A 144179-nucleotide genomic window follows, 5' to 3' on the forward strand; every position below is an offset into this window, starting at 1 on the left:
ATAGGCTTCATACATTTATTTCTTATGCAAAAACTCCATTTCTAACATTCGCCCACACAATCCTTGTATCAGTTTCACCCAATTATATCTCCTGTGGGCCTGGTTTTCTTCCCAACTACACAGTTTTATAATTTATTTCATGGTGATGCCAATTAATTTAAAATGAACTCTTTTCACAACTGTGTGGAAAAAGTGGGATGTTGTCACAGCAGTAATCAATTATTATATGAATAAAGGGCACCCGCTCTGTGTTCCTCTTTGTGTTTTGTCAGATTTGTCTTTGCATTTTAATTGGGAAGTGTGGGGAATGAATTTTAAAGAAAAACTACTTACTTTAGCTATGCCACTTCAGAGGAATTTTATATGTTTTATTAAAATTACTATTTATAGTGTACATTTGAATGTAAAATATATATGCATAATTAATTATAATAATACATGGATAGATATTAGTGTGTTTCCAAGTATAACAAACAGAAGGTGGGAAAATAACATTTCTAACAATAACCTCATTTCTCTAAGAAACATAATTTTTCTCTCCTTATTTAAGATACAAAAATAAGACTGGATGTCTAGTAGAGAACAAAAAAGTTTAATTGGGTTATTGTTTAGCCATTGAATATTTATGCCTTGTGTTATATCCAGACTGAAGTCAGCAATGAAGATTTCTGGAAAAAGAAACCTGTCTTCTTAAGTTTACATTTTTCCCTGAGGTGATGATTGTTTAGTTATTCCTGGATATCTCACATAAAACATTTCATCAACTTATATTTTTACAATAAGAATTTTGAAGTAGTAAATTTTTAACAAATATGGTATAGTTTCCTTATTCTGATACTTTTACTCATTTTGTGCATTAGGGAAAATAAGTTGTAAATTAATTTTATAAATGATGTGCTGTGCGGTGCTTAGCTGGTCAGTCATGTCCGACTCTGCGACCCCATGGGCTGCAGCCCCCTCTGTCCATGGGGATTCTCCAGGTGAGAATACTGGAGAGGGTTGCCATGTCCTCCTCAACAGTTGGCTTGGATATAAAATATTATAAATATCTGATGCTTTTTAAAAACTGATAAAAAATTAAGTGTTTCATAATGTAGGTTATATTAAATATTCTTATAATTGTTTCATCTATTTTAATTAAAGTATCTTATTTTTAAAATATCAGATTAGGTTTTAAAAAGTCAATATTTTTTAAAAAGTCAATATTTTTATGAGTGATGCTTTTGAATAATTATTTTTTTCTACTTTCCAAATACATTGTGTTTACCACAAAGACATAATCAGGAATCAAAACCACAAAACTGGTTTTCATTACTGCTTACAAACAGAAAAGACAGAGAAAATTCCTATTATGTACTAGGGAAAAATATATTTTGAAATTCATATTTCAAAGCAGTATTTGTTTAATACCTGAACATGAATCTTTTGGGGGATCATACCAAAACCCATTATTAAAAACCAAGAGCACATTGAGGGAGCTTTAAATATTGAGTTTATGATTGAACTATTAAAAATTTGCTTTAAAAGTATGTTTATTGTCCAACAATTCTATAAACTCTTTTATAGGATTTTATTTTTTGCTAGAAGTGGTCTTTTATAAAGAGTAAATAAGCCCCAACAATAGAAGGTTAAAGATTGACTGAAAATATGTTTTAAGCCAGATAAAAGCCATTCTCCCAAATGTAGTTTTTATATTAAGTGGTAGAAGTCAATGAAGAGTAAAACGTATCATTGCACAATGGCTTGAAGTAAATTTAGAACTTCATTGAAAACTCTAAGGTTGTATGTATCTACAAACACATACATATACCCAATTATGAAACTCTGTTTCTACCTTTTGAAAGAATTCATTACTTATTTCAACTGGTTATTTTTAAGCTCAAATAAACTGTATTTCATAATACCTCCATTTCAAATAGGAGTAAAGCCTCAGAAAAAGATAAAATGCAAGTAAATATTAATTTAATTATATTAAATTAATAACTGAAAAAAGAGCCTAACTGTAAGCAAAATATATTTACTTTCTCATTCTGTCATTAAAATGGAATCATTTGCCCTGAAACATAAATGAACATTTCTTGAGTCAATGCTGGAAGACCATAACAGTATATTTATGAGTCTAAAATTAAGGAGTCATTTTGACATTTTTCTTTTGATCTCAGATCTAATTAATTTATAAGTGCTACCTATTTAATTTATTCTCATCAGCACTGTCATTGCTATAAATCAGAGCCACATCATTTGGAAAGGTGGCCTTTCCAACAGCCACCTAACTGGCCCCCACTTTGCCAGTCTTACTTCACTGTGACTCACTTTTGTGTTCTGCAGAGAGTTTTCTGAATGAAAAATCCTATCAAGTCACCCTCTTTCCTAAACGTTTAATGGAGATTCACACATAGGATGATCTCCAAACTTCATGGTCTGGCATATAAATGTCTTCAGTCTTCATAGTTCCTGATGTTTGAGCCTAATTTCTCTTGTACTATGTACCCCTCTTCTCTATACTAGCCTACATTCTGGTAATACTAAATCATTACAATCGATTACACCATGTTCAAGTATTTATATCCATTGCTCCCTCTGTCAGAAACATCACCCCCTGGACAACCTGGTTAAAATGCTCTGGTCTTTTGACTCCGTTCCGAGAGGCCTTTTGTGATGCTTGATGCCACTCTATCCTTTTAACCTCAATCCAGACTCACTAGATGAATCTAATCTGTACCTTTATTAGGGTATGAGTCATGTATTATTATTTATATCCATATTCATATTAGAAAAAATCCAATAGTATATCCAGCTTTTGTGAGCAAGACACTGATACCTGGACACCACAGGATGGTTTTAGGTTTGTTGTATAACAACATATTGATATCTTGTAAATATTCCATGAGAGTTGGTAATAGTCCAAAATCTCTTATGAAGGAAGAAGCTATGTAATTTTCATAAACTCAGATATTTTTTTTTGTTTAAAATATCAGAGATTATCTAAATACTTGCTCAGATACCTTTACGCTTTTTAAGGTCCTTATTTGACTGCAAGTCATCTTGTTCAACAAGATCAGAACCAGTTAAAGTGGGGAGACATAAAAATAAACAAGTAAATAAGTATTATTAAAACATTTTTCCCTGAGTATGAATCTATGATTTTTAACTTCAGCTTATCACCTCTGTCTTTTGAATTCATATCCACCATAAAAGGTCTCCAAATTAGTTCTAGTTTCTTGAAAGTGAATGAGAACCTCAAGAAATAGTCCGAGTATAGGAATTCTTCCTGATTTTTAACTTTCCAAGTATGGGAACCCAGTCTAGTGCAGTCACCACTCAGAATATTTACAGTGATTCCCTACATTTTCTGACCTTGGGTACAGACGAGGCCAGCTATTTAGAGCGACAGGCACACCAGCTTCCCTGTGCTGCCCCCCTTGCCAGTGCCTCCCAGGTGACTCTGCATCTGTGGGCTGTGGGTTAAGAGAATAGTTTCCTTGTGCCTGAGCTATATAACCCCAATTAGCCCTCCTGTTAGCCCAAAGCTACACCTCAGAAGAAAATGTCACTGTGCAAAAGGCAATAAGCTTTCTAGTCATTATGAGCCAGAAAGCATAAAGTTGTCCACATTTAACAGAGGTGATTGACAAGCAGCACAGTGCTTTCAGAACCGGGCAATTCTAAGCAGAGGCCTGGGACAGCCAAGCATGCCAGCCTCTGGCTACTGTTTCAATCAGACTTAACTGCACAGCAATTAATTAGCAATTCATTTTTGTTGAATCTTCTCAAAGTTTTCAGTGTCAGCGTCAGTTGAGTCACTCATTGCGACCTCATGGAGTTCAGCATGCCAGTCTTCCTTGTCCATCACCAACTCACAGAGCTTACTTAAATTCAGGTCCATCGAGTCGGTGATGCCTTCCATCCATCTCCTCCTCAGTCATCCACTTCTCCTCCTGCCTTCAATCTTTCCCAACATCAGGGTATTTTCCAATGAGACAGTTTTTTGCATCAGGTGGAAAAAGTATTGGAGCTTCAGTTTCAGCATCAGTCTTTCCAATGAATATTCAGGACCGATTTCCTTAAGCATTGACTGGTTTGATCTCCTTGCAGTCCAAGGACTCTCAAGAGTCTTCTCCAACACCACAGTTCAAAAGCATCAGTTCTTCAGGGCTCAGCCTTGTTTATGATTCAACTCTCGCATCCAAACATGACTACTGGGAAAACCATAGTTTGCCACACAGGGCTTTGTTGGCAAAGTAAGGTCTCTGATTTTTAATATGCTGTCTAGGTTGGTCATAGTTTTTCTTCCAAGGAGCAAGCGTCTTTTAATTTCATGGCTGCACTCACCATCTGCTGACAGATAGAAACTAATGTCTGTCACTGTTTCCATTGTTTCCCCATCTATTTTCCATGAAGTGATGGGACCAGATGCCATGATCTTAGTTTTTTTAATGTTGAGTTTTAAAGCTTTTTCACTCCCCTCTTTCACTTTTATCCAGAGGCTCTCTAGTTCCTCTTTGCTTTCTGCAATAAGAGTGGTATCATCTGCATATCCAAGTTTATTGATATTTTTCCCAGCAATCTTGATTCCAGCTTGTGCTATATTTATCCTGGCATTTAACATGATGTACTCTACATATAAGTTAAATAAACAGGGTGACAATATACAGCCTTGATGTACTCCTTTCTCAATTTGGAACCAGTCTTGTTGTTCCATGTCTGGTTCTAACTGTTGCTTCTTGAACTGCATACAGATTTCTCAGGAGGCAGGTAAGGTGGTCTGGTATTCCTGTCTCTTTAAGAACTTTCCACAGATTGTTGTGATCCACAAAGGCTTTGGCATAGTCAAAAAAGCAGAAGTAGATGTTTTTCTGGAATTTTCTTGCTTTTTTTATGATCCAGCAGATGTTGGCAATTTCATCTCTGGTTCCTCTGCCTTTTCTAAATTCAGCTTGAACATCTGGAATTTCTTGGTAAATGAAATGTCGAAGCCTCGCTTGGAGAATTTTGAGCATTACTTTGCTAGCGTATGAAATGAGTGCAATTGTGAGTAGTTTGAACATTCTTTGGCTTTGCCTTTCTTTGTGATTGGAATGAAAACTGACCTTTTCCAGTCCTCTGGTCACTGCTGAGTTTTCCAAATTTGCTGGTATATTAAGTGCAGCACTTTCTCAGCATCATCTTTTAGGATCTGAAATAGCTCAACTGGAATTCCATCACCTCCACTAGCTTTGTTTTTAGTGATGCTTCCTAAGGCCCACTTGATTTCGCATTCCAGGATGTCTGGCTCTAGGTGAGTGATCACACCATCATGGTTTTCGGGGTCATGAAGATCTTTTTTGTATAGTACTTCTGTGTATTCTTGCCACCTCTTCTTAATATCTTCTGCTTCTGTTAAGTCCATATCATTTCTGTCCTTTATTGTGTCCATCTTTGCATGAAATGTTCCCTTGGTATCTCTAGTTTTCTTGAAGAGATCTCTAGACTTTCTCATTCTACTGTTTTCCTCTATTTCTTTGCATTGATCACTTAGGAAGGCTTTCTTATCTCTCCTTGCTATTCTTTGGAACTCTGCATTCAGATGAGTATATCTTTCCTTTTCCCCTTTGCCTTTCACTTCTCTTTTTTTCTCAGCTATTTATAAGGCCTCCTCAGACAACCATTTTCCCTTTTTACATTTGTTTTTCTTGGGGATGGTCCTGATCACTGCCTCCTGTACAATGTCAGGAACCTTTCAGTGTGGTTTCGATTAAGTCAACTCTGTCTTCCTGCACCAACTTTGTTTGTGTATTATTTAATCAAATAATACATTAACAATAAGTAAAACTTACATTAAAAAAAAAATCACTGTCTCTTGATAAGAGCTACCCTAGTGGCTCAGATGGTAAAGAATCTGCCTGCACTGGGGGAGAAATGGGTTTGATACCCTGGAGAAGAGAATGGCTACTCACTCCAGTATTCTTGCCTGGAGAATCCCAAAGAGTTGAACATATCTGAGCAAGGAGATGAGCACTAGCAACTATGATTCAATACTGTGGAAATCAGATGGTGCATTAAAAAAGTAGAGAAAGTGGAAAAATTCAGAGAGGACTTTGATAGGATTTTTGTTAAGAGAACACCCAGACTGAGTTTTTAAATGGAGAAAATCCACACGTAGTTGTCCAACATCAAGTTGTATTATGCCAAATATTTTGTGTGGATCACAACAAACTGGGAGAAATTCTTAAAGAGATGAGAATACCAGATCATCTTATCTGCCTCCTGAGAAATCTGCATGTAGGTCAAGAAGCAATAGTCAGAACCAGACATGGAACAACCTTCTGGTTCTAAATTGAGAAAGAAGTACGTCAAGGCTGTGTCACCCTACTATTCAATTTAAATGCAGAGTACATCATACGGAATGCTGGGCTGGATGAAGCACAAGTTGAAATCAAGATTGCTAGGAGAAATATCAATAACCTCAGATATGCAGATGACAACACCCCTATGGCAGAAAGTGAAGAGGAACTAAGGAGCCTCTCGATGAAAAGTGAAAGAGTAGAGTGAAAAAGCTGGCTTAAAAGTCATCATTCAAAAAGCAGAGACCATGGCATCTGGTCCCATCATTTCATGGCAAATAGATGGGGAAACAGTGAGAACAGTTACAGACTGTATTTTCCTGGGCTCAAAAATCATGGCATATGGTGGGTGCAGCCATGAAATTAAAAGACGTTTGCTCCTTGGAAGAAAAGCTATGACCAACCTAGACAGCATATTAAAAATCAGAGACCTTACTTTACCGGCAAAGGTCTGTCTGGTCAAAGCTATGGTTTTTCCAGTAGTCATGTATGGGTGTGAGAGTTGGACGATAAAGAAAGCTGAGTGTCAAAGAATTGATGCTTTTGAACTGTGGTGTTGGAGAAGACTCTGGACAGTCCCTTGGACTTCAAGAAGATCAAACCAGTCAATCCTAAAGAAAGTCAGTCCTGAATATTCATTGGAAGAATTGATGTTAAAGCTGAGACTCCCGTACTTTGGTCACCAATGCAAAGAATGGACTCATTAGAAAAGACCCTGATGTTGGGAAAGGTTGAAGGTAGGAGGAGAAGGGGACAACAGAGGATGAGATGGTTAGATGGCATCAGTGACTTGATGACATGAGTTTGAGCAAGCTCTGGGAGTTGGTGATAGATGGGGAAGCCTGGCATGCTGCAGTCCATAGGGTCACAAAGAGTCAATATGACAGAGACACTAAATGGACTGACTGACTGAAGTTGTATTAAAATTCTGAGAGAACTGAGAGCCAAATAGGAAAGATGGAGGTGGCCCATGTATCATCAAAGCATCACTTTCTAAGAGTTGAACATATCATTTAAATGCAAATATAAATACATACTGACAAAATAATTTGACTTCTTGATAAGGGAACATGGAGGATAGTTAAGTCTTTTCAAATAAGAGATCTTAAACTACTCACAATCAACTGAAGATGCTAAAAGGTAATTACAAAGCTATATGTGAAACTTATTAATGTCCTATAGCCATATTCTTTTCTACCAGACATAAATCCATTGCTTCTCCAACAGACAAAATTCATTGGCAACTTATCCATGTTATCATAAACCCATATTGAGTCTAAATTCTGAATTAATAGTAAGTAGTAAATCAAAAATAGCTCATTCTCCCAGAGCAGGGACTGGCATACATTTTCTATAAAATGCCTGATATCTACATATATAGAAAGATATAAATATCTACATACATAGAGATATAAATACCCTTTTAGGCCTGATAGTAAATATTTTAGTATTTGCATGCCATATAAAATCTGTCTCATATTTTTTTTTTTAACTTTATATAAATGTAAAAAATCCATACTTAGTTCAGGGGCTGAAAAAACAGGTCTTGGTCTGGACATTACTTGTGGGCTGAACAAAAAGGTCTTAGTCTGGCTCTTACTTGTGGGCTGTAATTCACTAAATCCCTGCCTTAGACAATCAAATAATCCGTGAATATGCCTGTTGCACAAGTTCTAGTATGACACTGGAAAAAACCTTGCACCTTCCCTTGCCTTTCTTCCAAGATCTGGATAATTTGCTCATCACAGAAAGGAGGTAGCAGAGGCATAAAGACTTGATGAGCACAAAGCTCTAAAGCAGAATCCACAACTGCGATTGGAATGTGACCTCGGTGTCCTGCTCTCTCATCTCTCCTAATCACATATATGCATACAATACACACACACAAACACACATGCAAATAAGTTTTGATAAACTATTTTTTAAAGACTATTTCACTTACTCATTCAATAATGTATATATAAGATGTTTAATAAGAAATTCAGTTGGCATCATTTTCCATATTTCTATATTAGGTGGTTGTAATCATCGTCTATTGTACATGCAAAAAAAAGTCAAAGCCAGTTGAAGAGTCAAGAGCTAAAAGAGAAGAGAGAAGAATCTAGAAGGAGGAATAAAAGGAAAGGAAGAAGCTCTGACTAGGATGAGAAATAAAGATATTTTATCCCTTCAAGAGAGTTGCCAGAGTCCAAGAAGGCAAACAGAAAACATTCTGGGTATGTTAAAAAGAGGAAATTTAATACACAAACTAGTTATAAAAGTGAGGGTGAGCTGAAAAGCTAAGCAAAGGACAGTGATGAAACACAGACATTAACCTCATCAGGAAGCAATATTGTCTTAGGGCCTAGAGGCACACGAGAGGAGGAGGTGTGAACAGACCTCCAGAGTCAGAGGGCTCTGCTGGGGCCAGAACACCACGTGGGGTTGCCTGGCAGAAGTCGGAACCACAGAAGAAAGGCTAAGGTGGAGACATGGAGAAGACACAGTCCCTGATGGAGACACCACTCAAGGCAGAGAGACAGGGAAACACTCTGGAGTCTCCCCCCTTTTCCCCAATCCACCCCTGTCTACAGCTCCCATTTGCCAACCCTCTAAGTGTATTTAAAAAAAAAAGGAGGAAGGAAGATATAGAACTAGGGAAAAAACAAGAAATTAAGAGAGAAAAAAGCAGGATGCACAATAAAACATGCTTCTCGAAGGTAAGCTTTCATTTCTGCACAACAGAAGTTGCCAGTCCCTAACGTACAACTGCACACATTTCACTTGCTAGCAAGGTAATGTTCAAAATCCTTCAAGCTAGGCTTCAACAGTATGTAGATCGAGAACTTTCAGATATGCAAGCTGGATTTAGAAAAGGCAGAGGAACCAGAGACTAAATCACTAACATCCGTTGGATCATTGAAAAACCAAGGAAATTTCAAAAACATCTAATCTGTTTCATTGACTATGCTAACACCTTTGACTGTGATCACAACAAACTGGAAAATTCTTAAAAAGATGGAAATATCCGATGATCTTACCTGTCTCCTGAGAAACCTGTATGCAGGTCAAGAAGCAACAGTTAAAAACTGGACATTGAACAATGGACTGGTCCAAAATCAGGAAAGGAGTATGTCAAGACCTTATATTGTCACCCTGCTTATTTTACTCATATGCAGAGTTCACCATGCGAAATGATGGGCTGGATGAATCACAAGCTGGAATTAAGAATGATGGGAGAAATATCAACAACCTAATGGCAGAAAGCCAAGAGGAACTAAAGAGCCTCTTGATGAGGGTTAAAGGGGAAAGTGAAAAAATTGACTTAAAAAAATCAACATTCAAAAACTTAGATCATGGCATCTGGTCCCATCATTTCATGGCAAATAGATGGGGAAAATATGGAAACAGTGACAGAATGTATTTTCTTGGGCCTCAAAATCACTACGGACGGTGACTGTAGCCATGAAATGAAAAGACTCTTGCTCCTTGGAAAAAATGTTATGACAAACCTAGAGAGTGTATTGAAAAGCAGAGACATCACTTTGCCAACAAAGGTCCATATAGTCAAAGCTATGGTTTTTCTAATAGTTATGTACTGATGTGAGAATTGGACATAAAGAAGGCTGAGCACCAAAGAATCGATGCTTTCAAATTGTGGTGTTGGAGAAGACTCTTGAGAGTTCCTTGGACTGCAAGGAGATCAAACCAGTCAATCCTAAAGGAAAACAACCCCAAATATTCATTGGAAAACTGATGCTGAAGCTGAGCTCCAATATTTGGCCACCTGATGTGAAGAGCCAACTCATTGGAAAAGACCTTGATGCTGGGAAAGATTGAGGGCAAGAGGAGAAGAGGATGACAGAAGATGAGATGGTTGGATGGCATCACTGACTCAATGGACATGAGTTTGAGTAAACTTCAGTAGATAGTGAAGGACAGAAAAGCCTGGCATGCTGCACTTTATGGGGTCACAAAGAGTCAAACACAATTTAGTGACTGAACGATAAATAAACCACCCAAATTGATCTATGAAAGACAGTGTGTTAACAAGAAAGATAAAAAACTATAAAATATACATAACCAACTAATGTCAAACATATCTATCACCATTAACATAATTATCAGACACTATTAAAAATCTAGATTTGCATAATGAAAAAGAATACCATTATATATCCCTGAATTTGCATTTTCAAGTAATTCTAAATCAGTAATATAATAGCAAATTATTAGGCTGAATTACTTTTATTAAACCTACAATATGAAATTAAAAGTTATTTAAATTCAAGTAAAGTACTTAATGAAAATTCTTATTTTATGAAATGCAACTATTATGAAACTATATTTGAGTTATTTAAAACTGTTGTTTAAATTAGGCTTCTTAAATATTTTAAGAGAATGCTCTCAAACCTATAAACTTGTAATCATAATGTTTCATAAATTCAAAATAATATTTAGCAGTAATTAAACTCTACAAGTTTTAAAGTATAACCATATTTGAGTGTGAATAAACATAGTGAGTTTTATTAACCAGGCACATTTCAGAAACATGCCTTAGAAAAAATAGAAATTAGGGGGGGCATGAAATATAAGAAAATAATTGAGGAACTTTATGGTAGAAAGTACCTGAAAATTTTTAATTGTACAACTCTTTTAATTTAAGGTTACTTTTCTCTCAAGTTTAAAATGTTAAGCTTAGGAAAGTAGCAACATTTCAACCAAACATGCAAAGTGCTGGCTGTGAAGAGCTATGCTATACATATGCAAATTTAATTCTACCCTTGCTGTAACACTGAATAAATGCACATACTGTGTCCTAATGAAGCATTTCTTCTTAGCACTATTTTGAACTTACCATACAGTTCAGCCATCAGTAAAACATTATTTAAAATACTAGAAGTACAAGTACTTGTTAAAACCAAAGCTTTCATTAATTAATTCTACATCAGAATGCTGAAAATAACATATCTTACCTCCCTGTTCTGCCTTACTGGAAGGATATGAGATGTTATCCTCTTTTCAGGCTAACAAGTTGGCCTACTGTAATCCCACAGATGCTAGCAGAAGACACAAGACTCCTGAATCTGAAACTAATGATGCTATTACTCAGAGTAAAAGCAGCAGCCAAAGTTTCAGGATCTTTGAGTTCCCGCTCCCACAATGTAATGAGCAGAGAGCTGGGTGACAGTTGCATGCCCAATGGATTGGGTTATGAAAGGTTGCTGCTGAGCTGCGAATGACACCGGGATTCTTGGCCTCCAGAGGGGAGGAACTCCATCTGGGGCCAGTGACTTGGCTCCATCCTTGGCTCTGGAGAGAGACACACTATTTTTCAAGGCTGTTTGCAAAAATAGTGTCTCTGCTTACAAGATGGGCAGAAATGTGAGAGGTTCATGGACAGTGGTCTCCAAACAACTACCCAAAGCCTATAAAATAAGTAGTCTTATTACAGGGAACACACGGAAAATGCTCAGACATCTTTGCTCTGTGGACCATGAATGCAGACCTGCGCTGAACTTGCAGGAAGTCATGCCCTGAGAGCAGGAGGTAGTAATCAACAGTGAAAAGGTAACAGTCATTTTTCATTAGAGAAGATACTCTCCACAAAAGTGTCAAAGTATACTACTTTGCATGAGATGGGATTTTTCTCTTTGGATGCTCTTCAACAAGCTGCCTACAAATGGATATGAGAAGTGCCCTGGAAAAGAGGCCTTTATTTTCTAAACATGGTAAAACTTGGAGTTAAACAGATTGCATTCAAAATAAGTGTCTCAAGTGAGATGACTCAACTGAAACTTTGCTGCTCCTGGATCTGCTGTTTGCTGTCATCTAAAAAGAAGTCATCATTTCAGATCTTAAGTTTCGGTTGTGTCACATTCCTTGTGGCTCCGTATTTCAGTTATGCAATATTGCAGTGGAACCATTTTGCCCAGTTGAACGACAGCTTCATTTACGGTGTTGCTATAGTTCTGAGAACCCTCTAAGTAGACATCAAAGCAATTGCTCCATTTCTACTTAATCAATGTGTGTCTATTGGGAATAATACTAAAATGTGGTGCTATGCAAATTTTTCCACAGTTTATTGTGATCCACACAGTCAAAGGCTTTGGCATAGTCAATAAAGCAGAAATAGATGTTTTTCTGGAACTCTCTTGCTTTTTCCATGATCCAGCAGATGTTGGCAATTTGATCTCTGGTTCCTCTGCCTTTTCTAAAACCAGCTTGAACATCAGGAAGTTCACAGTTCACATATTGCTGAAGCCTGGCTTGGAGAATTTTGAGCATTACTTTACTCGCGTGTGAGATGAGTGCAATTGTGCAGTAGTTTGAGCATTCTTTGGCATTGCCTTTCTTTGGGACTGGAAGAGGAACTAAAAAGCCTCTTGATGAAAGTGAAAGCGGAGAGTGAAAAAGTTGGCTTAAAGCTCAACATTCAGAAAACGAAGATCATGGCATCTGGTCCCACCACTTCATGGGAAATAGATGGGGAAACAGTGGAAACAGTGTCAGACTTTATTTTTCTGGGCTCCAAAATCACTGCAGATGGTGACTGCCGCCATGAAATTAAAAGATGCTTACTCCTTGGAAGGAAAGTTATGACCAACCTAGATAGCATATTAAAAAGCAGAGACATTACTTTGCCAACAAAGGTTCGTCTAGTCAAGGCTATGGTTTTTCCTGTGGTCATGTATGGATGTGAGAGTTGGACTGTGAAGAAGGCTGAGCACTGAAGAATTGATGCTTTTGAACTGTGGTGTTGGAGAAGACTCTTGAGAGTGCCTTGGACTGCAAGGAGATCCAACCAGTCCATTCGGAAGGAGATCAGCCCTGGGATTTCTTTGGAAGGAATGATGCTAACGCTGAAACTCCAGTACTTTGGCCACCTCATGCGAAGAGTTGACTCATTGGAAAAGACTCTGATGCTGGGAGGGATTGGGGTCAGGAGGAGAAGGGGATGACAGAGGATGAGATGGCTGGATGGCATCACTGACTTGATGGACGTGAGTCTCAGTGAACTCCGGGAGTTGGTGATGAACAGGGAGGCCTGGTGTGCTGCGATTCATGGGGTCGCAAAGAGTCAGACACGACTGAGTGACTGATCTGATCTGATCTGATACAAATATTTAAAATAAATATGTTTTCCACTATAAGAGGCATAGGACACATCCTTATGAATCTACTAATTCATCAAGTACACAGATATAATTTATGCACACACTAAATAAACGGTATAGGAAGAAGTTTTAAGGAAAACCACAATCAAAACAATGAACTAAAATCAATGATTTTTTTTTTTTTGGTCTCATTTAAAAAAATGTGTACTACCTCCACTCTAAACCTAACAAAAATCTCCACAAAATAAGAAAATATCTTAAGTAACTTGGTATATGTTGTATAATATAAATGTTTAAGACTGTGCATGAGACTACTTGCAATAAAATTGTTTTATTTTTACTTATTATTTTGCTATTAATTCCTTCCTACAGAGGTTTTACTCTCATCTATTAACACCTAATCCATTGTTGGAGTATAAGAATTATCCCAGTTAACAAGATAATGTAAAAAAGAAGTTACTGCTCCATTTCATCCACCATCCATCCATTCCTTCACCATCCTTCCATCCATTCACCACCCATCCATTCATTTATTCATCCACCCACCCATTTTCCCAGTTATCTATATAATCCTTTCACCAATTAATTAATCCAGCAAATAATTAACTGTTGGGTTGCTTCATAACTGTGGTTCATAGAAAAGTGAGTAGGGACCTCTCTTGATGGGTTAAATAACATATTACTTTCACTGATCACACAATAGAGAAATTGTTACAGGAATGCATGATAGAAGGCCTTGTATAAGTCAGCTGGGATAGAGCAGAAGGTTTAAGAAAATGAGAAAGATGTATGTGTGTGCGTGCGCGTGTGTGTGTGCATGTTTGGAACATGAGTAGACTTAAAAGAAAAAAACTGAAGGAATAAGTTAGGCTTAAACCAATCCTAATGGAGAAGGCAATGGCAACCCACTCCAGTACTCTTGCCTGGAAAATCCCATGGACGGAGGAGCCTGGTCGGCTGCAGTCCATGGGGTCGCTAAGAGTCGGATACGACTGAGTGTCTTCACTTTCACTTTTCACTTTCATGCATTGGAGAAGGAAATGGCAACCCACTCCAGTGTTCTTGCCTGGAGAATCCCAGGGACAGGGACACCTCGTGGGCTGTCATCTATGGGGTTGCACAGAGTCGGACATGACTGATGTGACTTAGCAGCCACAGCAGCAGCAAACCAATCCTAAAACCCTAGCAGATAGGGTGATAAGATATTAAAGGCATTGGGGAAGGAAAGAGAGTGAAAGCACTATGAGGTTAGGAAACGTCAGTGCCCAGCCAGCTCCAACCTTGACTGAGTGGTTTACAGTCTCATCCTATCTCTGTTCACATTCACTGGTCTCCTCATCTCTGAGTCTGAATCTGACAGTGGAGACATACGGCACCCTAGAAATTCTACCACTCCTCTCCCCAGCCAATACCTATTAAGCCAAGGCTGCAGAGGGCCACACAGAAGAGAACTTCTCCTTTAGGCTTTGCTTTGTTGCCTGCTGATGTACCTCAAGTTAGAGATATTAATAGTTACCCGTTCCAGTCATTTCTGGAGTACTGAATACTTGCTATGAAGTATTCAAGGCACTAGTTTCTAGGGAGACAAAAATAAACAGGGAGGACAGAACACCTGCCTCTTTGGAAAATACAGCTTAGCAGTGGAGCGACAACTAAACAAGGCCAATGACACTTTCTATTAAAGGGAAAGGATGGGGTTCATAGAAGGATATGATGGAGAACTCAAGTCGGCAGGAGGCTACTGGAAAGTTTAAGCAACAAAGTAACAAAATTAAAATTTTCCTCTAGAAAGATGTCTGAAGTGTTGAAATATCTTGGAAATGAACAAAACTTCCACTTTTAAAGGTTAAGTGTTTATGTATGCTCTGATAAATGTAGCAATGTTCACCCAAATATTCTATATCATCCATCTCCTTTCCACATATAAGTTATAAGCATCTTTAGGGCAAGAAGGTCTCCTTTCACAGGGTAGTGGGACATACACAGTAAACATGTTTTAAATGCTTGTGATGTCTAATCCAAACCCAGAAAATACAACACACTGAAACTGTGTCTGTGTGCCTTCTGTAAGCAATGAATGATTTCATCATAAACCCTAAAAGTGGCTACAAATATGATTGACATGATTATAAGCACACTGATTTTGTTAGACTTTCATGTTTCATATGCCATGAAATAAAAAAAAATTATGTCAAAGTTTGACTAAAATTCTGTAATCAGTTCTTTAAAAATATCACCCAACTTCCCTCTCTGCCTATTTCCTTGGTCTGCACCAGAGGAGGCTGGGTTCGTGGATAGGAAATCAACTAACACTTTTCTCATAGATTAAATGTACAATAACCTCTCATCTTCAGGTGGAACTCCCTGTGGGACCCACATACGTATTTTAGAATGAGAGCAACTTCCTCCCTGGCTCTCCACATCAAAATTGATATCATTAGGGGGGAATTTTTACCTCTAAAATTTCACTTTAAATATCTAAATATGGGAAGAAGTGAAAGAGCACCTGGTGGAAAAATCAAGGCTTTCTGCTAATTATCGTCTCCACAATCCCTCCCAGGGAAGGGGGGTGGCCAATTAAGTTTAATTGCTGAGCACCAGGCGTGGAGTCTGGCTCCTCCAGAGTTCACAGCTGTAGCTGAAAGGATGTCTCCCAGAGCAGTGTTTCAGCCCCAAACTGACCTCCATGACACTTTACCCCTACACTCTCAAGCCGAAAAAGGGCAGACCCATCTTTAGAATGTAGCTGTATTATTTAGGATTGATTTTCAATTAAATTTCTTTCCTGAGTGTTAAGTATTCCCTGGTCTTTGCTACTTATTTGGTTTATGATAAGATTAATGCTGGAGAAAAACACACCTGTGGGTAAAAGTGTGCAAAATTTTCATTAAAAAACTCAAAACACACAATTCCATAAAGTTCAGAAGGCACTACATATATATATATATACACACACACACACACACATTTTAATTTTATAGAAAAGTTACTCCCTGCCTCTAATTCAGAAAATATCTCAAAAGTTGTCAATTATAGCAATCTCAAATAACCTGAAGATGAGTGTATTTTATATCCCCATCTTTGTAGGGTTGGATTTTCTGCTACTATTCCTTCTCTAATGCTTTTTTCTGGGATCCCAGTAACTAAGATTTTCAATGTATACTCTCCATCTGTCATTGACAGGAGTGAAATAGAAAATTCGTGCCTGATACACTCTCTTTTCAGATTTATTTTTATAATTGAGTTGCTATGCCACCTAGTCACCTTGACAGTTTCTGCAGTGCCTAGAACACACCCTTTCCCTCTGACACTCCTGTCCTAACTCAGATGCCATGATCTGCATAGAAAATGAATGAATCCTGGAATGACATTCCAGGTCTTCTGCAAGCATCTCTGCATCCAAGTTGCTGCTGGAGTGTGAGTAATCTCCACTCTGCATTCATTAGTCAGAGAAAAAGCAAAGAGGATTTATGGGAAATGATGGAATCTGGAGACTATTTTCTTTTTCTCTCAGGTGATTTTTTGACATCCTTTTTCTTTAGCTCTAGGAACACAAATAGTAGGCAAGAAATTCTCTAAAACATAATTAAATAATTATCATCTTTTAAGAAAAATATTGCATGTGAATTGGGACAAGAATATGTAATATGTAACTAAGATATATGTAGTCAAGAGAAATAAAGAAAAAGGACAAGCAGTAATGCCCAGACAGGTAGGAAGAATGAAAAAAGGAAGAAGCCAGAAAAGTGCAGGGCAATTATATAAGTATTAAATACTACACCAATGATGACTATAAAGAATGCAGTGGAGTTTACTGTGCGTTCTTTTGATACAGCGCCATCACAATCCAGTTACACGTCACAATGACATACGCTGTCCCTTGGCAGTTTTCTCGATGATGGTCAATTGGTCCTAGGGTTTCTGACTCTCCAAAACTGTATAAAACAGAAAGGTCAGCAAAAAAGGAAGTGACATCATTGAAACTATTTTAAAACAGATCTTGTAAGCTCCAGTTTACTTGAATAAATAATATTACAAGTAAATGCATGGGACAATTGGGAAAAGAGGTTTAAAAACAGATATATATATATAAATATAATTTTTGCCAAAATGAGTCATGTGAGAAAGCTTCAAGAATATAGAGCAAATTTACAGAGGAGAAGAAAGCTAAGTATTTTTCAGAACCTCAGTCAGATGTGTTAATTTGCTAGGGTTGCTATAACAAAGTATCACAAATTGGATGGCTTAAATCATACAAATTGATTGTCTTATGGGTCTGGAGCCTAGAATTTTGAAATCAAGACATGAGAGTGTTAGTTCTTTTTAGATCCAAGAGGAACACTGTTCCAGGTGTCTATCACTGGCTCGAAGATGGCCATCTTCACGTTCTTGTGGCATTCTTCCTGGATATGTGCATGCTGCTGCTGCTGCTGCTAAGTCACTTCAGTCGTGTCCAACTCTGTGCGATCCCATAGACGGCAGCCCACCAGGCTCCCCTGTCCCTGGGATTCTCCAGGCAAGAACACTGGAGTGGGTTGCCATTTCCTTCTCCAATGCAGGAAAGTGTGCGTGCTAGGTCACTTTAATTGTGTACAACTCTTTGCAACCCTAAGGACTGTAGCCCACCAGGCTTCTCTGTCCATGGGATTCTCCAGGCAAGAATACTGGAGTGGGTTGCCATTTTCTTCCTCCAGAGAATCTTCCCAACACAAGGATCGAACCCAAGTCTGTTATGTCTCCTGAATTGGCAGGTGGGTTCTTTACCACTAGGGCCACCTGGGAAGCCCTCCTGTATATGTATCCTGTATCTAAATTTCCCCTTTTTATAAAGACACAAGTCTATTGGATCAGGAACCCACCCTACTCCATTATGACTTTATCTTAACTAATCATATCTGCAATGATCCTATTTCCAAAAAAGGTCACATTCTGAGGTACTTGGGCTTAGGACTTCAACCCAGGAAATTTGGTCAGCACATAATACAACTTGTAATGGGTAGGAACCTCTTTTAAAGATAAAAATACACTAGCAGATAACCCACATTGACTATTTTTATTTTGATGTTACCTGGTTGAGTAACAAAAGGCACATATTTCTTATAATTCATATAACGTTAAGCAAGCAATTTAAAATTATATACAAATAATAAAAATTTAACATTTTTTGTTATTTATTCACTTTTTAAATTATCATGACAGTAATGTCATTTTGTTGCAGTCAAATCATATTTAGAATGTGAAAGTGCTTTTGGCAACTACAGTATTTTTTGAATTTCAATATGGGTCATGAGTGATTCCATCACCCCCTAGTTTTCTCTATTCAATGCTCTGTGGTAACCTAAATGGGAAGGAAATCCAAAAAAGAGGACGTATATATACGTATGGCTGTTTCACTTTGCTGTGCAGCAGGAAATAGCACATTGTAAAGCCACTATACTCCAATAAAAAAGAAAAAACCACAGCAACGACAACAGCAACAAGGAAACCCAGCTCACCTTGGATGTTTGGGGGCCGGGGAGAGCAGCACCTGTAGTACCACAGAGAAACACCAGAGGGAGCAAGAAATCACAAACTCCTGAAAAGGAAACCAGCAAATACCTCTCGTTGGGGAAATGGCACACACAATTCCAGAGATGCTGCTGCTGCTAAGGCTTGAGAGGTCCCCAGAGTCTCTACCCAAATTGATTGGTGAAGGCCTTCCCCTGTATGAGGCCAGGCTATATAACGACTGGTGAAAGTGTCTGGGTTTTTTTCTATCATGACAAATAATAATAATAATAACGTATATGAAGAAACAGGGAAATTCGGGCCAAACTGAAGGAACAAATTCTCCAGAAAATGACACTAAAGAGATGGAGATCTATGAATTACCTGACAAAGAATTCAAAGTAATCATCTTATGGAAGTCAAGTACTTCACGACAACACAGATAGACAACTGAATGAAATCAGGAAAATAATCCATGTAAAAAATGAGAACATTAGGAGATAAGACACTCTTAAAAAGAACTAAACAGACATACCAGAGCTTAAGAATTCAGTAAATGGATTGAAAAATTCACTAAAAAGATTTAACAGGAGAGTCAATCAAGCAGATGAATTCGTGAACTTGAAGGCAAGTCGACATGCTACAACATGGATGAAGCTGGAGGATATGAGAAGTCCAAAACGGTCGAATGCTCAGAGACAGAAAGTAGACGGTGTCTTCCAGGAAGTGGGGGGAGGTGGAGGAGGGGAGTGGTCAATGGACAGTTTCAGTTGTATAAGATAAAGAAGTCCTAGAGATATGTAACACAACAATGCACATTTGGTTAATCTGCACACTTAAAAATGGTTCAGATGGCAAATTTTATGTGTTTCTGATAATAATAATAAAGCAGAGAGGAGCCCTGAAATGGCCTAACTGTACTCAGTTATAGCACAGTTATTCAGATGATTCAGACACAACTTAGTGACTAAACAATAATTCAGGTGATCCAGAATGTGTTCACATTATTTTTTAGGTGTCTTTGTAAATGAAATTTTTAAAAAGTAAACTCTCCTTATGAGGAGACAGAGTCTTTCCTAGGATATGTCCAGAATGGGAGAGTTGGGATGGGGGAGTGTGGAGGACATAGAAAGGGGCATTTTCATACCATAATTTGAGAAACCCAGTGTATGTGATTAATTCAGACCTCATGCATGAAAGAGTGGGCTTCCCTGGTGGTTCAGACAGTAAAGAATCTGCCCACAATGCAGGAGACACAGGTTCAATCCCTGGGTTGGGGAGATCGCCTGGTGAAGGGAACAGCTACCCACTGCAGTATACTTGCCTGAAGAATCACATAGACAGAGTAGCCTGGTAGGCTACAGTCCATGGGGTTGCAAAGAGTCAGACATGACCTAGTGACTAACACACACACACACACACACACACACACACATGAAAGAGTACAGCTTTCGACACCATTTAGCTGCCCTTTCAAATGCCAAATTGCCAGGAAGAAGAGAAATACAGGGTGCTAGCACCCATAGTCAACCTTTACCCTGACTGTAACCTTTGGTGAATTCTTACATGTTTCTGAAAAATAATAAGAAATTTAAATTTTAATGAACTTTGTTGTAAATGGGAACTACAAAGAACAAAACCATTTTTAATAACAAGAAATTGGATTGCTCTCAGATTAAATCTTCACCAAGATCTAAAACTTTCTAAACATTAAGCTGGTAATAGTTTCTGAGTCTCATTTTCTTTAGTTACTGCTCACTAGTTTGAACTATACTAAATGTCAATACACTTGCTTCCTAATTTCCATAATTATGGAATTTTATATTCTACAATTTCATGTTAATTGAAATTAAAAGTGTGAAGCAATCTTCTCTTTATCAAAAAAAATAAAATAAAAAAACACACATCCATTCCATACAGTTGCCATAGCACTATCATTTCACCACCAAACTGTGCAGAGCAGACATTGTTCACTTCCTGTATGTACATCTTATCAAGTCCAAGGCCCAATTCTTTACTGTAACTGCTATTATTGAAGAGTATAATATCAAATATTATTCCTGTGCTGAGGAGATCTGATTGATCAATTCAACAATGCAGAAATCATTCTAGTCAGATATTCACTAAATATTAGCCATGCAACAAGATACCTCATAACTGTAATTCAATAATTTAATTAAAATAACCATATGAAATAAAATAGTGGTCACAGACTTGGAAATAATTGAACATTAAAGATTTAATAGCCATCTAAAGGATAAGCTTCTTTATTGCACATTTGGCAGTTAAGTGAAGACAATAACATTCCCAGCTAATGCTCAAATATGAGCATTATTACCACTTGGATATTTGCAAAGATGGCTCAGATAATTGCCATAAACCATTGAGAGTACATACTGTTAAGCATTCATGTACTTGACCCTAAGCATTTAGAAACACGTTCTGCTCTTTGAAAGTGTAACTGGCTAGGATTGAGGCCATCTGTAACTAAAGTACAAGTGTGCCATTTGAAGATTAAAGTACAGGTCTATGCATGCCTATAGATTAATACTGGTAACCCATTTCATGAGAAAGTTTAAAATAATAGAACTTTGAATAATTTTAAGGTTCAATTAGTAATGACAAAATTGCAAAGCTGGCAAAATTACAGTTGACCCTTGAACAACATTGGTTTGAACTGCCCTGGTCCACTTATATGGGGACTTTTAAAAATAAATATACAGTCCCCCTGAGGCAGGAGCTAGAAGGGCTCAGGGTTAGCACACAGGATCCCTGTGGACCGATACTCCAATGTGAAGAAAGCAGGAGCACGATAGAAGCTGAGCCCTGCCACGATTAAAGATAAGTGACATATTTCTCATTCTCGAGATCGAGGAGACCTTCCTGACTATAAAGTGCATTGGAGGTCAGAAGAAAGGTGGTGTCAAGCTACACATAGACCTCTTCACTTGCCTAAGAGATAGGCATGCACACACGGGAGTACCCCCAGATAAACCATATACAGACTCAGAACCAGGCAAAGCAAGATGACTGGCCAAAGGAAACCCAGAAGAAATGCCCCATGAGAGGGATTTAAACTACCAGGAGGTAGTGAATACTGGATGTTTCTTAATTTATCTTCTATATTCAGAATTAATAAGATATGATTACATGATACTTTGGCCACCTGATGCGAACAGCCAACTCACTGGAAAAGACCCTGATGCTGGGAAAGATTGAAGGCAGAAGGAGAAGGGGACAACAGAGCATGAGATGGTTGGATGGCATCACCAACTCGATGGACATCAGTTTGAGCAAGCTCTGGGAGATAGTAAAGGACAGGGAAGCCTGGCGTGCTGCAGTCCATGAGGTCACAAAGAGTCAGACACAACTTATCAACTGAACAACAGCAGCAATATACAGAATTAATAAGATATGATTATCTGAATCAGATGTTCTTGGAAGTCAAAGAGTTGAAATTTTAGAGAATAAAGAAAGACACTCACTCCAGGTAAACAGCTCTCCTCAAGCCTTGCTCCATTTCAGGACCCCAGCAGATTTCCACTGGACTTCCAGCAACTGTCAGCGAGTGTGTCTTGGGCCCTGTGAGGGGCCTAAAGCTTCTCTGGGCAGCTTCCATGTGTCTTTTGGAAAAGAAAGAGGTCATCACACTATTATTCTCTTTTTATCCAGCTGTACTGGAGAAGGAAATGGCAACCCACTCCAGTATTCTTGCCTGGAGAATCCCATGGATGGAGGAGCTTGGTGGGCTACAGTCCATGGGTCGCAGAGTCGGACACAACTGAGCGACTTCACTTCACTTTCACTTACTGTCTTCTCAGTGGACACGAGGCAATTTATAGCTCCACACTTTGGTTAAGATCCCTATACAGAAACCTAAATTCACAAGTATCACGTTCGTAATTTGCTCCTTATTGACTGTAACCCCAAGCTGCTTTCACTCCACACTGACTGCTCCTGAGTGGGGAACACTTAAATTGGGTCTCTGGACAAAGGCTAAGGCAAAGTGAGCCAGAAGAAGGAGGAGGAGGAGGAGAAGCAAAAGAAGGAACAGAAGACAAAGAAGGAGAACGAAATGGAGGAGGAAGAAAAGGAGAAGCAGTGAGCAGTCGTCAGCCCATATCTGAGAGAAAGAGACCTCAGAATACCGTAAGGAAATCAGAACAGCCCGGCCCCCAACTACACACTGAAAGATTAAGGCCTGCACCCAGGAGGGGCTTCCCCACACTTAGAAAATGCAGATGCAACCCCCAAGCCATCTTGCTCCTGCTGCTGCTGCTGCTGCGTTGCTTCAGTCGTGTCCGACTCTGTGCGACCCATAGACGGCAGCCCAGCAGGCTTCCCGTCCCTGGGATTCTCCAGGCAAGAACACTGGAGTGGGTTTCCATTTCCTTGCGCTACACGCTTATTCATCCAAAGAATATTTACTGAGCACCTTTATTTATTTAAGCACCAGAGTAGGTAGAGGAGATACAGAACAGATTAGCCAAACTTTGCTCACAAGCAGTTTGCATTCTAGTGGGGCAAAAACAGTCCATCGATAAATACAACAAGAAAATATGAGACAGTAATACTGGCTAGGGGAAAGTTAAGTAGGATGGTTTGAAAAAATTTATATAATTTTTATATACAAATTTTTTTATTTTCATTTTCAGATTTTTAAAAATAATTTTATTAGCAGATGTGATGCTCAGAGAAGACCTAACAGAGGTGGGGATATTTAAGCTAAGACCACAAGAAACGGGCACCCATTTATTTGAAGATCAAGAGAGCATCAAGGATGAAAACCCCTAAGGCAAAGGATTTGACTGTAGGAGGAATGAGCACACCTGTGGGCTAATGTGCCAGGGATGAAGCAGGGAGTAGAAGAAGATCAGGGTGAGGCAGGCGGGGGTATGGAAGGGCCTCAGGGATGGAAGGGGTCTTGGAGCAAGGGTTACTGTGGAGCAGGTCTGGACAGCCAGCTCCTGGGGTGCTGGGTCCTTGGGAGATCCAGAGAAATAATGGTAACCACGGCCATTAATTGGTCAGGTGAACTTCGTGCTGCATAATACAAGTGATTCTGCCAAACCTGCAATGACCCAGCAATCTACACCTACTCCCATTTTAGTGTGAAAACGGAAACAGAGAGGGCTCACCAATGCCTCATAGCAAGTCACTGGCAGACTTGGGATTTGCAATATTTTATGACTTTCTTAGGTTGGATTCCATGGTGAACGGCAGAGGACACATGAGCTGGGCTGCTGCGGTGTTTCCTGCTTCCTTAGTTCTCTCTGCTCCCTCTGTCCACGGCCCCTGGAGAGGAGCTCCCACCCGGGCTCCCCTCTGCCCTCCTCTCTGACCCAGCTCTGTCCCAGGATGTCCTTATCACACGTAGACCTGAAACTCAAGGGGTTTTGTGTGCGCCTCCAGTTGTTGGAGCAGATCCCACCCCAGAGAGCCGTCCTCAGAGGGGCCATTGTTGACCAGCTTACTCTTTGAAATTCACTCCCTAACTATTAATCCCTCATGAATCACAGCCTTGTCCTGACAGAGGAATTTGCATTAAAGAAGCTGTGAACCATGCTGGGCAGGGCCACGCAAGACGGATGGGTCATAGTGAAGTTCTGACAAATTGTGGCCCGCTGGAGGAGGAAACTAGGAACCCACTCCAGTATTCTTGCTGCAAGAACCCCATGAACAATATGAAAAGGCAAAAAACTATGACACTGGAAGATGAACCCCCCAGGTCAGAAGGTGTCCAATATGTGGCTGAGATGAGGTAGTGAGATGGCATCACTGACTCGATGGACATAAATTTGAGCCAACGCCGGGGGATCATGGAGGACAGAGGAGCCTGGTGTGCTGCAGTCCAAAGGGTTTCAAAGAGACATGACTTAGCAACTGAACATCAACAATCATTAATCTACAGCTATCAAAGGGAGTAGGCGCTTGGAATATAGGTGAATTTTTAGTGTCACCTAAATGTAGCACATTTAAGATTTCTTATATATAGTAAAAAGTGCATATTAACTAGGACAATTAAAACATCCCAACTCCCTAGTTTATTGGAAAGCCTTTCAGTTGCATTAACATATTCTGCCCATTAGTCCACTTAGTTCAGTTCAGTTCATTTCAGTTCAGTCGCTCAGTAGTGTCTGACTCTTTGCGACCCCATGAATCGCAGTACACCAGGCCTCCCTGTCCATCACCAACTCCCGGAGTTCACTCAGACTCATGTCCATCGAGTCAGTAATGTCATCCAGCCATCTCATCCTCCTCTGTCGTCCCCTTCTCCTCCTGCCCCCAATCCCTCCCAGCCTCAGAGTCTTTTCCAATGAGTCAACTCTTCGCATGACGTGGCCAAAGTACTGGAGTTTCAGCTTTAGCATCATTCCTTCCAAAGAAATCCCAGGGCTGATCTCCTTCAGAATCGACTGGTTGGATCTCCTTGCAGTCCAAGGGACTCTCAAGAGTCTTCTCCAACACCACAGTTCAAAAGCATCAATTCTTCAGCGCTCAGCCTTCTTCACAGTCCAACTCTCACATCCATACATGACCACAGGAAAATCCATAGCCTTGACTAGACGGACCTTTGTTGGCAAAGTAATGTCTCTTCTTTTCAATTAGTCCACTTAACCAACTCACAACTACTTCACTGAATAAACACAGAAAATGTAAGCGTCACAGGGTCACAGGGTAAGCGTCACAGGGTGCTGCAGTCTGTGGGGTCGACATGAGTCCAACTGAGCGACTGAACTGAAGTGCCACAGGACACAATAAAGGCAAGATTGTTAACATCACATTAGAGTTCAAAAACAGGGCAATGTAACTTTCAAACTGCAAGAGTTTCTTTAAAAGCCGAAGCAAGTTTTTTAAAGTGAACTCATACTTGTGATGAGTCTGTAAAAGAAAAAATAAATTGCTCTACTTTGCCTCTGAACAGGAAAAACTCATTTTATATAAGGAACATTCCACGGATTTTTATTTAACCACACGCATTTGACTGAGTGTGTCTGAAGTACTTCAGCACCTCTTGGTATGTCATCATTCTGCACTCATTTAGGATTCAGTGAAACATCACAGAGCATAATATATTCATTTGGTAACCATTTGGATGTCACATTTATTTCTATAGGTGTTCAATTGTAATTCGACATTACTGGGCACTCAGGAAAAGTGTTAGCCTTAATTTCTAGATTTGCCCACTGTTAGAATTCATCCTCTGCATCTAAATCAGCATATTTGCATATACAATATATTCTTAATCTGAGCTTTATGTTTTAAAAAACCTCTTTTTCCTGATTATCACGTTTAAATGCAAATTGTTTGACACACTGCGAGTCTGCACAGTTGTGAAGCAATCTTATAAAGCAAGAGAGTCCAGAGGTTAGCTATACCTGCCAAAGTTATATGAGGCTGTTTTATTTTCTTATTAAAAAGGCACATTGAGACAAAATATCAGAAGCATATTTTGGCAAATTTTCCCCCAAAGCAAAACCCAACCAGGCCACATTAAAATAGAAATGTTGCTGTTGTTATTCTGTTACTGTGTCCTGCTCTTTAGGACCCCATGGACTGCAGCATGCCTGGCTTCCCTGTTATTCACAATCTCCCAGAGTCTGCTCAAATTCATGTCCATTGAGTCAGTGATGCCATCCAACCATTTGATCTTCTGTCATCCCCTTCTCTTCCTGCCCTCCACTCTTCCCAGCATCAGGGGCTTTTCCAATAAGTCAGCTCTTCACATCAGGTGGCCAGAGTACTGGAGCTTCAGCTTCAGCATCAGTCCCAGGGTTGATTTCCTTTAGGATTGACTGGTCTGATCTCCTTGCTGTCCAAGAGACTCTCCAGAGTCTTCTCCAACACCACAGTTCCAAAACATCAGTTGTTTGGTGCTCAGCCTTCTTTATGGTTTGATTCTCACATCCATACATGACTACTGGGAAAACTATAGTTTTGACTATATTGACATCTGTTGGCAATGTTCTGTCTCTGCTTTTAAATTCGTTGTCTAGATTTGTCATAGCTTTCCTTCCAAGGAGCAAGCATCTTTTAATTTAACGGCTGCAGCCACCATTTGCACTGATTTTGGAGCCCAAGAAAATAAAATCTGCCACTGATTCCACTTTTTCTCCTTCTATTTATCATGAAGTGATGGGACCAGATGCCATGATCTTATTTTTTTGAATGTTGAGTTTTAACCCAGCATTTTCACTCTCTTCTTTCATCCTCATCAAGAGTCTCTTAAATTCCTCTTCACTGTCTGTCATTAGAGTGGTAACATCTGCATACCTGAGGTTATTGATGTTTCTCCTGGCAATCTTGATTCCAGGCTTCCCTTGTGGTTCAGCTGGTAAAGAATCCGCCTGGAATGTGGAAGACCTGGGTTCGATCCTTGGTTTGGGAAGATCCCCTGGAGAAGGGAAAGGTTACCCACTCCATTATTCTGGCCTGGAGAATTCCATGGACTATACAGTCCATGGGGTCGCAAAGAATTGGACATGACTGAACGACTTTCACTTTTAGTCTTGATTCCAGCTTGTGATTCATCCAGCCTGGCATTTCACATTTCATATAAGTTAAATAAGCAGGGTGACAACATACAGCCTTGACATACTCCTTTTCCAATTTTGAATCAGTATGTTCCTCCAGGTCTAGTTCTGTTGCTTCTTGACCTGCACACAGGTTTCTCAGGAGGCAGGTAAGGTTGTCTGGTATTCCCATTTCTTTAGGAATTTCCCACAGTTTGTTGTAATCCAGACAGTCAAAGGCTTCAGCATAGTCAATGAAGAAGAAGTAGATGTTTTGGGGGAATTCACCTTACATATCATGGATTTTGAGGAAAGTTATCCCATGCATGGGGCTTCCCAGGTGGCTCAGTGGTAAAGGATTTACTGCCAAACAGAAGACAGGAGTTTGATCTCTGGGTCAGGAAAATTCCCTGGAGAAGGAAATGGCAACCCATTCCAAAATTCTTGCCTGAGAAATCCCATGGTCTGAGGAACCTCTTGGGCTACAGTCCTTAGGGTTGCAGAGAGTCAGACACAACTTAGGACTTAACAACAACAACAGGACCTCACAATGTGACCTCCTCATGTTTGAGCAAAGGGGGCTGAATCATAACACAGGGGTTAGGACATGATTTTGAAAGTGGTTGGATGCTTCTGAGGTTTAACTGCCAGCATGAGAACTGAAAAGTGGGAGTGAGAAAGTTATGGATGGAAAATGTTCCAGCTCTAAGGACAGATATAAAGATAAAGATATAAATTACAGCTATGATCTGCTGAACTAAGGCTCCAGGGTCACCATAAAATACAAATATGTGTGCATGTGATAATTTTCCATTATTCATCATATAGGAATATTAAACAAATCATAATAATACATCTTATTGAAAATTAAAACCATTTACATAAATTAAACTCAATATATATATATAAATGAGAATATAAATGTGTGTATTTTATATAGGCTAGAATTGTTTATTATTGGTTATATAGCAGCATTATTCTTACTTATAACATTATTAACTATAAATAAGATCTAAAATACATTTAAAAATAAACTCATTCTATGAGGCCACCATCACCCTAATACCAAAACCTGACAAAGATCCCACAAAAAAAGAAAACTACAGGCCAATATCACTGATGAACATAGATGCAAAAATCCTTAACAAAATTCTAGCAATCAGAATCCAACAACACATTAAAAATATCATACACCATGACCAAGTAGGCTTTATCCCAGGGATGCAAGGATTCTTCAATATCCGCAAATCAATCAATGTAATACACCACATTAACAAATTGAAAAATAAAAACCATATGATTATCTCAATAGATGCAGAGAAAGCCTTTGCAAAATTCAACATCCATTTATGATCAAAACTCTCCAGAAAGCAGGAATAGAAGGAACATACCTCAACATAATAAAAGCTATATATGACAAACCCACAGCAAACATTATCCTCAATGGTGAAAAATTGAAAGCATTTCCTCTAAAGTCAGGAACAAGACAAGGGAGCCCACTTTCACCATTACTATTCAACATAGTTTTGGAAGTTTTGGCCACAGCAATCAGAACAGAAAAAGAAATAAAAGGAATCCAAATTGGAAAAGAAGAAGTAAAGCTCTCACTGTTTGCAGATGACATGATCCTCTACATAGAAAACCCTAAAGACTCCACCAGAAAATTACTAGAACTAATCAATGACTATAGTAAAGTTGCAAGATATAAAATCAACACACAGAAATCCCTTGCATTCCTATACACTAATAATGAGAAAACAGAAAGAGAAATTAAGGAAACAATTCCATTCACCATTGCAATGGAAAGAATAAAATACTTAGGAATATATCTACCTAAAGAAACTAAAGACCTATATATAGAAAACTATAAAACACTGGTGAAAGAAATCAAAGAGGACACTAATAGATGGAGAAATATACCATGTTCATGGATTGGAAGAATCAATATAGTGAACATGAGTATACTACCCAAAGCAATCTATAGATTCAATGCAATCCCTATCAAGCTACCAACAGCATTCTTCACAGAGCTAGAACAAATAATTTCACAATTTGTATGGAAATACAAAAAACCTTGAATAGCCAAAGTGATCTTGAGAAAGAAGAATGGAACTGGAGGAATCAACCTACCTGACTTCAGGCTCTACTACAAAGCCACAGTTATCAAGACAGTATGGTACTGGCACAAAGACAGAAATATAGATCAATGGAACAAAATAGAAAGCCCAGAGATAAATCCACGCACATACGGACACCTTATCTTTGACAAAGGAGGAAAGAATATACAATGGATTAAAGACAATCTCTTTAACAAGTGGTGCTGGGAAATCTGGTCAACCACTTGTAAAAGAATGAAACTAGAACACTTTCTAACACCATACAAAAATAAACTCAAAATGGATTAAAGATCTAAACGTAAGACCAGAAACTATAAAACTCCTAGAGGAGAACATAGGCAAAACACTCTCTGACTTACATCACAGCAGGATCCTCTATGACCCACCTCCCAGAATATTGGAAATAAAAGCAAAAATAAACAAATGGGACCTAATTAACCTTAAAAGCTTCTGCACATCAAAGGAAACTATTAGCAAGGTGAAAAGACAGCCCTCAGAATGGGAGAAGATAATAGCAAATGAAGCAACTGACAAACAACTAATCTCGAGAATATACAAGCAACTCCTACAGCTCAACTCCAGAAAAATAAATGACCCAATCAAAAAATGGGCCAAAGAAGTAAATAGACATTTCTCCAAAGAAGACATACAGATGGCTAGCAAACACATGAAAAGATGCTCAACATCACTCATTACCAGAGAAATGCACATCAAAACCACTATGAGGTACCATTTCACACCAGTCAGAATGGCTGCGATCCAAAAGTCTACAAGTAATAAATGCTGGAGAGGGTGTGGAGAAAAGGGAACCCTCTTACACTGTTGGTGGGAATGCAAACTAGTACAGCCACTATGGAGAACAGTGTGGAGATTCCTTAAAAAACTGGAAATAGACCTGCCTTATGATCCAGCAATCCCACTGCTGGGCATACACACTGAGGAAACCAGAAGGGAAAGAGACACGTGTACCCCAATGTTCATCGCAGCACTGTTTATAATAGCCAGGACATGGAAGCAACCTAGATGTCCATCAGCAGATGAATGGATAAGAAAGCAGTGGTACATATACACAATGGAGTATTATTCAGCCATTAAAAAGAATACATTTGAATCAGTTCTAATGAGGTGGATGAAACTGGAGCCTATTATACAGAGTGAAGTAAGCCAGAAAGAAAAACACCAATACAGTATACTAACACATATATATGGAATTTAGAAAGATGGTAACAATAACCCCGTGTATGAGACAGCAAAAGAGACACTGATGTATAGAACGGTCTTATGGACTCTGTGAGAGAGGGAGAGGGTGGGAAGATTTGGGAGAATGGCATTGAAACATGTAAAATATCATGTATGAAATGAGTTGCCAGTCCAGGTTCGATGCACAATACTGGATGCTTGGGGCTGGTGCACTGGGATGACCCAGAGGGATGGAATGGGGAGGGAGGAGGGTTCAGGATGGGGAACACATGTATACCTGTGGCGGATTCATTTTGATATTTGGCAAAACTAATATAGTTATGTAAAGTTTAAAAATAAAATAAAATTAAAAATTAAAAAAAAAAATAAGATCTCCAAAATGATACCTCTTCACAGATATACAAGGAAATTTAAACACCCTTTTACAGAAGACAAAGTAGAGATAGATATTTGAATTTGTAATTTAGTGAGCTAATCATGAATAAAAAAAGGGCTAACTCTTCTTCCATATTTTCCTGTGGATTCTAAATATATTTAAGTTGTCTACAATTCTCAAAGCCAATATATTCTCTACTGAGAAAACCAGCTGGGAAGCAGTAAATCGTTGCCAAATTAATTTATTTGTATTTATCCTTGGCCTTGTAAAAACTGAATCATCAATGAATGAATGAAAGAATGAACTGTAAACAAATAGATGCATAAGTTATTACTTGGATCCAGTTTGAGGTTCTGGTGGAGTCATCAACACACACACAGAAGCACCCACGGTGTCCTGGGTCAACCCTTAGCTATTCCCTTTGGGGGCTGTGACTCCACATTCTCCTAAGTGACTCACATCTTAAAACTGAGAAGTGCTGCTCCTGAGAATAGGTCCTAACCTCGAAGAACTGAAGTGGCACAGCCTCCCTTTTAAATAGCATATGTCATATAGAAAAAAAATGTGTGATAGTTTAGCATGTATAATTATATCAGCTGAGACAAAATATTTTTTAAAAGAAAATCTGACTTAACAGGGGAAGTAAAAGAGGACTTTTAAATAATCATGGACTCTTTTTTTCTGACTACTATTCCTAGCCCAAATGTCTGTTTTACCATATGTTTGCAGATCTTAATTTTAATTTTTTTAGACTGTAAATTCACCAAATGGTATACAGTTATCACAAGTTCACATCATTTAATACATGAAAGAAAATTTTCATTAAAAAAGAGTACTTTCTGTTTCAAATTTTCCAATTAGAAAGAGTCAAGATTCTACAACGCAGTTTTTCTTTTCTTTCTTTTCCTTTTTTTTTTTTTTTTTTTTTTTTTGACAAACACCATTAATCCAAATTCTGAAGTAAGAGGAGAAAAAAATGGAATTTTTATTTTATAAAAAAAGCTAGAGTTTGTTATGACATTTAAGTGCCTCTGAATAACTAAATAAATGACCTGTATGAAGTAAAACATCCATTCTTTCAAACTGAATTTTTTTTTGTTTGACCTTGAGCTGACAGTCATATCAAATTTTCAAACTTTATCAAGTAGAATGCTATTGGTCTTAGACACTATTTAAAATCACAAAAACTTTCCTCCAGGTGATAGGAGAAATAGCATTTCTAGTAAACAGATATTAACCCTTTACCTAATGAGATTAATTTGTTTCTCTTGGGTTTCATATCTATCCAGAATGATATCTTTTCAGAGGATTTCTGCTTTATCAGAGATGGCAGACAAACATTTAATCACCCCCTCACCTCTGTTCCTTTCTGCTGACCTGTTTCCTAAGAGGGAAGATGTGGTTGCCGAGCAACAGACTACTCTGAAGAGCACACAGCAGTCCACCTCCTTCACTTGGTAAAAGGCAGGCTGTGCAAAGCTAACCTAACCAAGGCTTGGACACCAGGAAGGGGACTGGGTTGGGTCTCCTTTCCCAGCAATGACAGCATTGTAGTCAGTTGTGGAGTCCAGCAGCCATATAATTGCACAGCTGCAAAATATCAAATTTCTTTGTAAGAAGTTACTAAATTAGAGTGAACTAAATGTTTAAGTACTAAAAATAACCAGCCTAAGTCTCAGAACATGTAATAAATCAAAAAGTACTGTTTAGTTTCAAGATAATGACTTCTGTTTTCTCATGTGGTTTAGATCAGAAAGCAGAGCAATATCTTATTTATGCAATTTATTTACTTATTAATCTATCTATGTGTCTGTCTAACTTATTTATGTTGCATGGGATATTTGACATATTAATAAATACACGTAATTAATTTCACCTAAAGGCTATTCATTAGATTTTTCCCTGACTTCAACCGTACCGTCCTGTATTTACATAGTTGATTTTAAATTGAAAATTCACTTAGTGTTCCAGAAATTAAGATATTTCTTGTTGCTTTCTGTGAACAAGAGTGGCCAAGTCTGAATAATCTCTAAATCGTTTAAATTTCAGCATATTTCTGTCATCAGACGTGAGTTCCCAAGTCTTCAGTAAATTTGCTGCTCTGTCCAAACTTTTAAGCAAATCAATAAGACTCAATAAACTTGATTTTTGCTCTATTTCAGGACTAAAATGAGGCACAATTTCATAAAAGATATGTTTAGTCTCTTTATTGAAAGTAAAAACTCTGAGGAAAACCTTAAATCAGCTAAACATCAATAATGTTTTAAAAAGTTATGAGAACCTTGCAAAAGTGCTATACATTTCCCCCAAATAATGCCCTTTGTAGCAACATGGATGGAGCTAGAAATCATCATGCTAAGTGAAGTGAACAGAAGGCAGGTAACTCTCATATGACATATAGCTTATATGTGGATTCCTAAAAATATGATCCAAATTAAATTATTTACAAAAATAGAAACAGACTCACAGACATACAAAACAAATTATGGTTAACAAAGGGGTGGAGAGATATATTAGTAGTTTGAGATTTACAGATCAGATCAGGTCAGATCAGTCGCTCAGTCGTATCTGACTCTTTGCGACCCCATGAATCGCAGCACACCAGGCCCCCCTGTCCATCACCAACTCCCGGAGTTCACTCAGACTCACGTCCATCGAGTCAGCGATGCCATCCAGCCATCTCATCCTCTGTCATCCCCTTCTCCTCTTGCCACCAATCCCTCCCAGCATCAGAGTCTTTTCCAATGAGTCAACTCTTCACAGGAGGTGGCCAAAGTACTGGAGTTTCAGCTTTAGCATCATTCCTTCCAAAGAAATCCCAGGGCTGATCTCCTTCAGAATGGACTGGTTGGATCTCCTTGCAGTCCAAGGCACTCTCAAGAGTCTTCTCCAACACCACAGTTCAAAAGCATCAATTCTTCAGCACTCAGCCTTCTTCACAGTCCAACTCTCACATCCATACATGACCACAGGAAAAACCATAGCCCTGACCAGACGAACCTTTGTTGGCAAAGTAATGTCTCTGCTTTTCAATATGCTATCTAGGTTGGTCATAACTTTCCTTCCAAGGAGTAAGTGCCTTTTAATTTCATGGCTGCAGTCACCATCTTCAGTGATTTTGGAGCCCAGAAAAATAAACTCTGACACTGTTTCCACTGTTTCCCCATCTATATCCCATGAAATGATGGGACTGGATGCCATGATCTTTGTTTTCTGAATGTTGAGCTTTAAGCCAACTTTTTCACTCTCCACTTTCACTTTCATCAAGAGGCTTTTGAGTTCCTCTTCACTTTCTGCCATAAGGGTGGTGTCATCTGCATATCTGAGGTTATTGAGATTTCTCCCGGCAATCTTGACTCCAGCTTGTGTTTCTTCCAGTCCAGCGTTTCTCATGATGTACTCTGCATATAAGTTAAATAAACAGGGTGACAATATACAGCCTTGACAAGCTCCTTTTCCTATTTGGAACCAGTCTGTTGTTCCATGTCCAGTTCTAACTGTTGCTTCCTGACCTGCATACAAATTTCTCAAGAGGCAGATCAGGTGGTCTGGTATTCCCATCTCTTTCAGAATTTTCCACAGTTGATTGTGATCCACACAGTCAAAGGCTTTGGCATAGTCAATAAAGCAGAAATAGATGTTTTTCTGGAACTCTCTTGCTTTTTCCATGATCCAGCAGATGTTGGCAATTTGATCTCTGGTTCCTCTGCCTTTTCTAAAACCAGCTGGAACATCAGGAAGTTCACGGTTCACATATTGCTGAAGCCTGGCTTGGAGAATTTTGAGCACTACTTTACTAGCGTGTGAGATGAGTGCAATTGTGCGGTAGTTTGAGCATTCTTTGGCATTGCCTTTCTTTGGGATTGGAATGAAAACTGACCTTTTCTAGTCCTGTGGCCACTGCTGAGTTTTCCAAATTTGCTGGCATACTGAGTGCAGCACTTTCACAGCATCATCTTTCAGGATTTGGAATAGCTCAAGTGGAATTCCATCACCTCCACTAGCTTTGTTCGTAGTGATGCTTTCTAAGGCCCACTTGACTTCATATTCCAGGATGTCTAGCTCTAGGTCCATGATCACACCATCCTGATTATCTGGGTCGTGAAGATCTTTTTTGTACAGTTCTTCTGTGTATTCTTGCTATCTCTTCTTAACATCTTCTGCTTCTGTTAGGTCCATACCATTTCTGTCCTTTATCGAGCCCATCTTTGCACGAAATGTTCCTTTGGTATCTCTGATTTTCTTGAAGAGATCCCTAGACTTTCCCATTCTGTTGTTTTCCTCTATTTCTTTGCATTGATCGCTGAAGAAGGCTTTCTTATCTCTTCTTGCTGTTCTTTGGAACTCTGCATTCAGATGCATATATCTTTCCTTTGTTCCTTTGCTTTTCGCTTCTCTTCTTTTCACAGCTATTTGTAAGGCCTCCCCAGCCATTTTGCTTTTTTGCAATTCTTTTCCATGGGGATGGTCTTGATCCCTGTCTCCTGTACAATGTCACGAACCTCATTCCATAGTTCATCAGGCACTCTATCTATCAGATCTAGGCCTTTAAATCTATTTCTCACTTCCACTGTATAATCATAAGGGATTTGATTTAGGTCATACCTGAATGGTCTAGTGGTTTTCCCTACTTTCTTCAATTTAAGTCTGAATTTGGCAATAAGGAGTTCATGGTCTGAGCCACAGTCAGTTCCCGGTCTTGTTTTTGTTGACTGTATAGAGCTCTCCATCTTTGGCTACAAAGAATATAATCAATCTGATTTCAGTGTTGACCATCTGGTGATGTCCATGTGTAGAGTCTTCTCTTGTGTTGTTGGAAGAGGGTGTTTGTTATGACCATTGCATTTTCTTGGCAAAACTCTATTAGTCTTTGCCCTGCTTCATTCTGTATTCCAAGGCCAAATTTGCCTGTTACTCCAGGTGTTTCTTGACCTCCTACTTTTGCATTCCAGTCCCCTATAATGAAAAGGACATCTTTTTTGGGTGTTAGTTCTAAAAGGTCTTATTGATCTTCATAGAACTATTCAACTTCAGCTTCTTCAGCATTACTGGTTGGGGCATAGACTTGGATTACTGTGGTATTGAATGGTTTGCCTTGGAAACGAACAGAGGTCATTCTGTCATTTTTGAGATTGCATCCAAGTACTGTATTTTGGACTCTTTTGTTGACCATGACGGCCACTCCATTTCTTCTGAGGGATTCCTGCCCGAAGTAGTAGATATAATGGTCATCTGAGTTAAATTCACCCATTTCAGTCCATTTCAGTTCGCTGATTCCTAGAATGTCGACATTCACTCTTGTCATCTCTTGTTTGACCACTTCCAATTTGCCTTGATTCATGGACCTGACATTCCAGGTTTCAGATACATACTACTATATATGGAGAAGGCAATGGCACCCCACTCCAGTACTCTTGCCTGGAAAATCCCATGGATGGAGGAGCCTGGTAGGCTGCAGACCAGGCGGTCGCTGAGAGTCGGGCACGACTGAGTGACTTCACTTTCACTTTTCACTTTCATGCACTGGAGAAGGAAATGGCAACCCACTCCAGTGTTCTTGCCTGGAGAATTCCAGGGACAGAGGAGCCTGGTGGGCTGCCATCTGTGGGGTTGCACGGAGTCGGACACGAGTGAAGCGACTTAGCAGCAGCAGCAGCAGCACTACTATATATAAAACTGAAAAATAACAAAGACCTGCTGTAGAGCACAGGGAATTAACCCTATTCAGTATTATAATAACTTACAATGGAAAGAATGTGAAAAAGAATATATGTATATACAACTGAGTCACTTTACTGCACACCTGAAACTAATACAACACTGTAAATGAACTACACTTCAATAAAAATATAAATAAATAAAAACAAAAAAATCCAAAAATAAAAGTGCTCTATTAAAGTAACTAAAAGGATGAATTCTTTCCACTAATATTTACTGAAGCACAAAGCAGTCCTCTAAATCCCTGGATTCAACTTTGTTAGAAGCAGCCACAGTCTGACACATAGTCTTTTAAAGCTGATGAACATACACCTATTTTTTAAAAACCTGTGTACCTATTATGCTTCCTGCACTGTTTAGGTGCTGAGGATATAGCAGTAGACAGATATAATCTTAACTCTCGGGAACTCACAACTGCAGCTGGACGATGCAAACAATGAGCGAAGACACTCATCTGTTAGCTGGTGAACAGTGCCATGAAAATAAAGAAGGAAGGAAGGAAGCAAAGTAAAAGGTGATAGTGACAGACGGGTGACAGTGCAGGTGGAGAAGAGAGACTGGTTTACAAAGGTGATGCTCACTGCTATTAAGTAAAAAGTTTGACTCCACCTTTGATGACTCATCATGGATGGCAGTTAGGCCCTGGTTCTCCCCCTCTTCACCCTACCCCACATCTGGGCAACCAATAAGAAAGCTTGTTCTCTCCATCATTTAGGTCTCCATCAGTTTAGAGTCCAAACTTGTGAGCCCCCACCCTGCCTGGGAACTCTCACCTCACCTACCCTCTAACCTCAAGAAAAATCAAAGCCATGTGCTTCCCCCAGCACCCAAGCCACTTGCAGATCCCCTTGGCGGCCTGCCCTGCATCCCCCAGAGATCCTCTTTATATGAGTGGCACACCTCTTCACACCCTTGCAGTGTATGTGTGGTCTCATCAGTCTCGACATTCAGACCAGACTTTGGGTGGGGTGGTGAACCCCACCCTCCTCAGGGCAACAGTACAGCAATGACATGGAGCTTCCAGTGAGCTCAAGGAATTTACAACCTTCAGAGAAACAACTGGACCACTGTACATGAATGATCCCATCATTAACTGTTTAGTAGTTACTAGTGAGACTTTGTGAAAAGTGAAAGTATTAGTTATGTCTGAATCTTTGCGACCCCACGGGTTGTAGCCCGCCAGGCTCCCCTGATTGGTGGAATTCTCCAAGCAAGAATACTGAAGTGGTGTGCCATTCCCCTCTCCAGGGGATCTTCCCGACCCAGGGATCAAATAGTTACCCAAAGAGTACCATTAAACCAAAAGGACACACATAGAAAGGTCTAGAAGCTCAACTGAGAACAGATAGTGTGTCATAAATTCTACCTACATCTTCACATTTGTTGTAATTTCCTGTAAGCCTGTTAAAGTTTTTGTAAAATAATACTAAGTAAATAAATAAATGTACTGGCTTATTCAAACAAAACATTCATATGACTATTCACCCCAGTGACAAGAGATTCCTGAGGCAAGAGCACAAAATTGCAAACATTTATTCCAGATGCAAACATCTTGCTCTAATCTAGGTGCTAATCTACCTTTAGGGCTTCCGCAAGTTTGATCCCAGGGTCAGGAAGATCCTCTGGAGAAGGGCATGGCAACCCACCCCAGTATTTTTGCCTGGAGAATCCCATGGACAGAGAAGACTGCAGGCTACAATCCCTGGGGTGGCAAAGAGTCAGACACTACCGAAGCGACCCAGCATGCGCACAATCTACCTTTAGCTTTGCCCTATGAAGGGTGTAAATCCCCACATTCTTGAGAAGGCCCGATGCCCCTTCCACTCCAAGTGCAAAGTGGTGTGCAGGAGCAGTGGGACTGAGATTTCAGGAAGAAGATGGGAACTGGAGATTGGGGAGGGTGAGCAGGGGACCCAGGAGCATCGCTGCTCCAGGAACAGGTGGCCATTCCATCCATGGACACTCTTGGGGACAGAGCAAATATTTGAAACCTCAGTTCCCAAGTCTAAACATCAAGAGTATTTCCTGAGTAATTTCACATTATATAAAACAAATTGACCTCTTTATTTCTAGAAGCTGCAAATTGCAGCTATTTCAAGAGAAGACATATAGGTGAATAGTTTGGCCTGAGGTAAGCATTTCATGCATTTTGTTAAAGCAAAATCAAAGTCTAAAATAAGAAATAATAGGAGAGAGAAGTGTGGCAGAGCCACTGGGACTTGCCCCTGATCCCTCATGTAATTGAACAGCCTGGATAAAAACCCAACCCCATATTACCTATCCTACCACAACTGTCTAGGCACCTTTCAAAACAAAATGAATATTTCCTAATATTACTTCACCTTTTTCTGCCACTGCTATTCTGATTTAACACTTTCAGTATTTTTCAGGCATCTTACCTGTATCCAGAGCTTTCTTAACTTCAGAACAAACTCTCAGCATTATGGTGTTCTAAAGAGGTTTGAATACTGAAAAGACTTATACCCTAAACCATAACTATTTTAACATACAATAATTGCAAAAACAGGAATCCAGTAAAAAAAAATTATGTTTACCTGCTTGGTTTCACAAGATAAGGGTGAATTTATTTGTTTTTTTTCCTCCCATATTCAGAATAAAAAGTAACTCCCCAATTATATCAATTCCAAAATAGTCTTAAAGAATCTAGAGACAGGACTTCCCTGGTGGGCCAGTGGTTAAGAATCAGCCTGCCAATGCAGGGGACACAGGTTGATCCCTGGCTGGGGAAGATCCCACACGTCATGTACAACCACTACTGAAGCCTGAGTGCCTGGAGCCTATGCTCTGCAACAGGAGAAGACACTGCAACGAGAAGCCTGCACAGCCATAACTAGGGAGTAGCCCCCATTTGCCGCAACTAGAGAAAAGGCACACAGCAACAAGTATTCTGCCCAGCCAAAAATAAGTAAACAAATGAATATTAAAAAAAAAACAGCCTAGAGACAGAGCATACTTTGGGTTTCAGTTTTTTACTATGTGACCTGAAACTAAGAAAAAGTTTCAGATTATGAACTCAGAATTTCTTATTTGAATCAAGACAGGCTCTTATATCACTTCAAACTCCATTCATTTTGTTCTTTTTTTTTTTTTCTGGTCCAAGCAAGAAGAAAACAACACAGTTTAAAAAAAATTAGTTTAAAATATGAAGTCGCATCAAGGAAAAACTACATGAAATCTCCCTCTTTCCTTTATCAGACTTGCTTAAATAACTGGAAGTACAAGGCAATTAAAAATCTAAATTGGAATGTTGACATCATGGGGAATTATCTCCTCTGTAGTGAAGCTGCTAAGATGCTTTGTCTTATCGTTCCATTTTAAAATCTGAAAATCCTGATGTGGGCTCTTATTTTTCACAATGCCTTTTTTATTGACTATTACTGTGCCTTTCAAAGAAATAATTAGAATACAGTGTTAAAACTTTAATGCTGCTGCTGCTGCTAAGTCGCTTCAGTCGTGTCCAACTCTGTGCGACCCCATAGACGGCAGCCTACCAGGCTCCTCCGTCCCTGGGATTCTCCAGGCAAGAGTACTGGAGTGGGTTGCCATTTCCTTCTCCAATGCATGAAAAGTGAAAGTGAAGTCGCTCCATCTTGTCCGACTCCTAGCGACCCCATGGACTGTAGCCCACCAGGCTCCTCTGTCCATGAGATTTTCCAGGCAAGAGTACTGGAGTGGGTTGTATGTCACTGTTATTTTGACCTTATGGAAAAGCTTGAATTTTTTTGCTTTCTTTGTTTCATATAAATATTATTCTCAACAGTGTGTAGTCTATTACTGTATTATATAATCTCTCAAGAAATTTGTGGGGAAATTTTTAATTTGGGGAGAAATAAAAGATATGAATAAGAATATTAAAGTAAGCAAGTACTTTCAGAGTTAAGACTGGAAATTAGCCTCATGGTAGTTCTCAGTACAACTCCCTAGTCTTCTGAGCTTCATCTCCAGCTGAGCACCTGAGTCATCAGTAAACATGGAATAAATTATCATGAAGTTAGTCATATCTGTGAAGTGATACATATAAATGTTTCTATAAAACTGTGAATACAAATAAAAGAACAATAATTATTACTCTGACTTCTACTACTACTGCTATTACAAACTCTATCAATTGTCTAATAATTTACTCATCAGATGAGTTCTGGTCTGTTTGTATAAGACTGTCAAATACCACTCTGAACAGAGTCTTTACAACAGAAAGCTCCCATAGTACCTACATGATACAGACACACCTATAGTGACATTCTCCATTTGGTTTTCAGTAATCATCTCAAGCAACTCTTACACACATTATATTATGACAACACATTAAATTATGCCAACAACATAAACAATGATCACAAATGACACACGAGAGGAAGATGTAGCACAAACGAGCACTCATATCTGGGTGACCATCTCTTTCCAGCCAGGATGAATTGCTGAGCACAGGGGTCAATGAATGAAGTATAGAAAACTCAGTCAACGGGGAGTTTAGGCCAACAAGGCTTCAAGGAATAGATCCTGCTCCTGTGATCAGTCATTGTGCTGAATTCCCACAAATTTCCTTTACCTCACATTTCATTAGAATGTATTCTAAGAATAAAGTGAGATCACTACATAACGTTGTGAGACTTGTTAAATAATTTAACATCTTGAGACACACACGTTCTTCACACGATCAGGTGTTACTACTAAGGAAGTTGACTAAGTAGAATGCTGCACCGTAAGACCATGAGCTGCAAGCAAATTGAGATCAAGAGGGTTTTCCTATAATATAAAAATCCTTCAAGGAGAAATTCAGAATTATATTTTTAAAATTCTCTCTCTCTTTCTTTAAGCTAAAGAACCATAACAACAAATCTGAACTTGAAAGAAAATAAATTTTTCAGTAGCAGTTTATCAGTGTAAGGCTTCATCACAGTGTGTAGGCACAGAACATCCATGATCATCCATGATCCATGTACACCCTGCTTATTTAAAACAGATAACCAACGAGGACCTACTTTACAGCACAGGAAACTCTGCTCAGTATTCTATAGTAATCTAAATGGGAAAAGAATGGGGAAAAGAATGTATACATGAATAGGTAATAACTGAATCACTTTGCTGTAGGCCTGCAACTAACACATCGCAATCAACTCCAATATAAAATAAATTTTTTTTTAAAGTTGTCATCTTTCACAGATGGCCAAAGACACATGGAAAAGAGGCTCAATATGCTAATCATCAGGGAAATGCAAATCAAAACCACAATGAGTTATCACCTCACACTTGTCAGAATGGGTATTATCAAAAAGAATACAAATAAACAAATGCTGATGAGGATATGGTGAAAAAGAAACATTCATATGCTGTTGGTGGGAATGTAAATCAGTACAGTCACTCTGGAAAACAGTATGGGGATTTTTCAAAAGACTAAAAATAAGAACTACCATATGACCAGCAATTCTACTTCTGGGTATATATCATAAAAAAACAACCCACTAACTCAAAAACATACAATGTTAATAGCAGCATTATTTACAATTGCTAAAATATGGAAGCAACCTAAGTATACAGCAACAGATGTACAATGGAATACTGCTCAGCCATAAAAAATAATGGTATTTTGCCAATTGTGGCAACCTGGATGAACTTGGAGGGCATTATGCTAACTGAAATAAGTTGACAGAGAAATACTAATACTATATAATATCACTTACATGTAGAATCTAAAAAAAATACAACGGATTACTGTATAAAACAAAAAAGAAGCAGACTCACAGATACAGAGAACAAAGTAGTGGTTACCAGTGGGGAGAAGGAAGAGGTAGAGACGAAAAAGAGGTTGTTATGAGATTATGTGAATCATGTGTGTGATGCTTTTGAAAATTGTAAAGCACTACAGAATTTAAATAATCTTTTATTCAATTAAAAAATAAAAAGATATATCAAAAAAGTTACTTGTCTTTCAAGCATGATCACATTCAGAATTCAACACTTATTAAGCAGTCATTTAAAACTACTTTTGGAAATTAAAGTAGCATATAACTTCCCAAGTCATCATATCTTTCACTCTAATACCTATTTTATTTTAAACAGTTTAGAATATTACTGTGTCTTAGCCTTCAGAGTTTGAGTAGCATATGATAGAAAAATGAGCCATCTATAAATGTATTCAACTCTAACAAGCCATACCAATTCCCCCTCAGACACACCAAAATTTTTCATACCTGCATATACAAAAAAGAAACAGGATGTCACTAATGAAATATCTATCTACCACTCTTAAGTTATTTTTCATGCTACCCTCCAAACACACACATGCAAATACACAAATTAGGATGTCAGAAAATACAATATTTTTTAATGTGAAAAACCAGCATCCTTGTTAATACTAAAACCATTTTCCCAGACCTTTTAGAATTCCTCCAGGACAATTTTGACAGAGATGTAATCTTAATGACATAAACAAAGTTGTTGCTCAATAGTTCATTTCATAAAACCAGAGGGAAAAACCGAGCAGCTGTACAACAGTAAATCACTCCTTGGATCTTAAGTACTCCTCATGGTAACGAGCCAGGCCATTCTTCAAGAGTGCGTAGTTTCCTTAGAGAGATACTAATTTTAATTTTACTAGCTTGGCTATTCTTTCTTTATAAGTCTGCAGGTTTCTCAGAAAGATACAAATTTTAATTGCAGATATATGGAGAAAGAAAAAATGTGCATATTTATTCAGATTCTTGAAAGACTTATAAAACCTTTTCAACATAGGCTCTCTTAATTCAAAATTTATGGAAACCTAGATAGAGAATGAACTGAAATTCATCCTTAATCTGGGAAGAAGAAAACAATAATGAAATGTGAATAAAAGAAATTTAACCAATTGATGGATTCAAATTTTTTTCACAGCTGTTTTATATTTTATATTCAATGCATTTCATGTGATATTAATAGCAATACTAATTCACATGTTAATACCATACCTAGAAATTAATAGCTGTTCTTCACATACCAAAACTGTGATGTGTTTGAGTTATAAAGTAAACATGAAATAATATTCCTGTCTCAATGTTTATAGCATGCATATCACAATACTCATGCATCACTGTGGTATTTTTAAATTTTTCTAACAAAATTTTCTGTTATTTCTTGATATTTTGTTTATTACTTCTTGAGGTAGAAACTAATTCTTTGTGCATACATTCCACAACACCTACAATGAGTAAATGCTCATTGATTTAAACTTTTCCTTAAATTTTATTAAAATATGTGATAATCATAATGTATTTTTAGAATTATTATTTAATTTTAATTATATTCTTAGTTGCAATGTTATGGATCTAGAGTAATTCCTGGTTTTTTCTAGGTGTGTTAAGTCACTTCAGTCATGTCCGTCTCTTTGTGACACTATGGACTGTAGTCCACCAAGTTCCTCTGTCCATGTGGTTTTTCAGACAAGAATACTGGAGTGGGTTGCCATTTCCTACTCCAGAGGATCTTCCTAACTCAGGGATCCAACCTGAGTCTCCTACATCTCCTGCATTGGCAGGCAGATTCTTTACCACTGCACCATGTGGGAAACCTATTAATGTTACCTAAGAATGATTCATAGAGTCAGATGTTCATATGTAAATAAATCCTGCAAAAAATATTTGAAGTTTTCTAAAAACTAAAATACATCTTTCTACATAGTTATATGCCTCTATAATAAATAAATATTACAACATTTGAGCAATTATTATATATAATATTAAAATGAATTAATGGGGTGAACAAATTTTAGCAATACTTTGATATTGGAATTACTTAGCTTATTGTAAACACATATAATGTTATATGTGGCTTTTTGATAAAAGAAGAAATCTTTAATCTTTTTCATTAAAGATTGTTCTTTATTAACATTTTGTCTCGTTAACGTTTAGATTTCTTAAATTCTATTATTCATTATATCAAGTAAATTTTTCTACTTTTATTCATTGCTAAGATTTTGAAAATTGTACATTTATTCTAGCACTTCAAGATTTTTGTAGAAAAAACTGCCTCATTCATGTCATTAATGATATTATATATTTAGATTTAATTCCTATTTAGTCTATTTTTTAGACTTTTAAGCCAAAAACTTTATACCCACTTCTATCATGCAGCTTTAGATTTTGGAAAAAAAAAAAGTTCAGTGTAAATTTTTGTTGTTAATTACACTAGCTTTGGTTGGGTACTGCATTACCATAAATTAATACCTTAGGATACCATCTCTGAAACTAAGATGCTTTTCTGTTACCAATGTCAATAACTATTACATATTTAACTGATTAAAATACTCTGTAGTTTTACTTTTTAATAATACAAAACTAATCTGATAACCTTCTACTGATGCAAATGTTGGCACGGCTCTAGCACAGAAATAACATGCCCTTGCCCTTTTTTTCTAGCCCTAAGTCGTTTTCCTGGAAAAATAGCTATGTTACACTGATGTCATATAGTAAACCCTAGTTCTTTGTGGAACCTCAATGATACTGTTGAGAAATTCAAGTGGATTATATAAAGTGGGTCCTTCTGTAATAGTATATCCTGAATTAGCATGATTTACCCCTGGAAGCGTGAAAAAAAAAATCACATAATCTATTTTTTTTCTAATTTGTCATTTTGTTAAGTATTCAGAGTCTTTTTATTTTTCTCCTGTTTGTAAATGTCTGCAGTTTATCCATTGTGGAGGTGAGACTAATTCAACATACTTCCTTTATATTGAATTAAATTGAGAAACAAGTTAGAAATATGTCATTAAACTTTTTTATATATAAATTTTGTCTTATATAAATCCTTATTGTCTCTTTGGATTCCTTTAAGTTTATCAAACATATACTGTCCAGATATGTCACTTTGTCTGTTTTGATTGTTAAACTGGCTTAAAAACGTCATGTGAACTGGTCACATCAATCCAATTCAAAAAATAATTTTGGAGAGAGACTCCATCTGATATACACAGCAAATACAGCTATATTCCAGGTAATTGTAGATACAGGCCTATTCTTTCTTCCAGGATGTTAACTTTATTGGCATCTATAATTCCAGTTTTATCTCAGTTATTATAATGAAGATTTCTTCTCTCATCTCAAGATTTCTGAAGAAGACGGTAATAAAACCAGGCTTAAGTATTATTCTTGCACAAAATGACTGATTTAAAGTCTATAATAATGCAACACCTGGGATGACTTTAAACTAGTACACAATCATCTTCCAATCGTGTTTAATTTAAAATTCCACTGCTTCTTTAGATGAAAATGTTCCTTCCAATCTTCTTCAGAGCTTCGGGTTTTTCATCTAAACATTTCAGGTTCTGCCAACACAGCCTCTGTAATTAGTGGCTCCAGGCCAGTAAATTCATCCTGCATGTCAGTCGCTCCATTTCTAACTTCAGCCCACGATGTGGAAGCAAATCATTACACTGGCTCCTCAGACTTGAAATTGAACTTGACAAACATTCTTTGGGAGTTATATAGAATAAGAACGCAAGCTACAGACAGCAAGCAATGACACCTGTTACAAAGGCCATGTCTAAGCACATTGGGTGTATTGAGTTACTGCTGACTTCAAGGAAAGCGATGAACATGTAAGAAAAAATACATTTTATCCCTGGATTCCTAACACATCTCTAAAGGCAAATAGGAAATATCATGCTTCTCGCTGAACCTGGGACTTCCAGGTTCCACATGATGTAAATATGTTTTATTTGCTATTTAAATAATGTCCATTTTGGTATATTATCCCAATGGATCTCATGACCATCCACATTGCCACAAGAGTTAGTCTCAATAGCAGAGTTATGAAAGATAAAACCCATCATACCTTTGTAATAAGTGCTGAGAAAGTCAGAAGTCATCAAAAAATCATAAAGCAATTTCAAAAGATGTTAAAACAACAAAAGAAATTAAGAATCTTTTAACACCATGTCTTAATTTTACCTGAAAGAAAACACAGATTCAGGGAAGAAATCAAGAGCCCAGGGTCAAAGCGCTAGTCAGTGACAGAACTGAGAACAAAAGCCAAGTCTCCTTCCTTTCGTTTGATATTTTCAATCTTCTATCAGTGAATTTCCAGGGAAACAAATATGTAATTTAAACTACAGATTCCAAATAATTTTTTAAAAATTGAATAAAAGAGACTGAAGGAACAAGAAGAAGTTTTAAAATATTCTAAACAGAATTTTTAAAAAGATCATTGCAGTAACTTTTAATAAGGTAATAAATACATTAGTTGGATTATTTTTTCAAAATAGCTAATACAGGTTTCAAAATCCCACATTAACACACAAATTATTTGGAATTGGTAGTTGTAAAGAAGGAAAACGTAATTGATAAAGTAATGATCTGGAGAAGTAACCCTAAGTTTATGTATCTTGGGATATATAGTAGAAAATTTGGAAATTGTAAAACCTTAAATTATACGTTTGTTTCCCTGGAAACATTTGTAAAATTCAAGAATCTGCAGGCAGAAATGTGCTTTGTTTTGGGCTAACTTGTTGTTAAAGGGTGATACACTCAGCCATGTTCCCCTCCAGCTTCCTTCCATCTCCAGGGCTGCATTCAAAGGGACAACATGGCATTGTAGCCTTTGGTCTCTAATTAGTTTCATGCCTGTTGTTACAGCATCTGAGCATGAAAGAAGCTCAGTGGATTTCTTTTGAAAATGAAGATACTGGTTGAGTTTTGATTGGTGCTTAAAAAAATATCCTGGGGAAATATTGCATCTTTTACACCTGTACATTCCTGACCTCGTAAGAGAACGAGTGTTCCCAATAGCTTACAGGTATTATTTATTACTTTTAAGGAGAACAGAAACTCTTGAAAATGTACACAGGTCCATAATATCAGTACTTCCACTGATAGCTGTAAAATAAAAACTAATAAATAAATGAAATATCAGAAATCGTGTTTGCCTTGCCCTCTCATATAAATTATGATGGGACGACAAAAAACCCCACAGTGAATTCAAATAATTAAACATCAGTGTTACCAAAAAAAAAAAAAAAAAATGGCTCCTAGAGTGTAACTGAGCAGGAACCTATGGGCCCTTCCCAGAACAGAACCCCCACCCCTCAGTCCAGTGTCCACTCTCTGCCCCTTGTCCATAGAAAAACTTTAGCCTCCTAGGCTTTCCCCGAGTTTCAAAGAGCATATTTAATCAGAGAAGTCAGAAAAGCAGAAAAAAGGGAAAACAGTCAAGCAAGACAAAATAATAACAGTTTAGCCATTAAACACAGTCAAGGACATTTAGTTCCTCCTCAGGGGCTTCCCTGGTGACTCAGAGGTTAAAGCGTCTGCCTGCAATGCAGGAGACCTGGGTTCGATCCCTGGGTCAGGAAGATCCCCTGGAGAAGGAAATGGCAACCCACTCTAGTATTCTTGCCTGGAGAATCCCATGGATGGAGGAGCCTGGTGGGCTACAGTCCAAGGGGTCACAAAGAGTCAGACAGGACTGAGCGACTTCACTTTCTTTTCACTTTCAAGGGATATAGATAACATTCTGAGCCATGTCCCTTGAACTGTTTTGTAGATACTAAAACCCCCACCAGGTGGAAAAAGTCAACATATGCTGCCCACAAGCATGTGGACCCCAGTTCCTTAGAACCAGAGGTTTATGATGTTGACTCCTGGTTACCTCACCACCAAGCCAGGAGAAAAAGTGTCCATGAGCGGATCATGAACCCCACAACCCCTCTCCCTCACCCTGTCTTTAAAAACCTTTCCCTGAAGGTCTTCAGGGAGTTCAGGTATTTTGAGCACTAAAACTACTGGACTTCTTGCTTACACCCTGCAATAAATGTTGCTCTTTTCTTCACCACCACCTACTGTCAGTAGATTGAGTTGAACATGGGCAGGTAGACCCAAATTTGGTTCGGTAATAAGAGGACTACATCTAGAAATGTGTAAGGCATAATTCAGATCCACATTTGTAAGGATTCTTTGATCAACCTATGACCTTCAATGACCTATGACCCAATGGCCACACTAGCACCAAGGGACTTTGTGGTACCTGCTACATTTATTTCTTCACCCATTCGCAATGATAACTCCTTCTTCTAGTAACAGTAGAACACTTGGTGGCCCACAAACAACCTTTGGGTCGCAGAAATGTTTGGTCCGAGAAACAGAAGAACAAAAGAGGTAACTTCAAATCTCAAAGGGTCAGGGAAGAATTGTCTTAATATGGAAACAGAAACTAAATAATTTGCAAAATGATAAGGAATAGTATCACATCAATTACATTGCTTCAGATCAGGCTTTTTCCAAACACTTATTGGAAACCTACCAGTAGGTATACCAGACCACATGCTAAATGCGTTCATTTACATCTTATTTACTTTTCACAGCAACTGTGTGAATAGGCATAGCTATACCTACTTTGTAAAGAAACTGAGAGTCCAGGAGACTAATAACATGATCAAGGTAACACAACAAGTAAAGACAGAGTTTTTGTTTTTGTTTTTTAATTCCTCTATTATTTGTTCTTCAGCAGAGGTAATAGGGGCTTTCCAGGTAGCTCAGCTGGTAAAGAATTCACCTGCAATGCAGGAGACCACGACTTGATTTCTGGGATGGAAAGATTCTCTGGAGAAGGGATAGGCTACCTACTGCAATATTCTTGAACTTCTTGTGGCTATAATGGTAAAGAATCCACCTGCAATGTGGGAGACATGGGTTTGATCCCCTGGAGTAGGGCATGGGAACCCACTCCAGTATCCTTGCCTGGAGAATCCCCATGGACAGAGGAGCCTGGTGGGCTACGGTCCACGGGTCACAAAGAGTTGGACATAACTGAGTGACTAAGCACACAGCACTGAAGTAATAGAGCATGTTGGAAATTCCACTGTCATGAATTCAATATTTAAAAAATATATATAATATTTATTGTTCTATGTCTGAGTGGAATTTGGCTTACAACATGTTTTCCCATCAGAAGAATTTATCTTGCCAATTTACGGTAATACAGTCCTTTCCAATGTAAAATTAAATCAAATCAAGTCCTATTTCTATTGCTCTCTACTGCCCCTTCTTTTTCCTTCCCTCCCCAAAGTTATGTGATTTCCAGTGGCCTTACAGGTTTTCCTGGAACTGAATCTAGGGCAGCTTGTCCATGTAATGGTGTGTACCATCTCTGGCCTCCCCTGAGCCCAGCTGATCCTGCCTTGTCTAGGTATCATCTTCTCTATCACATCTGCTGTTCATTTCTGTGATCCTCCATGACATTCAGTGATGGGTCCACACTCTATATATCCCTTCTCCCAGTGGTGAAGCAGTCACATTTATCTCCATGCCTTTCTTGTAAACAACAGTAAATTTATAAATCTTCCCTCAACATGCCTGGCCTGGATGTGCATAACTCCATAACACGGCTATGACTCAGCTTGGTCCACAAGGTACTGCACTCAACCACTGACAATCACAACTCCTATATTCCAAGACATTAGCCATCTTGTTAAGCTGTGCCCTGAGACACGTTAAGTCATGGAGATATCTCAGAGAGTATATTCAGCTCTGAAATATCTCCAAACTTACAGAGTATCTCCAGAGTCATGCCTTCTCCCTGGACTCAGCTGAGAAGATTATAGCAAAGATTGAAATTCTTTCCAAAGACCCAGAAACCAGTAAACTACATGCATTTTCCTCCGAGCTCTTTCCTGCCCTGTGGATGAACTCCCCGCTCACCCTGTCTTCTTCAAGAATGGCTCCTGGGAAGAAAATCATTAAGCAGAATGTCTACAGTCCACAGTCTCTCTTGTAGCAGGAGGGAGATGGGGAGACACCCTTGGAAACAAAAAAGCTAATTTACCAAATCTCCTTACAGTCAAGCAGACAACAGGTCTCCTGGTATACACACTAACCACCTCCCTCTCAAGAGGGTCCTCATCTATGAAAATATTTTAGCAGAATATACTTCATTTGTCTACAATTGTTTGTACTAAACAAATCTGGAATCTACAAATTTATAGTGAATGGCTTCCTGGAAAATGTCACATAAGCTGTACAACCACCTGGAAATGAAATGATAATGTGTCACAGCAAAATGGCCCTCTTTTGTGTCATTTATGCAGACACAAATGTCACACAGAGGCTCTCTGCATAACCTGAGCCAGAGCACATCCTGCCTGGCAAGAAGCAACCTGAGTAACTGCACTGAAGGGCGATTCCCTCCCTGTTTCACCTGTGCCTCGTGATTGTATGTCTTCTTGAAGTCATTGGCTAAGCTTGTTATTGGGAAAGATTTCTCATGTGAATCAATCTGCTTTGACAATCCAGCCCTTTGTGCTGTCTCTACTCATCTCCAGTTCTCTCTCACTGGGTTTAAGCCCTGTTCTGAGTCTTCAAAAGTTGATCTGTTGATATTAAAAAATAAGATTATAAAATTTACTAAATGATTTTTTCTTTAAAGTACTGCTTTTTCCCAATAAAAGGAGGGATATTTCTGACTACTGTATACTTAACTCAGTGTATATAAAAGACTTGCTAATGCTTAAACAGTGAGAAGAGTAAGGATGGCAGCAATTGTAAAAACACATAACCCAATACAGTTAAGTTCCCTACATATGAGTAGGTTCTGTCCCAAGAATGTAAGTCCAGCTTGTTTTTAAGTCCAACAAAGCTAGCCCAAGTATAAAACAAACACAACTGGCTATATAGTCCTGTACCGTAACCGGTTTATAATACTTTTCACACAAATGATACATAAAAAACTAACAAACACAAAAAATGAAGAAAATATTTTTAATTTATGGTACAGTACCTTGGAAAGTACAGTAGCACAACAGCTGGCATGCAGGGGCACATCTGCATCCTTGAAAGTTGTTTGTACATAAGGAACTCAATATATTAAAATATAAACTAGTAGTTTTATTTCAGAAGTTTGCTGTGGCAGTATCGCTACATCATCTTTAAAATACATTAGAGTCACATTTTGACTACCTTATCTTCCTAACAGGGTGAGTACTTAACTATTTTAGCTAGATGCAAATAGTTATTAGTATAAATTTTGTTAATATTATAAGTAAGTTGATAAATTCCTATGTCATTATATATTTTCAAGTACTGTTTAAAAACAAATGTGGACTATTAGTGACCTCTGTGATCTTGCCTAGGACATGGATAAAAAGATTGATTGCAAAATTCAATTATAACAATAAAATTGTGAGAATTAGATTTATTGAATTCTTATAAAGATGCTTCTATATAAGTTTATCCAACATTATTCGATTATTTAAAAAGTTACATATATACAAATATGGCTAAACATGACACAAGATGACCATTTCATGAACAAAGTATCATATTCAATAATCAAAACCCAATAAATGAGTCTCAGATCTAAATTAAACAAATTTAATACAAAAAAAACCTCGAAAGTAATCTATAGAAATTAGCCATTTGCCTTATGATATGAATTATATTTTTAACTTTAACTGAAACTAACTGCAAATGAATAAAAATTACTGTTACAAAAGAAAAAAAGTAACATTCTAGGTTTTCCAAATGAATCTACCATTATACACCAAACTGTATCACACATACTTGAGAATTTAATTATGTCCTATTAAAATTAAGTATATTTCAACCAGTAACTTAAATAGTCTGTTTTTCATGCTTACGTTTGGTATCTTTTCTTGTTAATGATATAAAAGAGCTAAAAATTTTTTATAAATGTAGAAAGGGAAAATAAGACAGACTTTAAAAAAGAAAGTTTAAAACCTCATTTAGACCATTTCTTTTAAAACGAATAGGAATGAAAATAGTTCTGATAATATTTCCTAGTACCACAAATTTTCCAGTTTAAAAATTAGAATTCGTTTGAGGTTCTGCAAATGTGTTATTCCTTATGAGAAATTAGGGTTATTTTATTATTGGAAGGAAATATCAGAATATAATTATAATATAAAATATTAAAATCCAACATTTCTACAGGATCTTAAGGAGACATATTATGCCAGTGTTCTTTAAGGGAAAATATTATAACAAGCAGAAGTGACAGCATGGCTCTAGGGTAAATCTATACATTTAAATAAAAAGTACAGTAATGCTGTTCACATACAAACTATATCAATGATATATTATTATGTGATGCCAAAAGGATCCAGATAATGTGTCTACATAGCCTGGAACTAAATGTAATAAAACCAGACCAGGATCTGTTTAAATTTATGTTTTTTTGTGCACATTACTATAGAAAGAAGAGTTTTTCAAGCAACATTCAATAAGATGCCTCACTAGATACAAACTGTTCTACTTTTAACAGAGAACTGCCCAGGCAAAATCAAGCTACCCAAGTGAAATAATAAACCAAAAGTGTGTGTTACTAGAATGGTATTTTGTGGGAGTATATCATCACACAATGCAGTCTATATTTTAGAAGAGATGGAAAAGAAATTTAGTATGTCTTCATTCATCATAATATGGTATATATTTAACTATGAGCTTTTTTATATATAAATTTTTACCCCGAGTCTTGAATACAGTATGTATGACTACAAATCATTAATAAAATTTTCTACTCTTTTATACATTTGGATATACGGTCTGAATGTGGCATACCCAGGCTGTAGCACAGAAAACTTACCTTATTGTTTCAGTATAAAAGGAAGGAAGGAGGGGAGAAAGGGAATAAAACCCTTGAATTTAAAAACAAAACTGATTTCCATATTAAAATAAGGTCAACCCCAAAAGAATGACCTGTTTTTCAGCTTGGATGGAAAACTCTCCTGTGTATTTGTCAACAAAAGTCTAAGAGACTTCACTTTCACTTTTCACTTTCATGCATTGGAGAAGGAAATGGCAACCCACTCCAGTGTTCTTGCCTGGAGAATCCCAGGGACGGAGGAGCCTGGTGGGCCGCCATCTATGGGGTCGCACAGAGTCAGATACAACTGAAGCGACTTAGCAGCAGTAGCAGCAGCAAGAGTCATATACTAACTAATCTCTGTCAACTCAATGTAGATAGTCAAAATCTATTTACAAATTAACTATTGAGACCATACACCATAATACTTAATAGTTCATAACTTTTTAAATAATGAGAATAATTTTTATAAATGCTTGCTTGACTAATTTTTATCTCTCTAAATTAAAATTCAACTTAATGAGTTTATGAGGTTACACCAGTGGTTTTCAATCCAGAACCCTGGACTTCAGGGTTCATGCCAAATGGACTCTAAAATAACAATAATGATGCTAATAGTAATATGGATAAAATAATAACAAACATTTATTATGTGCTTACTGTATTCAGAAATTCCATATATGTTACATGCACAAAATTTTTAACCCTTTACAATAAAACTATGAGCTTTGGGATTCTTCATTCTAAAATGAGGAGGAGATAAATGCAGAGAGAGATGAGGAAGCTTTTCCAGGGTCATTCCATTAGTAAATGGCTGATTGATTTGAACCCAAACAACCTAGATATTTTAATCACTATACATGCCACCTTCCAAGGTAGTCATGGGAAGTCTATGAACTATTTTCAATCCCCATATGTCTTACAGACATTGCCCATTTATCTATTTTGGATGAACTAAATAAAACACTGTTCTTTTGACATTGGTCAAAATTATGTCAATTCAGAGTGGTAACACTAATTGATAACAGATTTTGTTTTTTGTTTTTGGTTGTTTTTTTTTTTTTGATAACAAATTTTGATCCAAAGTCTGTAGGCATCTTGAGATGCAAGGAAGATCATGACTCATCCAGCCTTTCGGAACCAGTCTGTAGAAAACTTGGCTTTTTGGGTTTCTTGCCAGTATGTTCCTGAACTTCCATCTACTTTCTTTAATGTAATAGCACATCAGAATCGCCTTCACACAGTGTTTTATGGTTTCACTGCACTTGCTCACCTTACCACATTTAAAACATCTGGAGCTAATGTTTTAAAGACTTGCAAACTTTTAAAGTGGCTTCTATGCTCAGAAAAAAAAAAAAAAAATGAAACAAGGTAAAACCTACTTTTTATCCAGTCAGCACATCCTCTGGCAACATCCTCTGTTCCTTCCATCTAATTTTAAGGTGCCCAGTTGCAATGGTGTATAACAACCTGATAAGGATTCATTGCAAAATTCAGTCACGGGGTAGGTCAATCTGAAAAAAAAATAATAATGTTCACATAAATCCGACCTGGATCAAAATTTTTATTGCAGGCATGAAAGTAAGCTAGGGTTGGGGAAAAAAATGAAAGAGCTATAGAAATGTAGCATACTCATAATCTTTCATTTCTGCCCTGGAGAGGCTTGAAATGTTGAAGCCAGGAAATAGAATATGATCAAACAGCCCCACTTGTATGTGACTAAATTGATAAAAAACCGTGGAAACCTAAATCTAAATTATAAAGTACATTTATGAAGTCCTATCAAACTGAATTGTTATCTTTAGGTGCTTTAAACAGAAATTCTGAACACTGAATAATGGCCCAATAAATGCTTAATGAGGAAATGAATATATGGTTCTACCAATCCACACTTTATCTTTTGAGATGGTTTCTTTCACATCTCGAAAATCCACATGAAGCCCAAGACTTGCATCCTATTCTGGGTGTTTTGTGGAAGAAGGAGAAGGTGCTGTATTACCCAGAGAAGAAGCTCAATGCATTTTGAATACTGAGAAGTTACTTTAAAATACGAGTAGAAGTACAATACATATCATAACATTATTTGAATGGTCACAACACCCACAAATTTTCTGCTAATCACAACTGGTAAAACAAAAAACAATGTAAGATGGTGACAGATTTGACATGTAAGCCATTTAGTTAATATTAAACTGTCATTTGGTAGGTTACAAAAATCGGAGACAAATATTCAAAATTGAATGTCCAATGCATATAACCATTTTAAAGCTTTAAGTGTTTAATTTGAGAAAGATCACACAGAACAGAAAAACACCCAATAGTTCAAATTTTGAGAAAGGGGAAATTCCATCATGTATAGATAAGGATGAAGAAGGAAAGAACATCATCTCCTAATTCCATACACTTAAAATTGTGTGTCTTGTATTGTTTGAATATTGGGCAAACTGCAAATACATCTACAGTATCAGTCTTCAATTGTAAGTGCTGGAATGCAAAGTCATGCAAATATTTTGTATCTATTCCTCAACCCTCCCCTAAAAATGAAGGGAAACACTTTCTTGAGTATTTACTATAACAGTGAATCATAACATTTTAACTCTATGCTTTTGATATGAATAAAAAAATCAGTTGGTAAATATGCATAGGATTTCTCCAAATACCATTCCTATTACTACTATTTGACATAAAAAGTTAAAAGTAATACACAAACAATGTAATAATACTCAGCCATAAAAAAGAATCAAATAATGCCATTTGCAGGGTGGATCTAGAGATTATCATACTAAGTAAAGTAAGTCAGAGAGACAAAGAAAAATACCATATGATATCACTTACATGTGGAATCTAAAATATGGCACAAATGAATCTATCTGCTAAACAGACTCACAAACTTAGAGAACAGATTTGTCATTGCCAAGGGGGCAAGGGTATGTGGGAAGCATGGATTGGGAGCTTGGGATTAGCAGATGTAAACTATTACATATAGGATGGATAAACAACAAGGCCCTACTATATAGCACAAGGAACTAAATTCAGTATCCTATAATAAAACATAATGGAAAAGAATATGAAAAAAATATATATATAGTAAATCAAGTACACATCAATAAAATACTTTTTAAATTCAAAATGATCACCCCTAAATTGTCCTTTAATGAAGAATCTACTATAAAAATTTTGTTGTCCTTAAAGACAAAATTCATGAATATTTCATGAATCAAGGAAATAAAGGGAATGAGGCGAGATAGTTCATCAGTGCTGACGCAGTAACTCACAACTGCTAGGGAAAGTGATCTTCAACACAATTTCTGTTTTTTGACTTTTATTTGAGCTGTATTTCCAACAATAACAACAAAATAAGTAGCAGGAAAAAATATTCTCTATGTTGGAAAAAATAGATGTAATCTAATTACAAATTGCAAAGTTTTCAGGGACTGATATAGAGGAGAACTACCCAAGAATACTAGACTGGGTTGCCATGCCCTCCTCCAGGGGATCTTCCCCACCCAGGGATTGAACTTGCATCTTTTAAATCTTTGTGTTGGCAGGCGAGTTCTTTACCACTTGTGCCACCTGGGAAGTCCATGTGTATCATTAAATATTTCCAAATCCATAGCCTGCACATCACCAGGAGTGAACTCTCATGTTAACAATAGACTTTGGGTGAAAATAATGCATCAATTTAAGTAGAGAGATTTAACAAATACACCACTCTGATGCCAGACATGGATAACAGACAAGGGTATGCGTGTGAGAACACAGGATGCATAGGGAAAATCTCTGCACCTTCTTATTTTTGTCATGAATCTAAAACTGTTCTAAAAATAGCCTTTTTAAAAATACATAGGCCATTAGAAACCCCGAGTCAATGCTATGAAATGAAAATGCAATTGACAAGCCAAAGACTTTTTCTTTCAAATCTCCAGAGAAGTATCCAGAGGATGGTATGACTCAGTAATCAATAATTAAAAAGAAAAATGTTCTACTTTGTTTTACAGCTTCCTCTCAAATTAACAGTGATCCTTCTGTTGCGAGGAAAGATCATTTTGCACTCAAACAAGGTGGGGTCAAAGGCCAAGAAGCCCTCATCACCTCCCACCTCCCCCCACCTTGCCTAGAGTCACAGAGTAATGCAGACCCTGCCATCTGCACTGCCTCACTTCTGACTACAGTCCTTTCCGGATGGTTGGACAAGCAAATACATGAATATAAACAAGGCCCTTCTTGTAGAGGAAGTTGTGTAAAAGTCAGCCTCTAGCCAGAGGGAACTGGAAGATGGAAGTTATGTATTAACATGGAAGGGATGTGTGATATATTCTGGAAAGAAAATAAAAGCTTGCTGAATAGTGCACTAGTGAGAATATATCTTATACACTCTTGCTCTCCCACATCTGGAAATATATAACCAAAAATGCTAACAGTTCCTACTCATGGAAATAAAAGCAGGGGGACAATGGAGGCTTCCACTGTTTATATGCTTCAGTGCTGTTGGAAATATATCTATTTTTCACAAACACTACTTGTGTAATTCTACTCTTCGCAACCCCACGGACTATGGCCCTCCAGGCTCCTCTGTCCATGGAATTCTCCAGGTAAGAATACTGGAGTGGGTTGCCATTTGTGTCTCTAGGGGATCTTCCCAACCCAGGGGTGGAACCCGGGTTTTCCACATTGCGGGCAAATTCTTTACCACCTAAGCCACCCAGGGAAGCCCTTATATAATTTAACAACAAACTAAAATATGAGGAAGGCTTAGAATTGTATACTTCTACTGAGGAAAAATGAGAGCCCTGTTCACAAATTTTTAATACACCCCAGCCTTTAAGACCTGGTTATAACCTCCAGCAACTTCTTTTATCCAGTTGTCAGGCAGACCACTGGGAGCTGGAAAAATGGAAAAGACGCTGGTCTAATTATAAGCAGTAATGAATTCATGACTTCATCTTGATTTCACTGAGAATCAGTTTTCTTATCAAGGTGAATAATCTTTGATAATATGGTTCTTAGAGGGAATTAATGATATATGTCAAGAATCACTCATGATATATGTCAAGAATTCTTAAAAGAATGAAGAAAATCAATGTTTAAAATATTGGGTTGGCCAGAAAGTTCATTTGGGTTTTTCCATAAGATGATGCGGAAAAACTCAAACTTTTTGGCCAACCCGTATTTGTGCGAGCATCTTCAATTTCCACTTGGGTCTGAGGGTTAGTCTCTGAGCATGCGTGATGGCTTTACAGATTTCTCTGTAAACTAGAGTTGCTTGTTCTCATGTGATGCAGTAGGAGTAGCCTTGCCCTGACCTGGCCCCAGGAAAGCCTCTGGTCCTGGGAGGGAGAGCGAATTTGACCTCCAGTCTGCTGGAGGTGACTCAAAGTCTAAGTGACTCAAAGTCTAAGTGACTCAAAGTGGCTAAAATCTCTGCTCAGTTCCTTAGACTGATGACAATAACCTGATAATAGCAATCAGGTGGTATTAGAAAGTGGGCTATATACACCTTTTATAAGCTGGTTTGTGAAAATACTGGCTGAGTCATGTGCTTGGGTGCCTGGAGACCAACCACGTGTGCACAGACCCTGCACAGGGAGGGCAGCTCATCTTAGACACTGATAAGATGCAAACCCAAACACAGACCACAAAGAGGAGGTTGTCTTGGCCAGCCTCAACCAGGCTTTTTTCTCTGTCCAAATACGGCTTGCTTTCCCCTATTGAATGTGATGGATATGTAATTGATTCCTTCATCTTTGCTCACTGACTAAACATTGCTGACATAATAAGAAGTGGTGGGAATTTTTTCGAAAATTAAATTAAGTGAAGCTCCTGACTTTAAGGAACTTATGCTCTAGAAGGGAATACATGATAACAAAGGAAAATGCAAAATGTACATCATTTTACATTTTTGGATAAGCAGCAAAGACTAGACTAGCCCAGAAGCAGCACAGCAGAGACTTGGAAGAAAGACAGCCAAGGCATAGAAGTCTGTGCACTGGACTTGGAATTAGAAGTTTCTACACCACAGTTCTGCCCCTTAAAAAGCAGCAGGCTTTAGTCAATCATTTAAATTCTCTAACTTCAGTCTGCTCATCTGCAAAACTTATACTATTACCAGAATTAAAGAATATAAAAATTAAAGAATTTTTTTAAGAATTAATGTAAAAATACGTAAAGTATTTGTGAACCATTAAAAGAACTCTACAATATAAAAGCATTGTCAATGACTAGGAAATTAAAGAAATATTTAATTAGAAAAGACAGCATTGGAGCTACATGAAAGGTCAGGGGCAGGCAGAGGTTAGCTTTTTTGGGGAGGGAAGAAGTAAGAGAGACATGCAGAAGACAGATTGCCAGAAATGCTTGGAGAATGGATCTCCCCGTAAACTCATTAATAAAGCATGGGACGCAGACAGTTCTGCGTGAGGCTAGAAGTTTCAGAAAATACAAAAGCAGCTGTGAATGCCCAACTAAGAAGGTGAGACTTTATTTCTTAGACTACAAGGAAACACTGAAAGGTTTAAGGTTCTTTGTTGCATTATCAGAGATACGCTGCTGCTGCTGCTGCTAAGTCGCATCAGTCGTGTCCGACTCTGTGCGACCCCATAGATGGCAGCCCAACAGGCTCCTCCGTCCCTGGGATTCTCCAGGCAAGAACACTGGAGTGGGTTGCCATTTCCTTCTCCAATGCATGAAAGTGAAAAGTGAAAGTGAAGTTGCTCAGCCATGTCCAACTCTTAGCGACCCCATGGACTGTAGAGACATGTTAGTGACATGCTAAAAGTTTGCGGGACGCAGGAGTGAGGAAGACCAGGAGGTAACATGATCTCCTAATAAATTATTGAAACAGCTCAGGTAAGAAAAACTGGTAGAAATCTAACATGCACCACTTATATTCTAGCAATTCCATTTTTAGGATCTATTATACACCAATATATTTACATGAACAAATCTATGTGAAAGTGTATGTAAAGAAGAAATTGTATGACTTAAATAATGGTGATATTGTTTAAAAATGGAAAAACCTAAATGTTACCAAGGAAACGTTAACTAAACAGCAACACATCTATACTATGTGATGGGTGGTGGTTTAGTCACTAATTTGTGCCTTACTCTCCCAACCCCATGGACTTTGCCCGCCAGGCTCCTCTGGCCATGGGATTTTCCAGGCAACAATACTGGAGTGAATTGCCGTTTCCTTCACCAGGGGATCTTCCCAACCCAGGGATCAAACCCATGTCTCCTCTGTATTGCAGGCTGATTCTTTACCAACTGAGCCACCAAGGAAGCAGTGATCCTATGTGATCCTATGTGATCCTATGCAGTAATGAAAAGAGAATTAAATGAATGGGAAGTGATAATGGAGCTATTTCTGAAATGCTAACTGGAAACAGCAAGCCAAAGAATGAAATATAAAGTAAAATCACATGAGTGCTTTAATGTTACATATTTGCATATGTATATGCATGATTGAATACAACTGGAACTGAAGGTGGTAACAGAAATGAACTCCGGGGAAAGGAGTGAGGGCAGAGAGAATAAGGAAGGAGAACTTCCATGTGTCTTTCCACAAGTGTGGAAAGACATGTCTCTCAACCCTGCTCTACATACTGGAAACAAAACTAGGAGACAAACAAGAAATTCTCTCCAGGTCACTTCCGTTCTAGTGATGGAAAATAGATAACATGTAGATCATGAAATATCACACAGTGTGAAGTACAACGGAGAGATATGATGGGGAATAACTCAGTGTAGACTTTAGACAGCATGATTGTTTGGGGTTTCTACTGCCTCTAATTTAGCAACTTTAAACAACATCTACTTATTATCTCAGGCTCCATGAGTCAGATTTTGGGGTCCTCTCGCAGGTCTCACAAGCCTGCAGTCAACGTGGTGGCCAGGATGTCTTCTTTCTGGAGGTCTGGCCCGGCTCCAGGCTTACTAGGTGAGCTGGCAAAACTGCTTTTCTCAGGGTTATCCCACTGGGAGACCTGCTTCTTACTGGTTATCAGCTGGAAGCAGCCCCAGGTCCACCATCTACTTGTGGAGACTGTCTCCACAGACAGCTCACAGCAAGGCAGTGAGAATCTCTCTCGGTTCCATCTGCCAGGATAGAACCATGTACAACATAACGTTAACTGTGGGTGTGACATCCCATCCTCTGAGCTATGTTCCATCATCAAACGCAAGTCCCAGGTGACATCCACACTCCGGGAGGGGATGAATCAAGAGTGACTCACTGGGTTGCCCTGGGGTGTGTCTGCCACAGTGACCAAGAAAGCCCCTCTAGATGGGTGGACATTCAGGCTGAGATCTGAATAATCAGAAGGAGGCAGCTGGTCTGTACCCAGTGGTGGACTACCCAGAGTTCCCAAGCACTGCCAGGTATTCCCCGAGCACTGATGAGTATCCCTCCAGCACTGACATGGTATTCTCCCAGCACTGACAGGTGTTTCGGGGGCCCTGGCAGGTATTCCTCAAGCACTGGTGGGTATTCCCCAGCTGCTGGAAGTGTTGGCGCCTGGGAGTGTCCACTTACGTGAAATTAAACGACTTGACCATCAGACAGAGGCGGCTCTAATGTGGTGGAGTCTAAGAAAGCAAATCAATATCTAATCCTGCAAATGCCTCAAGGTTCCAAAACTGAAACCTAAGGACAACCAACCACAGATAGGCAACTAGGACTGAGCTGTAGCCAATCAATAATTTTCTCACTTTGCTTTGGCCTTTCATCTACAAAGTTCTCTCCCCAGTTCCCTTTGGTGGGACATGGCTAACCTCTTCAGGTATGGCACTGCCAAGTTCAATTTATTAGTTTTCCTTCAATTTATTGTTGTTCAGTAGCTAAGTCATGTCTGACCCTCTACACCCTCATGGACTGCAGCATGCCAGGCTCCTCTGTCCTCCACTATCTCTCGGAGTTTGCTCAAATTCACGTCCATTGATTTTTGCCTTTTCATACTGTCCATGGAGTTCTCTAGGCAAGAATGCTGAAGTGGTTTTCCATTCTCTCCTCCAATGACATTTTGTCAGAACTCTCCACTATGACCCATCCGTCCTGGGTGGCCCTGCACAGCATGGCTCATCGCTTCACTGAGGTATGCAAGCCCCTTCACCATGACAAGGCTGTGATCCATAAAGGGGTTTCCTTCCATAACTCCCAGTAATGATGAAGAGTGAAGGCCTGGCCCCTCAATTCAACCCCAGACAATTGTGAGGGGCCAACCCAGCCTCAAGTCCTCTCGGGGTCAGCTGTGGATTTAATAAGCCTGTGACGCAGCCCCCTTTCTCTGCCTGCACACTTGCTTCCCTCCCTTGCACAATGTTGAGCCCAAGAGCATTCCCTAATAAAGTTCTCATATCCTAATTTCTACTGCAGAGTCTGTTTCCTGGGAAACTGAACCTGCAGCAGTAGCAATAGAATGATTAGAGTGATAAACATTCCAGAAAGAGGAGACTGCTAGTGCTAAGGCTTTTCAAGTAGGAAGGGCAGGCCAAAAAAAAAATGATTGAGGTTAGAGTTTAACTGTTCAAAAGAATGGCTCAACTTGAGGTCAGAAAATTAGGTCAGTGTTAGATCACACAAGGCTGTGTAAGCCAGGATACGGAGGTTTGATTTTTCAGTGTGATGGAGAACCATTTTTGTACTTCAAAATGAAAAGTTTTTAGATCAATAAAAACCAATTCAATGTCAAGATAAAATATGCAAATAATAGAGAATAGTAAGAGAATAAAGAATAAGAGAATAGATGAATAGATACACTTGATAACAGATGAAACCCTGGAAAGGGAAAAGATGCAAGTTTCTCTGACCAATGCAATGGACAAACAAGAGGTAGAATTAAGTTATTTATCATCAGTTATCATCTCTGATTTGGTTTTAATAGAAAACAATGGATCCTGTGGTTGTGATAAACCTGTATTTGAGAAATGCTTATTGATGTCTCCATATGCTTTTAAATTCAGCTCTTTTGAATGGGCATATCCTTTGCAAACAATACCAAGACAGCTGACCCACTAAATATGGCCCCCCAACAGGAAATAATGCTTACATAGAACCTGAAATCTTTACTGTTCAATTCTCTCAAGATGTGCAATGTATTGCTGCAAAGAAGCAGTCTTTTCTCTGTCACACCCAAGACAAAGAGCGCTCAGGGATACAGGGCTCAGATAGCTTTACCAACAATGGTTCCTTTCAAAAGCAGAGGAAGCTGACAGCAAAGATGTTTGAGAAGTGGGATTTGAAGAATTTCATAAATTCCTCTTTCTACTTCTTTCCACTTAAAGATGATTCAAATTGCTTGCTTCTACCCTATAAGACAAGCTAGCATTAAGCTTTTAACCTTGACAGAGAGGAAAACTGCAGTATCATTGTGTAGGAGGCTGCCTGCTGAGTGCCACGAGCAACCTAACATTGTTTCTCAAGTGGAAAGATGAAAGTTCTCGGCACATTTCGTCAGGGAGAGTCAAACATTAGATCTCTGGGACTTAAAAGTAGAATGATGTTAAAATTTCAATAAATTCTCTACACGCACTACTAATATTAAGATTTTAGTCATTCAACTGATGCAAAAATGTAACTCAAATGGATACTAATTATTTTCAACCCATGTATCTAATGAGCTTTAGAGTTTAAGCAGATGAAAAATACTTTACCTTATTTATTTATCAACTCAGCTTTAGACCTTTGGTAAAAAGGAGTTCTCTGAAGACAGAGTTGGTCTTAACCTTGTTAATGACAAGGAGAAAACTAACCTATGTGCTGCTGTTGTGCTTTAGTGGCGAAGTCGTATCTGACTTTTTTGTGACCCCATGAACTGTAGCCCGCCAGGCTCCTCTCTCCATGGAATTTCTCAGGCAAGAATACTGGAGTGGGTTGCCATTTCCTACTCCAGGGGATCTTCCCGACCCAGGGATTGAGCCCATGTGTCTTGCATATGCAGCAATCAAAGAAAAATAAGTATTATTCCCCACTTTATAAAAGAGAAAACAAGTCCAGTGACATCAAACAGTTTATCCACTGTCACGAAGTCACTAAATGGCAAAGACAGGGATAAACCCAGAGCCATGATGCTGTCTCAGCGCCCCGCTGTGGCATTCTCACTAGGTAGGCTGCTTCCTCCCTATCACCACATGTGCCTTAGAATACGATCTTAGGCAGAGAGGCAGAGAGCTAAAGGCACCTGTCAGATTTCATCAGAATAAAACAGATTCAGATACTTATAGCTGTAGTGCTATGGGAACACTTAAAAAGTGTGAGTAGTCACTGTGCTACCTGATTTCAGCTTCTTTGGTTAATAATAACTTATTCTCCCAATATCTCTTCTTTAATAGCTGAAACTTTATTAAGACCGAAAATAAATGCAATTATCTGTGAAGGATGCTATATATGTGCTTGAGTGTACATTGCAGAGTGAAAACAGGAATTAACTGCAAACAGGCACAAGGGGACTTCTGGGAGAAATGGAAATGCTTTCAAACTCGATTTTGATCAAGGTTGAGCAATTCTATAAATTTACTAAAATATTGGATCACACATTTACAATGTGAATTTCATGGTATGTAAATTATATCTCAATAAAACTATTTTTAAAGGATAGGAAAGAATGGGGTACATATTACTGCTAAATATGAATAGTATGAACATATTAATATAAAATGATTGATAATGTACTTGAAGGAAAGGGAATAGAGTCACTGAGCATGTGTATTTGAGAGAATGAGCACGAAGGGGCTAAAGAAAAATCAGGAAGGGGGCATGATGCCAGCCTTTCCTGCTGTTCCGCATCAGGTAAAATGATCATCCAGCAGGGTCATCACAAAACCTCCACTTAAGAATTCCCTGAGGAAAATTTAGCATGGAGCGGAGAGGTGATTCCTCTAAGACCACAGAACCAGTCTCAGAGCTCAGTTCAGACTGAGCCCCTAGGACAGAAGCCCGCATTCTAAAGAAGTGAAGTCTATCTGGAGCATTCCTATTATACTTAAATATTCATCCATTCAGTGAACTTTTGTTGAGCAACTCATATGCCAGATGTGGCCAGCCATCTAATCCTCATGTGTAATCCCATGAGGCGGAAGTGTCATTGTGATTTTAATGTCACGCGGGTCTCCATAGACCTGACCGACCTTTGAGGACACACAGGGTCATGTGAACGACATCAACCCAAACTCTCCTGGCTATTGCTACGTTTCCCTCAGAGGATCCCAAACGCTGGCAAAGGCCGCCTATTCAGACTTCTGAGAGTCCCAAGGATGTTGCTCTGGGAGCAGCTCTGAGATACTGCTCTGCACGTTGTCATGGGACAGCACTGTCTCATCTGGGCTCTGCAGATGATGCCCAGCAGAAACGTGTGGTTCTGTCTGGGGAGGGCTCAACAGCTCAGTTTCTCTTGAGTAGGAAATGCTAAGGAACGATGCCTGTCCATCCACACTTGAAAATGCTTTAGTACAAATGGTTCAGTCTTTGCTTACCCTTCTTTCAGCACCAGACATGAGCCCTTGACCCTGAATGGAAGCATGTGCCAACCCCCACACTGAAGTCAGGACCGCCACTTGCCTGCAGTCGTCAAGGCTCTGTTGCTGAGGGCAGCCCACCATGTCTAGCTTTACCTTTGCTTATTATGGGCCAGGTCCCAGGGGCCTTCCCAATCCTGCTCAGGGAGATCTCTAGGGAACCATCCAGCCTCATCCCTCTTCCCAGTATGTTTACACAATCCAAATCCAGTTTTTAGACTGTGTGAGTTAGACAACATCAAGGATTCCATTACGAGCCCCTCATCTGCCAGAGGACACCACTCCCACAAGCACAATCCCTTCTGAATTAGGGTTTGGTCACCTGCATTCACTCTATTAAATCTATCTCGCTAAGAAACCTTCCTAACATCACAGAACATTACTTATACTATATAAATATACATGCAAACATATTCTATAATGCAAGCTTTGTAATGATAAATAAACCAGTCCATAAACATTTACTCAGTTCTCAATATTCCTAAATTTTTAACCAATCATGTCTAACAACTCAAATTTAAATTTATATTTTTCAAATAACATACCACCAAATTAACAACTGAACTGAAGGTTAAAGAAAAGAGATAGTATGAAATAAATGTCTTTTAAATATAGTAAAAGAGTTCACCTTTAAAATAAAACATATGGCTTTGGTTTTTCATTCTCTTTTATTTTCTCTGGCTTTGAAGAGGAATCTACAGAGATAAAATAAGTCATCTGTAGGAGAGCTCAGTAAACAACAGCAGTGTTTACACAGTTCTTCATATAAGCTTTGAAAAAACTGAGCACATGGCCAGATTACACATCTAAATTTTATGATGTCCATAATTCCCTGCTACCATCCTAGGTCTTGAAGATTGCTAAATTATATCCTTGATCTTATATGTATATAAGAAGAATCAATTTACACTTGGCTATGTAGTCATACACTACACATATTTGTAAGACCAGAACATTTATAATTTGATAATATTGACTAAAGCTTTTACCTGACTTATTCTGCATTTAGCTTACAATTGAAATCTCTACAGTTACCCCTACTTGTTAAAAATAATTTACAAAATAGTGTCTCAGAAATTCATGGTAATATCTCCCAAAATGATACAGGGAATTTTTATTTTTAATGATATATTTAAAGTTGAAGATACAAATTGAGTCAGGTTCTCCTAGCATCTAAAATGACTCCTAATGTATAAGCTATTTCACTAGAACAACTTCACCAATGTGCACAGAGCAGTTAATACAGAACTTGGGGCCCACTGAGGCTCTTAGAGAAACAAAATAACCTGAAATAAACTTAGAATACTCAGAAAGACCAACCGATAAATAAAATACATACATATATTCAGTGTTTTGAGATGGGTATTATTTTTGATAAATATATGATAGATGGTAAATTATTTTATTTCATTTGAATAGGAACATATTATAATATTTTATACATTAATTTATTGACTGATTCAACAAATATTTCCTGAGTGTCCAGGAGAGACATGGTGACTGGCGTTGTGAGAAAATAAGCTAAATATCAGACAAAAAGTCTTGCCTTCAGAGCACTGGCTTTCCAGTGAAGCAATAAACAATAAACAAAATAAGGAGATAAATCATATGTCAGGTGGGGAAAGTGCTGGGGGGAGGAATAAAGCAGAGCAGGATGCTGGGGACATATGGAGCGGTTATGATGGAAACAGGATGGAAGACCTCAGGGAAAAGTGACATGAGTCTAACAGCCTGGAGATGAGTGAGCCGGTCTCGTAGCTTTCTAGAGAACGAGAAATCTAGGACAAAAGAACAACAATTGCGAAGGCCCTGATGCCGGTATGCTTGGTAGGAGACCAGTATAGATATGGTGACAAGTAACTGGGGAGACGGAGAAGGCAATGGCACCCCACTCCAGTACTCTTGCCTGGAAAATCCCATGGACGGAGGAGCCTGATAGGCTGCAGTCCATGGGGTCGCTAAGAGTTGGACACGACTGAGCGACTTCACTTTCACTTTTCACTTTCATGCATTGGAGGAGGAAATGGCAACCCACTCCAGTGTTCTTGCCTGGAGAATCCCAGGGACAGGGGAGCCTGGTGGGCTGCCATCTATGGGGTCACACAGAGTTGGACACGACTGAAGTGACTTAGCAGCAGCAGCAGCAACTGGGGGGAAACTGGAGAGGAGGTAAGGTGGAAATGTGTGTGTGTGTGTATGTGTGTGTGTGTTTATAGGGCCTCTTAGGCCACTGTAAGAACTTTACTTTCATCCAAGTAAGATAGGAAATAGACTAAGATAACAAGGTTATGAACAAATAAGTAAAAAGAACTAGTTTATATTTTTAAAAACTTATTCTGATAGTTTTGTTGAAAATTGACTAGAAGGTGGCAAATGCATAAGCACCAAGACCAGGGAGGTGCCTCTGAGACTCTCACGCAGGAGAGAGGCAAGGATGGAACCAGGGCCATAGCCACGGAGGTGAGAAGCGGTGACAATATGAGGGCAGAGCCAAGAGAATGACCTTCCACGTTGGATTAGATGATGGGAGGAAGAGAGGAGACAAAAGTGATCCAATTATTTTTAATCCAAGCAACTGCAAAAATGGGGAAGACAGAAGGAGAAGGAGCTTTCTGGGTGCAGGCTTGTAGGTCAGAAGGTGGTATGATTCAGCAACTCAGTTTTGAACATGTTAAGTTTGAAATTATTATCAGTCAGCCATGTGGAGGTGAACAGTAGGTGATCTGAGCCAGAAATTATGTGTATGTGAAAGTTTTTGATAGAGATGAATGGATAGATACACAGATGGATGGATAGATAAATTTCAGTTCAGTTCAGTCGCTCAGTCGTGTCCGACTCTTTGCGACCCCATGGACTGCAGCACACCAGGCCTCCCTGTCCATCACCAACTCCTGGCGTTTACTCAAACTCACGTCCATTGAGTCAGTGATAAATAGTAGATAGGTTTTTAAGGCCATGGAACTGGATGGCATCACAAAGTCATGGAGTTTGGGTAGAAAACAAAATAGGTGCAAGGACTGAGTCCTGGAGCATTCCAGTTAGAAGTTAAGAAGACAAGAGACCAGCAAAGGAGACCAAGACAATTTCATCACACGTGTATATTAAAAACTTGTGTAAACCTGGACATTCTGTTCTTCCCAGATCCAAGAGGCCGAAGCATTACACACAATGTTGCCATGTGAAGGGGAGACACAGCCTAGAACTGTGTACCATTCACTGTCACACAGAACCATGAATCTACAGGGTCAACTTGTAGCTCCCTCCAGGAAAAGATATCAGGTAGTATCAGAGATCAAGAACCCAAAGTGTGATCAGGAGACAGAACTAGCTCAGTCACCAAATCATTTACATTCATTCAGCTAATAGTGAGCAGAGCCAACTGAGTGAGCCACTGTCCCCGGTGGGCACAATAAGTTCAGAGCCTACTGAATATATACATACATATATATACGTTTTAATGATACATCACCATTTACAATAACAGGAAAATGTTTTTCTTTTTGGTCAGTATTGCCAAGTTCTGTGTAGATGGAGCACATTAAACAAAGATAACAGCGACAATATTCTCCATTTGTGGGCTTCCCTGCAATGTGACCTTGCCCATTCCTAGGCAGAGTCTAGTCCCCCTTTTCTTAGGTTCCAGGTTGGACTTAGTGACCAGTGTGTAACCAAGAGAACATAAAGGAAGTGACTCTATGTGACAGCTGAGGCTAGGTCAGAAACGCTGCAGCATTTCCATCTGGTTCTCTTGAAACACGTGCTTTCCAGACACCACTCTTAGAACTGGTGCTCCTGGAGACCAGTCCCCACACTGTCAGAAGCACAAACAAGACGGAGAGGCTGCACTGCCCAGCCACGGGGGTGCCTGCCCCCTTAAATCATCACCCATCAGGCATTAAGAGCCTTTCTTAAGATTCTGCCCCAGCATTTGATACACCCTCATTGTAGTGCTGGAGAAGCCTCTTTAGAGTCCCTAGGACTGCAAGGAGATCAAACCAGTCAATCCTAAAGGGAATCAACCCTGAATATCCATTGGAAGGATGGATGCTGAAACTCCAATACATTGGCCACCTGATGCACAGAACTGAATCATTGCTAAAGACCCTGATGATATGAAAGATTGAAGGCAAGAGGAGAAGGGAGTGACAGAGGATGAGATGATTGGAAGGCATCACTGACTCAATGGACATGAGTTTGAGCAAACTCCAGGAGATGGTGAAGGACAGGGAAGCCTGGTGTGCTTCAGTCCATGGGCTCGCAAAGAGCTGGACACAACTGAGCAACTGAACAACAACAACAGCAACAACAGCTATCTGAGTCTTCCAAGCTGAGGCCCAGATTCCAAGGATCCCTATCTGAGTTTCTGAGCATAACACAATAGTTTCCATTTTGTACCACTAAGATTTGGGTGTGAATTATTAAGCAGCAATGGATGATGGTACCAATTATGTTCTCATCATTTAACTCATTTAATCTTCAAAACGAATCTATTAACTGGATATTATTCTCTGCATTTTACAATGGAAACTGAGCTTTAAGAATGGTTAACACAGCTAAAAAATGGTAGAACCAAGATACAAACAGAGTTACAGACCCAGAAATGGTAAAGAATGTTATGATACACAGTGTGGGCAAGAAACTATGCTGCTGCTGCTGCTGCTGCTAAGTCGCTTCAGTCGTGTCCGACTCTGTGCGACCCCATAGATGGCAGCCCACCAGGCTCCCCCATCTCTGGGATTCTCCAGGCAAGAACACTGGAGTGGGTTGCCATTTCCTTCTCCAATGCATGAAAGTGAAAAGTGAAAGTGAAGTCGCTCAGTAGTGTCTGACTCTTAGCGACCCCATGGACTGCAGCCTATCAGGCTCCTCCATCCATGGGATTTTCCAGGCAAGAGTACTGGTGTGGGGTGCAATTGCCTTCTCCGAGAAACTATGCTAGGTACTGGGAAAATAGGAAATAAATATATGAAATAACTCATCTTTGATACTTACATAAGCAAAATAAGGAATCAAGATATTCATATGTGGCAATCACTTTCTTCTCAAATTCTTTAACTCAGTAGCCTTGCAAACAGTGCATTCACTCATTAATCATGCATTCAGTAAGTGGTCACTGGGTGCTAACATGACATTGATCAGGAGGCCAGCCCATGGACTAGGCAGAGAGAGAAAATGAAGGAGAGGGTGCCTTTCTAAATCAACCATGTGTGTTCTTTTCTAGGAGTAAGATTTCTAAAACATCTTGCTAATAAAGGGGAAAACGGTAGGATTGAAGGTTGAGAAAATGGTTCATCAAAGTGGTACATGACTCACACACGGAGAAACAGGTTCTGAAAGATTACATAAAGCATGGAAGAAATGACTAAAATAGGCACATATGTTCCCGGTGGAAAGTGGAGGCAGGGAGGTACTGGGATGGGGAGCTTGCATAGGATCGTTTCTGGGAAGAATAAATTGACATTGACATGAAATATGTGGCATTCAGAGTTATTCACAATTAGGGGAATGATTTACATACATAGTCTTAAGATTCTGCTGTATATTTTCCAAATTTCATTTACAAATTCCACATAAAGTGTTCTGAGGAATAAAAAGGAGTTTTGTCCATACTGCCAGGAGAAGCAAGGATGGCTGTGTAAGTGATAGAAAATGTCTCCGTCTCTTTTAGACTTCCTGTGTCACATAGATATTTATTCTTTTTACTCTGAGGAAACCTAAGAAAAATCTAAGGAAATAAAAGGTTAGTGCACTAAGACAGATTCTACATTCTCTCTCAGCTTGCCCAGCGAACATCAGGAGAGATGTCTGGGTTTGGTTGGAATGCATGATCATCACCTGCCTACAATCTCAAGTCACTAAAGACCTTTAGTGGAGACAGAACAGAGGGTATATGTATCCTGTGTGTGTGTGAGTGTGTGGTTTCTTCAGTGTAACGGTCTGTAGCAGAAATGAGATCTTGGTCAACTCCATTTTCCACCCTTAAAAAGGAAAACAAACATCCTATGATTGTATTGGGTATAAGATAGGCCACAAGAATGTATTTTACAACATGGGAAGTACAACCAGTATTTTATAATAACTGTAAATGGAGTGTAACCTTTAAAAATTGTAAAAAAAAAATTTAAGAAAATACTGGGTTTTTTTTTTTTACAATATTGCCACTGAAAATACTGTTCCAATTTTAAATAATGCAAACTTAATTATTTTCTTTAAAGAAACTAAACCACTCACAAAGGTATTCATTAGTCCACATCTCCAAGAGACTGCATCTCTAGCTGAACATTTGGTTCTTGAAAATTGAGTGTTATTGGCTCACAGTTTTAGCATTGGTGCATTATTTGAAAATAAGCAGAAGGTTTATAAACATGGGGTTTAAAAAAACTAGAAATCTAAACTCTTAGCTGATGAAGGAGTAGCAATCAGCATATGGAAGGACCAATGCTGAGTCTAGTTTTAATTGACCTGCTTTGTTTCGTAGATGTAGTGAATGGGGAGGTGGGATAGTTACACAGTACAAGTTAATGTGCAAAATGGCAATGGCAACAGTTATCTATTTATTTTTCATATCTATTAAAATTAGTTTCTTCCACCCCATGCTCTAAGAAATAAGAAGGATGCTGCTGCTGCTGCTAAGTCGCTTCAGTTGTGTCCAACTCTGTGCGACCCCATAGACGGCAGCCCACCAGGCTTCCCCGTCCCTGGGATTCTCCAGGCAAGAACATAGTAACCATTTAATGACAATTTTCAAATTAATAATATTAACAAATACCATAATGAATTCATAAATTCATGAACATTATTATCAATTAAATATGATTGATATCAACACTGGTCAGAAAATGCTGAGATTGTGGACCATAATTTAAGTACATTCTCTATTTTTTGCCATTTTTTTTCCCCATAGTGTTCTCTCAGCATGGAAGGCGTGACATTCATTCACAAAGCATTTCATAGGCTCCTATTATGTGCCAGCTCTGGGAGTCAAACCCAAGTAAGATACAATTCCTTTCTCAAAGAACTCACAGTTAAGCAAACGAGGGCAGGTAGGAAAGTAAGTAAAGCGCACTGAATAGGCCTCGAGACAGAGAGAAACTTATATAAGGAAATAATGGGCCACTGACAACCAAACAAACAGTAAGGTTTTTACCTGGGAGAGAGATCAGGAAGGGCTTCACAAAGAAAGGGGTTTCTGAGTGGAGTCTGGAAAGGAATGTGAGACAGGCCTGCTTCAGAAGCTCGAAGGCACAAGACAGGCCAGCCTGCTTCCTTTGAAGAATATGTTCAGATTTAATAGACAGATAAAAAGGAATAGATACAGAGAAACTGATAGATATGTTCTGTTATATGTTATATAATTATATAAAATATATGCAAAATAGGTATTTATATATAATACATGAATATGTAATAAGTGAATGTGTATACATACACATATGTAAATAGACACATATGTGTATTCTGCATTCTTTTGAGAAAAGGAGTAATTTTGGCCAGCCTGTGGAATGCTCTTTTCTACACATCCCATCTTTGACCCTCCTTTTCTGACTAGATCCACAGTTTTATTTTTAAAAAATGCTTACTCAGTGTGCACTCACATTTGAGAGCAAAACAGTACCCAGAAAAATACTTGAAATTCAAAATTTCAATCATATTTTTATTAAGTCGTTTACATACATATCTAAAAATATTTTTAGAAGCATTCCATCCAATCATTTTGCAGTAAGCAGAGCTAAATGCACTTACTTCAAATACTCTGATGCCACCTTGTGGTCTATTTTCAATATGACATCCCACAGATAATCACTTTTTTGTTATAGAAAAAGCTGGCTTAAAACTCAATATTCAAAAAACTAAGATCATGGCATCCGATCCAATCACTTCAAGACAACTAGATGGGATAACAGTGATGGACTTTATTTTCTTGGGCTCCAAAGTCACTGCAGATGGTGACTGCAGGCATAAAATTAAAAGACGCTTACCCCTCTGAAGGAAAGCTATGACAAACCTAGACGCACATTAAAAAGCAGAGACATCACTTTGCTGACTAAGGTGTACACATGTGCATGCTGGGGTTTCCTGGGTAGCTCAGCTAGTAAAGAATCTGCCTGCAATTCAGGAAACTCTGGTTTAATTCCTGGGTCGGGAAGTTCCCTTGGAGAAGGGATAGGCTACCCACTCCAATATTCTTGGGCTTCACTAGAGGCTCAGATGGTAAAGAATCCACATGCAATGTGGGAGACCTGGGTTCGATCCCTGATTGAGAAGATCCCCTGAAGGAAGGCATGGCAACCTACTCTAGTATTCCCTGGAGAAACCCCATGGACAGAGGAGCCTGGTAGGCTACAGTCCACGGGGTCACAAAGAGTCAGACATGATTCAGCGACTAATCACACACAGCATGTGTGTGCTAAGTCATTCCAGTCACATCCAACACTTTTTGACCCTATGAACTGCAGCCCTCCAGGTTCTTCTGTCCATGAGATTCTCCAACCAAGAATAGTGGTCTGGGTTGCCATTTCCTTCTCCAGGGGGTCCATTTCCTTCTCCAGGGGATCTTCCTGACACAGAGATCATCTCTTATGTCTTCTGCATTGGTGGACAAGTTCTTTACCAATAGCACCAACAACAAAGTCTGTATAGTCAAAACTATGGTTTTTCCAGCAGTCATGTATGGATGTGAGAGTTGGATCATAAAGAAGGGTGAGTGCTGAAGTACTGATGCTTTTGAATTGTGGTGCTGGAGAAGACTCTCGAGAGTCCCTTGGACTCAAAGGAGATCAAAAAAGTTAATCCTAAAGGAAATCAACCCTGAATATTCAATGGAAGGACTGATGCTGAAACTGAAACTCCAATATTTTGGCCACCTGATATTAAGAGCTTTCACTGGAGAAGACCCTGATACTGGGAAAGATTGGAGGCAAAAGAAGAGGGCAGCAGAGGATAAGATGGTTCAGTAGCATCACTGACTCAATGGACATGAATTTGGCAAACCCTGGGAGATAGTGAAGGACAGGGTAGCCCGGTGCACTGCAGTCCATGGGATCGCAAAGAGTCAGACACAATTTACCAACTGAGCAACAACCAGCCTCATCAGTAGGCTCTTTCATTTTCCATTTTGCAGATAAAGAAATGCAGATTAAGAGATTAAATAACTTGGCCACATTTTTTCACTTGTAGTAAATGATAGAGTCAGAATTTGATATACGAAGTTATTTCTAATTCTTAATGCCATGCTATACTTCTAATTTTCTCCTCCACCTCTCTTCTTCCTCCCTCATTCCCCCTACTCTGTTTCTCTCTTTCTGTTTTTCTCCATCTTTATTCCTCCCTCTCTAGTCTCTGAAATGAATGTTAATACATGTCCTAAAATGCCTCCATTTGTTTTCCATCAGAATTCAGCCCATCTGTGAAATTCTGCTCAGAGTCCATTCTCTCCATAACCCCACGCCCCACCAGCTTAAGTCACAGTCACCTCTCCCTCCCACCAAGCCAGTGGTTTCCAACTTGGCTACTCATCAGAACCACCAATGGAGACTCCATAAAGTTGGTCTGGGGAGTTCCTGAATATCACAATTTGTAGATGTCTCGAGGTGGCTCCAGTGTACAGCCGAGGTTGGAAAATGGCTCCAAGATCTTAACACTTTTTTGGACTAATGTTGTAGCTCTTTTGGCAACTAGAATCACAGACTAGTGTGACTTTGGAGTAGATTTTTAAGTGTAAGTGAAGATGTTGAGTATGATCAGTAATATTCAAAAACGCTTGGCAGAATACTTTGAAACTATTTGGAGACACACCAAAAAATATGTGCAAAAGAAAGTTGAACTTCTTTTATGGAAGTTGAGGAGGGGAATGTCAGATTCCACTAAGTCGCTGCTTTCCCTCATTACAACTCTAGGGTCCCCCAGGGAATGACATGCACCTCTAAAGCACCCAAGATCAAACCCTGAATATACTGCGCCACATAGCCCGTTCTGTCTGTAAGAGTCGGAGAGTTCATGGTACCATGGCTAAGATGAATTATCCGTACTTAAGCTCTATTATCGCACCACGTCGCTCCCAGCAATGTGTCATTTAACTAACAGAATGTCTCTTTCCTAGGTAATCATATTTAGCCAATAAAAAAATAGCATTTTCAAGTGACCTAGAAAAGGGACCATGTACCAAACAGCTGGTGTTAATATTTCAAACTCACAACCACCTCTGAGTACTAACACCAAGTAAGCTCTGCATGAAGAAACTGAGGGTCAAGGGGTTAAGTGACTCACCTCGAATTGTGGTGCAATTTAGCACCAGACTCCTCGCTCCTAATCCAGTTTATTCTATTTTTTATAAATATTTTATGGGCCTCTCCTTTACCTGCTACCATGGGCTTAAAAACATTTCCACTAATGAGTAGCACAGAGCTGTCTCTAAGCTAACTTGGAACCAAGGTTCAGCCAGAATTTAGTATAACAGACCAATCCCAACACATTTTCAGAGATCAGCAGAGGGGAAAAAGACACAAGACAGATTTGCATTCACATAAGGTAAAATGTACTGGAGACAGTCTTCTTTTTTCTCAATGACAAATACAAAGTAAAATTCTTTGGAACAACAACAACAAAAAAAAAGTATTATTTGAGCTTGAATTCCACAATGATCAAGGAAAGATTAAAGAGGAAATAAATCAATAAGGAAAATCTGTTATTTCAAAAGAGATCAAACTGTAACAAAAGGAAGAACACTTTAAAAATATTCTGGCATGGGTGTCTCAGTTTTCTGAGAAAGCTCTGCTCACCAAGACTCATTTTTATTCCCACTTTTTTTTTTCTTCTATGAGACCATTTTCCTTACTATATGAGGATGAGCACAGAGGTCTCCATATTAAACTGTCAGAAGAACACAGGGGATAAAAGATTCCCCACAGTGAGCAAGCTCAGGTGGACAATCCATCAGGAGGTGCCGCCACTCAGTCAGGGTAATAATACACTCAGGAGGACACATATCCATCCGCAGAGACTGAAGCCTTTCAGGTTAATATATCTTATTACTTGTGCCAACCATCTTTAAAGTTTGAAAGGCACACCATGCCCTAGAAATTACAGAGTAATTGCTTTTTTTATTAAAAGCCAAATAGAAACCAATAGCAATAGAACTGAATAATTGAAGTCTTATTTTAAAAGAATGTACTTCGATATTAAACTTGGAGTTCTTCATTTAAAGACACATCTACTTTCAGTTCTTAAATCTTTGTAAGAAAAGACATGCAAGGAATTGGAAGATGGACTCTTCCTAGGTGGCGCTAGTGGGAAAAAAAATTTCTCCTGCCAATGCAGGAGACGCAAGAGACTCTGGTTGGATTCCTGGGTGCGGAAGATTCCCCTGGAGAAGGAAGTGGCTACCCACTTCCCATGGACAGAAGAGTCTGGTGGGCTACCGTCCACAGGGTCGCAAAGAGTTGGATGCAATTGAGCACACACATACACACATATGTATATTTAAACATATTGTCTAACATGCATTCCAATATTTAGATAGATAATACTTTTCCCTTAATTATGTATTTAGAAAATACTGCTTTCTTCACTTTAAATAAGAAATTCATGGACAATAACTGCTATCTAGCTTAGCTCAGGGAAGCTTTTAGGCCGACTGGCATTTAGATAGTTTACGGGACGTACGTGGAGGTGCAATTTGGACACGGAGTGCTGAATGTCCTCGGCTCTCTTCTGAGGGAAGAGAAGAGACTTTCATGGGCACGGGATGTCGGTCTTGGGCACAGCTGCTTGGAGCAGGCGTGGCTGTCGTGCCCAAGGCAGCCATCCTGCCCACAAGAAATGCCCTTATGCTGGGTGATGACAACTCAGACAAAATAACTTCTCTCTCTTGGGGAAACTTGTGAAGACAGAGTCAGTTAACAGGAGCAAAAGCAGATGAGACAGAGATGGGCTGGGGTATAAAACAGCCAAACTCTGCAGTAAAGAAGATGGGCCCACATCTCTGGAGGCGGCACAGGGAACCAGGTTAGGGCTAGAGCAATGCGGAGTGAATGCCAAGCAAAGCTCCATGTCTCCCTGAGGCATGACTCATACTGAATTACAGTTTTATTCTCAACGTGGGGCCTGGAAGTGTACCCTTTCAGGCTATTTCCTGCTCTTCCTTAATCAAAAGCCCTATTATCTCCTGTAACCAAACACATCTCTGTTCCCTGCAGTCTCAAAAATCCATAAGGCTATGTGCCTTAAACACCTTTAATTGAGCATGATCAATAAGGTAAAAAAAAAAAAAAAAAATCTATGGATTTCAGGGCTAATTGCTCTTTTTTGCAATGACATGAGTAGAGTTCACATTTTCCTCTATGTTATTAATACCAAATAGTTGACCAGGAGCACTAAGTAACTCTAACTTGTGTTATAGATATTTAAAAGGTAGTATAGCTCCATGGGGAAGAACACAGTCTCTGTGGCATGGGTTCAATCTCAACTCTGCTACCTAACAATTCTGTGACCTTGGGTATGTCTCTAAACTTCTCTGGGCCTTGGTCTCCTCCTGTCTAAAGCAGATATTAATTGTATTCACCTCATGTGGTCTTTGTGAAAACTAAATGGATTATACAGGTGAAGTTCCAATACTTTGGCCACCTGATGTGAAACCCGACTCACTGGAAAAGACCCTGATGCTGGGGAAGATTGAAGGCAAAAGGAGAAGAGGGCAGTGGAAGATGAGATGGTTGGATGGCATCATGGACTCAACAGACATGAGTTTGAACAAACTCTGGGAGACAGTGAAGGACAGAGAAGCCTGACATCCTGCTGTCCATGTCACAGCGGCAGTCCATGGGCTTGCAAAGAACTGGACACAACATAGCTACTGAAAAACAAAACAACAGGTAGAGGATCTAGAATTTCTGCTAATAATAAGCACTGTATGAGAATGAACTGTTAAATGTTATTATTATTACTAAATGAGAAAATAATTTGAACACTAGAAGATTGTATTTCAATTTTAAAACAGCATCATCTACGTTTAAAAGGATGCTGAATCTTAGAGGAGCTGGTGGCCTCTGTGACCCTCAGAGTGCTCTCACTGGTACCACTCCACTGGAATATAAAGGTGAAAATGAAAGCAACTCTCAAAAATGCCAAGTGGGCACATCACTTCATTACACTTAACTTCGGATACAAGATTTGGCAAGAAAAACATGCTCGACTGAAATATTCTGAATTCTTCTATTATACAGACAAGCACCCTAAGTGATTCATAAAAATCCCAGGCCCCAGGATATTCACTGGAGCTATTCATCAAAGAATTCAAACAGCTGATAAAGAGTTGACCGAAACAAAAATGATTGAATTCCTCTCTAAGGAACCAGAGTGTGTCTCTGGCAAAAACAAGAAGCTATTATGTCTCGTCCAGTTTATTTGGTCTAGTGATTCAGAGAACACTGCTGCATCCATTACCATCATTTTCCTTCTCGAGTTTCTGATATTCATTAGGAAATGTCCTTAGCGACCCTAAAGAGTTCATGTTCATTACCTACATTAGATTGGATAAACTGGACGTGGCCGAGCAGAGTGATAAAACAGCAGGGGCCAGCAGATGCTGGACATTAGTGCCTGGAAGTGGTTTTCAGGGATGGGCTCACGGGCCGGGCCCTCCCCACCAGAGACCGCCAGCCAGGCACTCTGCTGCCCTCTCTACCCACTTCCTTTGCTGTTTGTGCTTAGGGCTGGAACGTTTTTATAAGCAAGAGGATTAATAGGCCCAGGAGCAGATGCTTTTTTACAGTACGTACTATCGCAGTCTCCAATCCTGCTTTCTGTGTGGCTGATGGTAATCCCTCCCCAAAGAGACATTTCTTAGACACCTATTTTAAGATCCACATTTTGGTAATTTTATTAAGTTAGAAATTAAACACTTGCTGGTTAAAGTGCATGACTGACTATGAACAAAACGGTGCTTAGAGACCCTTTCAAAGTACATCATCTCTGCCTTGTTCAACACTACCTTTGCCCAACTATGCGCAGAGCAAAACGAGGGAATGCCTGAGACGCATCTGTGCTGCCAGCCACAGAAATGATAAAGGGTCAGAAATAGGTATCTGAAAGACTTGGAGAATTCCAGCGTCACATTTTAGGCACTCAAATTGTGAAAGTTACCAGTAAAGGTTTCATGATAAAAATGCTGGAGTTTTCTCTGGCCCTTTGAACAAAAAGTATAATCTCACTATTTTATGTATCAGGCTTCCCTGGTGGCTCAGACGGTAAAAAACCTGTCTACCATGCAGGACACCCAGGTTTGATCCCTGGGTTCGGAAGATGCCCTGGAGAAGGGAATGGCTATCCACTCCAGTATAAGCATTAAATCTAGAAATGACATTACAGCTAACTTGTTTTAGCCCTGACTCAGTTCTGAAGTGATACACATGCTCTTGGTGAGAGATAGGAAGACATTAATGAAATTAATAATTTAGGCTTAGTTCATTCATTGTTAATATAGGCATGGCCATTTGCTGATATTCATTTTGGTAAAAGCAAATCAAGAAGAGAAATCAAGAAAATAAAAAGAATAAGAAAGATGAAATTATACAGACAGTCGATTTCATTCTATCTTTCAGGTGCTTTGACCTTCCTGCAAACCACCTCTGTATCTCTTTCTTTCCCCAAGTAATTTATCATCCTAGTGACCTCTGCATAAATATATTATGATCTATGTCTCCTTACGAGAAAAATGTTCAAAAGCATTCAAGCGTTTTTCTTTTTGTAAAACCTTTGGTCATTTTAAAATGTCAACAAGTGTATGTGTTGGTAGGTATTATACGTATGCATGCGTAAATAATATAAGCACATGTATGTTTATGTGTGGGCTTCCCAGATGGTGCTAGTGGTAAAGAACCTGCCTCCCAACGCAGGAGATGTGAGTTCCATTCCTGGGTTGGGAAGATCTCCTGGAGAAGAGCACGGCAACCCACTCCAGTATTAATGCCTGGAAAATCCCATGGACAGAGGAGACTGGCAGGCTACAGTCCATAGGGTCACACAGAGTTGGACACAACTGAAGCAACTTAGCATGCATGCATGCATGTTTATGTGTATTTTTATGCATTCACACATGTATACATGCATATATACAGTCATATATACTGTATGTAATACCTATTTGAGGGGTCTATGATGCTACTGCTAAGTCGCTTCAGTCGTGTCCGACTCGGTGCAACCCCACAGATGGCAGCCCACCAGGCTCCCCAGTCCCTGGGATTCTCCTGGCAAGAACACTGGAGTGGGTTGCCATTTCCTTCTCCAATGCATGCAAGTGAAAAGTGAAAGTGAAGTCGCTCAGTTGTGTCCGACTCTTCGCGACCCCATGGACTGCAGCCCACCAGGCTCCTCCATCCATGGGATTTTCCAGGCAAGAGTACTGGAGTGGGCTGCCATTGCCTTAGCTGCAACTATTTTACATAGATAAACAAAAGTTAATTCTTTTCAGGTCTTGAATTCCTTGGGATCACCCAAGGAAAGTGCAACTGTATACAGACACAAAAAAACAATGTTACCAGCAGGGTACACATTCACCTCCATGTCACCAATTAAGAACCTTGGCTACCCCTTATATTGGTCAGCAAAAGCATTCAGTTTAGAAAAATGTTAGGGAAGTATTACAATTCAGTTCCCTGGTGGCTCAGATGGTAAAGCGTCTGCCTGCAGTGTGGGAGACCCAGGTTCGATCCCTGGGTTGGGAAGATCCCCTGGAGAAGGAAATGGCAACCCACTCCAGCACTCTTGTCTGGAAAATTCCATGGACTGAGGATCCTGGTAGGCTACAGTCCATAGGGTCACAAAGAGTCGGACACGACTGAGTGACTTCACTTTCACAGTTCAGTTCAGTTCAGTCACAGTTGCGTCCGACTCTTTGAGACCCCCTGGACTGCAACAGGCCAGACTTCTCTGTCCATCACCAACTCCCAGAGTTTACTCAAACTCATGTCCATTGAGTCAGTGATGCCATCCAGCCATCCTTCTCCTTCCACCTTCAATCTTTCCCAGCATCAGGGTCTTTTCCAATGAGTCAGTTCTTCGCATCAGGTGGCCAAAGTATTGGAGTTTGAACTTCAGCATCAGCACAAAATATCATCGTTTTCTCTATTGTAATAAACAGAATGAGAAACATTAATCTTCCTCTGTTTTTATCTTCAAGTCAAGCCAGAAGAAGTGCCTTAAGACAATGGGTCTAGACAAAAAGCCCAGCCTGGCTATTGTTTTTCTTTAGTTTGGTTGTTTTGCCTCTGCAGCCTTCATACACAGCACAGTGAAGGGAATCACATCTCTCTTTTCCTTCAGTTATTCTCAAGAGGAGAGAGAGAAAGGACCTGTAGTCCTGGAGATGGATCCTGGTATTATCGGGGTATGTGGTGGGCGTGGAGGTTGAGATGACATTGGCATATGGATCACTGAAATGGCAACCCACTCCAGCACTCTTGCCTGGAGAATTCCATGGATGGAGGAGCCTGGCGGGCTACAGTCCATGGGGTCGCAAAGAGTCGGACACAACTGAGCGACTTCACTTTCTTTCACTTGAGTAAGAAGGCATTTTATGGGTATTGATCAAGCTATGTAGCATATCTGTCTTTTGTAATGTGTACTTCAATACTACTTCCTGGGAAGAGGGGCTTTCCTTGACCTTGAGGTTGCTGAAGATTTATATGATGGAAAAGTCTTCATAATTAAGGTCCAGTCCCAGGAATAAAAGCAAGAAGAGCTCTTTTTTTGTGGCTACATATACTGATCAACCCACCACTTTTTTTTATTGTGGTCATCACAGCCCTTTGTGACTGGCATAATTTCCAAAAGGAAGCAGAGACCATGACTGAAAGGATGTTAAAATATTTTATTGACCATAGGGCATCTCTGTGCCCTAGGAAGGCAATACAATTTAACTCAGAGTGCCCAGATTTCATAAAATCTCATGAGCCAAAATAGTATCATCTCTTCCCTGGATGCTCCCAGATGCTAGCCCTTCTCATTTCCATAATAAAACAAAAGGAAGGAGAGAATTTGACATCTTATCTCAGAATCTATTGCCTCCTTCAGTGGTCTAAAATTTGTAACACCTTCAATATATTGTGTCTCCTGCTCAGAACATCCTTAGGCCCCTTTTAAGTAAGGCTTGCTTCATTTGGGGGTATGTGTGTGTGGGAGGGGAGGTTCAAGAATACTATTTGTGAATTAAAAAGAGAAAGAAAAGGAAAACCTTTCCACAAATTTCTGACCTTTCACCATTATTACCCTTGGGAGAAATTAAGTCTGACTGCAGACAGAGAATGGGAAAGCAATTTAGCAAGTTCAAAAGCACACTGACCATTTAATTACTCTTAAATTATATTCTACATAAGGATTAACATTAGGCCTCCACAGCATCCAGTCTCTACTTTGTTAACTGTTTAAATATATCTTACAACTTGTAACAGAGCTGCAGGAGAATATATGTCAGTGAGTAGTCAGGACAACGATTTTAAAATACCTCTAACATTTTCAACTTCTCTTGTTACTCTACCTTAAGCTTTATCTGTTTCCCTTTATTAAAGTAAAAAATGGTTATTGAATTCCTACTACATCCCAAGCACTTTGCACAGTATGAAAGATATGATAGTAAATAATATAAATAAAGGTTTTGTGTCCCAAAAGCTCACGATATTTAGAGAGGCACCAAAAAGCAATGGGCATTTCCAGTATGATATGTGCTTTGACAGGGAGGGGCAGTTTCTTAAAGGATGACATTTTTAAAAGGCACCTAATACCAAGGGGGAAAGGGGACTGAGAGGACTTGGGAGACTGGGATTGACATATGTACACTATTCATACTATATATAAAGCAGATGGCTAATAACAACCTACTGTAAGCTCAGGAAACTCAGTGCTCCATGGTGACCTAAATCGGAAGGAAATTCAAAAAAAGAGGGGAAATATGTATATATATAGCTGAGTCATTTTGCCATTCAGCAGGAACTAACAAAACATTATAAAGCAACTATACTCCAATAAAAATTAATTAAAAATTAAAAACAAAACCAAAAATGCATCTAGACAAAACTGTAGGAGTTATGAACAGTTTTATAGATGAAGTGACATCCAAGCTGGATCTTGAGTGGTAAGCCTTTAACCAGGTGCAGGAAGGTGATGGTTTGAAAAAAAAGGAACAAGATAGGGCAATAATGAGAGAAGCAATGCTTTACTTCAAAATATCAGAGAATCCAGTCTTGGTCTAAAGATTAGGGAGGATCCACTGTGGAGAAAGATGAGGTTAGAGGAGACAGTGTTTATTACTGATGCAAGAAGGACCTCGTGAAGGTCTAATGGGGGTATAGCGCAGCTGAGGAATGGGTTTGAAGAAGGACCATTACATTTTAATGTGAGGAAAGAATAAGGAAGAATACAAACAAATTTAAAGGTGCAGTGGCAACAAGTTGAAAGAATTCACATGCACTGGTTTCAATCTCTATGTGAACAAATACCATAATCAATATTTATTGATTACATTTTATATCTCAATCACAGTATTAGAATTCATCTAATACTCAGAGCTTCCTGCAATAATATATTACCAGTGTGTAGATTAAAAAAAAAAAAAAACCTCAAAGAAGATAGTTTGCCCAAGATCACACAATCAGAATGTGTCAGAATCAAAGATATGAATTCAGATTCGCTAAACTACATGTTTATTTCCAGTTTCCTCCAACAAAGTAGAACACACAATTCTCTGCTGTGAGAGTGAGAGGGAAATTGAGACAGAACTTGGAAGAAAGTAGAAAATGATCAAAATTCTCACTATTTTTTCCCATTCTAACTGCAAGGGCTTCCAGATAGGGCAGCAAATAGAAACAGACAGTGTCACTAATCATTTGGAAATCTCAAGATTCGCTCAATAGCTCAAGCAAGTGTGGATATGAAAAAAGTAGGCAGTAGAATTGATCTAGGATAGAAATTCTTCCAGATAGATGGTTTCTTAGCTCAGGCTGCCATAATAAAATTTTGTAGACCAAGTGGCTTGAATAACAGAATGAAAAAACTGGCTTAAAAGACAACATTCCCAGAGATAAATCCACGCACATATGGACACCTTATCTTTGACAAAGGAGGCAAGATATACAATGGATTAAAGACAATCTCTTTAACAAGTGGTGCTGGGAAATCTGGTCAACCACTTGTAAAAGAATGAAACTAGAACACTTTCTAACACCATACACAAAAATAAACTCAAAATGGATTAAAGATCTAAACGTAAGACCAGAAACTATAAAACTCCTAGAGGAGAACATAGGCAAAACACTCTCTGACTTACATCACAGCAGGATCCTCTATGACCCACCTCCCAGAATATTGGAAATAAAAGCAAAAATAAACAAATGGGACCTAATTAACCTTAAAAGCTTCTGCACATCAAAGGAAACTATTAGCAAGGTGAAAAGACAGCCTTCAGAATGGGAGAAGATAACAGCAAATGAAGCAACTGACAAACAACTAATCTCGAGAATATACAAGCAACTCCTACAGCTCAACTCCAGAAAAATAAATGACCCAATCAAAAAATGGGCCAAAGAACTAAATAGACATTTCTCCAAAGAAGACATACAGATGGCTAACAAACACATGAAAAGATGCTCAACATCACTCATTATCAGAGAAATGCAAATCAAAACCACTATGAGGTACCATTTCACACCAGTCAGAATGGCTGCGATCCAAAAGTCTCCAAGTAATAAATGCTGGAGAGGGTGTGGAGAAAAGGGAACCCTCTTACACTGTTGGTGGGAATGCAAACTAGTACAGCCACTATGGAGAACAGTGTGGAGATTCCTTAAAAAACTGGAAATAGACCTGCCTTATGATCCAGCAATCCCACTGCTGGGCATACACACTGAGGAAACCAGAAGGGAAAGAGACACGTATACCCCAATGTTCATCGCAGCACTGTTTATAATAGCCAGGACATGGAAGCAACCTAAATGTCCATCAGCAGATGAATGGATAAGAAAGCTGTGGTACATATACACAATGGAGTATTACTCAGCCATTAAAAAGAATACATTTGAATCAGTTCTAATGAGGTGGATGAAACTGGAGCCTATTATACAGAGTGAAGTAAGCCAGAAAGAAAAACACCAATACAGTATACTAACGCATATATATGGAATTTAGAAAGATGGTAACAATAACCCTGTGTACAAGACAGCAAAAGAGACACTGATGTATAGAACAGTCTTATGGACTCTGTGAGAGAGGGAGAAGGTGGGAAGATTTGGGAGAATGGCATTGAAACGTAAAATATCATGTATGAAACAAGTTGCCAGTCCAGGTTCGATGCACGATACTGGATGCTTGGGGCTGGTGCACTGGGACGACCCAGAGGGATGGAATGGGGAAGGAGGAGGGAGGAGGGTTCAGGATGGGGAACACATGTATACCTGTGGCGGATTCATTTTGATATTTGGCAAAACTAATACAATTATGTAAAGTTTAAAAATAAAATAAAATAAAAAAAAAAAAGTCAACACTCAAAAACAAAGATCATGGCATCCAGTCCCATCACTTCATGGCAAATAGATAGGAAAACAGTGGAAACAGTGACAAACTTTATTTTCTTGGGCTTTAAAATCACTGCAGATGGTGACTGCAGCCGTGAAATTAAAGACGGTTGCTCCTTGGAAGAAAAGCTATGACAAACGTAGACAACTTATTAAAAAGCAGAGACATTACTTTGCTGACAAAGGTCCATCTAGTCAAAGCTATGGTTTTTCCAGTAGTCATGTATGGATGTGAGAGTTGAACTATAAAGAAAGCTGAGCACTGAAGAATTGATGCTTTTGAACTGTGGTGTTCGAGAAGACTCTTGAGAGTCCCTTGGAATGCAAGGAGATGAAACAAGTTAATCCTAAAGGAAATCAACTCTGAATATTCACTGGAAGGACTGATGCTGATGCAGAAGCTCCAATACTTTTGGCCACCTGATGCGAAGAGCTGACTCATTGGAAAAGACCCTGATGCTGGGAAAGATTGAAGGCAAGAGGAGAAGGGGACAACAGAGGATGAGATGGTTAGATGGCATCACCGACTCAATGGACATGAGTTTGAACATGCTCCAGGAAATGGTGAAGGACAGGGAATCCTGGCATGTTGCAGTTCATGGGGCTGCAAAGAATTGGACATGACTGAACAACTGAACCACCACCACAACAAACATTTCTCAGAGTTCTGGGAGGCTGGGAAATCCAAGATCCAGGGGGCTAGCCAGTTCAACTCCTCAGCGAAGGCTCTCTTTTTGGGCTGCTGATAGCCACCTTCTCACCGCATCCTCACAGGGCAGAAAGAGAGAGCGCACTGGGTCACTCATCCTCAACCAGCAAGGACACCAAGCCTTCATGTGGCCTTACAGAGCGACCTCATGTAGGCCTCAGTGTCTCCCAGATGCCCCATCTCCAAATACCACCACACTGGGTGTTACAACACCAACACAGGCATTCGGAGGTGACACAATTCAGTACACAGTAGATAAAGACGAAATATAATTAAACATATGATTTTAAAAATATTCAAAAGCTGGACCATGAAAGCTTACAATGAATGGGAAATGAAGACCAGAGGGTTTATTGTAAGGGAGAACACGGAGGCCTGATGGAGTGACAGCATATTACAGCAGGAGCCGCTCAGCTTAAATAAAACAGATGGAAGATTGGATGATTGAATTGACTTTTTAATTTTTAATACCTCCCATACTGATTTTTAGTCAATATCTAAAAACAAATAAGGGTCTGCATGCATATTTTCTATTGGTTAAAAAAAAAAAAAACCCACAAATGTTTGGAGTGTGCTCTGCAAACGTACTTGAGGGGAGAGAAAACTCACGGTCGGAAAGAAGCTGGCAACTTTGAAGGAGAATGAATGGCACATGGAGTTTCCAGGAGAGAAGGTGAACAATAGGAGCTGAAAGAGATCCCCATGGGCTCCCTAGTAAAATCGTACCTTGTGGCTAGTGCCAGAGAAACACAGGTGACTCTGGAGACAAAAATAAAATCCCTACCATCTGTAAGATACACTCATTGTATGGAAACAATACGTCTCACTAGATAATGAGGTTAACAATTTCAATGAATGATTGAAAAAAGATGTTTTTAAAAAGAATAAAGAGGTCAGTAATCATTGAAGAAAATGTGATAAATATGAAGCCATAATCTACAACAGCATGCTAAATTAACAGGTTTTTTTGATTCCATCAACCTTCACTAAGATGTCACCTTCTGCCTGCTGCTTCGCCGATTATATTCTCTAAGGAAATGGATTAGCAGGGAAGGGAAAAGTATTCAATCATTTTAATCACTATTGGGCATTTTTAAATTGTCAAATATAATTTTGTCCAGTAAACTACTTATTTAATTGAAATTAAGAATACAAAAATGATTAATCTTTGTGGTGTTCAAAAATAACACTGAACACTAAAATCTAGTGGATTTATGCCGAGTTATATTGAAATATATCACTGAATAATTTAGCAGTTCTCAAAATGTGGTCTGCAGAGGGCCACCCAAACCCTCTCGTGGTGAGCAAGGTCAGAGCCATCTTAATAAAAGACTAAGACTGTCATTTTCACTGTGTTGACCTTTGCACTGAATGTGCAGAACAGAGATGGGCTAAGCAACTGTCACTTTAGAATGAATGGATGTGGTGGCACCAAAGTGGACAGCGGTTACTGTCTTCATGCCAACACATCCACTTCTACTGAAGGGTGTCCTTGATGAAGCAGAAACACGACTAAATCTGGACCCTTTTTAACATTCTGGGTGGCAAGTCGGGAAGCACACACAAGGCACTTCTGCTGTTTGTGAACGTATGATCGTTGTCATGAGGAAAAACATTTGTGCAATGGTTTAGTTGTGAGCTGAACCTTCTCCTCTTTTCATGAAACAGCACGTTTACTGCAAAGAACCACTGGCAGGCAAATACTATTCAGACAAGAATATCTGTCAGACATTTTCTCAAACATGAACAAAGTGAGCCTGTCACTTAAGGATAACAACTGACAATATTTATAGCCAATAACACAATTTAAGCTTAAAGTAAAAGCTTCCACTAGCTTGACAACTTTCCGATATTTCCACACTTTTCCGGTAAATCTGGTAGTAATGTGAATGAAACGTCTTGTATAATAAAGTTCATGAGTATTTGGAAGACTGCAAAGCTCAACATAACAATATTTCCTGCAGCTGGACTCACCCAGCTGCGGTCCCCAGCAGGTCTGCCTGCCCTTCCTGCAGGATTTCATGTTTCCACGGCAGAAACACCGGTATTGGTCTCCTTGCGAGAACACACTCTCACCTTGTCTCTCAAAATAAGGAATCCTGATTTTCAGCTAGACGGCTTGCAGGCAACCAGAAGTCTTGGTCTCACTGCCTCCCTTGTCTCTAAGTACTGGTGAGTGAGATGCATATCAAGGTCTGTTGACGTGCAGGATGGAGGGGTTCTGGAGAATTTCCAGGAAGCTTCATCAGAGAAAAGGAAACATGCCCTTCTCCCTCTTTTTCCCTGTTCTACCCCCTCGGGCGCAGGTCTGAGACCTGCTACAGTGACCACAGGGAACTGCTGGTTGAGAGACACTCCCTTGGGACGGCTGAACAGAGCACAGGAAAGGCCATGGTTCTGATGACCGTGGGGCCAGAACTCCTGCCCTGGAAGGCCCACTCCTACAATTCTTTACATGAGAAATAAACTTTTCATTATATTTAGATTTTCTGCCACACAGAGCCATGTTCAGTCCTAACAGAAACACTATTTCCCCCCCAAATGATAATAACACAAGGCTATTTTGAGCCACAAAACTTGGAATGGAAACTTGATGGTAACCATATAAAAGTAAAAATGGAAAGGAATTACTGCAGATTCAGTGGGGGACATCCCTGTTTCTAAATATGCGGTCACTCCTCTGCTGCAGAAATATTCTTCACTGTCCATATTCACCCGCAAGTCTCCTGCCTTCCACCATGTCTGTAAGGCTCTCTTTCCTCCTCATCTGGCTCTTCACTTAGATGATCTCCTCTGGCTGACTCCATGTGACTCAAAATTCTTTTCACTTTTATCTTGTCCAACAGTTCACGCCGGTCTTCCTCCCACTCACTCAGACCCACAGCATCCCAATTCTCAAGCAAAAATGCCATCAGGGTCCATTCTGGTACGTTCATCAGTGAAATTACCGCAGAGGTAATTTAAGCAATTCCATTAGAAGGAGTCAGCAGCTACCATACACTGCTAATAGTATTTCTTTTTCTGCTCTGTATTAATCAAGAAGGAGGGAAAATGCAACTGTGAAAATTTAATGAAATCAGAAAATCCTGCAGATTTTAGCAGAGTTCCTGTGTTTCGTGAAAAATGCCCAGAAAGGGATGAGCCCCGACACCGGCGAAGGTCCAGAAGCCATCTCTCCTAACACAGACCTCTACCTCCAGCAAGCCAACACTCCCAAATCCTGCACTTCTAGCTCTGTCCAATGCCCACAGACACTTCCCTCCAGGCCTGCCCTTGCTTCCTGTGCTTTTTTATTTCTCTCTTATTAAACTGTCATGGGGTGCAGCTTCTTTCATTTAAGAAGCAACATAAAAAGTCTGCATTTTCACTGTCTCACCCATAGCTTTCAGTTGATGCATATTCTCTGAGAACTTTACTATGGTATCCACAGCCTCCTCTTTAACCCCAATTACTGCAATTATCCATCAGCTTTCACATGGATGATGGAATTGAGAGCCCAGCCTGACAGCTTCTTACCTCATCTTCATTATTTTTCATCTCCATTCAACCGTGGATACTTAGAGCACATTTGAACACATCATTATCGAACACTTCACCCCTTAAGTCTTAAACTCTGATTTTCTATCACCAGCAGCTTTTAGCCTTACATCTTTATCTTCTTCACTCCCACTGCAACTACCTTTTAAGCCTTATGAGAGAATTCTAGGAAAAGAAGGCAGAGCGAAAGATCTTCTGTTCCTCTCTTCCTTAAAAACAAACCAAAACATAATTAGGAGAAAAACAAAAAAGACCACCTCCTCTTCAATAAAAACTCTTGAAAGTCCATAACTGAGGATGAAAACACACACATAGAGAAGAGTCTCTCTTATAATTTCTCTTATATATAATTTCTCTTATTCCTCATATAATAATAATCATATGAGGGCACCGGAAGTTCACACAAGGTCTCAGCAGACCCCAGGCAGTGTGTACAGCGCACTGAGTATGCTGAGCCACATCCCAAGTTAAGAGGTAAACAGTGGTCAAGTTAGAATAGCAAGGTGTCCACGTGGTGTGGCAGAGGCAGCCTCTGAGATGCCTCTGTGTTGCAAAGAAGTGGCCAGGAAAGGGGAACTGAAAGAAGAAATATATTTAAAAGCTGTCTGCCATGGGAGTGACAGCACAGAGAATAAAATATGAGAGCAGGTAGCCTGCAACTGCTGACCATTCCCACTAGAGAAGGAAAAAAGATCTCAGTACGCCTACGTGTGCACATGTGGACAAGCCTGTGTGTGCATGTGTGGACCAATACAGGCTTGCGCATGTGCACACATATGTATGCACACCCACCACCCCCACCAAGTCAGAAATGTTCCAGACTTCACAGAGCCCTGATGGACATTCCTGTGACCCCAGAACATAGGCGGGAGAGAGGGAACTTTGGACAAGGCTGGCTGAATTCCAAAACCTGCAAGCCCACCCTTTTCTCTGATATCTGGTCCAACTCTTCATGGTTATTTTCTTCTGCTCGCCTTTCCAAGAGGAACAATATGAAGATTAATAGAAAGACACGTAGGAAAGGAGGCAGATGCAGAGAGGAATACACCACACAGAAGGCAGATGAAGATCATTCATCAAAAATGAAAGACAATTAAACAGGTGATGCTGTCTGCATGCCTGGCTCTGCACAAGACTGGATTGGAGCTCCCAGCGCCCAGCAGCGTGGCTGGTGCCCACTAGGTGTCCCAGCCAGGCTTGAAGAGTAAAGCTCTTTGTCTTTCTAAAGAATGAATGGATAAAGAAGATGTGGTACATATATAATGGAATATTACTCAGCTATAAAAAGAATGCAATAATGCCACTTGCAGCAACATGGATGGACCTAGAGGTTTTCATATTAAATGAAGTAAGTCAGAAAGAGAAAGACAAAACTTTGGCTTTTCTAAAGTGGCATTTCGCATACTATTGGTCTCTTTCTGAAAATGATTTATTGGGCCTTCTTGGATTTCCTGACGTGAAGCAAACATGTGAGGTTTTTGTGCTAAATTTAATTAGGAAAGGTCTTTTCGAAACTCTAATTAAATATGGGACTTCTCTGGTGGACCAGAAGTTAAGACTCTATGCTCCCAATGCAGCGGCACCAGCTCCAGTCCTTGATTGGAAATAAGGTCCTGCATACCACACAGCTCAGTCAAAATAAATAAATAAGATAAAGAGATGCTATAGAAAAAGTCAACACATATTTGTTGAGTTCTTACTATGTACAGATCACTCTGCTGGGTCTATCACGGATGTAAAAATAAGATCTCATGTCAATGTATGGTAAAACCAATACAATACTGTATAGATAAATAAAACTGAAAAAAAAATCTCATTTTATTTGAAAGATACACACACCCCCCAACGTTCATAGCAGCAGTATTCACAATAGCCAAGACAGGAAAGCAGCCTAAATGTCCATCAACAGAAGAATGAATGGATAAAGAAGATGTGGTACATACATATAATGGAATATTACTCAGCTATAAAAAGCTATAAAAAGAATGAAATAATGTCATTTGCAGCAACATGGACGGACCTAGAGATTTTCATATTAAATTAAGTAAGTCAGAAAGAGAGACAAATATCATATAATATCACTTATATGTGGAATCTAAAATACGATACAAATGAACTTACAAAACAGAAACACACTCACTGTTAAAGAAAACAAACTTATGGTTATCAAAGGGTAAAGGGACTGGGGGAGGGATAAACTAGGAGTTCTAGCAGATACAACGAGGTCCTACTAGAGAGCACAGGGAACTATATCCAATCCCTGTAAGAAACCATAATAGAAAAGAATATAAAAAAGAATATAGATGGATATGTATAAATGAATCATTTTGCTTGCACAGAAACTAAATGCAACATTGTGAATCAACTATATTTCAATATATATAAACAAGACCTCATGTAGTTGAATATTCACTCTTTAATTAAATTCTTAATTTTAAATAGTTTCTTCATTGGTCTAGGGAAGGGCAAATGCTATTTTCTACTCACCACTGTATTTCAGAATCTATTCTAACAGTAAAACTATTTCTACCACCCCAAATATAATAGTAGACAGAACCAGTAGATAATTCGAACTCTTTTAAATAGTACAAGTGAGCTGAATTTCTTTTAAATTTAATAATAAATGAACATTGTAATGAGTTTGTATGGAGACAGATGGTTACTAGACTTACTGTGGTGATAATTTCATCATATATGCAAATATCAAATCACTATGCAGTACACCAAAAATTAATGTAATATTGTATGTCGACTGTATTTCAATTAAAACAGTTTTTAAAAGATACTTAATTCCTCATTTCAGGATAAATAATAAATGGTCATGGTAAATGGAAGTTCATTCATTTATCTTCATTCAATATTATCTTCATTCAATATTATTCAATATTATCTTCATTCAATAAGTACTTGTAAAATGCCTTCTATTTGGAAGATCCTATATTATATTAGGCAGTTTGGAAGATCCTAAATATGGAACTCAAAGTACAGGTGATATTTGATTGTGCTACATTTAAAATTTCTCTTTCTAAATGAATGCAGCTTTATTCACAGTTTAATATTAGAGGAAAGGGGAGATTTCTGGTTTCTGGTTCCACATGCGAGGAGTTTGAAAGTTGCCACTCCCTCCCAAGAACAAGTGAAAAACTGAATAGACTGAAAAATCAACAGCTCTTCTTGGAGAGAGATGAAGACACAGGCAAAAATGCTGCCCCAAGACCAGAAAGGCAGTCTGTCACATACAGGGAGACATGGTTTACTGAAGCAGAAAGCATGAGCATAACAGCCATGGGACCCACGCTGGGGTGGGAACTCCACAATGTCACTAATGAATTGCTGGAGACTGTGGGGACAATGCTGAAAGTTAAACATTCCAGGTAAACAGAGTCACAGGCATTTCCTACAGTTTTGTGACATTACCTCCAGGACTGTGACAAGGCTTCCACAGTAAATATCAGAGAAAAATCTCCTCGGGCTCCAGCAGTGAGAGGGGGAAAGTAACCATCTGGAGTACACCAGAGTACTCTGTTCTTAACAGGGCTGCCCTCAGGGGAAACTAGTTAACCTGAGTCTGTCCTGCTGGGGGATCGTCAGAGCAAAACTGAGCTGAGAAGACAAATACCCAACTCCAGCCCGCTCTAGCAATCCTGTCCCACCTAAGAGAAGAGAGAAAACTCAGGATCACTTGTGAGGCTCACACAGCCCAGAGGCATTAGCTCATTTATTCTGAGATCTAATCACAGGGCTACAGGATGCTTCCCCTTCCACCCCACCACCATGTTACTAAGGCCGATTTATTGCAAGTCTTTTTACTGGTACGTTATGTCTCACCATCAAAATAAAAACAATGCATACCAAAAGGCAAAAAAAACAAATAAACAAATCTACATTCTGAAGAGAAGGAGAACACATCAGAACCAGACATGGCAAGAATGTTGGAACTATGAGACTAGGAATTTAAGACAACTGTGACTAATATGCTAAGGGCTGTAAATGGGCAAAGTAGACAGCAGGCAAGAACAGATGGGCAATGTCAGCAGAGAGGGGGAAACTCTAAGAAAGAACTGAAAAGAAATGCTAGAGATAAACAGACACTGTAACGGAAATAAAGAATGCCTTAGATAGACTTGTTAGTAGGCTATGCACAGATGAGGAAAGACTCTATGAGCTGGAGGACATGTCACTAGAAACCTCCAAAAGAGAAAAGTAAAGAGAACAAAGACTGAAGAAAACAGAACAGAATATCCAAGGACTGCAAGACAGTCACAAAATACATAACATACGTGTAATGGGAATACCAGAAGGAGATGGAAGGGAGAAAGGAACATAAAAATGGAAAAAAACAGTGACTGAGAATTTCCCCAAATTAAAGTCAGACACCAAAACACAGATCCAGGAAGCTCAGAAAACATCAGGGTAAATGCCAACACAATCTACATGTGGGCATATCACCTTCAAACTATCAGAAAATCAAAGATAAAGAAAAAATCTTGAAAGAAGCCAGAGAAAAATAACACTTTCCCTGCAGAGGAACAAAGATAAGGGTTACATCCAACATCTTAGAAACTTTGCAAACAAGAAAGTGGAGTGAAATATTCAGAGTTCTTAGAGAAATAAAACCCTCCAGCTGAGATTTCTGTACCCTTTGAAATTATCCTTCAAAAGGGCAAGAGAAAGAAAAACTTTCATAGACAAACCAAAATTGAGGGAATCTATTGCCAAGTAGACCTGTCTTACAAGAAATGTCAAAAAAAAAAGTCTTTAGAGGGCAGGAAAATAATATAGGTCAGAAACTGGGATCTACAAAAGAAAGGAAGAACATCAGTAAAGAGTAAGTGAAGATAAAAAATTTTATTCCTCATATTCTTAATTGATCTAACAACCAACAGTATGTTTAAAATAATGGCAACAATGTATTTGATTACATACGCTGATGTATATATTTTATATACATGTGTGCTTATGGGTGCTTATATACAAATGAAATGAAAGTAAGGAATGCTACAAAGGACTGAAGGGAGGAAATAGGGTTATTTTGTTACTATAAGGCGCTCACACTATGAAGTGGTGTGGTGCTTTTCCAACATGGGCTTGAATGAATTATAAATGTATACTGAGAATTCTAGGGCCACTAAAAAAGTTCAAAAAGAAGTATAACTGAAATGCTAAGAAAGGAGAGAAAAGTGGGATCTCATAGAATGCTCAATTAAAACCAAAAAAGGCAGTAAAATAGTGGAAGACAAAAACAGGAACAAAGAACAAAGACAGCAAATAAAAAAGAGTAACAAATGTGGTAGAGATTAATCCAACTATGTCAATATTCGATACATGGCAGTACTTACATTATTAGTGTTCAGTTTACTGAGAAGTCAGGAACTGGCTAAAAACAGCATTTTTACCATATTTACCATATTGTTCACATAGTTAGCATATAATTTTTCTTCATCTTATGTGACTTAGAAAAATGGGATTTATGAGAAGCAAAATAAAGAAAAATGCCTTTTAAAAATCAATTTTAATAAAGAAACTCTAGCTCTTTTGATTATTCAGAATCTCCCAAGGTACGTTCCTTGAAAACCTTCTTCCAAGATACAAAGGATAGTTCAGGAGAAAATATTTATGTGGTTAAATGGGTTTAGAGAATGTTGCATTCTATAAATTCTCCTCTAAGAAATTTACAATATGAATGAGCAAATCAAAGAATCTGATAAGTCACAGAGTAAAGAAAGCTTTTTTTAGCCCTATGTTATGCAAATGTGTAAAGCATAAATAAATTTTGGCAAAAAATGTGATCTTGTAGTTCAAAAGCACAAGATCTCAAGATGGTGAAGTGGCCTTAGCTCAAGATGAACACAGTCTGTGCCTGCCCCCATGGGCTGTCTCTACTGCCCATGTAAAGGTGCCCCCTTCCTATTTAAGGACTGGCCCGTCCACACACACCTAGTTGTCAACCCGTGCTATTTTCTCAAAGACTTCATTACTACGTCATCAATTTTCTATTGCTGTCTTTATCAATTGATCCATTATGAAAACATCCTTTTGTAATCCCATTTGGGGAAAGAAATTAGTTGAAGAATGTTGAGTTGCCACCCATTTCTTTGCTCCCCTGTTACAGCACAATACTTGGAAGTTTCTATTTGACATCTCTTATTGATGATGTTGCATAATCATTTTTCATAAATCTGGCTTCATCTCACATTGTTCTTGCTGAATTGTTGTTGTCAAGCTCTCAAAAAATTCCATGTTGCAAAATTCTGTAGACGTTTTTATAGTTCTTTGCTTACTTTACACTTGACAGTATTTCACCTACTTTGCCACTCACACCTTGAAACACTCCCCTTTATTCCCTGCTCTTTTGCTTTTCTCCATGTCTCACCTCAGCCGGCTCTGATGACTTCATTGCAGCCACCTGACCTTAGAATGTTTAGACTTCCCCACTTTCAGTTCACCTTCTGTTTTTCTAACGTATTACTTGATAATTTCATTCATTTCCATGGCTTTAAATAATGCCTATGACTAGATCTGGGCTATTTTTAGGGCTCCAAAATCACTGCAGATGGTGACTGCAGCCATGAAATTAAAAGACGCTTACTCCTACTCCTTGGAAGGAAAGTTGTGACCAACCTAGACAGCATATTAAAAAGCAGAGACATTACTTTGCCAACAAAGGTCCGTCTAGTCAAGGCTATGGTTTTTCCAGTGGTCATGTATGGATGTGAGAGTTGGACTATAAAGAAAGCTGAGTGCCAAAGAATTGATGCTTTTGAACTGTGGTGTTGGAGAAGACTCTTGAGAGTCCCTTGGACTGCAAGGAGATCCCACCAGTCCATCCTAAAGGAGATCAGTCCTGGGTGTTCATTGGAAGGACTGATGTTGAAGCTGAAACTTCAATACTTGGGCCACCTGATGCGAAGAACTGACTCATTTGAAAAAAAAAAAAAAAACCTGATGCTGGGAAAGATTGAGGGCAGGAGGAGAAGGGAACAACAGAGGATGAGATGGTTGGATGGCATCACCAACTCGATGAACATGGGTTTAGGTGGACTCCTGGAGTTGGTGATGGACAGGGAGGCCTGCGTGCTGCAATCCATGGGGTCACAAAGACTCGGCTATAACTGAGTGACTGAACTGAACTGAACTGAATGACTAGATTATGAGTGCCAGATGTACAGCCCTGGTTCCTAATTCTGTCCAGAGCTCTGAATTCTTAGAGCCAACTTCTTCTTGACATGCTAGCAAATATGCCACGTGCATCTCTAAGGTCACAAGCCCAAAAGAAGCTTTCCCACTTCACCCCAACTTCTGCTTCTGGGTTAGGTATTGCAATAAACTATGCTTCCTTCCAACCAGTGACTCTAGACAAATACTGCAGAGTCATCCTCTGTCCTCCTTCCCTCAGCCCTCACATCTAAGTCATTAACAAGACCTGCCTATTTCTCCCCCAAACACCTGTGCACTTAAACCTGTCCACTTTTCTGCATCTGAAAGTCTACCACCTGAGTTCAAACAGTCTCTTGCCTGGGCGGTTGCTATTGCTTCCTAGCTGATGGGTTTCTCCTCTTGCCTCATTCAATCAATACTCCCCATAGCACAGAACTGACATATGCAAATCTGGCTGACTCACTCTGCATCTCGCTCATTAAAACCTTCAATGGTCGGCTCATTAGCTTGGAACAAGCACCGCAGACAAGGCCGGCTGGCAGCGGCCTCCTCTTGTTCCATTCGTCCCATTCCTCGCTGCCCGTAGGCTTTTCTGCTTTCTGTCCTCTCCCCGGAAACACACTCAACGCTTCCCCTTCTGCTCTTTCCGTGTGGGTTGTTCTTTCCCTATTTTCCACTCAGCTGACTTCCTTCATAGCTCCTCTCCAACGGCACCTCAGCCTCTCCCTGATGATCCTGCTGCCGGCCCGTCCACCAGATCCTAAAGCACCCCCACATTTATGCCCCTCAAACCACTTCAGATGGTTTGCACGGATGGCATTTACTATAGAGGAGTGATTGTGACCTGGGCGGGGTGTGACTTGGGTCTTGTTGGTCTTCTCTCGACACACACCTCACACACATCCCTGAGGACAGAGGCTCTTCTGTCTAGTGGACCTCTGGAATCCCAAGGACCAGGGCGGCGCTGGCACAAAAGAGCTCCTGGATTAGTATTTGTTGGCTAAATTAATGCATGATCCTCATGATCAACAAATAAAGACTTCCAAAAATATGTGACTGTTCTTCTGTGTCAACTCAGAAGATATAATCCTGGTGCCTTTCAGTGGGAAGTGAGTCTAAGGAGGCCAGCCCAGATTACAATAAATGAAACATGGACCTCCAGAGGTGAGACACACCCCTAATGCACCTTAAGTTTGAGAGTGGAAATAATTTAACACCAATTTTGGCAGGAAATTTCAGATATAAGATGCATCTCATGGCATCCCCATCTCATTTTCAAATTACAGCTTCTAATATTGTGAATGAAAAACCCTGGACTCCAAAGAATTCTTTCCCCTCGCCCTTTTCACATAAATCTTTTCACTAAAATGTAATTTAGAGTTGAGCCACTAGAGGGCACTTTAGCTCTTTAATAGGCATGGCCTTTTAAAAAATGGCAGGTATCTATCAAAGGCAAGAAATAATTTCCCTACAAATATTACATCCTTGATTCTGACACTTTTAAATCTCCAGGTCCAAAATCCAAACGACCTATTTCTAATTCAGGAAACTGACTTCACTAACTCGTGACTTAATCTTATTTAAGTTGTCATTGCAACTCCGAGTCTGACTTCAGTTCCTTGTGAAGATATCACAGTACTACCCATTTTAAGCTAATGATTCACAGGGAGGGTGAGCTCACCCTCATGCCAGAGAATTTTCAAAATGTGCATTTTTGAGCCCCACTCCGGTTTCCCTGGTGATTCAGAGGGTAGAGAGTCTGCCTGCAATGTAGGAGACTTGGGTTCGATCTGTGGGTTGGGAAGATATCCTGGAGAAGGAAATGGGAGTCCACTCCAGTATTCTTGCCAGCAGAACCCCCGTGGACAGAGGAGCCCGGTGGGCTACAGTCCATAGGGTTGCAAAGAGTTGGACACGGCTGAGCAACTTCACTTTCTTTTCTTTCTTTCTATTATGATTCATTAAATTACAGCCACCACGGATGTAGCATTAGCTTATGAAGTTTTTAGAAGCTCCCCAATGCTTCCAATGTACTCTTGGATGAGGACAAAGGCCAATGCTTTCAACTAGCCTTGCAAAAATATGTGTATATACAAACATATATATATATATATATATATATATATACACATACAGACATATATATACAAACACATACACACACACACACACACGAACAACTGTGCCTCAAAAGAGACAAGAATCAGGATCCCCACCTCTCACTCGCTGCCCAGGAATATCCACAGGAGTCAAGGGCATTTTCTTAAGGCACAGTCAAGAAATGACTGCCGCAAAGGTTGCCACAAAATACTGCAGTTCTGTTTTCAGTCCTGATGGGCCCTCTGTCAGGGTCCTTATTACGGAGGTGAGAGGTCACACTGGCCTGCTGTGGATCCACACCACCCTGTGAAGCTGAGAACCACGTCCGCTGAGCACATGGAGTGCAGGTGAGCCCGGCTGGACCGAGGGGAATGGTATCTGCCACTCTGCCACTTCCCTCACCACCACCCCACTGCCTCTGATTCCCTCTAGATGACAACCCCTTGATTCCTACAAAAATGCCAACTGAGCCAGCAACACCGCAAGCTCCATCTGCCTGGCAAGCTTGCAAGTGAACACACTTGTTTTTCCTGCAAGACCCCAAGCAGAAGAGCTGCATTTTTTTTTTCTGTCTATTTATCCTAAGCCTGGCAGCCAACTCACCCAAGGAAGGAACAGGAGAGCAGCATCTTCAATGCACTTCTCTTTGAATCTGTGGGTTTCTTCCTGAGAAAAGGATGAAGAGAAACATGTCCACTGGGGGGCACCATTCCCACATTATTCTAACCTAGAACGCACGCTAACTCGCGCGGTCACATCAGGAAGCGTGGGACAGGCCCGTGCTCTGGAAGAAAGGAGGGACCGTTTACTCTCCTGACCCTCCAGGCTATCATTTCAGCTGCAGGGCCTCTCCCCTTCATCTACAAAATACAGAAGCACAAATACCAGAGCTCTGCGGGGCCTGGACAGACAGGACATCGTGGGTGATGCGGTCGGTTCCCTGCATCCACCCCACCTGTTGCCTCTGCTCCTTGCTGGTCCACTGAGGCCGGAAAGCAGCCGGAAAGCTGACCTCCCCTCTCCCCCGACTGCTCCCCTGGCACCTAGGGCTCTGGCATGAGTCCTCTGCTGTCCACCAGAGGCAGAAACTGGACCAGGAGCAAGACACCCTGTTCCTGCAGCTCGGCCACCTCTGCTGAGAGGCGAGGTGTTGGAGCTGGAGGTCTCCTGCAGCAGACTGAGTCTGCTGTCCGGACTTTGTGAAGTCAAGTGGGCCTTAGGAAGCATCACTACGAACAAAGGAGGTGGAACTAGTGGAGGTGATGGAATTCCAGTTGAGCTATTCCAAATCCTGAAAGATGATGCTGTGAAAGTGCTGCACTCAATATGCCAGAAAATTTGGAAAATTCAGCAGTGGCCACAGGACTGGAAAAGGTCAGTTTTCATTCCAATCCCAAAGAAAGGCAATGCCAAAGAATGCTCAAACTACCACAGAATTGCACTCATCTCACATGCTAGCAAAGTAATGCTCAAAATTCTCCAAGCCAGGCTTCAGCAATATGTGAACCGTGAACTTCCAGGTTTTAGAAGAGGCAGAGGAACCAGAGATCAAATTGCCAACATCCGCTGGATCATGGAAAAAGCAAGAGAGTTCCAGAAAAACATTTATTTCTGCTTTATTGACTATGCCAAAGCCTTTGACTGTGTGGATCACATTAAACTATGGAAAATTCTGAAAGAGATGGGAATATCAGAACACCTGACCTGCCTCTTGAGAAATTTGTATGCAGGTCAGGAAGCAACAGTTAGAACTGGACATGGAACAACAGACTGGTTCCAAATAGGAAAAGGAGTTCGTCAAGGCTGTATATTGTCACCGTTTATTTAACTTATATGCAGAGTACATCATGAGAAACGCTGGACTGGAAGAAACACAAGCTGGAATCAAGATTGCCAGGAGAAATATCAATAACCTCAGATATGCTGATGACACCACCCTTATGGCAGAAAGTGAAGAGGAACTCAAAAGCCTCTTGATGAAAGTGAAAGTCGAGAGTGAAAAAGTTGGCTTAAAGCTCAACATTCAGAAAACGAAGATCATGGCATCCGGTCCCACCACTTCATGGGAAATAGATGGGGAAACAGTGGAAACAGTGTCAGACTTTATGTTTCTGGGCTGAAAAATCACTGCAGATGGTGACTGCAGCCATGAAATTAAAAGACGCTTACTCCTTGGAAGGAAAGTTATGACCAGCCTAGATAGCATATTCAAAAGCAGAGACATTACTTTGCCAACAAAGGTTCGTCTAGTCAAGGCTATGGTTTTTCCTGTGGTCATGTATGGATGTGAGAGTAGGACTGTGAAGAAAGCTGAGCACTGAAGAATTGATGCTTTTGAACTGTGGTGTTGGAGAAGACTCTTGAGAGTCCCTTGGACTGCAAGGAGATCCAACCAGTCCATTCTGAAGGAGATCAGCCCTGGGATTTCTTTGGAAGGAATGATACTAAAGCTGAAACTCTAGTACTTTGGCCACCTCATGTGAAGAGTTGACTCATTGGAAAAGACCCTGATGCTGGGAGGGACTGGGGGCAGGAGGAGAAGGGGACAACAGAGGATGAGATGGCTGGATGGCATCACTGACTCGATGGACATGAGTCTCAGTGAACTCTGGCATTGGTGATGGACAGGGAGGCCTGGCATGCTGCGATTCATGGGGTCGCAAAGAGTCGGACACAACTGAGCGACTGATCTGATCTGATCTGATCTGAGGCTAGTGGTCTGGCATCAGGGTGGACCTTGGAGGTGGGAGCCCTCCTAGGTGAGCGCTGAGTCTCTTCCGCTGAATACAGACCTACTAATCGCTTAACAGGGTTTGGGGTACTTAAACATTATTTGAAAGATGTTAGCTATTCAGTTCATTTCAGTTCAGTTGCTCAGTCATGTCAGACTCTTTGCAGCCCCATGAACTGCAGCACACCAGGCTTCCCTATCCATCACCAACTCCTGGAGTTTACTCAAACTCATGTCCTTCGAGTCGGTGATGCCATCCAACCATCTCATCCTCTGTCGTCCCCTTCTCCTCCCGCCTTCAATCTTTCCCAGCATCAGTGTCTTTTCCAATGAGTTAGTTCTTCACATCAGGTGGCCAAAGTATTGCAGTTTCAGCTTCAACATCAGTCCTTCCAATGAACATTCAGGACTGATTTGCTTAAGGATGGACTGGTGGGATCTCCTTGCAGTCCAAGGGACTCTCAAGAGTCTTGTTAGCTATTATTATTATTATTTATATTTGACCTCTTTTAACTTTTAAAATTGAGATATAGTTCATGTGCAATATTATAAATTACAGGTGTACAGCCTAGTGTATCACAATTTTAAAGGGTATATTCCATTTATAGTTCTAAAATACTGCCTATATTCCCTGTATTATACAATACATCCTTGTTATTTGATTTATACACAGCAGTTTGTGCCTCTTAACCACCTATCCCTATCTTGCCCCATTTCCTTCCCCCTCCTGTGAGTCTGCTTCCTTTTTGTTATATTCACCAGCTGGTTTTATTTTTTAGATTCCACGTATGAGTGATATCACATACTTGATCTTAGTCACATTAAGCCCAAGTTTCCCTCTGTACAATGGTGACCTGCTACCTGACTGCCGTGCAGATAAAATCAAATAATATATGCAAAGGGCTTAGCACAATGTGTAAGAGCTCGAACAATTTATCTATAATTATCACTTTGATTTGGTTCCATTGTCATTTTTATTATCTTTGTCAACATATAAATTATTTTGACATGAGTCTTTTAGGATTTAGCTAAAAGGTAGCTCAGTGGTAAAGAATCCACCTGCCAATGCAGGAGACATGGGTTTGATCCCTTGGTTGGGAAGATCCGCTGGAGAAGGAAATGGATTCTTCTCCCAGTATTCTTCTTCCCAGTATTCTTGCCTGGGAAATCCCATAGACAGAGGAGCCTGGTGGGCTACAATTCACCAGGTCACAAAAGAGTCGGGGTCACAAAAGCGTCGGACATGAGTTAGTGACTAAACAATAACAAAAATCTTGTGTACCTGACAACACTATCTTTAAGAGCTCTGAACAAGTGTATGCCGATGTCTAAACTATTGATCTGTCCCAGATTTCTAAATGTATAATACATTACACAGAAAGTCAGGCTAAATTAAAATAATAATGTTTCTCAAAAATTAATCACCTTATTCTGACCTACAGAACTTTTCCTTGGACTTTGCTCTACAACCACTAGAGGGCAGACAGATACAGTAGAAAATCAGTACCTACCAGACAAAGCAGGAGATTCTTGGTCTGTCTGCTTTTTGAACATGGGTAGAAGCCACATTTTTTCAGTTCTTCCTGTGGCAGCCACCAATGAAAAGAGTAGAACAATGACTCTTCGTATGTAAGGGAACAAATTTTAGCTAAAATATGATGCATTTGTTTTAGCTTATTAGTTTCATAAAATTGATAAGCACAATTTTCCATCGTAGACCTATATAAATTTTAAAGCAAAACTATTTAACAACACATGCATGGATTTGTTTTAATTTGGAAAAGAATGAAACCATCCATGAATCGTTAGAACAAGGCAGAAGCGCACCTTGGTACCACAGTGGTAACATGTAGTGCCTGGCACACAGAGACCTGGGAACACGTGAATGGACCCTGCTGCCAAGTCATGTCAGTCGTGTCCAACTCTGTGCGACCCCAGAGACGGCAGCCCACCAGGCTCCCCCGTCCCTGGGATTCTCCTGGCAAGAACACTGGAGTGGGTTGCCATTTCTTTCTCCAATGCATGAAAGTGAAAAGTGAAAGTGAAGTCGCTCAGTCGTGTCCCACTCTTCGCGACCCCATGGACTGCAGCCCACCAGGCTCCTCCGTCCATGGGATTTTCCAGGCAAGAGTACTGGAGCGGGGTGCCAGTGCCTTCTGCGATGAATGGGCCCTCGGACCCACCGGGTGCAGTTGATGCAGTGCTCGGGATTTAAAAACTGGGATAATACATGAGACTTGTAACAAAACTGGCTACCAACTTTGAAGCAAAAACCGCTTTTTCACACACACACACATTAACAAACCAAACCCCCCAAACAACAAATATCTACTGGGATTTTTACTGAAGGGTATCAATCTTCTTAAAATTGCCACCTTTACAAGGATGAATTTTCTTACAATCCATGAATTCAATATATCGAATTGTTTTGCAAATGTTTTACAATGTTTTACATAGAATTCTTGTAGAACATGTTTTAAAATGTTCTACATAGAGTTCTTGCACCTAGAATTAGGAATTTGGAATTTTTATGTTTTCTTAAATAGTATCTTGTTCTTAAAGTTTAATTTCTAACTGTGTTACTAGTGTATCCAAATACAACAATTTATGCACATTGGCTATAATCAGCAAACTTGCTAAATTCTCTCTTTTGTTGATACTATTTATGTGTAAAACCTTGAATTTTCTGTATAAATGATTATATCTTGGACTTCGCTAGTGGCTCAGATGCTAAAGAATCCTCTAGCAATGCAGGAGACTCAGGTTTTATCCCTAGGTTGGGAAGATCCCCTGGAGAAGGGCATGGTAACCCACTCCAGTATTCTTGCCTGGAGAATTCCATGGACAGAGGAGCCTGGTGGGCTATATAGTCCAAGGTGTCCCAAAGAGTCAGAAATGACTGAGAGACTAACACTTTCACTTTCAGTTCATGATTATATCTTATGTGAAGAATGCCAGTTTCTTACTGTGCTAGCATTAAAGTGTTTTCTTTTTCCTAATGTGTTCCTCGGGGCCTCCACTTTCAGGAGACAAGGTAGTGACGTCATGCTAGCTTTGTATCTGATGTGAAAGGAGATTGTCTGTCTTTCAGCATTACACACATGTGCTAAGGGTTCAGCAATTTTATTCATCTTTTTAATTTAGCAAGCTTCACTTTACTAATAATCTTTTTTTGACTGTGTGTTTGCTCTGTTTAATCTCTTTGGTATCATATTATTTTCCTCCCTTTATATCTTTGGATTTAATTTGCTGTTCTTTTTCCAAAATCTAACATTGAAATGGAGACTTGGTTTCTAGAATGACTTTTAAAATATATGCATATAAGTTTCATTGTAAATTTCCAATAAGTATGGAAAGTGAGTTGAAAATAATCAGTTTTAATTATTCAACCTGAATTTCCCAGTATCTTCATTCCAAAATTAAATTCTTTAATAATTTTATAAATATTGTGTCGATTAAAATCATTTTCCTAAATCGTTAGACTTTGCCCTTCCTAACTTTCCATGTCTATTCTCCACTTTGGTGTGTGATATCCGATAAAAAGGGCTTCCCTAGTGGGTCAGAAGTAAAGAACCTGCCTGCCAATGCAGGAGATGCAGGTTCGATCCATGAGTCAGGAAGATCCCCCGAAGTAGGAAATGGCAACCCACTCTGGTATTCTTGCCTGGGAAATCCCGTTGACAGAGGAGCCTGGTAGGCTACTGTCTATGGGGTCACAAGAGTCAGACCTGACCTAGTGACTAAACCACTACCATCCTATCTCAAAACACACTGGATGCTTTCGCTACAGTTCTAGTTTTGGGGACACTCCACAGCTTGGCCAGGCGATGTCGGTCCACCCCGTGCTTTGCAATCAACAGAACACTTGATCTGCCTCTTAGCTCCTGAAATCCCAGTCTATGAAAATTTTCCTCACAACTGTGGTTTTCTGGTTTGCTTACAAAAACTATTTTGTTTTGTATTTCTCTGCATCCTAATTGAAAGGATATCAGGGTTCTGAATGTTTTAAAGAGACGAAGTCTGTATCCACCTCCCGATCAAATCTCTTTAGTTTTTGGGTTTGCACAGTAAGGTGAACTGTGATTTCAGTTTACAACGATGCCAGTGTTTCTCTGGGCTTCCCAGGTGGCTCAGTGCTAAAGAATCCACCTGCCAATGCAGGAGACTCGGGTTCGATCCCTGGGTTGGGAAGATACCCTGGAGAAGGAAATGGCAACCTACTCCAGTATTCTTGCCATGGACAGAGGTCTTCATAGAACCATTCAACTTCAGCTTCTTCAGCATTACTGGTTGGGGTATAGACTTGGATTACTGTGATACTGAATGGTTTGCGTTGGAAACGAAGAGAGATCATCCTGTCGTTTTTGAGATTGCATCCAAGTACTGCATTTCAGACTCTTTTGTTGACTATGATGGCTACTCCATTTCTTCAAAGGGATTCTTGCCCACAGTAGTAGATATAATGGTCATCTGAGTCAAATTCACCCATTCCAGTCCATTTTAGCTCACTGATGCCTAAAATGTTGATGTTCACTGTTGCTATCTCCTGTTTGACCACTTCCAATTTGCCTTGATTCATGGACCTAACATTCCAGGTTCCTATTCAATATTGTTCGTTACAGCATCAGACTTTACTTCTATCACCAGTCACATCCACAACTGCGTGCTATTTTTGCTTTGGCTCCATCTCTTCAATCTTTCTGGAGTTATTTCTCCACTGATATGTAGGAGCATATTTGGACACCTACCAACCTGGGGAGTTCATCTTTCAGTGTAGTATCCTTTTGCCTTTTCATAATGTTGATGGGGTTCTCAAGGCAAGAATACTGAAGTGGTTTGCCATTCCCTTCTTCAGTGGACCATGTTTTGTCAGAACTCTCCACCATAACCCGTCTGTCTTGGGTGGCCCTACACAGCATGGTCATTTTTTCATTGAGCTAGACAAGGCTGTGGTCCATGTGATCAGTTTGATTAGTTTTCTGTGATTATGGTTTTTGTTCTGTTGGCCCTCTTAAGGATAAGGACTTCCCTGGTGGCTCATACGATAAAGCGTCTGCCTACAATGTGGGAGACCCGGGTTCAATCCCTGGGTCAGGAAGATATCCTGGAGAAGGAAATGGCAACCCACTCCAGTACTCTTGCCTGGAAAATTCCATGGACAGAGGAGCCTGGTAGGCTACAGTCCATGGGGTCTCAAACAGTCAGACACGACTGAGCGACTTCAATGTCAATGTTATGTCAAGGATAAGGATAAGAAGCTTATGGAAGCTTCCTGATGGAAAGACTGACTGAGAGGGAAACTGGGTCTTGTTCTGATGGGCGGGGCCTTGCTCAGTAAATCTTTAATCCAATTTTCTCTTGATGTGCACAAATTTCTTTGTACACACTAGGACCCAGGAGAAAGGAGCAGTGACCCCAAAAGAGACTGACCCAGACTTGCCTGTGAGTGTCCAGGAGTCTCCAGTGAAGGTGTAGGTAGGCAGCAGCCTGCTGCAGGGTCTGGGGTACTGAGTTCGCAGTGCATGCATGGGACCTTTTGAAGGAGGTCCCCATTATCTTCATTACCTCCACCATAGTTTGGCCTCAGGTCAAACAACCAGGAGGGAACACAGCCCTGCCCATCAACAGAAAATTGGATTAAAAGAACTGTAGTATTCATTATTACTCTGTACATAAATTTTCTGAAAACCCAAGACTTTCTATTTCCATGTGTTCTGTTCTGCTCACATCCACACTTACCACTGTTTTAGTGCAGAGCATATTTTCCAGGGGTAAATCCTTCTTTATATCTCAGACTCATTTATCTCCAGGATCAACTTACCTCATCACAGATGAGAAAATGCAGACAATTCCTGCTGAGGCCCTGCTGTGTCACGGTTTCCCCGTTGCTAGGAACACACAGAAGCACCTCTCAGCTGCTGTAGATTCTCCTGTTAGTCTGTTAACTAAATATGGGTGAAGTTTTCTATGAGGAAAACATTACCAGTAAATGTCTTAAAAAAAAAAAAAAATGGGGCCTGATTAAGTTGCTAAAGAATTGACTGGATCAAATTACAACACAGTTGATGTTCAAAATTTGGCTTCTGACATGACACATTATAGACATCCATCTAAACCAAATGTAACTCTCAAGCATGGTCTATGTCAAAAAAATAGTTGCTTATTGAAGCTGCCATGAAATTCATTCACCCACACTTTAACAAGCCTTACAGTTTTGACACCTTTCAGGCTTAGTCCAGAGTCAGGGGGCTTGGGGGGTGTTCTATGGTCTATAAAATTGGAAACATTTAAAATACAACATTACATGGATTTTTAAAAGTGCAGAAATTTTCAAAGACTTGATTTAATGTTATTTTGTTCTGTGAGTCTTCAAAAAGGGAGTAGAAGTTTTCCTACTTCAAAAATTTACTTGGAGTGATGTAAACAACTCCAGAAGACATGGCTTAAGACACAAGGATTTCATGTGTATTTGCAAGTAATTTGAGAAGCAGCGTCATTACAACGTGGAGCTGGAGGCAGATAGCTTGAATTCTTCCCTAATCTCCATCAGTAATTAGCTGACAAGTAAATGCAAGTCCTTGAACAAAGCATTTCTGTCCCTAGGCTTCAATTTCTGACTTGTAAAATGGAAATAAAGTCAAAAGATTATTGTGAAAATCAATTAATTAATTCATAGTGAAATTGCTATATATTCTGAAAAGCACTATGTGAATGAGATCATATTCTATTTTTATTAAAATATTCCAGTATGTCTCCTTGAAGATTTGTAATAATTGATTTTTCTAACTAGAAGTCCTATGCTCTGAGTCTCTATTAGCACAAAAGGAAGCAATCTCCTGTATGGTACAGCTGTCTCACTACAGAACCAGGACATGCAACTACATGACTGTGTGTGAAAGTCCTTCTACTTTTCAAATTTAAAAAAATGCTTTCAAATCAGGAATAAAGATATAAATTTACTCTCGTGAAGCAATATAAAGACAAACCAAAAGCTATTTAAAAATGGTTACTGTGGGGCAAGAACCAGAAATAGCAACTGAATGTCTGTATATATACAAACTTGAGAACCCTGCAAAAGCCTTTGTTGTTGTTCGACTGTGGCCCCATGGACTGCAGCATGCCAGGCTCCCTTCTTCTGGAACCATCTTCTGGAACTTGCTCAAACTCATTGAGTTCATTGAGTCGGTGATGCCATCCAATGCCTCTTCCTGTGTAGTCCCCTTCTCCTCCTGCCTTCAATCTTTCCCAGCATCAGGGTCTTTTCCAATTAGTCAGCTCTTCGCTTCAAATGGCCAAAGTATGGAAGCTTCAGTTTCAGCATCAGTCCTTCCAATGAATATTCAGAGTTGATTTCCTTTAGGATTGACTGGTTTCATCTCCTTGCAGTCCAAGGGACTCTCAAGAGTCTTCTACAGCACGACAGTTCAAAAACATCAGTTCTTCAAAGCTCAGCCTTCTTTATGGTCCAGCTCACATCCATACATGAATGACTACTGGAAAACCATAGCTTTGATTAGATGGACCTTGGTTGCCAGAGTAATATCTCTGCTTTTTAGTATATTGTGTAGGTTTGTCATAGCTTTTCTTCCAAGGAGCAAGTGTCTTTTAATTTCATGACTACAGTCATCATCTGCAGCAATTTTGGAGCCCAAGAAAATAAACTATATTCTGTCATTGTTTCCATTATTTTATCATCTATATGCTGTGAAGCAATGGGACTTGATGCCTTGATCTTATTTTTTAAATGTTTTAAAAATGTTTTAAGTGTTTTAAATGAGTTTTAAGCCAGCTTTTTCACTCTCCTCTTTCACCTTCATCAAGAGGCTCTTTAGTTCCTCATTGCTTTCTTCCATAAGAGTGGTGTCATCTGCATATCTGAGTTTACTGATATTTCTCCCGACAATCTCGATTCCAACTTGTGATTCATTCAGCCTGGCATTTTGCATGATGTTCTCTGCATATAAAATAAATAAACAAGGCAACAATATACAGAATTGATACACTCCTTTCCCAATTTTGAACCAGGCTGCTGTTTCATGTTCAGTTCCAGCTGTTGCTTCTTGACCTGCATATAGGTTTCTCAGGACGCAGGTCGGGTGGTCTGGTATTCCCATCTCTTTAAGAATTTTCCACAGTTTGTTGTGATCCACACAGTCAAAAGATTTAGCATAGTCAATGAAGCAGAAGTAGATGTTTTTCGGGAATTCTCTTGCTTTTTCTATGATCCAGTGGGTGTTGGCAATTTAATCTCTGGTTCCTCTGCCTTTTCTAAATCCAGCTTGTACATCTGGAAATTCTTGGTTCACGTACTATTGAAGCCTAGCTTGGAAGATTTTGAGCATGACTTTGCTGGCATGAGAAATGAGTGCAGTTGTGCAGTAGGTTGAACATTCTTTTGCATTGCCTTTCTTTGGGATTGGAATGAAAACTGACCTTTTCCAGTCCTGGGGCCACTGCTGAGTTTTCCAAATTTGCTGGCATATTGAGTGTAGCACTTTCACAGCATCATCTTTTAGGATTTGAAATAGCTCAGCTGGAATTCCATCTTCTCCACTAGCTTTGTTCGTAGTGATGCTTCTTAAGGCCCACTTGACTTCGCATTCCAGTATGTCTGGTTCTAGGCGAGTGATCATGCCATCGTGGTTATCTGGGTCATGAAGATCTTTTTTGTATAGTTCTTCTGTGTATTCTTGCCACCTCTTCTTAATATCTTCTGCTTCTGTTATATCCATATCACTTCTTCCTTTATTGTGCCCATCTTTGCATGAAATGTTCCCTTTGGTATCTCTAATTTTCTTGAAGAGACTTTTAGTCTTTCCCATTCTATTGTTTTCCTGTATTTCTTTGCATTGATCATTGAGGAAGCCTTTCTTATCTCTCCTTGCTATTCTTTGGAAATCTGCATTCAGGTGGGTATATCTTTCCTTTTCTCCTTTGCCTTTCACTTTTCTTCTTTTCTCAGCTATTTGTAAGGCCTCCTCAGACAACCATTTTGCCTTTTTGCATTTCTTTTTCTTGGGGATGGTCTTGATCACTGCCTCCTGTACAATGTCAGCAACCTCCATCCATAGTGCTCCAGGCACTCTATCAGGTCTAATCCTTGAATCTATTTGTCACATAAGCCATATGTATAATTATTTCAGAAATACAAAGCTAAGCACTTTCTAAAAATGAAAAAAAAGAATCTAATTCTGTAACAAATTGTTGACATAAACACACAGAGAATTACTTCAAATAACTTTAAAATGCAGTATGTTTACTGTCCATTGCTAGAGAGATACATCTTCAGGATAAAAACCACCACAAGAAAATTTCAAGCCGCAATCAATAGCTTTATTGTTAATGATATTGCCATTGTTATTTTGAAATTACTGCCTGTGTAGGTTATAGGATATATCAAATAAGCAATTATGCTAACATCAAGTCACCAAGATTTTTGATATAAGAAATTATGAGAAGAAAAGTATAAAAACAGATAAATTAACACACTGTAACCAACATTTGAAATAGAAAAATCATTTTGGATATACTTTTTTTTTTTTTTTTGCTAAAAAATACTTCAATTATGGGCTGAATATTTGTTATCCACCACCCATCCCCAAATTCATGTTGAAACTCTAATCTCCAGTGTGTTATATTTAAAGATGGAGCTCTGGGAAGGTCAGTAGATGCTAAGAAGGAGCCCTCATAAGAAGAGACAGGAAAGAAATGACATCATCCCCTTTCATGTGATGATGAAACATGGTGGCCACTGACAAGCCAGGAGGTGGGCTTGCACCAGACACCAGATCTGCTGGCACCTTGATCTTGGGCTTCCCATTCTCCAGAACTGAGAAATAAATGTTGTTTAAACCATCTAGCCTATGCTATTTGTTACCGCAGCCTGAGCTGACGACACCTACCTATATTTATTTATCTTTTAAAAATATACATATTATATAAGTACCTGTCCACTGAGAAGTTCCAGAAGCAGCAAGAAATGAGTAGCAAAGACCACCTCTGGGGCTTCGATTCTGGTGTTGGAACTTTATTTTGCTCCTTGGGAAACATTGATTCCAGGCCTGAGTGGAAAAAAAATATGTTAAATAAAGCTGTGACATCTTGTGCTTAAAAGCAAGAAAGCTATCAAAGATCATAGAGGTCAAAGCAAAGAGACAGTGGAAGCAATGAGAGCAGTTCTTATGGGCGAGTTTGTGGAACAGTTTAAGTATTGCTAGAAATGACTGGAAAGGTCTGAAATGGATCTTATATATATGAAATCATGAATTAGTAATTATACAAAAAATAGCACACTCTTCACTTGTTACCTTTGATGGTTACGAGAAGCTTCAAAAAAATGGTTTAAAAAAGGGAAAGGATCAGGCATGATGTACCCTGTTCTTTCTGTGTGGTTTATTTCATGCCGTTTTTCAGGGTACCTGTTGCTTTGACTTAGGACAGTTCATTCGGTCATCAGAGAGCCATAGTCACCATGGGAATAAAACCATTCTGGAAGGCACTGTTGATTCTGAGCCAGGTCAGCGGCTGCCTCATCTCCCAATCCCTCTTCTCCCCAAAGCTTTACGTAGTAAATATCCTGCATGCTAAGCTTCATCACATAATTTGCGCCCAAGAGTCCTAACTTATTGCAAGCAATGCTGCCATGTATGGTCTATGAAAGCAAACACTAAGACAGGATTTTAGAACTGAATCTCTTGTTACCCAGTTGGCAATAAGAACCCCTTCACTTTGCCAATGGCAGTGGAGCTCAGAGAAATCCTGATATGGGAGGCAGTGTCTTTGCTAACAATTTTCCCCAGTGTGGTTTCCTGGTGGAGGGAAATGCATAGCTAATGCAGGCTATAAGACATCTGAGAAACGTGGGGCAAACCGTGACCATAGGGAACAGAGTTGGGTGAGCTTAAGTGATATTCTTGATTCCAGCTTGGGCTTCCTCCAGCCCAACGTTTCTCATTATGTGCTCTGCATATAAATTAAATAAGCAGGATGACAATATACAGCCTTGACATACTCCTGTCCCTATTTGGAACCAGTCTGTTGTTCCATGTCCAGTTCTAACTGTTGCTTCCTGACCTGCATACAGGTTTCTCAAGAGGCAGGTCAAGTGGTCTGGTATTCCCATCTCTTGAAGAATTTTCCACAGTTTATTGTGATCCACACAGTCAAGGGCTTTGGCATAGTCAATAAAGCAGAAATAGATGTTTTTCTGGAACTCTCTTGCTTTTTCCATGATCCAGTGGATGTTGGCAATTTGATCTCTGGTTCCTCTGCCTTTTCTAAATCCAGCTTCAATATCTGGAAGTTCACAGTTCACGTATTGCTGAAGCCTGGCTTGGAGAATTTTAAGCATTACCTTACTAGCATGTGAAATGAGTGCAATTGTGCAGTAGTTTGAGCATTCTTTGGCACTGCCTTTCTTTGGGATTGGAATGAAAACTGACCTTTTCCAGTCCTGTGGCCACTCCTGAGTTTTCCAAATTTGCTGGCATATTGAGTGGAGCACGTTCACAGAGTCATCTCTCAGGATTTGAAATAGCTCAACTGGAATTCCATCACCTCCACTAGCTTTGTTCATAGTGATGCTTCCTAAGGCCCACTTGACTTCACATTCCAGGATGTCTGGCTCTAGGTGAGTGATCACACCATCATGATTATCTGGGTTGTGAAGATCTTTTTTATACAGTTCTTCTGTGTATTCTTGCCACCTCTTCTTAATATCTTCTGCTTTTGTTAGGTCCCTACAATTTCTGTCCTTTATCGAGCCCATCTTTGCATGAAATGTTCCCTTGGTATCTCTAATTTTCTTGAAGAGATCTCTAGTCTTTCCCATTCTATTGGGCTGGAGGAAGCACAAGCTGGAATCAAGATTGCCAGGAGAAATATCAGTCATCTCAGATATGTAGATGACACCACCCTTATGGCAGAAAGTGAAGAAGAACTAAAGAGCCTCTTGATGAGAGTGAAAGTGGAGAGTGAAAAAGTTGGCTTAAAGCTCAACATTCAGAAAACTAAGATTATGTCATCCGGTCCCATCACTTCATGGCAAATAGATGGGGAAACAGTGGAAACAGTGGCTGACTTTATTTTTCTGGGCTCCAAAGTCACTGCAGATGGTGATTGCAGCCAGGAAATTAAAAGACGCCTACTCCTTGGAAGAAAGTTATGACCAATCTAGATAGTATATTCAAAAGCAGAGACATTACTTTGCCAACAAAGGTCAGTCTAGTCAAGGCTATGGTTTTTCCAGTGGTCATGTATGGATATGAGAGTTGGACTATAAAGAAAGCTGAGAGCTGAAGAATTGATGCTTTTGAACTGTGGTGTAGAGAAGACTCTTGAGGGTCCCTTGGACTGCAAGGAGATCCAACCAGCCCATTCTAAAGGAGATCAGTCCTGGGTGTTCATTGGAAGGACTGATGTTGAAGCAGAAACTCCAATACTTTGGCCACCTGATGCAAAGAGCTGACTCATTTGAAAAGACCCTGATGCTGGGAAAGATTGAGGGCAGGAGGAGAAGGGGACGATAGAGGATGAGATGGTTGGATGGCATCACTGACTCGATGGACACAGGTTTGGGTGAACTCTGGGAGTTGGTTTTGGACAGGGAGGCCTGGCGTGCTGAGGTTCATGGAGTCGCAAAGAGTTGGACACGACTGAGTGACTGGACTGAACTGAACTGAAGTCATATTCTGGAAAAAAATCAAGTAAAAATTGATTATTTCAATTTTGCTTAATGCACCATAGTTAGGGATGCTTTCTGGAGAAAATAATCGGGTAGGAAAATGCATAATGGAATGACATTCTCTCCATGTATGTCAACTAAAACACACTGTGTTGTACAATTATTAATGTAATTTCTTTTTTCCCCCTTGGTAATACTTTTTTTAATTAATTAATTAATTGATTTTAATTGGAGGCTAATTACTTTACATATTATGGTGGTTTTTATCATGCATCAACATGAATCAGCCATGGGCATACATGTGTCCCACCATCCTGAAGGCCCCTCCCACCTCCCTCCCCATCCTATCCCTTTGGGTTGTCTCAGAGCACCAGCTTTGTGTGCCCTGCTTCATGCATTGAATTTGCACTGGTTATCTATTTTACATATGGTAATACACACGTTTTGATGCTATTCTCTCATATCATCCCACTCTCACCTTCTCCAACATAGTCCTAAAGTCTGTTCTTTACATCTGTGTTTCTTTTGCTGTCTCGCATATAGGGTCGGCATTACCATCTTTCTAAATTCTATATATATGCATTAATATACTGTATTGGTGTTTCTCTTTCTGGCTTACTTCACTCTGTGTAATAGGCTCTAGTTTCATCCACCTCATTAGAAATGACTCAAATGTGCTATTTTTTATAGCTGAGTAATACTCCATTGTGTATATGTACCACAGCTTTCTTATCCATTCGTCTGCTGATGGACATCTAGGTTTCTTCCAATCCTAGCTATTGTAAACAGTGCTGTGATGAACATTCAGGTACACATGTCTCTTTCAATTCTGGTTTCCTCAGTGTGTATGCCCAGCAGTGGGATTGCTGGGTCGTATTGAAGTTCTATTTCCAGTTTTTTAAGGAATTTCCACACTGTTATCCATAGTGGCTGTACTAGTTTGCATTCCCACCAACAGTGTAAGAGGGTGTGCTTTTCTCCACACCCTCTCCAGCATTTATTGCTTGTAGACTTTTTGATGGCACCCATTCTGACCGGCATGATATGGTACCTCATTTTGGTTTTGATTTGCATTTCTCTGGTAATGAGTGATGTTGAGCATCTTTTCATGTGTTTGTTAGCCATCTCCAAAGAAGCCATTGTATGTCTTCTTTGGAGAAATGTCTGTTTAGTCCTTTGGCCCAGTTTTTTATTGAGTCATTTATTTTTCTGGTATTGAGATGCATGAGTTGCTTGTACATTTTGGAGATTAATTCTTTGTTATTTCAGTTTTGCTTAATGCACCATAATTAGGGATGCTTTCTGGAGAAAATAACTGGTTAGGAAAATACATAATGGAATGACATTCTGTCCATGTGTGTCAACTAAAACACACCATGTTGTACAATTATTAATGTAATTTCTATTTTTAAAAAAGATCTAGATAGTTCTGAGTATTGCATGCTATGTCACTTCAGTCATGTCCAAATCTGAAACCCTATGGGCTGTAGCCCACCAGGCTCCTCTGTCCATGGGATTCTCCAGAGAATGGAATAGGTTGCCAAGCCCTCTCCAGGGGATCTTCCCTACCCAGGGTTTGAACCTGCATCTCCTACATTAGCAGGCAGGTTCTTTACCACTAGCGCCACCTGGGAACCCCCTATAGATAATTTAAAAGTAGGGGAAAATGGAAAAAAAAAAAGGTATATATATTCACACACACAAAAAAAGTTCACAGTGATCATCTTTAAAGAGGAAAAGAAATATTAACTCTATTTTACATATTTCTATGCCTTTTGATTTTTTAATAATGAGTATGTATCAATGTTAAGTAGGATGAAGTATAAAATTCCTTCTTAAAGAATTTAATATGTATGTTTATATGTATACATATGTATGTGTCTCGGAGAAGGCAATGGCACCCCACTCCAGTACTCTTGCCTGGAAAATTTCATGGACGGAGGAGCCTAGTAGGCTACAGTGCATGGGGTCGCTAGGAGTCGGACACGACTGAGCGACTTCACTTTTACTTTTCACTTTCATGCATTGGAGAAGGAAATGGCAACCCACTCCAGTGTTCTTGCCTGGAGAATCCCAGGGACGGGGGAGCCTTGTGGGCTGCTGTCTCTGCGGTCGCACAGAGTCGGACACAACTGAAGCGACTTAGCAGCTGCAGCAGCATGTATGTGTCTGTTTTAACACATATTCTTACTTAATGAGATAAAGTATAAATATTTCTTTTAAAAAATAATATCATTGTTTTATAAGATTTAGTAATCTGTTCCTATCATCTCTTTCTCTCACCCTATCAAAATAAATTTTTAATTCTGTATGAGGCCATGAATTTCTCAAAGATAGGTTCCCTGCCAATAAAGAATTTCTGTAAAATTAACCTTCATCTTTTATGGATTTAAAACAATCTTTACCCTAACCCCATTCAAGTAAGAGCATTTATTAAATTATTTTGTAGTGGACATTAAATTGAACTGGGACTTGTGCTGCAAAGAAGCATGTAAAAAATCACAGGAGACCAGCCCCAACGCGAATACATGGTTAAACTCCAAAAACATAGTTTAAAATCATCAGAGAGTTGAGGATGGAAAGAAACCTAAAGGGACAAAATCCAAAAAGTGTTGAGCTCTGCCTGGTAGAGATTTGAGCCAAATTGCTTTCCTTTATGAGGAAATAGTGTAGAAAGAGGAGAAAACTACCACAGACTAGAGTAAGAAGAAACTGTCCAAACTCTTCAATTCTCCCTCAGTGACCAAGCGAGGGCTGGTGCAATGAATTAGAATCATCAGGAGCCCTGGCCTCAGAGCAAATCACTCCAGCCCGCCATTTCCTCATAGAGTTCCTGCAAGTGAAGGTACAGCTGGGGACAGGGTGAGGCGCACAGGGCCTTCCCTACGAGAAGCACCCGTGCGGAGGCCTGGGGACCCGGCAAGTCCATCTGAGGCACTTAAGGCTCTCGGTGGATGCCAGCAATTGCTGCTGAAGTTTGGTGGTGAGACAGGAAGATGAAGAGAGATCTCCCAAGGGTCAGAGAACTAAGAGTGTTAATAAATAACCAGGAGTACTCTGAGCAATTAAAAAGTCTAGAAGCCAGGGTACAGAAAGTAATTTGGCTGTAAAGTATGAGGAGAGCCTTGAGATCTTGCCAGAGCTCAGATTTGAGTCCTCGTGAAGGGAAAGTCCTGATCCAGCCTTCAAAATGTTTGAAGTCAGTAGTGATCTAAATCTTACTAAAGCTTTAGCAAAGCAGAGACAGATGAAATTAACCAGATTATACTGATTTAGTTGTCAATGCTCGAGGCTTGACAGAAAAACGTCTTGATTCAGGGGCAGAGGGTAGTAAATAATATTACTTCAGTCTTTACTATCCTTTAAATCTCAATCCCCATTATAAAGTCCAGAATTTTGAATCATCCAAAGTGAGAAGTGATCTGTTTAAAAGAATAAATAGTCAATAGAAACAAGCCCACAGATGGCATGTTGGAATTATCACAGGCACTTCAAAATATTATAATAAATATTTAAAAGAATCTAGTAGAAATGGCATTATTCAACACATGGAAACAGTTGATGAAATACAGCAAAAAGATGGAAACTATTAAAAAACAAATACACGTAAATGCTAGAAATTAAAAAAAAATGTAGTATCAGAAATAAAAAGTTTCAGTTCAGTTCAGTCGCTCAGTCGTGTCCGACTCTTTGCAACCCCATGAACTGCAGCACACCAGGCCTCCCTGTCCATCACCAACTCCCGGAGTTCACCCAAACCCATTTCCACTGAGTTGGTGATACCATCCAACCATCTCATCCTCTGTTATCCCCTTCTCCTCCTGCCCTCAATCTTTCCCAGCATCAGGGTCTTTTCAAATGAGTCAGCTCTTTGCATCAGGTAGCCAAAGTATTGGAGTTTCAGCTTCAACATCAGTCCTTCCAATGAACACCCAGGACTGATCTCCTTTAGGATGGACTGGTTGGATCTCCTTGCAGTCCAAGGGACTCTCAAGAGTCTTCTCCAACACCACAGTTTCAGTGGCTAATCAGGAAACTGGACACAGTGGATTTTCAAAAGTCATTTTCTTGAATACAGATCAACTAAAATTATCAAAACTGATGTACAAAAAGAAAAAAGAAGAGACTATTCAAGGTCTATGTGGTGATACCAAACTTTCTAACATACATTAATTGAAGTTTCACCAGAAGAGAAAAGAGAGAATTAATACAACAACAAGTAAAAATAGAAAAGTAACTCATTAAGAAAAGATGATGGCCAAAAATGTTCAAAAATTGATGAAAGAAATTGACCTATATCAGTTAAACATCTTAGCAAACACTAAGCAGAATAATTCTAAAAACTCACACCTGGTCATGTCTTAGTGAAACTGTTGAAGACTAAACATAAAGAGTATACCTTAAAAAAAGAGAAAAGTTCCAGTTCTGAAAACCTAATGGTAAAGTGACCTATGTGGGAATGATCCTCCTATAGATAACAATCACAAACTCAAAACAAACATTTTTATAAAAACAATGTGAAGGCATTGGTTGTGATTGTTGTTCAGTCGCCAAGTCCTGTCTGACTCTTTGTGACCCCATGGACTGCAGCACACCAGACTCCTCTGTCTTCATCTATCTCCCAGAGTTTCCTCAAATTCATGTCCATTGAATTGGTGATGCTCTCTAATCACTACATCGTGCTGCCCTCTTCTCCTCCCACCTTCAATCTTTCCCAGCATCAGAGTCTTTTCCAATGAGTCCTCTCTTTGCAACAGGTGGCCAAAGTATTGAAGCTTCAGCTTCAGCATCAGTCCTTCCAATGAATATTGAGGGTTGATTTTCTTTAGGATTGACTGGTTGGATCCCCTTGCAGTCCAAGGAACTCTCAAAAGAGTCTTGTCCAGCACCACAATTCAATTGTTTGGTGCTCAGCCTTCTTTACGGTCCAATTATCACATCCAAAAATGACTACTGGGAAAACCATTGCTTTGACTACATGACATTTGTCTTCAAAATGATGTCTCTGCTTTTTAATACATTGTCATAGATTTGTCATAGCTTTCCTTCCGAGGAGAAAGTGTCTTTTAATTTCATAGCTACAGTCACTGTCCACATTGACTTTGGAGCCCAAGAAAATAAAGTCTTTCACTGTTTCTATTGTTTCCCCATCTATATGCCAAGAAGTGATGTGACCGGATGCCATGATCTTGGTTTTCTGAATGGTGATTTTAAGCCAGCTTTTTCACACTCCTCTTTTACCCTCATCAAGAGCCTATTTAGTTCCTCTTCACTTTCTGCCATTAGTGTGGTAGTATCTGCATATCTGAGGTTGCTGACATTTCTCCTGGAAATCTTGATTCCAGTTTGTGATTCATCCAGCCTGGCATTTCACAGTGTTAGACAACAACAACAACAAAACAGAAAACTGGTGAGGAGTCGATCTTTGAGAAAAGGGAATTGCACTGGGTGATATACATGTTATGGGCTTTCTGAAATACAGCACTTTATGGAATGTTTACTGCAGAGTGGTTAGAACTCAAGCAAAAGGCCAATTCCTTTTTTTTCTTTTCCTTTTCAAGTATAAAATTTTATATCTATAAACAGTTATATATCATATTATATACTTTAGGTTTTCCCATTGCTATCCTATAAATAAATTCTTCAGTACCATTTTTCTAGATTCTGCATATATGCATTAGAGTACGATATTTATCTTTCTCTTTCTGAGTTAGTTAATTTTGTATAATAGGCTCTAGGTTCATCTGCTTCATTAGAACTGACTCAAAATGCATTCCTTTGTATGCTCAAGTAGTATTCCATTGTGTATATGTACCACTACTTCTTTATCCATTCATCTGTTGATGGGCTTCTAGGTTGCTTCCATGTTCTAGCTATTGTAAATAGTGCTACAATGAACAATGGGATACATGTGTCTTTTTCAATTTTGGTACATGCCTAGGAGTGGGATTGCTGGGTCATATGTGGTTTTATTCCCAGTTTTTAAAGGAATCCCCATACTATCTTCCACAGTGGCTGTATCAATTTACATTCCCACCAACAGTACAAGAGCATTCCCTTTTCTCCACACCCTCTCCAGCATTCATTGCTTGTAGACTTTTTGGTGATGGCCATTCTGACCAGTATGAGGTGATATCTCATTGTAGTTTTGATTTGTATTTCTCTAATAAAGAGCGATGTTGAACATCTTTTCATGTGTTTGTTGGCCATCTATATGTCTTCTTCGGAGAATGTATGTTTAGGTCTTTTCCCCACTTTTTGATTGGGTTGTTTGTTCTTCTGGCATTGAGTTGTATGAGCTGCTTGTATATTTTGGAAATTAATCCTTTGTCAGTTGTTTTATTTGCTATTATTTTCTCTCATTTTGAAAGTTGTCTTTTCACCTTGCTTATAGTTTCCTTTGCTGTGCAAAAGCTTTTAGGTTTAATCAGGTCCCATTTGTTTATTTTTGTTTTTATTTCTGTTACTCTAGGAGGTGGGTCATAGACGATCTTGCTTTCATTTATGTCATCAAGTGTTCTGCCTATGTTTTCCTCTAAGAGGAAATAAGTAAGAGCTTATGGAAAAACCCAAACAAATTTTTGGCCAACTTAACAGCTACAGACACAGATACGGTCATACAATGGAAAGCTACTCAGTCATAAAAGATAACAAGCTATTCATACACACAGCATGGATACATCTCAGAAACATTATAGGAAGTGAAAAAAGCCAGACACTAAAGCAGAAAACTAAGGTCTCATTGGATTGAGATGTCAGCGAATATGATTCAGAACTTCCAAAGAAGGTAGAAATTAGGGAGGGCAATACCAGAAAGGGGGGAGCCAGAGAGCAAGTAGCCTCAAAATCTGAGCAAAACTCCCCTCAAACCCTTGGCTGAGCCTTGATCTGTGGTCCCTGTGCTTTGCCCCAAGAAGCACAGTAGAAATCAAAAGTAGGCTGGCTCAAAGGACTGACCAGAGATTTTTTTTACTTTTTATTTTGTATTGGGGTATAGCTGATTAACAACGCTGTGATAGTTTCAGGTGGACAGCAAAGGGACTCAGCCACACGCATGAAGTGAAGTCGCTCAGTCGTGTCCGACTCTTTGTGACCCCATGGACTGTAGTCTACTGGGCTCCTCCGTCCATGGGATTTTCCAGGCAAGAATACTGGAGTGGGTTGCCATTTCCTTCTCCAGGGGAACTTCCCAACCCAGGGATAGAACCCAGGTCTCCTGCATTGTAGGCAGATGCTTTACCCTCTGAGCCACAAGGAAAGCCACACACATACATGTATCCATTTTCCCCTAAACTCCTTTCCCATTCAGGCTGCCACATAATATTGAGTAGAATCCCATGTGCTGTATAATAGGTCCTTGTTGGCTATCCATTTGTAATACAGCAGTTATGTACATGTCCATCCCAACTGTCCCTTCCTTCATCCTTCCCCCTGGAAACCATAAGTTCATTCTCTAAGTCTGTGAGTCTGTTTCTCTTCTGTAAGCTCATTTGTATCATTTCTTTCTAGATTCCACTTATAAGGCATGTCATACGAGTTTTCTCCTTTTCTGTCTGACTTCACTCAGTATGACAATCTCTAGGTCAACCATGTGACTACAAATGGCATTATTTAAGGAACCTCCATATTGTTCTTCATAGTGGTTGTACCAACTTACATTCACACCAACAGTATAGGAGGGTTCCATTCTCTCCACATCCTCTCCAGGATTCATTGTTTGTGGATTTTTTGATGATAGCCATTCTGGCTGGTGTGAGGTGATGTCTCATTGTAGTTTTGATTTGCATTTTTCTAATGGTTAGCAATGTTGAACATCTTTTCATGCACCTCTTGGCCATCTGTATGTCTTCTTTGAAGAAATATCTATTTAGGTCTTCTGTCCATTTTTTGATTGGGTTGTCTACTTTGATGCTGATAAACACCATTTATAAATTTATTTATAAATTTATAAAGCTATTATTTTTATTTTTTATAAAGCTATTAAAAGCCATGAGCTATTTATAAATTATGGAGACTAATCCCTTTTTGGTCATATCATTCACAAATATTTTATGCCAACTGTGGGTTGCCTTTTTGTTTTATTGTTTCCTTTGCTGTGCAAAAGTTTTTGAGCTTAGGCAGGTTCCATTTGTTTATTTTTGTTTTTATTTCCATCATTCTGGGAGACAAATAGAAAAAGATATTGTTGACTAGAGATTTAAACTGCTGCCTACAAAACAGAAGACAAAGTATACAGTGATAATTAATACAAAGAGCAGACTGTAATAACCTCAGGCTTTCCAGGGCATCACAAATTGCCATGTTTTAGGAGTAAAAACAATGTCACAAGACCAAGAAACTTCTCCCAGAAGAAGGAAAGACCGAAATATACTTTCCCTAACAAAGCCTAACATCAAGCCTCCATAAGTTCAAAATTCTCAGCCAGTAGTTGAACTGCCTGCTAAAAAATAATTAATATTCTTCAGAAGAAGATAGTAAAATACAATCTCTACAGAATTTTGTCCATAATATACTGTACACAATAAACATTTACTGGGCATTGAAAGGAAAAACAGATAGACTAGATCCTCCACAATTGCAGGGGTCATTTCTTTAAAATAAAATCTCTTTATATATATTGATTCTATTGTCTGGAAAACCCTGAGAGATAGACACAGATATAGATGTAGATAGTTTTTCTATTTATTTCAATGACTAATATAGTCATGCAATGGAAAACTACTCAGTCATAAAAAAGGGAATAAACTAGTCATACATTCAACAGGCATAAATCTCATCAACACTGCACTGAGTTTAAAAAGCCAAGTACAAAGGTACATATACACAATGGAGTATTACTCAGCCATTAAAAAGAATACATTTGAATCAGTTCTAATGAGGTGGATGAAACTGGAGCCTATTATACAGAGTGAAGTAAGCCAGAAAGAAAAACACCAATACAGTATACTAACGCATATATATGGAATTTAGAAAGATGGTAACAATAACCCTGTGTACGAGACAGCAAAAGAGACACAGATGTATAGAACAGTCTTATGGACTCTGTGAGAGAGGGAGAGGGTGGGAAGATTTGGGAGAATGGCATTGAAACATGTAAAATATCATGTATGAAACGAGTTGCCAGTCCAGGTTCGATGCACGATACTGGATGCTTGGGGCTGGTGCACTGGGACGACCCAGAGGGATGGAATGGGGAGGGAGGAGGGAGGAGGGTTCAGGATGGGGAACACATGTATACCTGTGGCAGATTCATTTTGATATTTGGCAAAACTAATACAATTATGTAAAGTTTAAAAATAAAATAAAATTAAAAAAAAAAAGCAAAAAAAAAACAAACAAAATAATGCATATTTTATCATTTAATTTATATGAAGTCGAAAGACAGATGAAACTAATTTATGACAATAGAAATAAGAAAATAGGGAAGGTCTGGGGAAGGTGGGTGTGGCTGTGCATTGGTTGGAAATAGACAGGAAACACACCCTCTGGAGTGATGGATGAGCACCCCATCTTGCTTTGGCAGGTACCACATGGGTATGTACTTTGTCAAAACTCAGAGAACTGAATGGTTAAGATCCATGTATTTCATTCTGTGTAGGCTACACCTTTAAAAATTAGCATGTGAAAAATTACCTATTCCTTCAAATTTTCATATATGCATCTATACATAAATTTATTTCAAATATGAATCTTCAAAAACCAATTAAGTCTTTGAATTTTTGTGGCTAAATACATTCACGATTGATTTAGCATCAGCTGTAATATCCAAACCAGTGTTTGCATTTCTTTTCCTGACAAGAGCTGAAATATCTGTAGTCCCAAATTCCAGGACCAGTTCTGTCCCAGAGTTTCTCTCTAACAACATAAATGCCATTGGCAGCCTTCCTGAAGTTCCACAAATCAATTCCACCATTTCGTAACTTTTGTGCTTTTAGATACCACATGTTCCTTTCCCTACACCTAACACACACACACAAACACACACACACACACACACATCCCGTCTTGGACCATCCTTCCTTAACTACCTACAGAAGACGGTTCATGCAAATTCCTCTGGACACTGAGTTTTACCACCAAGATGAACTCTGTTTTCTGTACCTAAAGGCAATCCATTTTCCTCTCGACTGTTTTCCTCACAACTTATTGACTCTTTGGCTACGATGTATGAGGGCCAATTTCAAGATCATTCTGGAGAAAGAATCAGAGTAACTGCCAACAGTGATGCCACTCTGTCAGAAGGAGAAAAGCAAAAAGGATGAACGATTTGAAGGGGAAACTGACAAAGAGAATCCACTTCCCTTTCTTAGACTCTCCAAAACTTATGATACTTCAAGCAAGGCAGAAATTTCTCCTACTATAACCTCCTGTGATAGGTAAGATGTGAGGATGCTAGTATTCCCATACAAAGCGTGCAATTTAACAAGGCAGAGCCTTATTTTAAGGACACTGATGTGAACAATGGAACTTAAGGCATGATGGAGAAGAGACAGACGGTAGCATATTTTCCTTGGCAACCCTAAAATCCCATCACATAGACATTTGTTCACTATACCTACTGGATGCTCACAGCTGCTTGTCCATATAGATATAAGGACCTAAGTCCCTGCAGTACCTGATGCTGCTGCTCAATTTAGAATAAGACTTGCCCATATCTGTTTGTGAGTCAAAACTCAATATATCTGTAGACCAAAGCTCAAAAGGAGTGTGAAGGACACAGGATTTGCTAGTTATGTAACTTTAAAAAGCCATTGTTCTAGGCTCGTAGAGGAGATGGGACTAGCAGGATTGGGCACAGGGCGAGAGGAGTTCCTGTTTCTGTCCTTAAGAAGCCCCATTTGAGCTTCAGGGAACTGTTCAACCATTAGGGGGACCCCTCTGGTCAGGCAGGCAAGGTGAGACTATGCTTAGACACCCAACTTCACTGTGGTGATGATCACTGCAGCCTGAGCAGGTTCACTGAAGTCAATATTTAGATCAAACAGGGAACTTCCACTTGAGTGAGAGCTATAATTAATTGCATTATTTTAATACCAATTACAGTTTAACACATCAACTATATCCATATGTTATTCACTCCTTACAGACTGAGATCATGTTTTAATATTTTTCAGCATCTCCCAGAATACTCGAGCTTCCCAGGTGGCTCCATGGTAAAGAACCCGCCTGCCAAAGCAGGAGATGCAAGAGATGTGGGTTTGATCCCTGGGTTGGGAAGGTCCCCTGGAGGAGGAAGTGGCATCCCTCTCCAGTATCCATGCCTGGGAAACTGCGTAGACAGAGGAGCCTGGCAAGCTACAGTCCATGGGTCTGCAAAGAGTTGGACATGTCTTCGGGATTGAGCACCAAAAGACTTAAGATAACATGAATATATATATTTGGTAATTGGATTAATGAATAACCAGCTATTTTGTTTTGGTTTTGCCCAGGACAAAAGTTAATTCCCTCCATCCATCCAGGGTCATCCCATCCTCTACCACTGAAGAGACCCATCAGTTTGATCTCAACTCTCTAGAGACATTTAATTCATTCTGAAATTTTTTTCCAGGGGAGACAGTGAGTAGTTGTTTTTAATTTCTTTTTTATTTATTTTCACAGTCTCAGCTTTACTTTCATTTGATTATACATACTTTATAAAACATATACATGCTAGTAAAACACCTCATCATCAGGAATTAGAAGTACATAAAATGAGTATTTTAAAAAGCAAAGTAAAATAAGAAATCTATGGAACAGGAGGAAAACAGGGAAATGGTAAAGGAGGAAGACAAGGAAAACAAAGAGAAAAAAGCAGAGGAGGAGTGCAAGAAGAAGGAAGAAGAAATGTAGACTTGGCAAGTACAGAAAATCAGATATTAAAAAAAGAAGACTTCAGTTTTATACTCTAAATCTTAGGCATAAATATTTATCTTTCTGAATGACTTTAAAAATCAGGATAAATCTTGATTCTATATAATCTAATTATCTATAATCTAATCTTGATTTATATTGATTCTAATGTTAATTACTTCTGAGATTTCTGCTTTGAATTTCTAAACAAAGATACAAATTACAACTTTTAAAGTATTAATACTATTTCATCCTCAATCCAATAGAGCCCATTCCCTATATTCAGCAAATTTCAATAACATAAATATTTATAACATTCTTGAATATATTTGAGGATCAAATGAAATAACATGAACATACATAAAAGTTTTAAACACCCAATAATATGGGAAGTGAAAATGGGACAGATTAATAGAAGTAAAAAACTCACTATGTTTTTATACACAAAGAGACACTACAACCAATATAAATATCTGTGGATTTCTAGTCCTATAATTACTGATGTAAGATTTTTTCCTTAAGTATTATATAAACATTTATTAAATACTTATGGATTGCCTTCTCTGTCCTAGCAGTAAAATACATATGTATAACATAGACTATATGGAGACAGACAATAAAATATGAAATATATTTAATATGGTATAAGTTAAAAAACACTAAAAAGAAGCATAATGCAGAGGAAGTAGCTAGAAATAATGGGTAGGGAGTCATTACTGTACATTAGGTGGCCAGGGAGAGTTTCACTAATGAGGCGGTATGTGAGCAGAGCCCTGAGAGATGAGAAAGGAAGCCATGTAAATATCTGGAGGAACAGCATTTCAGGAGGAGGAACAGCATGAGTGGTGGCTCTGAGGCAGGAGATACCTAGTGGGTTGGAGAAAAGGCCAGGTGAGCAGTGTGTCTGGGAAAGAAGGCAAAAGGAGAGCAATCAGAGACAAAGCCACAGGGGGAAACAGGGACAGGGTGAGAGTCTTGCAAGCCCCTGAATGGCACTGTCTACCCTCAGTGAGGTGAGAAACCACTGAAAGCGTGAGAACAGAGAAGAAAAATTACCTGTTTACAAAGCGTTTCCTTCTCTCTGCACACAAAGTGTTAGTCACTCAGCTGTGTTTGACTCTTTGTGACCCTACGGACAGTAGCTCACCAGGCTCCTCTGTCCCTGGAATTCTCCAGGCAAGACTGCTGGAGTGGGTAGCCACTTTTTCCAGATGGTAGTGGGTAGTACCTTTTCCAGATGATTCTTCTCAACCCAGGGATAGAACCTGGGTCTTCTGCATTGCAGACAGATTCCTTACCATCTGAGCCACCAGGGGACTCCCATTTATCTGTTATCCATTTACAGTGGAGGATTTATTCTGGTGAGTTCCAGGGTCAATGTTGAAGCAGAGACCAGGGAGGGAGCTCTGCTCATTACGTGCCAGGGACCAGGTGAAGTCCTTTGTGTCCATCATCTCCACCTAGCTAATCTCCATCGCACACCTGTGAGTAAGTGACCCCTTCCTACATGAAGAAACCAAAGGAAGTCTGGAAAGGTTACACTGTACAAAGGCTGTAGCTAAGATTTCATTATGATCTGTCTTATAGAGCTCATGCTCTAAGCCAACACTCTATTCTGATTCCCTGTGTGATGGAGGGATGGGAGTGCATGTGTTCTCAGCTGTGTCCAGCTTTGTACCTGCCAGGCTCCTCTGTCCATGGGATTCTCCAGGCAAGAATACTGGAGTGGGTTGCCATTTCCTCCTCTAGGGGATCTTCCCAACCCAGGGATGGAACCCTCATCTCCTGTGTCTCCTGCTTTGGCACGTGGATTCTTAACCACTTAAGCCATAGGGAGAGCCCCGAAGGAAGGAATGGACCTTCTAAATTGGTGAACCCATGATAATGAAGATTAGGAATTCACAATGGCTGATGTCTGGGTGTTAATGTCTGGTCTGGGGCTGAAGGTTCATGGTGGGGAACAGTAAGAGCAATAGTGGAGACTGGGCAGAAAAGCTGAAGTTACATTCAAGAGAGTGAGGATCTATGATGAACATCAGAGAAACAAGTACTTTACTGGGAACAGGATGAGTTAGAGGTGGTAGAGATCTGGCAATCAGAATAGCAAGAAAGAAATGTGATAAATTCACACAAGGGAATAAGAGTTGGTGAAAGTAGGAATAGAAAGGAAAGAATGTATCTAAGCAACATTTCTCAGAAAAGGCCTTTCCCCCTCAAAAGCTAGCACAGAATTTTGTTCAGAGTTGTTTACAAAAAATATAGAATTTAGAATCTTGGCCATGTCCACAAGTTGTATGAACTGGGACAAGTTATTTATCTGGAACATATCTTCATCCATAAATGAAGGTGTCGTAGATTAGCCCTAATTTTTCTTCCTTTTCTATAATACTATGATGAGTATTTGTTTACCTGTTTTTAAGCTCCAGCTTAGAACAACTGTGAGAGCCTTTAGCATTTATTTCTTGAAAGGCATTAAAATTGAATTTCATCCATAGTGCATGGCATCATGTCCAAAACAGAGAAGACACTCAAAATTATATCCTGAATCGAACTGAATTGATTCAAGAAATCATCAAAGAAAAAGAATGAATTGTAGTCTCATGCTCACAGCTGAAAAATCTTGAATGCCAAAAAAAAAAGTATTCAGAACTTGTCCCAGTTCTTTACTGCCCTGCTCACTTTCTCAGCCAGACTCGTTCCAAGCATGGTCCCTGCATAACAGTGTGAGAAAGTTCTTGCCGTCCATGCAAACCTTGGATGCCACTGCGGACGACCTGACCCACAAACTCAGAGGTTGCCCAAGTGTTTGTGTTGTAACAGCCCCGCAGGTAGAACGCTGAAGTGTGAGAAGAATTGCTCTAAACTACCCTCAAAATCTATTTATTTAGTTATGGCCCACAATGGGACCATAGACTTGGAGCCAGAGTTTTTGATTAAGATATTTTAAAATCCAAAGGTTACTAAATGACTTACATGTAATATAATCGTATGACATAGACATGGCTATATGCCTCCGTGTGTATAACCATCCCAGGCATTCTTCCAAACTGGAAGTCAGTTCACAGTCCCAGGTAGCAAAGCTATATCTATGATAATAGTTATTCCAGGACCTTCCACATCTCCCCAGGACACACTTTAGGAATGTCTCCAAGAAGCAAAAGACAGAAGTAGCTTTATTTGGAAGGCCTTGCTCCTGATCTCTTTCTAAGCAAGCCATTATACAAAGTGAAACAACATAAACAAGATCTGTTTGTTTGCTTGCTTGATTTTTCAGCCAGGAAAGATGAGCATTTAGAATGGCTTTGCTTTTCAGTTCTTTCTGTAACCTGCTGTTCAGCGTAATGAAGTAGAGAGAGTGTGAGCTTTGGGAGTTGACAGATTGCTTCCGCTTGTTTTAGCTGTGCAACTTCAGACAAGTTCCCTAATCTCTCTGGGTCTCAGTCCTCCTCTGAGAATTAGATAAGACAGTGAGAGACCAGCACAGAGTTTGATACAAATGAAGCTGGAAATCTATTTGCATTCCCTTCTTCCATCTCTAGTTTGTCTATGGTTTTTATTTCCAGATCCTTTTCCCAAACACCAGAACTGACACAGAGAATAAGCTCCCACTGCCCCACCCACAATGGGACGTGTTCAGGAAATACTGGTTTAGGGAAGCGTGAGCACAAATGTCTCTAATTCTGATTTCTGGATGCTCAGACCTCACTGCCACCCACATGGAAAAGGAAGAGAAACCACTTCCCACAGCAGAGCTTTCCTCATTTCCAATGCTGCAGAAGAGTGACCACAGTTCTCAGAGGAAGACTGCCAGTCTCTTTGCTACCAAGGGAGCATTTAACAGCCCCGTCAACATGGCAAGCCTTCAGCCTCATCCCCTCTTGTGCACGCATGCATACTAAATCGCTTCAGTCAGGTCTGACTCTTTGTGACCCTATGGACTGTGTAGCCCACCAGACTCCTCTGTTAATGGGGTTCTCCAGGCATGCATACTGGAGAGGGTAGCCACTTCCTTCTCTAGGGGATCTTCACGACCCAGGGATTGAACCCGCATCTCTTGTGTTTCCTGCATTGGCAGGTGAATTCTTTACTACTAGTACCACCAGGCAAGCCCTCAGTCCCTGTTACTTCTCTGTAACCTGCCACTTTACTGGAAATAAAATTGAATCTTCTACAAAGTAAAGAAGAATTAATGTAAACATTCTACATTCCTACTTTCTCAGCTTCCATTCTGTCTGAATGATAGTAAAGGAGATACAGAGAACAGTTCTACTTCTTATTGGTTAGTCATCAACCATTTGCAGTAGCACTCACTCTAAACAGAACTCATCCACATACTGTCTTGGGTAAGGATCCACTTTCTTCTTGTTTCAAACTTTGTATTTTGTACTGGGGTATAGCCGATTTAAAATGGTGTGACAGTTTCAGGTGGACAGCAAAAGGGACTCAGCCATACATACACATGTATCCATTCTCCCCCAAACTCCCCTCCCATCCAGGCTGCCACATAACATTGAGCAGAGTTCCCTGTGCTGTACAGATTGTCCTTGTTGATTATCCATTTTATATACAGCAGTGTGTGCATGTCCAATTTCTTACCTGAACTTGAGAAATATGTCTTTTGCTGGCTCTTGGCTCAGTACACTTGCCGGTACACAGAAGGATGAACAATTAGCCGCTGAAATCCTATCATCTTCTATCTCTTTGTCACTGTTTACATCAATCTTCTAATTCTAAAGTTCGCTTTTAGAGCTTAAAGTTCTCCCTCAGTAGGCTTATAAAGGAATAAATTATAGAAATTTAATGTGTCAAAGAATTAATTCAAAGGCCTTGTGATCGCCATATCTTATGTGAGAAATATTCTTGTTTGAATAGTAAAACACTTCATCAATCTTCAGTTTAGTTAACACGTACCTTTCCAAAAAGAGGAAGAGTGGTGTGTAGGGGTGGGGGAGTGTGTGCGGGATGGTCTGAGATTTTGCATTTCTTATGGGGTCTCCAACGGTTAAAAAAAAAAATAGCTCATTTCCTTTTAGTTTCAAGCTAAATGAAATACAAAAATAAAACCACATGCATTTCTCCTTAGGCATTACAGGCTAATCAAGAAAATATTATCAAATTGGATACTTACTAACTGTAAGTTATTTCAAGCGACAGAAAAATTCTAAATTCTGGATATTCATCCCTTCTGAATCTTAAGAATTCTTCCTGCTAATTATAGGACCAAAAAGTAGAAAACAGGCAATGAAGAGGCCTTTTGTTTCTGAATGTGCTCTTCCCCGGGCGGAGAGTGTGGGGTGAGGTGTGTGGGGTGAGGTGCTCCACACTGCAAGTGTGTGAAGGAGCTGCTCCTAGCTCACAGCGCTTTCCTGTGTGTAAGACACCTGGCTTACCTGCAGGTGGGCAGCGAGCCGGCCCCCAAGCGACCACAGGCCCTCCTCGGTGTGGAAGCAGGACCACCCACTCACATCCAACCAGTTAACATCTTCTCTACTCGCCCTTTCCTGATGTCATCCAATAACCTGCCATCAGTTCAAGTTACACTACACTATAACTCAATAGGGGGTCTCTTTGGTTGCTGAGAATTTTTCTTAATCACTAATGATTAATTCACTTTGGCTACAGGCTTATCAGCACAAAGCAGAGTATCCGTTTTGTGATAGCAAAAAATGGACTAAATGGTACATTTTGGCCTGTGTTACTTGAGCTAATTCTACCTGGCAGCAGTTTGGGCTTGATCAGCTTCCAGACATTTTGTTTTCTGCTCCAGGATTCCCAAAGACATTCCTGGTTTCCAAGAACAGAACCGTTTATTATTTAAGTTTGTGTTAGTGCCCTGGAGACTAAAGAGACCTGTAAGTGTTCTCTTTGTTATGGTGATTCCTGCTGATACACAAGGAGGAGCTACGCTGATTCCGGTCAATGACCATGAAATAGCAACTATGTCACTTGACTTAAATAACCTGTGCCCCAGGTCAACTCTTAAAACTCAAAGGGGTATATGTCCTTACATAAATAAATACATAGATGGCTACTTATGGATATTAGATGTATAGGTACTTGACTTTGCAATGGCAAGAACTCATTTTTCCTTACTAATTCTTTAAATCATTAAGTATCTAAGGTTGGGAATTCATTGTCAAATTTGCAAGTATAATGACTTTTTATTTAAGGCTGTCAAAAGGGATTGGGATTTATATTTATTAAGCACCTATTATGTACTTGGTTTCATGCCAGGTGTTTTATATTTGTTCTATCATTTAAAATTTCACAGCATTCTAAGTTTCATTCTATAATTCAGAGCTGATGGATCACCAATCCAATTTCATGGAAAGTTGTTGGTATTCAGCCATTAAGTTGTGTCCAGCTCTTTGCGATCCCATGGACTGCAGCACGCCAGGCTCCTCTGCCTTTCATTATCTCCCAGTTTGCTCAGATTCCTGCCCATGCTTTCTAACCATCTCATCCACTGCTGCCCTCTACTCCTTTTGCCTTCAATCTTTCCCAGCATCAGGGTCTTTTCCAATGAATTGGCTCTTTGCATCAGATGGCCAAAATATTGGAGCTTCAGTTTCAGCATCAGTCCTTCCAGTGAATGCTTCAGCATCAGTCCTTCCAGTGAATATTCAAGGTTGATTTCCTTTAGGATTGACTGGTTTGGTCTCCTTCATGGAAAGAAAGGCACTCAAATCAACCCAGATGGTTAGAAGCATCTTAAGTTTAGTATCAAAGAGATCAGCACATGGACATTCTGCCTTTCTGGCTCTGTGACATGTTCTTGAACTTTAAATCCTTGTTTTTTATTTATAAACTGGGGATAATAAAATTACCTTATGATGTGTTCGTAAACATTAAAGGAAACAAGGCAAACAAAAGCAACTGGTAAGCAGGCCTCTATTCAGTTTGCTTCTTCTAAGTCCTGCCTCTTCCTCTCCTTCCTCTCTCTCTACTCTCATACCCCACTTCTGTTTGGGTGTTTACGAAAAAATCAGAAAGTAGCTTTAATGACCACCAAGTGACCTCATTTAACCTATGATGAGAATAAGGTCCAAAGTATTTGGAGACATAAACACAGCTAAGTGGTAGCAAACTTAGTAAAACAAACAAACCCGCTTATGTCATGCATGTCTGTGTTCTAAGGAACACACCTAAATGATAACTAAACCCCCCAATTCAATGCTGCTTATGTCATGCACGTCTGTGTTCTAAGGAAAACACCTAAATGAAACTTGGTGCTACTCACCCTCCATGGCTTCCCAGGGGGCGCTGTGGGAAAGAACCCCCCTGCCAATGCAGGAGACGTAAGAGACACAGGTTCATTACCTGGGTCGAGAAGATCCCCTGGAGGAGGAAATGGCAATCTACTCCAGGATTCTTGCCAGGAGAATCCCATGGACAGAGGAGCCTGGTGGGCTACAGTCCATAGGGTCACAAAGCATTGGACATGACTGAAGTGGCTGAGCACGCACACTCACACACCCTCCATACTCCCTCTCATTCTAAACTTAATTAAGAATTCTTAACCCTCCTACAGGGCTTCCCAGGTGGCTCATTGGTAAAGAATCCACATGCCAAAGTAGGAGATGCAGAGATAGGGGTTTGATCCCTGGGTTGGGAAGATCCCCTGGAGGAGGAAATGGCAACTCGTTCCAGTATTCTTGCTTGGAAAATCCCACGGACAAAGGAACCTGGTGTGCTATAGTCCGTGAGGTCACAAAGAGTCAGACATGACTGAATGATTGAGCATGCAAGCAACCCTTCTACACTACTGGTGGGAATGTAAATTGGTGCAACCACTGTGGAAAACAGTATGAAGTCTGCTCGAAAAGCTAAAATTAGAGGTGTCATATAATCTCACTCCACACAAAACTATAATTCACAAAGATACATGCATCCCTATGTTCATAGCACCACTATTCACAATAACCAAGATATGAAGGCAACTTAAATGTCCATCAACAGATGAATGGATAAAGAAGATATGGGATATATATATATATAAAATGGAGGAATATTACTCAGTCATCAAAAAGCATGAAATACTGTTATTTGCAACAACATGAGTGGGCCTAAAGATTATCATACTAAATGAAGAAAGTCAGCCAGGGAAAGACAAATAGCAAATTACATCACTTATATGTCGAATCTAAAATATGACACAAGTGAACTTATTTATGAAAAAGAAACAGACTCACAGACATAGAGAACAGACTTGCAGTTGCCAAGGGGGAGGAGGTGTGTGGGGGAGGGATGAAGTGGGAGTTTGGATTATCAGATGCAAAATGATTACATACAGAATGGGTAAACAAGGAGGTTCTACTGTATAGCACAGGGAACTATAGTTAATATCCTGTGGTAAACCATAGTGGGAAAGAACATGAAAAAGAATATATATATATACATACACCTATAAGGCAATGGCACCCCACTCCAGTACTCTTGCTTGGAAAATCCCATGGATGGAGGAGCCTGGTGGGCTGCAGTCCATGGGGTCACTAAGAGTCGGACACGACTGAACAACTTCACTTTCACTTTCACTCTCATGCATTGGAGAAGGAAATGGCAACCCACTCCAGTGTTCTTGCCTGGAGAATCCCAGGGTCGGGGGAGCCTGGTGGGCTGCCGTCTATGGGGTTACAGAGTCAGACATGACTGGAGTGACTTAGCAGCATACATATACCTGAATGACTTTGTTATACAGTAGAAATGAACACAACATTGTAAATCAACTACACTTCAATAAAATAAATTTTACAAACTGAATTCTTAAACCCCTGTGTGCAGAGCAAACTGTGATTGTATAGTTTCCTGCCTCAAAGGAGAAGGAAATGGCAGCCCACTCCAGAATTCTTGCCTGGGAAAACCCAAGGACAGAGGGGCCTGGTGAGCCACAGCTCACAGGGTTGCAAAGAGTTGGACACAACTTAGCGGCTAAACAACAATAAACATGTGCTTCAAAATGTATATAGTGACCACCTACAAATATTATCCACATGTCCTATTTAACAACTGCAGCTCCTGTTCAGATGTCACTGCTTTGCAGAACAACCCACTGTTGCTGGATATTTTTCAAGAATAGACAGACATCTGAATATTGATGTAAATTTTTTCTATTTTTTTAAACAGTAAGAAGGCCAAACAAACCACCAGTTTTGCCTTCTAGAACAATGGATAAAGTGAAGAAATGAGCATTCCACAACCTAATGGTACGAGGTCGACGCTGAGTAAAGGAATTAGAGGAGAATAGACAGTTCTTCCTCTCCTCATTCCTCTTTCCACTGGCTTTCACTTTAAACCGGACAGTGAGCTTTCACGAGTTTGTCCTAGTCACACTTCTCCGCATTCTCTGAAGCCCATAGCTCATGAATAAGCCCTTAGCACATAGTTGTTGGACACGACTGAGCGACTGGACTGGACTGGACTGTTGTCATAGCCTCACTGGTTGTGGGAATGGTACTAATTCCCTTCACCTCTCATACATACTTCCTTGACTGCTTTATTCTTTCTCCAAACATTCTTCCAATAAACATTCGCTGAGCTCCTGGACCCTTTCAGGCCCTGTGCTGGAGACAGTGAAGAAATAGGTAAGAAACAGCTCCTGCCGTCAAAGAACTCTAAGTCTAGAGGAGGACATGGATATGGAATCAAGTAACTCTTTTGGATGGTATATAAAACGTTACATTGGGGATGATTCCCTTTCAAGTGGCATTCACTTTACTTACTTTCCGCCACATCTCACACAGCCACAGAAGAGCTCAGAAGCTTAAAAAAAAAAGTGCAGCTGCCAGTATGATTAACACAACGGCGAGACAGGGGCTATGAGAACGGATATAGGTGGTTTTATAAGGACCGTGCGGTTGTGTGGGACACGCATGTTGAGCAGAGACTACAGACACTTAGCCCCAAACTTCCTTTTGCAGCCTGAGATGTCAGTGAGTGGTGCGTGGAAGGCTTTGCTTCCGGAATAGGAAGGCTGACTAACCATGAAGCTCTGTATTACTCATTTCAGCAATCATTTGCTTTTCCCGATGCAACACATAAAACTTGTACAAGACACAGCAAAAGAACTTAGTCAGGTCACCCACATTAATTTAGGACATGTTGCTGTTGACTAGTTGTGGGGACTCTCTGTGTTGAAATTTATAACAAAGCCAAAAGATGCTGGGCTTAAACAAGCAGCATCTCTGAGAATCTCAGATCAAAACTTATATGACAGTTTTGGGGGAAACAATTCAGCAACTTTTATTCAAATTAAACTACCCAAACTATTCTAGATGAAATTATATATTTTTTTAATTTTATTTTATTTTTAAACTTTACAAAATTGTATTAGTTTTGCCAAATGAAATTATATTTTGGATGCCTATTATTTGCATAGACTTCCCCTGTGGCTCAGTAGTAAAGAATCTGCCTGCCAATGCAGGAGCCACAGGAGACCAAGGTTTGATCTCTGGGTCAGGAAGATCCCCTGGAGGAGGAAATGGTAGCCCACTCCAATATTCTTGCCTGGGAAATCACAGAGGAGCCTGGCAGGCTATAATCCATGGGATCGCAAAAGAGTCAGACACGACTAGCAACAATGATAACAATTATTTGCACAGTACTACTCTTATAGATACTGTAGAGAAGTATAAAAAAAATGCTTCTGCTCCTCAAGGAATTTGCAATCTGGTTACAGGAGGAAGTTTCAGGCATGTGAAAAAAAGAAGTAGCAAAACCAGGCACAGGCAATACATTGCTAAATGACTGATGTTGATAATCAGAGATGTGTGTACAGTTAAATTACCATAATCATGAGTTAGAGCAATCTATAAAGAAATCACACTTGATGTCAGCTCTGAAGAAGAGAACCACTCGGATAAAACAGAAGAATAAGAAAAATAGAAATAAGAACAGGGGGGAAGAAGAGTGGAGCAAAAGGCAGAGGAGTGGGGAAGTAGGAAAGCTTTAGGGAAGTTAAGGGAACAAGGACTGGACTTGGCTGCAGCAAAGGAACCTGGGGAAACAGTAGGAACTAGGGCTGAGAATCAGGTGGAAGTCAGACTAGCAAGAATATGAATGCAAAGTCAAGGAGTTCAGACCTCCTTCCATAGGTAATGTTAAGCCACTGCACACTTTGCATTAGTGGAATGATGGGATAAACCTGGAGATTATATAGGAGAAATAGCAGGAGTCAGGGGTAGGGCCAAGTATGTGGGAGAGATGTAAGAGCCCCATGAGGCTAGTTATTTGGCATTTCTTCAACTTAATATATTCTTTAAATAGCCTGTTCAATATCTATTTAGTAAGGTATAAAAGGAATATCCTATGAACCTAAACTATATAAGAGTATTAAAAGCACTTTTAATATTTGTATTAAAGTAATTATTAATACTTTTTAATAATTTAATTTAATAATTGTATTAAAGTATTTGTATTAAAGCCACTTTGTATTAAAAGTAGATGTATTTTGGTCACTGACTATAACATTAATACTCTTTTGGAACTTTCTGGTTTTCAAGTTAAAAATTATCTCCCACTTTTCAGACTTCAGGTGTTTCCTCTTTCCCACTGTGAGTCTTTGTCACATTCAAATTCTTGCCTTGGGTTTAAAACCATGAGGCCCACCATTTGCCCCAGTAAATAGTGCTATATGGCACATTAATCATTTTCAGAATTTCAGGGCACTGAACCGCCTACCCCAAGGGAGTCTCTGCTTGCTGGTTTTAGACTTGATGTGGTCTTTTTCACACTGTGCAACTTCCTATGTATATGTCATCAAAATAAACCCAGGTAGGTCAGTATCTGTGAGGACAAGTTTGTTCAATTTTTATTATTGGGTGGGCATTGGCTGTTCTGGCAGAAGTAAGACCAAAATTCATCTTGCCAATTATGAAACAGACATAACTGGAGAACTGAGTGACATGGCACTTCATTTTGATGTAACATGGTGGTGGTTTAGTCGCTAAGTCGTGTCTGGCTCTTGCAACCCTATGGACTGTAGCCTGCCAGGCTCCTCTGTCCATGGGATTCTCCAGGCAAGAATGCTGGAGTGGGTTGTCATTTTCTTCTCCAGGGTATCTTCCTGACCCAGGAATTGAATCCGGGTCTCCTGCATTGCAGGCAGATTCTTTACTGACTAAGCCACCAAGGAAGCCCACTGAGCTACAAGGAATGTAGTGTATAGATGTTCTAACATCACTCAGACAGGGCTTACCAGATGGCTCAGTGGTAAAGAATCTGCCTGCCAATGTAGGAGCTGCAGGAGACATGGGTTCCATCCCTAGGTTGGGAAGATCCCCTAGAGGAGGAAATGGTAACCCACTCCAGTGTTCTTGCCTGGGAAATCCCATGGACAGAGGAGACTGGCAGGCTACAAACCGCAGGGTCACAGAGAGTCATGCATGACTAAGCAACTGAGCACTAGCATAGAGATATTATAACATCACTCATGTCGCCCAGATAGCTTCCTTGCTAGTGCACCTCATTCCCTGCACATGATTAGGATCAATCAAGCCTTCCCTCTTAACTACCCAGTTTGATAAAGGCAGTTGATAACTCTAGGAAGGCTGCCACCGACCTAGTCAGAAACCAGGTGGGGCCATGCACTAAGGTTCAGATGTGCATGATCACAGATCCTAGGTCACCCAAGGGTAAAGTTAAATTTGACTATGTTTCATATTCTCTTATCTGGTCCTCAACTTGTCACATTGGCTCTGGGGTTACCTCTTCAGTTCTTACTCATATCTGCTAAAAAAGCAGTAGGCAGCAGAATAGTCTTTCTTGGATTCAGTATAAATTACATGACTTTATCTATCATATAATCTTACTGGACTGTAAAATGCTTTAACACTGAACCATCTGAAAGAAATGAAATCCATAAGTAATGAGGTGCCATATTTTTTTAGTACTGATTTGCAATCTTTTTAAATGTAGATGACTTTAGTAGATCAAAGACCCCACTCACTTCCTCATGACCATGCCAAATAAAATATTCCACCCCAGAAACAAAATTTATGGAACAAAACTCTACATAGAAAGATTAATACAGACTTTAATAACACTGCATTTTATTAAATATTTTAATCATTATTTGAGGCCAAAAATATACAGAAATTATCATAATTAGAAACCATAGATCTCTAAGAGAGCTTTATAAATGATAGACAAAATTATTCTGTTTCAAAACTGATTCTACTGTATGAGTAGTATATTGTGATAAACAAGTCAACAGTTAACCATTTTGTCTCAGTGAGGTTGTATCAGTTGTGGAGAATGAATTGGTGGTTTTGTTCACACACACCCACATTAAAGATGACTTTGAGAAAATCGACACCACTACTCAAAGTGTAGACCTGCTGCTACTGCTACTAAGTCACTTCAGTCATGTCCGATTCTGTGCGACCCCATAGACGGCAGCCCATCAGGCTCCCCCGTCCCTGGGATTCTGCAGACAAGAACACTGGAGTGGGTTGCCATTTCCTTCTCCAATGCATGAAAGTGAAAATTGAAAGTGAAATCACTCAGTCGTGCCCGGCTCTTAGCGACCCCATGGACTGGAGCCTACCAGGCTCCTCTGTCCATGGGATTTTCCAGGCAAGAGTACTGGAGTGGGGTGTCATTGCCTTATGAATTCTCTCTGAACATGCCCTGCCATTGTGCAATGTGTTTCAATCCACACCTTGAATTCAGTCCACATAATCCTGAGGATATAAGAGAAGGGAAGCCATTTCTCCCTAAAAAGAACTTTCCTCAACAGGAGCTATGTGAGGATCAACAGAATACCACAAGTGAAGCTCATCATCAGCAGAACCAAAATATAGTCTTAAAAAAACAAGAAAAATATACCCATGATGAACGATTTCCAAGACATAGTTCTGGAAATGTGGAGTCTGTGACTTCCTAGCCATCAGATCCTCTCCTTAATTCTAGAGACACAGACAAAGCGGTGATAGCAGCTTGATCACCCCATGCATGCAGTGTCCTACAGGAGAACACAGGCTAGACCTGGGGTGAGAGGGTGGGTAGACACTGCCCCTTAACTACCCAGGGCCTCTTGAAACAGACAGTTGTCTGCATCTCAGTTTTTCCATCTGCACATCAAGGGTAACTTGTGGATGGGTATTTACAAAAAATGACAACTGAAATAAATGTTAAAACAGAATAAGGGCTGTATGGGGAAAGGTGTGTACAAAGAGCTTGAAGAAGTTAGGGAGAGTCTCTGAAGAAGTGACACTTAGGTCACCATTTGAAAGACAGGAAAGAATGAATCAAGCCAGTGGAGGTGGCAGTAGGGAGATCATTGACTGTGAAAGGGTAATTTTGTATGAAGGAACATTTTGAACTTTACCACCAAAGTGGCAACACTCAATGGCACACCAACCAACAGAACCAGTGCTTATTACAGAAAACAACATCAAATCACACCTCTCGATTTCTTCATTTTTTCCACCACTTATACCCTGTGCATCAATATTCAGTCCATATATGTTATTTGAACTCTTACTATAGACTCAAGTATTTTTCAAAGTACAATCATGATCCCCAGAGATAACTGGCTTGGAAAAAGGATGTTCTGGGCCTCCACCCTAGAATGACTAGGTCATCAAAGTATCCAGGGGGAGGGATCCAGAATCCCTCTGTAACAACCATGTTAGGCAGCTTCAGTGGACCAAGCACTAAATGAGGTGTTGCACACAATATCAAAGCAGACAGTTGTGTTCCCTGACCACAAGGACCCCACAATACAGTCTAGGTGATAAGACACATGTACCTGAAAATATAAGTAATACATCTTGTTAGGACACAGGTATAACCCATAAATTGCTGGGGAAGAAGTTCAGGGGTCAGAGGTCAAGGGAAACACCCGTTTCTCAGTTGCAGGAATTAGACGCCTGTCCATATTACACCCTGTGGAGTAGAAGTAAGGCTGGTAGCCTATGAGTTACATGGGCTTCACAAAGGAACATCAGTCAGGACACTTAGCTCAGACCATGCAACATTACAGATATAATCAGTATCAGGGGAACATCTGTGCAGTAGAGTCTTGCCTAACATCTTTAGCAACAGAAAACCTGGGAAACACAGAAGCAGAGCAAAGTGCAAGTGAACAGAGCACATGGGTTCTGGGACTAGACCCCAAACCCCATTAGAAAAACCATTCCAGGAAAAGTGATCTGAGTCACTAGGAACTCCACCCATCTCTTCCAGTCTTGTTCTTCTCCACTTATAAAATCAGAACTGCCAACCCTGGAGGTAGCTGTAGCCTTGGAAAGAAGCAATGCTACATCCTACACCAGAAAGGTTTTGACTTATGCTCGAACTACATCCATACGTAACTACAGTTGCCCATCCCTTTCCAGAATTGATGCCTAGATTGAGCTACTCTACTGAGAAGTGCATCTTTCTTTCTTGTGTTAAACTCCAAGGTCAGTGTGGACTTGATTTGGACTGGACATTCTGATCACCTAGACCAGAAATGCCCTTTACTCTTTTCTACATTAATTCATCTCACTGGACTTGACTTCAGGCTTTCAAATAATATCTTCTGATGTTATACAATCAGGACAATCAGCCCTGGAAAAAGAGATGTTTAGAAGCCAGCGCAGAAATGACGGGGGAGCAACCTGCCCCACGGCTTCCCCTTTTCTGCATATCTCTCCTCTCCATCCTCCAAGAATCTTGATGACCCAGGATTTTGAGGCACTTTCCTAGGGCATGCCTCCACGTATCCCTGTAATGGTGGTTGGTTAAGCAAGCTTCTGGATATGTGTACCACTAGCAACTCCAGAGAAGGCAATGGCACCCCACTCCAGTACTCTTGCCTGGAAAATCCCATGGATGGAGGAGCCTGGTAGGCTGCAGTCCATGGAGTCGCTAAGAGTCGGACACGACTGAGCGACTTCCCTTTCATTTTTCACTTTCATGCATTGGAGAGGGAAATGGCAACCCACTCCAGTATTCTTGCCTGGAGAATCCCAGGGATGGGGGAGCCTGGTGAGCTGCCGTCTATGGGGTTGCAAGAGTCAGACATGACTGAAGCGACTTAGCAGCAGCAGCAGCAACTCCCATCACTAGCAGCACACAGCCAATCCTGAAGAGCGTGGATGGGTAACTGAATACACAGAGACTTGACATTCCACCCTGGAAAGGTTTGCAACAATGGGTATATTGCATGCAGTCATAAAAGACATCACTTCTGTGATTTATGCCTCTGCTTCAGTTCAGTTCAGTTGCTCAGTCATGTCCGACTCTTTGCAACCCCATGAATCGCAGCACACCAGGCCTCCCTGTCCCGGAGTTCACTCAAACTCACGTCCATCAAGTCGGTGATGCCATCCAGCCATCTCATCCTCTGTTATCCCCTTCTCCTCCTGCCCCCAGTCCCTCCCAGCATCAGAGTCTTTTCCAATGAGTCAAGTCTTCGCATGAGGTGGCCAAAGTACTGGAGTTTCAGCTTCAGCATCATTCCTTCCAAAGAAATCCCAGGACTGATCTCCTTTAGAATGGACTGGTTGGATCTCCTTGCAGTCCAAGGGACTCTCAAGAGTCTTCTCCAACACCACAGTTCAAAAGCATCAATTCTTCAGTGCTCAGCTTTCTTCACAGTCCAACTCTCACATCCATACATGACCACAGGAAAAACCATAGCCTTGACTAGACGGACCTTTGTTGACAAAGTAATGTCTCTGCTTTTCAATATGCTATTTAGGTTGGTCATAACTTTCCTTCCAAGGAGTAAGCGTCCTTTAATTTCATGGCTGCAGTCACCATCTGCAGTGATTTTTCAGCCCAGAAAAATAAAGTCTGACACTGTTTCCACTGTTTCCCCATCTATTTCCCATGAAGTACTGGGACCGGATGCCATGATCTTCGTTTTCTGAATGTTGAGCTTTAGGCCAACTTTTTCACTCTCCTCTTTCATTTTCATCAAAAGGCTCTTTAGTTCTTCTTCACTTTCTGCCATAAGGGTGGTGT

General features: G+C 39.7%; 2 long non-coding RNA genes across 2 annotated transcripts; both read right to left on the bottom strand.

The window, feature by feature from the left end:
• Positions 1-17215: 17215 nt before the first annotated feature.
• On the bottom strand, positions 17216-20184 carry LOC123333730. Its single transcript, XR_006551218.1, has 2 exons — positions 18916-20184; positions 17216-17355 (listed from the first exon to the last, which is right to left on the bottom strand). It is a non-coding gene; the product is annotated as an uncharacterized LOC123333730 (long non-coding RNA).
• Positions 20185-22213: 2029 nt separating this feature from the next.
• LOC112585119 lies at positions 22214-96244 on the bottom strand. Its single transcript, XR_006641109.1, has 3 exons — positions 94144-96244; positions 54798-54929; positions 22214-22530 (listed from the first exon to the last, which is right to left on the bottom strand). It is a non-coding gene; the product is annotated as an uncharacterized LOC112585119 (long non-coding RNA).
• Positions 96245-144179: the final 47935 nt, after the last annotated feature.

This window comes from Bubalus bubalis, chromosome 5 (genome assembly GCF_019923935.1).
Source record: "Bubalus bubalis isolate 160015118507 breed Murrah chromosome 5, NDDB_SH_1, whole genome shotgun sequence".
In the NCBI taxonomy this organism is placed as follows: Eukaryota; Metazoa; Chordata; class Mammalia; order Artiodactyla; family Bovidae; genus Bubalus; species Bubalus bubalis.